At 41.1% G+C, this 118,787-nt stretch overlaps 2 protein-coding genes across 2 annotated transcripts; one reads left to right on the top strand and one right to left on the bottom strand.

The window, feature by feature from the left end:
* The first annotated feature begins 15,733 nt into the window (after positions 1–15,733).
* On the top strand, positions 15,734–118,156 carry LOC139450766 (uncharacterized). Its single transcript, XM_071232595.1, has 9 exons — positions 15,734–15,748; positions 17,117–17,181; positions 59,000–59,103; positions 69,259–69,311; positions 76,083–76,132; positions 98,877–98,980; positions 99,722–99,999; positions 102,160–102,200; positions 113,546–118,156. Exons 6-9 carry the CDS (start codon positions 98,883–98,885, stop codon positions 114,710–114,712), a joined length of 1,584 nt encoding a protein of 527 aa, XP_071088696.1. The 5' UTR covers positions 15,734–15,748; positions 17,117–17,181; positions 59,000–59,103; positions 69,259–69,311; positions 76,083–76,132; positions 98,877–98,882; the 3' UTR covers positions 114,713–118,156.
* LOC139450193 (uncharacterized transmembrane protein DDB_G0289901-like) lies at positions 60,142–67,093 on the bottom strand. The gene is made up of 4 exons (XM_071231870.1): positions 67,010–67,093; positions 61,563–62,102; positions 60,816–61,477; positions 60,142–60,730 (listed from the first exon to the last, which is right to left on the bottom strand). The coding sequence occupies exons 1-4, from the start codon at positions 67,091–67,093 to the stop codon at positions 60,142–60,144; spliced, it is 1,875 nt and encodes a 624-aa protein (XP_071087971.1).
* Positions 118,157–118,787: the final 631 nt, after the last annotated feature.

The following is a 118,787-nucleotide window of genomic DNA, read 5'->3' as shown; positions in this document are numbered from 1 at the left end:
GTATGGTTGTCACTCAAAAATAACTTCGACATGTTTAGCTAGTAAGCAGTATGGTAGCTGCAGTAGGTTGAGTCATATAGCTGTACAGTTAGAGAATAAGAAGCCATCTTGGGGCAAGTATACAGCAGGTGAACTATGTGACGATACAGTGATACGAGGCCAATGATACAATGCATTGATTTACGACACATACAATTCATTTCATTACAAGTTGGCCTAGAAAAAAATAAGCACCTCCTGCATCATCATAAAGTTCGACACCCGTTCCCATTTTATTTACATTTTCAAAACAATAAAAAAATCCAATTACTTAAAAACAATGCAATCCAATATAGCATAGAGTTACTTCCCTTTACATGCGCACTGCTTTACTGAGGACCTTTCCTAGATTATTTGGTTACATAATAGTTTGAACAAGCAATCAAAAAACAAACAAAAAACACCGCCCACACTAAATTTTCAAAAGCCATTGCCCAAAAACCAATTCTTTTATTTTTTTAAGCCTTGTATTGGTGTAAAAATATGTGAATAATAAAAGGAATTGTTCAACTGCCAGCTTACAGATTCTCTAGTATTTCATGTTTGAAAATTTTCATTGAAATTATAATGTATTCTATTTCTTTTATCTCTAGATATTGCTGTGTTTTGTTGATGGCGTCCACTACGACATTATCTACCCAAGATCCTTTGTACAGGACGCTGCCATCTGTCAATGTAGGTGTGACGGTCATTGTCATTACTATACTCCGTAAACAGACCCATGCTTGCCGTAAAAGGTGACTATGCTTGTCTTAAAAGGCAACTAACGGGATCGGGTGGTCAGGCTCGCTGACTTGGTTGATGCATGTCATCGATCCCAATTGCGTGGATCGATGCTCATGATATTAATCACTGGATTGTCTAAACCAGACTCGATTATTTACAGACCGCCGTCATATAGCTAGAATATTTCTGAGTGCAGTGTTAAACAACAAACCAACCAACCGTAAACAAGTTCAGCAACACCATGGATTTTTCCCAATACACGACCAAAGTTCTTTATGAAAATACATCTTAAAGTGCAAAGAGTGACATAAAATTTTGAAAATATAAATCAGTATGACAAATTGCCAGCATCCATGTGCTTGGAACACCACGCCAAGAAAGAATAGAGGTTCCAGTTCAGAATTCCCAGGTTCAATACACATGTGATGTCATCTTGTGGCTACATGACGGCTGTGCAGTGTCTTCCAGGAGTGTGGAAGGCCAGTGGTTCAATCTCAGTCCGCGTCAAATCAAAAGAGGTTAAAAGATGGTTCTTGTTGTTACCCTGACAAGAGGTCTGAGATGAGTGGTCTGGTGACCTGGATGATCAAAGTAATGATCTGGGCGCATCAACTCTTGCATGAAATGCCACTTCCACCATCAACAGTCATGCTAAAAAAATAATTGATATGACCATTTCCTGTATGTCACCATAACCTTGCCCTTCCAGCACTGAACTCACGACAAAAACTTGATTCATCCATACTGTTAACAGTACATGTCTCCAGTGACTGAACATACTGTTGATGTATGTATCCAATCAAGTCTCCCCTGCACATCACAGTGACAAATCTACATGCCTACAGTCTTGCCGTGGACAGCTGGTTGCGCTCAGTTTGGGCTGATATGTGATTGCCAGTAGCATGAAGGTTGCCAAGTATGGTGAACTGGCTGAACGATTACGTCTTGATGATCTTCCCTTGGAGTGGTTCATCACAGACTGCCCTACATGGAGTTTATAAAGGGCACCTGTCTGCACGTCGTCATTCGCGATATGACCCGTGATGATCCATGCTTATTGTGAGAGGCGACTAACGCCCAATTGTGTGGATCGATGCTCATGATGTCAATCACTGGATTGTCTGGTCCAGACTCGATTATTTACAGACCGCTGTCATATAGCAGGAGTTTTGCTGAGTGCGGCGATAAACAACAATTGAATCATTCGCCATGTTGTGCTGTGATGAACGTTAGAATGATGTCCAATGTGCCTGACTTGTCCCAGCTTTTAGCATGATGACGGTCATTTCTTAACATGGATTTGCGTCTTCTCATGATTGTCAGATGTCCATTAGAGATGTTTTCCACATTGCAGAAGTATTCAGCAACGATTGAGAGGGCAAGGGCCAGGGCCAGAGGAAAGGTCTATCTGAAAACATTAGCCACTACAATTATGCATACTTTGTTTATTTCCAAAGTGATTAAATTGTAAGTGTTGCTGAACATTTTTTGCATAGTATGGTTGAATGTGCGTATCAGGCCATTTAGAGTCTTGTAAAAACCTATGAAGGTTGACTGTCTGGCCTGTACGGATGTGACATCAGTGTTTGGTGTGATGTCACTTCCTGTTACATCATACCATATTTGACGTAATAAGCGCCCACTCTAATAAGCGCCCACAACAATATTTGCTGATATATTGGCTGGTGAACAATCCCAATTGGCACCCCTTCCGATTGATCAATGTACACAAGACTTATTTATTCGTGTATAATACACACTCATGTGTTATATGGCCACTTATTTATGGGCAATTAAATTCTGGAAAAATATGTTTGTCGTGTATAAAATGCATCGGCTCTTCTTTCATATCATTCAGGCTGTCTGCATAAACAACGAAATTAACGATCTTTCAACTTGTTTTTTTTTTCACAAAAATTATATTCTAAGAAGAGCCCTCTATTTCATATATTGAGAACGCCCTGGACACCTATTACCGTATTCAACGTAATAAGCGCCCAGGGCGCTCTCAAAATTAGAAATAGGGGGCGCTTATTAGAATATTATTTTGAGTTGAAAGATCGTAAATTTTGTGGTTTATGCTAACAGCCTGAAATGTTTACATGCGACGGATATATTTTTCAAGAATTTAATTGCCCATAATTAAGGGTGATATAACACCCGAGTGCGTATTATACACGAATAAAAAAGTCTTGTGTACATTGATCAATCGGAAGGGGTGCTGATTGGGTTTGTTCATTAGCCAATATATTAGCAAATATCGCCGTGGGCGCTTATTAGAGCGGGGCGCTTATTACGTCGAATACGGTACATTGAATACAGTAAGTCACAGATTTGTCAAATCCAAATTCAGTTATTTACTGTCATATTGTCTAGTGAGGCGTTAACCACCCAACCAATAAACATGAGTTTTGATTATGTTTAGTTTATTTCCAGCAATTCTGTATGAGATTCTTTACCACGGGGTGTTTGGACTGACAAATGAGTTACAAGAAGCTGTGCTCTTTATTCGACAGCAGAAGAAAAGCTCTCGGGAGATACATGAAAAGTAAGTTAGAAATTTCTTGCCAACCAGCTCTGTTAACTTGTAACACCATGGCAAGAGGAACTCAAATTGGTTTGCGGCATAAATAAATTATGAAGAATCAAGGTTTGATGTGTAGCTAAACAATCGGTTCTGGATTTGACTAAAATCCAATGGATACAATTTTTAGTTTCGAAAGTAATCTCAATACAAACCATAAGGCTCAGAAATCTTACATGCAAGTAGGGCAGTAATTTAACTTAGATATGCATGGAACTAGATACTTGGCTGTTAAATATTTTACAGCCAACTGAAATGGGTACAAGGTCGTTGGGTAGTTTATCTTGGCTGATTGTGGAGAGCGGAAGGTCAGTGGTTCGATCCCTGGCCGTGTCATACCAAAAGATATTAAAAGATGGTACTTGTTGTTACCCTGCCTGGCGCTCTGCATTAAGGGCTTAAAAAAGGACTCTTCGGCTTGGCATCAGTATACTGTGTCTGAGTGGTGTATTCATGTTAAACTGTGGCATGGTATTTCAGTGGGCTAGCATCAGTCCGGACTAGTACAAGCAGCCACACACACACATGTGCAAGCACGTCGCTATATAAGTGCAATAATCTTGAACACTATGTTAAACCCCACTTCACCTTCACCTTACCTCTTGGCTGATTGCCGGTGATCATGGGTAGGTGGTGTGGGTAGGCGGTGTGGGTAGGCGGTGTGGGTAGGTGGTGTGGGTAGGTGGTGTGGGTGTGGGTAGGTGGTGTGGGTAGGCGGTGTGGGTAGGCGGTGTGGGTAGGTGGTGTGGGTAGGCGGTGTGGGTAGGTGGTGTGGGTGTGGGTAGGTGGTGTGGGTAGGCGGTGTGGGTAGGTGGTGTGGGTGTGGGTAGGTGGTGTGGGTAGGTGGTGTGGGTAGGTGGTGTGGGTGTGGGTAGGTGGTGTGGGTAGGTGGTGTGGGTAGGTGGTGTGGGTGTGGGTAGGTGGTGTGGGTAGGCGGTGTGGGTAGGCGGTGTGGGTAGGCGGTGTGGGTAGGTGATCATGGGTAGGTGGTGTGGGTAGGCGGTGTGGGTAGGCGGTGTGGGTAGGCGGTGTGGGTAGGTGGTGTGGGTGTGGGTAGGTGGTGTGGGTAGGCGGTGTGGGTAGGCGGTGTGGGTAGGTGATCATGGGTAGGTGGTGTGGGTAGGTGGTGTGGGTAGGTGATGTGGGTAGGTGATCATGGGTAGGTGGTGTGGGTGTGGGTAGGCGGTGTGGGTAGGCGGTGTGGGTGTGGGTAGGCGATGTGGGTGTGGGTAGGCGGTGTGGGTAGGTGGTGTGGGTAGGTGATGTGGGTAGGTGGTGTGGGTAGGTGGTGTGGGTAGGTGGTGTGGGTAGGTGGTGTGGGTAGGTGGTGTGGGTAGGTGATGTGGGTAGGTGATCATGGGTAGGTGGTGTGGGTAGGTGGTGTGGGTAGGTGGTGTGGGTAGGTGATGTGGGTAGGTGATCATGGGTAGGTGGTGTGGGTGTGGGTAGGCGGTGTGGGTAGGCGGTGTGGGTAGGCGGTGTGGGTAGGCGGTGTGGGTGTGGGTGTGGGTAGGTGGTGTGGGTGTGGGTAGGCGGTGTGGGTAGGCGGTGTGGGTAGGTGGTGTGGGTAGGTGATCATGGGTAGGTGGTGTGGGTAGGTGGTCATGGGTAGGCGGTGTGGGTAGGTGGTGTGGGTAGGCGGTCATGGGTAGGCGGTGTGGGTAGGTGGTGTGGGTGTGGGTAGGTGGTGTGGGTAGGCGGTGTGGGTAGGCGGTGTGGGTAGGTGATCATGGGTAGGTGGTGTGGGTAGGCGGTGTGGGTAGGCGGTGTGGGTAGGTGGTGTGGGTGTGGGTAGGTGGTGTGGGTAGGCGGTGTGGGTAGGCGGTGTGGGTAGGTGATCATGGGTAGGTGGTGTGGGTAGGTGGTGTGGGTAGGTGATGTGGGTAGGTGATCATGGGTAGGTGGTGTGGGTGTGGGTAGGCGGTGTGGGTAGGCGGTGTGGGTGTGGGTAGGCGATGTGGGTGTGGGTAGGCGGTGTGGGTAGGTGGTGTGGGTAGGTGATGTGGGTAGGTGGTGTGGGTAGGTGGTGTGGGTAGGTGGTGTGGGTAGGTGGTGTGGGTAGGTGATGTGGGTAGGTGATCATGGGTAGGTGGTGTGGGTAGGTGGTGTGGGTAGGTGGTGTGGGTAGGTGGTGTGGGTAGGTGATGTGGGTAGGTGATCATGGGTAGGTGGTGTGGGTGTGGGTAGGCGGTGTGGGTAGGCGGTGTGGGTAGGCGGTGTGGGTAGGCGGTGTGGGTGTGGGTGTGGGTAGGTGGTGTGGGTGTGGGTAGGCGGTGTGGGTAGGCGGTGTGGGTAGGTGGTGTGGGTAGGTGATCATGGGTAGGTGGTGTGGGTAGGTGGTCATGGGTAGGCGGTGTGGGTAGGTGGTGTGGGTAGGCGGTCATGGGTAGGCGGTGTGGGTAGGTGGTGTGGGTGTGGGTAGGTGGTGTGGGTAGGCGGTGTGGGTAGGCGGTGTGGGTAGGCGGTGTGGGTAGGTGATCCTGGGTAGGCGGTGTGGGTAGGCGGTGTGGGTAGGCGGTGTGGGTAGGTGGTGTGGGTAGGTGATCATGGGTAGGTGGTGTGGGTAGGTGGTGTGGGTAGGTGGTGTGGGTAGGTGGTGTGGGTAGGCGGTGTGGGTAGGCGGTCATGGGTAGGTGGTGTGGGTAGGCGGTGTGGGTAGGCGGTGTGGGTAGGTGGTGTGGGTAGGCGGTGTGGGTAGGCGGTGTGGGTAGGCGGTGTGGGTAGGTGGTGTGGGTAGGTGGTGTGGGACGTGGCTCACGCTTTTGTTAACTGGTTTGTTGGGTCCTGGCTTCTTTTTAACTGATTGCCGTGATAAGGCTGAAATATTGCTGAGTTCAGCGTTAACATTCACAAGGTTGCTTGTTAAGTTGTGAATAGTTGCAAAATGTGCTTATGTGGAATAATGATGTTATCAATTGCTCGTCATGCTCTGCATTCCATGGAAGTTTTACCAATAGAAGTAAGAGGACATAGATGGATGACCTGACAAGCTGTTGTCAGTATTGGCTGCAAGTTGGCGAAGTATGGATTAGTATGGATTAGTATGGAGATTTACATATACCTTTTTTACATAGAATTAGGTGACAAAATATCTATATTGAAAACTTTCCATCTGTGAGGTCACACCGAAAGTAAGCCCACTATCTGCCATCTGTTTCAAGGTGCTGCTCCAGCAGCTTGCATTGTGTGAAGTCGAAGGACATTCCACTATTGAAGCTTGTGCTGGGTCGCGTCCGTCAGATGGATTGTTATTTTGATCGCATTTACCGGTATTGACAAAATTTGGGGTCATGCTTGCTTGTGGTTTCAGGGAATTCAGTTCTCTGTGCAAGGATCAAAATGGTAGCACATATACCTTGACCCTTGGAATGTTATTGTTAAACACTGCTCCTCGGGTTTGATTGAGGGCCCAAGGTCTTTCCCGAGCTCAGTTTTACGTTTTCAACCAATATTAACAAATTTATGAACTGCCTGCCCCAATGTAAGAAATACCAGAAAGAATACAAAAACATCGGGATACCTTATTGTGAGACAATGCAGTAGTTACGGTATAATGCAAATTGGATGACAGTTGGCGAGAGAAAGACCATCTGCAGCATGCACACAACTGAAATCATCCTATGATCATGGGTTTGTCAGCACCATACTCATGCTAGGATCTGCATCACTTTGCCTGACATGCAGGATTTTACTGAACTGTTAAAATTGGTCTCCAGCCGAAATCCAGCTGTATACAAGCCTTTTTTTTTCACTCACCTTTACATTGTCAGTGTGTGCTTATATTAGTGATCTTTATCGTGTAAAAAATGTCATTAATATTTTTTTCACAGAACATATTCTACATGTTCCTGGCTACAACAAATGAAACTTGTCCCACTGAATACTTAAAATGGCCACCAGGTTCTTGTCAGTAACCATTGGACAGATTGTTTTGAGATTTTCACAGTATGCGTATAAGATCCTTCTTTACAATAAAGGAAGGCTTTGATTTTGGCATTGGGCAGTGTCAAGGCATTTGTTAGCAGGGTGACATATTTGAATTAACCCCCAACCACACCCCCACCCACTCACCCACTCACTCACTCACTCACTACACACTCTCACTACACACACTCACTCACTACACACACTCACTCACTACACACACCCACTCACTACACACACTCACTACACACTCACTCACTTCACACACTCACTCACTCACTCACTCACTCACTCACTCACTCACTCACTACACACACTCACTCTCACCCACCCACCCACCCACTCACTCACTACACTCACTCACTCACTCACTCACTACACACTCTCACTACACACACTCACTCACTACACACACTCACTCACTACACACACCCACTCACTACACACACTCACTACACACTCACTCACTTCACACACTCACTCACTCACTCACTCACTCACTCACTCACTCACTCACTCACTACACACACTCACTCTCACCCACCCACCCACTCACTCACTACACTCACTCACTCACTCACTCACTCACTCACTCACTCACTCACTCACTCACTCACTCACTACACCACACACTCACTCACTCACTCACTCACTCACTCACCCACTCACTACACCACACACACACACACACACACACACACACACACACACACACACACACACACACACACACACACACACACACACACACACACACACACACACACACAAAAAAAGAAGGATAGGCTATTTAAAAATCCTACAAGTCCTTGTCAAAGGTTGCCAGTCCCAAAGTTTAAACTTTGTATTTCGTAATCGCCCGAGGGCCCATTTGTCTTGTGGGATTGCTGGTATTTCCCACTCAGTTGTTACAAATAGGATGGTTGTAATCAATTGAATAATTTTATGTCACTGAAAAAAGGTGAGCTTCAGTACCTGTGGTACTATAGGTGTTATACCATTGTGCACTGGAATGAAACTTAGACATTTGTTTTCAGTGGCTGTTTATACTTGGAGACCTGCCACAGTGGAGAGAACAACTTCCTTACCGTAAGTCTTGTTGCTTGGAAACATGCATGCCACAGTGGAGAGAACAACTTCCTTACAGTAAGTCTTGTTGCTTGGAAACATGCATGCCACAGTGGAGAGAACAAATTTCTTACAGTAAGTCTTGTTGCTTGGAAACATGCATGCCACAGTGGAGAGAACAACTTCCTTACAGTAAGTCTTGTTGCTTGGAAACATACATGCCACAGTGGAGATAACAACTTTGTAATAGTAAGTCCAGTGACTGTAGGAGGGGTACTTCATTCACTTGATCAGTCTGTAAGCTGGGATAGCCCAGTGTACATCTTCCTGTGGCAAGGGCGTTAACTGACTATAAAAGTCCAGTTTCAACCATTGCCAAACTTGGCTGGAATTCTGAGTTACATTTTAGCTGGACTAATAAGTCTATGCATAGTCCAATCAAAATCATGTAACGGAGTAGACATCCGGTTCGTAAACAACATGGGTTTCAACATGCAGATTTCGGTCGACTGCAGGATTTTGCAAAGCACATTTACGGCCAACTGGATGTCCAGATATTTTGCAAATATTTTCATGTTTTTAATCAAGGTGCTCACGTGATTTGATGCACTTCGTTAATATAGATCTTGATTATCGATCAGATCATCTGGATTGGGCGCCATTTTGTTTGAAGCAAATGCAAGAGATATGAGATATCGAATCATATTGGTCAATAGGAAGGATGTAACTCTTAACCTGATCCTGTCTGTAGAAACATAGGCTGTGACTATTCTGCCTGCTAAGTCTGGTAACGTGTCTGTAATTGTTATTGCATGCTTCTCTTGTTTGTAGTTTTCTGCTTCCTTTGCACTCATTTTCATGTTGGGCATAAGGCCACACTTTTTTCAAATTTTTGTTTCACAGATTCATTCCAGCTTTTCGAGGTTGGTCGAAATGGAAACAAATTATTTATTTATTTATATGAAACTGCAGCTAATATTATAAAGCATGTTTATTTTGTTTCAAATGCCTAAATTCCCTGATAGTTGCCTCCCTTAGTCATTTCAGGATGTGCTTATTGTTAGGTCAAATGCAGCCTGCGGTTAGTAGTCCTTGGTCTGTCAGTATAGCCATTCTTCGCTGGCCTCACCAAAGTGGTAAATGTCAGACATGCATCATTTTGGGTCTAATTTGACGTCAAACTGATATGGTTATTACTGAAATACATATATTTCACGACATGATGGTAGTTGTAGTAGAGATATGTTGTTTAGGTTCTGTTTGGCCTCTTGCTGTAATAATATGCTCACTTAGTATAAATTTGATGAGAAGACAATGGTTTATCTAACACTGTTAATTTTTGTTTTCAGCGCCATATAAGCCGGTCGACACCACCACTGCCGTATCGGATAGCTAAAGCTCTCGACCCAGTGTTTTTCAGAAACGTTGAACTTGACATTATTCAGGAGGAGAAGAGAGGTGAGGAGAACTGTTGGTTGGTCTTGAGGCCAGAGCAGTTTACTTTATGGAAGAAATGGGGCATAGGGGTAGCCTTGTCGATAAAGCTTTTGCTCGTCAAACCGAAGACTGCAGGTTCGATTACCCACATGGGTACAATGTGTGAAGCCCATTTCTGGTGTCCCACACCTAGATATTGCTGGTATATTACTTAAAGTGGCGTAAAACTCACTCACTCACTCGGAGCAGGTCACCAGTCTGTGTTTGTCATTGAAGACGCTTAACTTGAACATTGGGTGGTCCATCCATATGTGTGTGCTGTGAGTTTCAATACCCACCAGCCATGCGAGATTAACTATAGTCAGTAGATATAGTAAGGGTTAAGTTCCTTTCCTGAAGAAAAACTTCGTAAATATGTTTCACCAAAAAGTCATAGAAAAAAGGCATATAGCCAATCAAACACAGCTATTTTTGTTTGTCAAGAAAAAATGTATGTTAAAAAAGTCAAATATACTCCAGGCTAATCAAATAGAAATAAAGCTGGGGAACAGGAGACATATGTGTGTGAGGGGAACGGTATCGATTTGAAATGGTATTCATGCTATTCATGTAAAATCCTATTGGAGGGAGGGGGTGGCGTGGTAGTAGGGTAAATAGTATTATTTTGGTAAGTTACAACTCCACAGTGACACCGACGTTGATCCATTAGCTTCAAGCATAATGTGAGGGGGCACGGGTGGCCCAGTCGTCAAAGGCGCAGCGATTCTCTCTGCAGAGTTGCGTCCCTTAGGAACGCCAGAAACCTATGATTGTGAGTTCGAATCCTGGTTTGCCCCGATTATGTTTCTAGGTTTGTCAGAACCATACCCGTGCTCGTGGGTTTCACTTAAGTGGTAAACATCTGAGACCTGCATCACTTCGGGCTTTCCTGCCACATTAAGCTGACACGCCGTGATATAACTGGAATAATGTTAAAAGCGGCGTTAAACCCAACTCAGTCAGTCAGTCAGTTAGTTAAACCCAACTCACTCACTCAAGCATAATGTTCTAATTCAAGGTTCATGATTTCTTGAAGCATTCATAAAATGCTTTCATGTGGCTTAGTTTATTGAAGTGCTTTGATGGAAGGCTTGCTTCCAACATTGGTGATGTAAGTAACTACTTTATGCCCAGGCAGCCAATATTCAGTTAAAGTATTTCCCTATGTGATCATGTCTAGTTCCTGCAAACCATCGCGAAATACTGTATTCGGCGATATTTGCTAATATATTAGCATGTGAACAATCCTAATTAGTACCCCTTCTGATTGATCAATGTACACAAGACTTATATATTCGTGTATAATACGCACTCACGTGTCATATGTACCCTTAATTATGGGCAATTAATTTTTGGAAGATGTATCTGTGGTGTGCAATACACACACTTTCCTTTTGTTTCATTTCAGGCTGTTAGCATAAATTTACGATCTTAAAACTCTTTTCTTTTTTTTCACCAAAATTATATTTTAATAAGAGCCCCCTATTTCTAATTTTGAGAGCACCCTGGGCGCTTATTACGTTGAATGCGGTAAGTCCAATTAAATGTGATGTTAAACTTCATTTTACCTCACCTCCAGCAAACCCGTGATTGACAGCATGAGCAGTGATGCAAGTGGTTGGGGAAAGGTGATGCAGTCAGCCAGGACACACATTAGGACCAGGCCATGGGTTAGCCTTGTGGTTAAAGCATTCGCTCCTCACACCAAAGACCCGGGTTTGATTCCCCACATGGGTTCAGTGTGTAAAGCCCATTTCTGGTGTCCCCCTCCGTGATAATGCTGGAATGTTGCTAGAAGCGGTGTAAAACATCACTCCTTCACACATTTGGGACCGGTGAAGATCCAGGGTAAAATAGGTCTTCAATAACCCATGCTTCCCATAAAAGGCTACTATGCTTGTCGTAAAAGGCGACTAACGGGATCGGGTGGTCAGGCTCACTGACTTGTTTATGCATGTCATCGTATCCAAATTGCGTGGATCAATGCTCATGATGTTAATCACTGGATTGTCTGGTCCAGACTTAATTATTTACAGACCGCCGTCATATAGCTGGAATATTGCGAATATTGTAACATTAACTCTTTAGTTTCCAAGATGCTTGAGCTTGAAAATGTTTATTACCAAACTTAACGATGAACAAAAAATTGCAATCTTAAGATGGAAGTACCTTGTTTTCCACAAGTGCTAAGAAAATTGACAAAAGAGTGTGCGTTTTGATACCATGCTCAATAAGTTATAGTTGTTTTCACATATCAAGCAGTAGTGAACAAATAGTTACGAGGAATCAAATACCCTTTTAGGCCACACATTATTTTTTCTTTCACTGACCCGCCACCTCAACTGAAAAGCAGCTGGAAAACAGCTGGAAAATAAATAAATTAAGCTTTAAAACATTTATTTTATGTCTCCCACTGGTAATATGGACCTTATGCAATATAAAATTTTAAATATAAATTCCATGTCTACATTACTATCAGAAGACAGCTGCAGATTCATCTCCATGGCAGAATGATTTCACATTGATAAATAGTTGATTGACATTGCTATTTATTCTTTTTTTCATTTCGACCAACCTTGTGTGGAAAAGCTGGAATAAATCCATGAAACATAGAATTATAAAAGTGTGGCCTTAGAAGATCTGTAATATACACTATTAACCACTGATCGTCTTCTAAAAATTTGATCTTAGTGGGTGCTTATAATGATTACTTGCACTTTAGTCTACTCGGTAAGGGGTCACTTATTGTAGGAGAGCTCTTAATAGGATCAATACAGTTCTAGCATAGCATAGAATTTATTTCTCTCATCAGTGGATCACTAATTTGAAATGACACAGGACCACATTTATTGAGTATATATATGGGCAGTATTTATGGGCATGAATTATTGATAGTATCATCACTTTTAGTGTCTATTCATTGGACGTGTGGCACTGATAGGTTTGATCATCAGTCAGCCATGCATAAATCAGTACCGTTACATTGTCATGATTTTGTAAGGACAGGAATGATAGTGGAATATTTACTGCAATACTTCACACTTCCATAACTTTTGCTTGTGGTAAGAGGCGACCAACAGGATCGGGTGGTCAGGGTCGCTAAACTGGTTCATACATGTCATTGTATCCCAATTTCATGGATCGATGCTCATATCAATCGCTTGATTGTCTGGTCCAGAGTTGATTATTTACAGACCGCAGTCATATAGCTGGAATATTGCTGAGTGCAGCGTTAAACAGCAAACAAACTTCCATAACTTTCACTGATTTTATACAGATACTGACTGCATGTGCCTAATGTTATTCAGAAGGTCTGTGTTTTGATCGCCTGGTAGCATTAACAAACCTGTAGAGATGGGACATACTGTTACTTTCCTGGCACTCCGCAGTAAGGGATAAAACAGTGACTGGCTGGCTCGGAGTTAGTACAATTTTGAATGCGACGTGAAGCCCCTTTTCACCTCAGCTCACTCAACTTGAGACCTATGAAGACTAGGTAGAATAGGTCTTCAGCAACCCATACTTGACGTAAAAGGTGACTATGCTTGTCGTAAAAGGCGACTAACGGGATCGGGTGGTCAGGCTCGCTTTTTTTTTTTTTTAAATTATATAACTTGTATGTAAGATTTTAATTTACCATGTAGGGAAGAAAATATTTCTTACATACTTGATATATTTGTAATCATAATATTGTTTTTTTTTAAAGTGGAAATGGAAATTGAGGCATTAGTCTTTAAGCTGAATTTGAAAATTATATCAAGTAATATAATATATGTTATACCTGTGAAGATTTGGGTTTGAATTTATCTTCAGCAACCCATGCGAGGCGTAAGAGGCGACTAACGGTATCGGGTTGTCAGGCTTGCTCAGACTTGGTTGATGCATGTCATCGTATCCCAATTGTGTAGATCGATGCTCATGTGAATCACTGGATTGTCTGGTCCAGCCTCGATTATTAACGGACCGCCATCATATAGCTCAAATATTGCTGAGTGCCGTGTTAAACAACAAACAATGATATTTTAAGTTTCTTTCATTGATTTATATTAAGCTTTGTTGAATTATTGATGTAAGGCATGAGATGATATATACTGAACAACAAAAGTTCCTGTGACATTGAAAAAGATTTAATACAGAGTTATGTATTTTACCAAATCTGAAACAATTTCGGTTTGCAACAGATAAAAGACTCCTGTAAGTGTTCAAATGGTTTAATTTGCCATGCTGACTTCAGAAAATGAGCGATTTCATAAAAAACATGAACATGCCAAAATGTCAATTTACAAATCAATAGTGGGTGTGTCCACCTCTGGTTGAGATGCAAGCAACACATCTTCGTCTCATGGAATGGACCAGGCGTCGCATAAAGCCCTATGGGATATCTGTCCATATCTGCTGGAGCATGTTTCGATGTTCCTGGAGTGTCTGTGGCACTTGTGGTTGACGTCGAAGGCGCGATCCATCTCATCCCACATGTGCTCGATTGGTTTAGAGATCAGGGGAGCGAGCCAGCCAGGGGATGACTTTCATGTTGTTTTATTGAAGAGATTCCTGAACAAGTCTAGCAATATGAGGCCGGGCATTGTCAGGTAATGCCTGGGCCATGACGACGCAAAAACGGTGGAACAACAGAACCGATGATCTTGTCGCGGTAGCGCTGTCCATTGAGATTTTCCTCTACCACTATCAAACGGGTCCTCTGTCTTGCTGTAATCCCACCCCATACCATAACGCTGCCGCCTCCGAAACGATCACACAATGATTGATGTAACGTTCACCTCGACGTCGGTATACTCGAATCCGTCCATCAATGTGGCTGAGGTGAAAACGAGACTCGTCAGTGAATAGAACTTGTCCCCACTGCATGGCCGTCCAGCGTAGACGCTGTCTGCACCATGGTAGACGTGCTTGACGGTGGATTCCTGTCAAAATGGATCTTCTGGCGACAATCCCTGCACATCTGAGGCGACGATGTACAGTTTGTGAAGATATTTGTCGAAGGCCAGGGATGCTTCTTGCAGTCACTGTTGCTGGCTGGAATCGATTTTGTAGGTGTGTTGTTCGAATCCAGTTGTCTTGTCAATTATTGGTTATGTGTGGCCTGCCACTCAGGGGATGGTCTCTGACTGCATTCGTCTGTTGCCATAAACACCAAATGGTGTTTCTGTGGACGTTAAATTGTCTTGCAACATCACGTCGACTCGATCCTGCTTTAAGCACACCGATGGCTGGCAGACGCTAATTTTTGGACAGGCGTGGCATTTCGTAAAGTTGAATAATTGCGTAATTTTGTTGTTTTTCTGAGTTGAGTGGAAGTTGTCAACACAATGCTAAAAAATGCATATGGAATCCCGTTAACACACATGTTTTTATACCCATTCTTGGCTGGTGAAATGCATGGGTTTTGCATAAAAGTCAACTTTTGCATGGAATGCATGCTTTTCTGTAGCAGTTGCGTTTTTGTGACTTGATTCCATACATGTACTACAATATTGAAAACCAAACTTTACTTGTTTGAAAAATACACTAAATTATTGGTGTCACAGGAACTTTTGTTGTTGAGTATATATAAATCAAAATATAATTTCTTTCGAAGTTCTTTGAATCAAAATTTAATCATGTTATGTTCTTTGTGGAAATCAATGTGTTACAATATTAAACAATATTTACTAAAGACATTTAATGTTAAGCAAATTCATGTTTTGGAATAATTTTGATAAAATGAAATAATTTGTGCGGACAATATGCTGGCTATCTATTTCCTAAAACTCTGGTTACAACCGCAGTGTCCACTGTGAACAGCTTGGAAGGTTCATCGATACCTCCCAGCAACATGGCCATTATCAATGTCATGGAAGTTTGAAATATGTAGAGACATTGTGTCCCTCATTTAACTGGGGTTATGACTCTGTACACACAGAGGAGGCCTGGGTAAGCTAAATATGTTTGTTTTCCTTGTTCATGGGTTTTCCCACGTGATTTATGCTACTATAGGGCAGAGTTCCTTCATGACCAACACCATAAAGATGTCAATCAGGTCATCATTGTGTGGGTTTAATGAATGCTTGTTGAGCAGACGCCATCTGTAATGTAGACGTGAAGGCATGTCTAATGAAGGAAATGCATTGGTGTTTTGTACGCTTGTAAGTAGTCTTTAGTTTGTCTCATCAATTTTAAAGCTCTGTAGGTACATTTAATGGTTGTTACAACAAATTTCATTGTTTTGTGTTATTATTTTATTTTATTTTTATTTTATTTTTTTTAATGTCCTTGCATTCTACCAGTATTTTATTGTGTGCATATGTGAAGTAGGCTCTCTAGGCAAATACAAGGTTTTGAACTGTTAACATGTTTTAAGAAAAATTTATTTGGGAAAATATATTTTCACATTTGAATTGTTAGTGTTAATTTCAATTTCAAACAATTGTAACTTATGCTATGGAAAGTGTTAGCTGTCGCAGGTGGCAAAGGTGGGCGATTGTGGGTTGTGTATGATAATGTTAGAACTTTGAATTGCACCCCTATTTGTTGTAATATCCAAATAATGAGGATTGATTCTCCTGGCTGATTTTGTGACTTGAATTCCAATAGCTTGAAGTGGGGAACGTCAGTGACTGGTATCACTTCAGCCTTTCCTCAAACATAAAGTTGGCATGCTTGATGTAACTGGAATACTGTTAAAAGCAGTGTTAAACCCAACTCGCTCGCGTGGATAGTGTTGCCTGTACAATCAACCACGTATCTACTTGGCTGTGGTATAGGTTGAATATTGATGACTTGGACATAAAACACTGAACAAATTGTGTGTATATGTACATTATATGTTTTCCTCATATCATAAGCTGTGGAAATTGCGGGTAAGATTTGGTCATTAGCAACCTATACTGGTCGCGAGAGGCGACCAAATGAATCCGCTGGTCAGGATTGATGACTTGGTAGGTGGCATGTTGATGTACCCTGGTGTGGATCATTGCTTATCTCAATCACTGGATTGTCAGGTCCGGACTTGACTTACAGAGTGGGTGCTGGGTACTGGGTACTGGGTGCAGCATTAAACAAAAAACTCTCATTTGTACTTGGATGTCTGAGATAAGAAAGGAGTTCATATTTTACATGAGAGCAACAAATCTTGGAAAGTGAATGAATTGTTTTGGAAATACTTGATAAAGGATGCAATGATGTTCATTGTTCATCAACTTTATGATATATTCTTACCGTAGTGTGGATTACGTTGGTGCAAAATTGTTTTGTTATGAAATAAGATAATTTAAATATATTTAATGCGATTCATCTTTTCAGAAGCGAAGTTAAGAACTCAGCAAGGCAAGGACTTCAATGGTTTTGCCCCTGGTGACAAGTGTCAAGTAAGTTCCTTAGTTTGGAGACTTAGGTGTGCTGATACAATAATGTTCATATTTACTAAACGAACAGTTTCAATAAAAATATAAATCTATTTTCTACCCATGAAGATCCAGGTTCGTATAGGCCGAAAGAGGTGACTTAAGGAATCGGGGGGCACAGGCTTTCTCACTCATTGCTGAGTGTGGCGTTAAACAAGAAGAAGATATGTTTTCTGATTCCAGTACTTTTTTTGTTTGTTTTTGCCATATCTTTTATTTTATCCATTTTCTTTGCCTGCAACTTTGAAACAAAATGCATATTTTCCACTCTTTTTTTAATACTATTGTTAAGCAGTAAATTCAGTAAGTGGAATTGGGCCATACTGCATTTTTTTTAATATCATTATTTAATAATGATGCATATATGAATCTCTGAAATACATTTTCGTGTTTGAGTTTATCAGGAAGTTCTTGATGTCTGAAGTCAGTTGTAATTGGAGAATTTGAAGAGTTCCGTGAGCTGTGAGTGGTTGAGGTGGAGTGGTATAAGACAGATATTGCAGTTTCCTGGCCTTGTGCAATACGTGTAATATACACTCCACCCCTCCTGGATCATACCAGCTGGGGACAATGTAACTAGGAAGTGACTCTAGTGGCAGGGTCCAGGGTCAGATTGTCAAGCTACTATACTCCACAACCTCACTGTATCTAGACAGCCACAATCTCCATTGTTCTCACATTGGACATGAAGTGTTCCTCATATGGCGCTGTGTTTAAACAAGTCCCTTTTGCCAGTGAACATCTGATGCTATCAAAGGAATGTCTCATTGAAAATATGTATAATGAACAAAAAAGTTAGGGATCAGGAAATATTTTTTATATGAAATTTGTGTGCTCTGTCTTCACTACAAAAAATATATCCCTAAAGATATTCATGATATTCATGATCCTTAACTCTTTCTCTCTCTCCCCAGTGCCGCCCCCCCCCCCAGTATTTTAAGAGTTATGGGCTTTAAGGGTCCGGCGGTCGGGTAGCCTAGTGGTTAAAACGTTCGCTTGTGACGCGGAAGACCCAGGATTTATTCCCTACATGGGTACATTGTGTGAAGCCAAACACTCTCACTCACTTTGCCTTAATTGTGAGACATTTTGAGGAATAATTATCAAATTAATAACAAAATAAAGTAAACTTATTCCTTTATTGTTTCTGGGTTCATACCCAGGTTCGTATTGATTGTTTCTAGGTTTGTCAGCACCATATCCATGCTTGTGGGTTTCACTAAAGTGGTAAACGTCTGCCACCTTCACCTCTTCAGGCTTTCCTCCCACATAAAGCTGACACGCATGATATAACATGATGACTGTTCAAAACAGTGTTGAATCCAACTCGCTCACTTTCAAATAGTTAATCAAATTGTTGCACATGTATACATGACAATGAGTTTGACCTGTTTCCTTTCTTAGCTCACCTGACTGAAAATCAAAGTGAGCTATGTTGTGGGGTCTCATCCGTCGTCTGTATTAGGGATGGGACGGGTAACTCAGGTATTCGGGTACTCGGGTTGGGACCAGGGTAACCACAGGACTACCCGGACCTGTGGTTTGTCACGTACAGTAATACATTGTTCAAATACAATAACAATAAAAGTCATCATGTTTGCATTTCTTTCAGACTATGCACACATTGTTTCTGACTTATATACGTTGTAGTAAAGATATAACTTCAGTTGACTTCAGTGTATGCATCATCTGATCTTTCTACACATGTAGGTAAATAGCATTTGCCAGCTCTCCAGAAAAACAATTCCCCATCGGACATTATGGACCCATCTCTTGGGACTTACAGTAGGTACCTGGGTGGGGTCGGGTAATAGGGGGAGTGGGTACCCGGTTGGGATCGGGTAATAGTGGGGTGGGTACCCGGGTGGGGTCGGGTTATAGTGTGATGGGTACCCGGGTGGGGTGGGGTGGATACGCGGGTGGCGTCAGGTAATAGGGGGAGTTGGTAATCGGGTGGGATCGGGTAATAGTGTGATGGGTACCCGGGTGGGGTCGGGTCGGGTTATGGTGGGGTGGGGTGGGGTGGGTACCCGGGTGGGATCGGGTAATAGTGGGGTGGGTACCCGGGTGGGATCGGGTAATAGAGGGATGGGTACCCGGGTGGGATCGGGTAATAGTGGGGTGGGTACCCGGGTGGGATCGGGTAATAGTGGGATGGGTACCCGGGTGGGATCGGGTAATAGTGGGGTGGGTACCCGGGTGGGATCGGGTAATAGTGGGGTGGGTACCCGGGTGGGGTCGGGTAATAGTGGGATGGGTACCCGGGTGGGGTCGGGTAATAGTGGGGTGGGTACCCGGGTGGGTACCCGGGTGGGATCGAGTAATAGTGGGGTGGGTATCCGGGTGGGGTCGGGTAATAGTGGGGTGGGTACCCGGGTGGGATCGGGTAATAGTGGGATGGGTACCCGGGTGGGGTCGGGTAATAGTGGGATGGGTACCCGGATGGGGTCGGGTAATAGTGGGGTGGGTACCCGGGTGGGATCGGGTAATAGTGGGGTGGGTACCCGGGTGGGATCGGGTAATAGTGGGATGGGTATCCGGGTGGGGTCAGGTAATAGAGGGGTGGGGTAATAGAGGGGTGGGGTAATAGTGGGGTCGGTACTTGGGTGGGGTTGGGTAATAGTGGGATGGGTAACCAGGTGGGGTCGGGTAAAAGTGGGGTGGATACCCAGTTGGGGTCGGGTAATAGTGGGGTTGGTACCCGGGTGGGGTCGGTACCCGGGTGGGGTCGGGTAATAGTGGGGTGGGTACCCGGGTGGTGTCGGGTAATAGTGGGGTGGGTACCCTGGTAGGGTTGTGCATTAGGGGGTCGAGTACCTGGGTTGTAAATTTGGACTCGTCCAAGCCCTAATCTGCATGTCCATTTCAACCTGAGTGAAAGAGACTGTTGAGAGACCTTGACAAGCTGAAACTTCCGTACTATGGTTTCACTAAACTGTGCTCTCAGAGAACTGACCCGGGTTCGATTCCCGACATGGGTACAATGTGTTAAGCCCATTTCTGGTGTCTCCCGCCGCGATATTGCTGGAATATTGCTAAAAGCGGCATAAAACCATATTCACTCTCATTGAATGGCATATTTTCATGTTTTGTCAAACTACAATCTTTGACCTCAAGTGTGTCATTGCATTTTCAACATCTCTGAAATGCAGGGCCTATGGATCTGAAACTTTGTATAATTAATACCAAGTATTGTGTCTCTGAAACACGATCACAGAATACTGAACTGGCCACTGTTATTTCCTCATTTTTTAAGGACCGCCTCCATGATCAAGTGGAAAGAGTGTCTGCCAGGAGAGAGAAAAATCAGTGGTTTCATCCCCATCTGTGTCATTCAGAAAGACATTAAAAGATGGTACTTGTTGTTACCCTGCTTGGTGCTTGACATAATCGGTTAAAACAAGGACTGGTCGGGTCGGAGTCGGTATACTGTGTCTGAATGGTATCTCAGTGGGCTAGCACACCAATGTGCATTCACATTTCTATGTGAGAGTAATAACCCTGAACACAACGTTAATCCTCATTTCACCTCACAATTCTAGTGAGCCGCAAAGGCTTGGGGCTCTATATATTTCTCTGTTGGATTCAGGGGCACGGGTGGCCCAGTCGTCTAAGGCGCCGCGATTCGCTGTGCAGAGTTGCGTCCCCTGGACACGCCAGAAACCTATGATTGTGGCTTCGAATCCCGGTTCACCCTGATTATGTTTCTAGGTTTGTCAGCACCATACCCGTGCTCGTGGGTTTCACCGAAGTGGTAAACATCTGAGACCTGCATCACTTCGGGCTTTCCTCCCACATTAAGCTAACACGCAGCGATATAACTGGAATAATGTTAAAAGCGATGTTAAAGCATACTCACTAACTCACTCTGTTGGATTCCAGCAATATAGCATAGAAGTAGTAAATTCAACATTATCTATGAACAATATTGACTATCATTGGCTCGCAGGACCTGATATGCTTCCACAGTTTTCAAAGAGATTGAAATGTTTGTCACGAGGCTTGGGCATATCATGTTTTCCACATGACATATCTTATGTTACAGATTTTCTTGATAAACTGATTTTCTGGCTTATCAACAATTTCACCTTGAGGGTGATGTGTGAATTTATCACAGGCGGCACTCCGAGACAGCTGTCACATTAGCCACGTTACTGCTGCATGCTGTTGATGAGATATACTGTTAACTCTAACACTAATATGTATTTAATAGGAATTAAATCAAGTGGGAGTATCGCTTAGGTCGAAAACATGACAGTTTCCAGAGTTTGGAGAAATGTGAATGATTTTGATGAGAATATTTGAAATGAAGTGTCATTTTACTGTTGAAAAACTGCCATCTGTTTCTCAGCAGTATAAGGACTATGGATTTAAGTCAATCGATTTTCCTACAGGTTTATTCAAATTATATAAAAAACGTTTATTTGATAAAACACATTTTATCACAAAGTTAACAATTACCCTAATTGCCTGTTGTCTGTGTGTGCAAGAATTGTTATTCCCTGACCTAAAAGGGAGTTGGCATATAGTTATACCAAGGAAATACATCCATCCTTCCGAGGACATTTTAGTGTGCGATGATCGCGGGTTCGAATTACGGTTCGTCCCGGTTATGTTTCTAGCTTTGTCATCACCAAAGCGATAAATATCTGAGGCCTGCTTGACTTTCCTCCCACATAAAGCTCACAGGCCATGCTATAACTGTTCAAAGTGGCAACTCACTCACGAATAACAGCCCATCCCCAAGGAATCAGTGTCTGTACCTGCGACACTATGGTACACAATGACCTTGTGTGGAAACTGACACTAAACAGTCGGAACTACAGAGATGGAGATATGCTGCATATTTGCGTTAAGTACGCATAAAATGAACTGAAATGTGCAGCCAAATCAAATCCTTGCGTATAAAAAACGTAACAAAAGTTTTAAATACACTATTAAAATAAAATTAATGCGTATATTATAAGTATTAGATAATACGGATTCGTATATTACAACTGTTAGATAAAATGTGTATCAGCGTGTGTGTGTATGAGAGTGCTTGTGGCGTCCTTGTGTGAAAGCGTGTAAATGGTGTTTGTATGAGAAGTGTGAATGGCTGTTGTCTTTATGATAAAAAAAAAGGGGACTCCATCATGTGATTCATATATATTATGTATTAAATCATTTATTATCGCTAGTAATATCAATCTCACATTACAAATGATGTGCAAACAGTCAATGTATCAATATGCACTATATCATGTACAATGTATCCTGAACCCTGAATAAAAAAAGTATTACAACAAAAAAAAATGTGTATCAGCTAATTACCAAATTCGCTTACAGACAAAGTTACATTCAGAAAAGCTTCTACGACAAACATACTGTTAAATGCCAATTGAAAAGCACATCATGCCTGGTCAATGTACATGTTGTAAATGATTTACAGGTATTGTTACAAAACAGGTTAAATAAGTTAATTACCCAAATGTCCAGAAACAGGTTGGTACAAAAAATGAAATACCCTCTAAAACTTGTGGAAACCCAATCCAAATCAAACCCCTGGGGAAAAATACCCAATTAACCAAAAGTTTATCGATAGCTCTGGAACTAGTCCCGGTTTGAATAACTTTGTAACTTTAGATTCATTAGGAGAATCATGAAATAATTATTTAACCTTTTGTGAGAGATTTGAAAAAGAAATGCACAACATTTGGGAGGGTACATATTTTTGGGGAAGAAATGAAAAAAGTCCTGTGAGTTTGATGGTTTCAATGTCTGCCATTGGGGTCTGCTTTAAGCCTGATAACATCTTTGCAGTGCAGATTCGGTCTCAAGGACCGTGTTTGTCATAAAAGTCAACAAAAGATTGTGTGGTTATGATGGTTGTCCTGACCGACGGTCATAGTATTCTGACAGTGTTGATCATGATTTGCTCGAACCCTGTTGCACAAAACGTTCTTAGTGTGACGACTATTGTTAGACCTTGTTGCTTAATGTGCATCCTGACCGAGTGTCCTTGTACCCTGACATTGGGGATCTTGCATTGCTCGACCCTTTTAGCACTATGACCATCGGTCGACACTGTTGGGTTACGGGAGTTACCTTAATCAAAGCATAATACTATTGTAAGTCACTGTTGGTTCATGGGAACTATGATAATCTTGGCACTAAGATCACTTGTGGAACGCTGCCGTGTCCAGTCTCCATTATCTTCAGATTCCGAGGTAGAATAGGTCTTCAGCAACCCATGCTTGCAGTAAAAGGCGACTATGCTTGTCGTAAAAGGCGACGAACGGGATCGGGTGGTCAGGCTCGCTGACTTGGTTGATGCATGTCATCGATCCCAATTGCGTGGATCGATGATCATGATATCAATCACTGGTTTGTCTGGTACAGACTTGATTATTTACAGACCGCCGTCATATAGCTGGAATTTTTCTGAGTGCGGCGTTAAACAAAAAACCAACCAACCATTATCTTCAGGCTTCTATGATATGGAAAGAATCGTGCTGATGAAATAAATTCTACTAACTGCATCTGTTTCAACTGTCAATCCATTTTAAATTCATGGTTTTGACAGAAAAAACGTTTCACTTGCCCCTCATTGTGTTATACAATGTACACTGCTGTGATTTGGCTTACAGGATCAGGTAGGCAACAAGTCGGCCTTGAAATACTAATTGCTCTAATACATGTTCAGAAGATTAATGGTTTTTGTTTTTTTCGACTGTAACGCAATTTGAAATATATCAAAAATTATAAAAGATTTCATCAAGGTCTATCAATCATTTGGATATGATGTTTTAGACTATTTACTTGTAGGTCAAAATAACCTAGCTTTTCCACATTGGATCAATTTCAGAAGTATTTGTCTACTTTAAGTGGCAAGCTGTTTACCTACCTGCACACCTATCATTATTATTGAAGGACGTGATTTACTTCTTTGTAGAGACACAAGGCTAGTACAGATGTGTTTTCATTGTATACTACTCTCCAATAGGTTCCCAATATGCCTGTGGAGATTCTAGGACGATATGTCCCTAGTATCCCTGTGGAGATTCTAGAACAATATGTCCCTAGTATCCCAGGGGAGATTCTAGGACAATAGTTCCCCAGTATCCCTGTGGAGATTCTAGGACAATAGTTCCCCAGTATCCCTGTGGAGATTCTAGGATGATATGTCCCTAGTATCCCTGTGGAGATTCTAGAACAATAGTTCCCCAGTATCCCTGTGGAGATTCTAGAACAATGTCCCTAGTATCCCTGTGGAGATTCTAGAACAATATGTCCCTAATATGCCTGTGGAGATTCTAGGACAATAGTTCCCCAGTATCCCTGTGGAGATTCTAGAACAATAGTTCCCCAGTATCCCTGTGGAGATTCTAGGACGATAGTTCCCCAGTATCCCTGTGGAGATTCTAGAACAATATGTCCCTAGTATCCCTGTGGAGATTCTAGGACAATAGTTCCCCAGTATCCCTGTGGAGATTCTAGGACGGTATGTCCCTAGTATCCCTGTGGAGAATGTAGAACAATATGTCCCTAGTATCCCTGTGGAGATTATAGAACAATATGTCCCTAGTATCCCTGTGGAGATTCTAGGACAATAGTTCCCCAGTATCCCTGTGGAGATTCTAGGTCAATAGTTCCCCAGTATCCCTGTGGAGATTCTAGGACGATATGTCCCTAGTATCCCTGTGGAAATTCTAGGACAATATGTCCCTAGTATCCCTGTGGAAATTCTAGGGCAGAATAGTTCCCCAGTATCCCTGTGGAAATTCTAGGGCAGAATAGTTCCCCAGTATCCCTGCGGAAATTCTAGGACAACAGTTCCCCAGTATCCCTGCGGAAATTCTAGGATAATAGTTCCCCAGTATCCCTGCGGAATTTCTAGGACAATAGTTCCTCAGTATCCTTGTGGAAATTCTAGGACAATGTGTCCCTAGTATCCCTGTGGAGATTCTAGGACAACAGTTCCCCAGTATCCCTGTGGAAATTCTAGGGCAGAATAGTTCACCAGTATCCCTGTGGAAATTCTAGGGCAGAATAGTTCACCAGTATCCCTGTGGAAATTTTAAGGCAGAATAGTTCACCAGTATCCCTGTGGTGGTATGCTGTGTGTCTGGATTATTCATGTTAAACTGTGACGTGGTATCTTAGTGAGTTAACACCATAAAATTGGCATTAGTCCAACGAGTGCACACAAACCACGCCACCACACCACACAACACACATGCAGACGCAAGCGCACATGCACACACCACCACACACACCACCACCACACACGGCAAGGAAAACCAGAAATGAGTTTCACACATTGTTTCCATTGGGAATCGAACCCAGATTTTTGGCATGAGCGAATGCTTTAACCACTAGGCTACTTCACCCCCTCCCTAAGCCTAGAGCTGAGATTAGGATGAGTTTTGGCTGATAGAGTTGAGATTGGGATGGAATTGAATTGAATGGAGGTGGTTGTTTTATAAAATATACTGTACAGAAAAACGTTTGCGCCAAGATATTCATGGTCCTTAACTTCTTTTGTACTGTATATATGTGCCAGGGTCTGAAAAGGTGACTACGTTGCAAACAGAGGCTTAAGAGTTGATCCAGTTGTTAGCTACTGGTTTCTACATGTCTCTGAGTTGGCTGTGAAGAGGTGAGGTCAAATGGGATTTAACGTCGCGTCCAAGATTATTGCACTTATATAGCGTCGTGCATGCATGCTTGCATTTAAGATGTGCGTTCGTGCTTGCGTGTGTATGTGCTTGCCTGTCCGTACTGATGCCAATTTATAGTTCTAACCTACTGACATACCATGCTGCAGTTTAACATGAATACCCCACTCAGACACAGTATACTGACTCCGAGCTGACCAGTCCTTGTTTTAGCCCCTTAATGCCAAGTACCAGACAGGGTAACAACAAGTACCATCTTTTAACGCCTTTTGGTATGTCGTGGCCGTGGATCGAACATTATATTTGGCAGTGTGTTTGTGTTTATACCAGTTTCTCTCTGCCACACACATACTGTTCCAAAACCTACCCAGTTCTTTATCCACCATTCTTTCCTAACTCTTCTGGGTCACGCCGAAGACCCGGGTTTGATTCCCGACATGGGTACAATGTGTGAAGCCCATTTCTGGTGTCCACCGCCGTGATATTGCTGGAATATTGCTAAAAGTGGCGTAAACCAAAACTCACTCACTGCTAACTCTTCTTCTATTGTTATTGCTTTTTGACTTTAATAACAAAATTGTCATGGTCAATTTCACTTTCATCTCGTGATGTATAAATGATATAACTGCATTATAATTTCTGTTACTATGTTCCTGTTTTTTATGACATGGACCATACGCTCTCCGGGTGGACACTCTACCACCAGACCACAGAGGTGGTTGGCTGTACATAGACTGATGTGATTATGTATGGCTGTTATTCGGCCCATTGTGGCATAACTTTAGTAATGTACAAGTCAAAAGGACCAATGAAAAAACAAAAGTGCCGATAGAACATGACTGGGTTGTCACAGACAGCAAAAACTGTATGCATATTTCAGTTTAAACAGGTCATTGTATAGTTTTTGAATGTTGAACTTTGCTGCTTCGAATTAGATAAACTGTAAGTAATATTTTACTAAAGACCAGTTACAGAACATCCTACTGATGAAGATCCGGGGTAGAACAGGTCTTCAGCAACCCATTCTTGCCGTAAAAGGAGACTATGCTTGCTGTAAAAGGCGACTAACGGGATCGGGTGGTCAGGCTCGCTGACTTGGTTGAAGCATGTCATCGATCCCAATTGCGTGGATCGATGCTCATGTTGTGAATCACTGGATTGTGTGGTCCAGACTGGATTATTTACAGACCGCCATCATATTGCTGTGTTCGGCATAAAACAACAAACCAAACCAAATACAGAAAATGCACAATAAGAAGGCTGTGTTTTGCAATACCCAACAGCAATGCCATATTTTCCATAGCCAGATGAAAATATTAGGCCCTAACATCTTTCAGTTTGTATATGTATTTTTGGGGGGATGCCCTTGACACAATATCTATCTCACTCACTCACTCACTCACTCACTCACTCACTCTAATATATAAGGCTGTTGTAATACCTCTCACAGCCTTAAACCTTAATCACTTGATGACATAAGGGCTGACAGAGTTATCACTTCATAAATGTTTGCCCATGATGCAGTCAGAACAGCATGATGTCTACGGCAGGTATGGGAACGCCCTCTCCCATTGACTAATGCTCCCTTTATGACGTTGTTTGGAGGGAACTTATTTGTCCACATATCACGGCTATAATGTTGGGTGGGGCGCTGCTTGATGTCACGGAGACATGAGCTGGACACGGACTCACCCATGTGTGGATCAAGACTTTGTGTAGGTAGGTACTTTCAGTGCAGTTCATAATAGCTGATAAATTCTTCGAACAGAAAGGCTATTTAGTATTTAAAGTTTTTTAGGTGTGGAATCTCGTTTGGGTCCTTAAAATTTGTCGTTGTCATTGAAAGGGGAGCTTATTGTTCAAATGTCATACTTTTAGAAATATTTCGTTTTTAACGGAATACATAACTGGTTGTTATCTTGTGGTTGAAGGAGGGTTGATGTGGTTCATGTCTAGTTTAAAGTTGTTTAATTTTAGATAGATGAACAACAGTTTACCTGTGTTGTTTACATAGGTGTCTTCAATACATTTGAGAAAATTAAATCTCATCCTTTATTGAAGCTGAATATCAGAATCATTGAAACTAGTTTTCAAAACAAAAAATTAGTACTGTTTTTAGGCCAGTGGAAAGGATCAATGCTTACACTGAAATTTTTTAAAAGCATACATCTTGAATTAAAATCTGTGTTAAAATGACTTTTTGATAGTCAGTTTATGTTGGTACGTATCTTAAAAATGGGGGGGCACAAGTGGCCCAGTCGTCCAAGGCGCCGCAATTCGCCGTGCAGAGTTGCGTCCCCTGGACACGCCAGAATCCTATGATTGTGGCTTCGAATCCCGGTTCACCCCGAATATGTTTCTAGGTTTGTCAGCACCATACCCTTGCTCGTGGGTTTCACCGAAGTGGTAAACGTCTAAGACCTGCATCACTTCGGGCTTTCCTCCCACACTAAGCTGACATGCCGCGATATAACTGGAATAATGTTAAAAGCGGCGTTAAACCCAACTCACTCACTCACTCACACTTAAAAATGGATATTGTCTTCTTGGTGTCAAGTGAAATTATGAAATAATTCTTTATTCAAGTTTGATAAGGAAGTCTGATCTGTTTATGCATGAGTGACATGCTTCTAATTTGATGGTAATGCCTGTCTGTGTTCAGTGTACCAGTGGGATTAAGGAAGGGAGGGAGGCAATGATGGCAGATATCTAACTGTCGCATACACAGTATAGCAAGCTCATCGTTCACCCAGGGGGGCGGTCGGGTAGCCTAGTGGTTAAAGCGTTCGCTCGTCACGCCGAGGACCCGGGTTCGAATCCCGACATGGGTACAATGTGTGAAGCCCATTTCTGGTGTCCCCCGCCGTGATATTGCTGGAATATTGCTAAAAGCGGCGTAAAACCAAACTCACTCACTCACTCATTCACCCAGGCATAATTATCCTGTTAGGATTCTTAGTCAGTGAGGTGTTAAGGTAGCCTAGTGGTTAAAGTGTTGGCTAGTCATACCGAAGATCCGGGATTGATTCCCCACATGGGTACAATGTGTGAAGCACATTTCTGGTGTCCCCCGCCGTGATATTGCTGTATAAATATTGCTTAAAGTGGTGTAAAACCATACTCACTCACACTCTTAATCAGCAACCCATGCTTGTTGTAAGAGGTGACTATGATTGCCGTTAGAGGCGACTGACAGATTGGGTGGTCAGACTCCCAGACTTTGTTGATGTCAACATACCCCAACTACATAGATCAATGCTCATGATGTCAATCACTGGATTGTCTGGGCCAGACTCGATTATTTACAGGCCGCCGTCACATAGCTGCACTATTGCTGAGTGCATCATTAAACAACAAACAAACATTCTTTCACTGGTTTGCCTGTATTTTTATTTGTGCTCATGCTGTCAACCACTTGTTTGCTTTGCACAGAGTTGTTCATTTACTGACGATGGGATTCACTGAAATATTTTTCAGTGCTTTAAAATTACTCAATTTGGTTTATATTATGTTAAATAGCTGAAAATAGTTTTCCAAGGGGCATTAGCCTTACTCACTAATGGGTAACTGATTCATCACAGCTGCAATGTTGAGAAATATCTGAAATAGTTTTCCAAGAGGGCATTATACTCACTAATACTAATGTCCGTCCTTCCATTATAGAAGGCAGTCAGTCAGGCTTCTGAAAGGCAGCTAGCTGTATCACGTTTCCTGGTCCTCCCACATACCAGGACATGTTTACTGAGGAAAGTAAACAAATTGTTAACTCCCTTTCTAATTGTACATGTACGTTGATATAAAGGAAATCGAGGAGAGGTTCTCAGGGAGCTCAGGACATGTTTTGTAAATGCATGTACATGTGGCCTGGCTTAATTCAAGTGGCAATGTTGACAGGTCTTGTAGTAATGTTACAATAAGTGACTTCATGGAAAAGATCGGGAGTCTGCCGGGGCACGGTTATCCTAGGTTCTAATTTGCTGTTCAGAGTTGCATCCCTTAGATGTGCCATGATCCTATGACTGGATATTAATCCTCGATGCACCATAATATTGATCCTTCATTTGTCAGCACCATGCCTGTGCTTTGGGTTTCTAAGACCTCATGTACTTTGGGCTGAGAAGAAATGCTCTAACATTAAGGTGATGCTGTAACAACTTAAATACTGTTTGAAGCAGCATAAAACACAACTCACTCACTTCCACACTCAACCTGTGAAGATCTGGGTTAGAATGTGTCTTCAGCAACCCATGCTTGCCGTAAAAGGCGACTAAAAGGATCCGATGGTTGATGATGCATGTCATCGTATCCCAATTAAGTTGGTTGATGCTCATGTCCATCACTGGATTGTCTGGTCCAGACTTGATAATTTACAGACTGCCGTCATATAGCTGGAATATTGCTGAGTATGGCGGTAAAAAAACAAACAAAAACACACTCGCTTACTCTCACGAGTCCAGGTAATCAGAATATGGAGAATGTAATAATATCTTTATGGATACTTCTAATTTTTATAATAGTTTTGCTTTGATGAAAAACATCATATATAACTATTGTATTTTCTTGAGTGTTGTGCTCACCAAAGTATAATTTGCAACCCACTCTTTGGGATTCAATATTTTTGGGGAAAAAATTCTTTTGTGTATTCTGCGCAGAAAAAGAATTACAATGTACACCTTCAGCGAAGGAGGTTACTCAAACTTATCACAACGTATATGTTAAGGGGGAAAATAAAGGAATATAATGTTGTTGTTTTTTAAGTTTTAACATTGTTTAGGGACTGTTCATTTATTATAGGGAGGGGGCGGGTGTGATGGCAAACTCTTACGTGTAAAAAACTTTCAGCAAGATGTGATCTTGTCCTAAGAACAGTTCTTTTCACTCTCTTCACCCCCCCCCCCCCCCCCACCCCCCCCCCCCCCCCACCCATAAAAAATAATAATATAATAAAATTGTATATAAATAAACATTTTCAGGTTACAGTTAATAAAATTCTCAGGTTCTCTTAAAAAAATCAGATTTTCAGGTTGCATGAATTAAGATGGAGGCTGCAGAAAGTTTCAGGTTACACGAGAGCCAGTTTCTTAGACTTACATTAGACTTAACTGTTGTCCCACTGATTGATTAAAAAGGTCGTTACAAGTTTCAGGGGATCCTGATAATGTTTTCCTGATGACTTTTGTTGCATGTTTCCAGCTGTATATGTCTATTCCAGCCTTGTAATGAGCCCTATTATGCTAAAGTAGTGTGATGTATGCCATGCTTTCATTCCATTGTTTTCCCTATGTAGATGGTCACAGCTGTGTTGAAAGTCAGGTTTTGCAGAGATTATTTCTACAATAACAGTCATATCACACCTTAGAGGTGGTGTAAACGGTAAAGGACCTCTACAGTATGATATACTGAACCACTGTGTCACTGCAATGATTGTACAGGAATAATCATGACTTTGGTCTATTTTTAAAAGGTTGTATTCTGATGGGGGCTGATAGTTTTTCTTTTTGGGCCCTTGCACAAGTGAAGAATCTGGGGTAGAATAGGTCTTCAGCAGCCCATGCTTGCCGTAAAAGGCGACTATCCTTGTCATAAGAGGCAACTAACGGAATCAGGTGGTCAGACTCGCTGTCTTGGTTAATGCATGTCACTGTATCCTAATGGTGTAGATCGATGCTCATGATGTCAATCACTGGATTGTCTGGTCCAGACTCAATTATTTACAGACAGTTGTCATATAGCTGGAATATTGCTGAGTGCGGCGATTAAACAACAAACCAAATTTTGGGCCCTTGACACCTTAACTCCCTATAAAATATCTCTCTTGATCTCTCTTGCTCTTTTCATCTCTTGATATTGTCGCGAACATTCACCCAGTAACTCAAATTACCGCTGCAAAACGTAAATATTAAAGCTAAAAGTAATGATAATCGATCAGTTTTGGACACAGTTAATTCAATGATGTGTGAAGTTCCTCCTGGATAAGCTTGGCTGACATTTCTGCATGAATTGCTACAAAATAAGTAGAACTATTGAATCTCAGGTTCGAACCCCGTTTGTTACACAGGTGTAAAGAATAGCACAGGTGGCTCTGATGGATGAGTGATTGGCCAGTTTGCTTGAACAAAGATAGCAGTAAGTCCTGCTCAGCATGAGTGAACCCTTTAATTCATGTCAGATCAAGGCTGACTGCAGAGGGAGCTGTCATTTGAATGTCAGACAGTGTGTAAAATGTGATTCACTCAGGCAATTTATAATATGCCTATTTTACAAATTGACTGAAAATTCAGTCCATTTATTTCTCAGATTGGTTAAAAATTCTTCTGAAGTTGAAAAGGACGTAAAAACTTCACAATAGACTTATTCTGGAAAGGATTAGAAGACAAAAAATATGCACTGACTTTTTCTGTTCATTCCATCATTTTCAATCACAGGGTGATGAAATTAAAGATTTCATTGCATCCCTCTTGCGAGGATTGATGCTCAAGGTGTCAGTCACTGGATTGTCTGGTCCAGACTCGATTATTTTCAGACTGCTGTCATAGAGCTGGACTATTGCCTAGGGCGGCGTTGAACAACAAACAAATCGTACCTACATGTAGATGTATCTGTGGAATGTTAAAACAATATTACACTGTTGTGACCTCCAAGTCCGATTGATATTCATATATTTATGTACTTGAGCACAGCTTGTGCCAACTGATTTGGTAATAATTGTTTTTTTAAAGCAAATTTATTGGAGTTCCAGCAGTTGTCTGACATCCAGCTGACACGCCATGATTTCACAGAAATAAGTTTAAACTGGCTTTTAATCTTAACTTAGTCACTTAAGAAGTAATTAAGGTTTAATTTAAGGTCAGAGAAATATTTTGAAATGAATTATGTTATATAACATTTGATAGGGATAATTCAATATGTTCTGTTCAAATATACACCTGACATATTATGGGAATCAGTTTTGTGATGAAAATATCCCTATCACCAGAGGAGTAGTACATATTGTCTGCAGAAAACCATGATATTAATTGACCAATGACATGATTTAATAATTTCACAAAATATATTCATGATCCCTGACTTATCTTCAGTATACCTTGTCACACTTGACAGTACAGTCCATTCACTACCTCCAACCCTCATTTAAATTATTCATAACTATATTTTATGTTTTAGTGGGCAACGATACATATTATACTGAAGGAAAAAAGTAACTGTGCTTCATACAATGTTCAATGAAAATAAATTTATTCTGAAATTAAATAATGCATCTTTCAATACATATTCATAACAGCCTTCCTCGACTTTAAGGTCATCATTTACGGTTTGCATGTGCATGTAAATTTGGATGTTTGGGTGTTGGTTGGAGAGTTATACTCATGCACGTTTTTATAACGTGAACAGCACAAGATGATTGTTTAGCTATCAGGGGGTCATAAAAAACACTTTTGTTTAACCGCAAATGAGGCTTATGCAATGCCATGGGCTGCTGAAAATCATTTACACGCTGTGGGTACGCTGAAACCAGGAGTGCACATTTTTGCGTTGTGTAAACCTGCTATCTCATAAGAGCTGACAACTTGACTTAGGCTGCAAATGGTGGTTTTCCTGTTTCCGGAGCAGATCTTGAAAACGATACTATTTTTCATCACCGAAATTGATACAAAGATAGGTCTAGTGGTTAATAGGTGTCATTTGACAATTTATATTTCTTTTAAAATATATTTTTTGAGTGTCCATGGCAACAATTTTCATTTATTTATTAGCTCACCAGGTCCATTGTCCGTCCGTCTGTCTTCAACAATTTTTCAAACGACTTCTTCTTCTTCTGAACCACGAATTGGAAATTAACAAAATTTGACTGAAAGCATCCCTAGGTGGTGGGGATCCAAAATTGTACAAATATTGATATTGATGGCTTTGTTTTGTTTCTATTTCATACCGCATTGGGGGGCGGTCGGGTAGCCTAGTGGTTAAAGCGTTCGCTCGTCACGCCGAAGACCCGGGTTCGATTCCCGACATGGGTACAATGTGTGAAGCCCATTTGTGGTGTCCCCCGCCGTGATATTGCTGGAATATTGCTAAAAGCGGCGTAAAACCATACTCACTCACTCGCTCACTCATACCGCATTGGACCTGAAAAAATGACAATCCTGAAATAAGCAGAAACAACTATTTGCTGACTTGTATATTTTAATCTGTTATTGAACCTACATTGAAAAAAGGCTTTTGGATCAACATGCTATTTTCTTCTAAATGCCACTGAAAGAAGTTATGCTATTTTCTGATAGTTTGTGCTTATTGCTGTGATGCTGGCTGTTTCAACATCAATAAGATGATGTAGTGAGTGAGTGGCTTGAAAGCCATTATTGTAGCTCAAGGTGAACTTCAGAATCATCACATGTGGGCTTCGCAACCAGGATCGGTGTTCCGTAGGCATGCACATCAGTACACAGGAATAATTACATAGATGTAACACAGTGTCCCATGAGTATTGGACCTTGAAATAACGTCCCCGGAACATATTGTATTGATTCTACAAGTAAATATTTGCTTATTTCTGTGCATGTGTGGAAGTCACTCGATAATGTAACATGTTGACTTCATATGATAAAAGTGTGTTTCTTTCGATTACCTGAATCATAGCCCGGAAGTTGGATAGAAATGCCAGACCAATGTATATATTTGTTGTTCAGAACCCAGATAGAGCTTCTTCAGAATTGCAGAAAGGAAAAAACAAAACTTGCATTCCCAGTGGAAAAATAAATAGTGCAGTTCGTCATGTTTTTGTGTTAAGTAAGTGAAAGCCTTAAAGCCATTGGCTCATTCTCCACCAACAGCCGATGAGATTGTGTTTCTTGAATGGCAAACATGAAGGACGAAAAGAACGGAAATTAAGTTGTTTCTGTACGTTTGATGGTTCAAGGGCACAACTGTTCTGTTAATGCTTAATTCATGTTGAATAGTGTATGCATACATGCGTACACATGCGTAGGGTATTCATGTTAAACTGCGGCATGTTATCTCGGTGGAACCGACTTTGATCAAGACTAGTACAAACATGTGCGCACCAAAAGACTGTTATCATACCTCCATGTCAGAATGATGGGATTTGATTGGTTTACATGATCTTGATAAAATACTAAGTATCCCGCCTCGGAGGGAAATAAAGTTCTGAGCAAAAGAATATATCCCTTATACCCCACCACAAGCAAGACAGGCTGCACTTGGATTTCTGAACAGATTAATTCCCTTCTAAGCAAAGAGCCACATGCTTTTTCCAAGTCAATGAAAGTCACATGAGGGCCGGTCGGGTAGACTCGTGGTTAAAGCATTCGCTCATCACGCCGATGACCCGGGTTCGAATCCTGACATGGGTACAATGTGTGAAGCCCATTTCTGGTGTCCCCTGCCGTGATATTGCTGGAATATTGTTAAAAGCGGCATAAAACCAAACTCACAAGTTAACGTCAGCTCAATCAAACAGCTGTTTTCTATCAATTTTCATTTTGTTTGAATTCTTTTGCAATGGCAGATTTAACATGTCAGTAAGATGAATTTGTTATGGCAGTATCACTGTGGTTTAAAATGTAACGCGGGACGCATAAAACCACAAGTGATGCTGCTACAACTTACATAGTTCAGTAAATATGTATGTGTCACGTTAGGATCTATATTGTGTATGTCGTAAATCTCTCGGTGCAGTTACTCAAAGAAGGAAACTTACATAGTTCAGTAAATATGTATGTGTCACGTTAGGATATATATTGTGTATGTCGTAAATCTCTCGGTGCAGTTACTCAAAGAAGGAAACTTACATAGTTCAGTAAATATGTATGTGTCACGTTAGGATCTATATTGTGTATGTCGTAAATCTGTCGGTGCAGTTACTCAAAGAAGGAGTTGTAACATCACACTATTGACATGTTCAACACAGCAGTGTGATATCTGTACAGACAGATCAGTTGACATACATGTTTTTTACAAGATGGTACTGGACAAATCAGAGATCGTTTGACGAGTAATAATAACTCGCACTCGGGTACCTGTAGTTTGTCACTGATCATCAGACCAAACATTCAGTGAACTGTCTCGCTAGCCGAGAATATAGTGATGCAATTGGAAAATAAGGGGCACGGGTGGCCCAGTCGTCAAAGGCGCCGTGATTCGCTCTGCAGAGTTGCGTCCCTTGGGCACACCAGAAACCTTTGATTGTGGATTCGAATCCCGGTTCGCCCCGATAAGGTTTATAGGTTTGTCAGCACCATACCTGTGCTCTTGGGTTTCACCGAAGTGGTAAACGTCCGAGACCTGCATCACTTCGGGCTTTCCTCCCACATCAAGCTGACACGCCGTGATGTAACTGGAATACTGTTAAAAGCGGCGTTAAACCCAACTCACTCACTCAGTTGGAAAATAACTACAGCTCCTGAGTTAATGAACTCTCCTCATAGCATTGCTTAGGTTTTACATCGGTTGTCATGAGCTGCCACTGGCTAGTAGAAAATGATGAAAGCTTTTTCACCTCATGGAATGTGGCCTACATCTAGCTCCCACCTGAGAATCACTGTATTTAATGCACACATTTTGTAATATGTCCAGCTGTTAAACTTGCCCATGTAAGAGGCAACTATGCTTGTCTTAAGAGGCAACTAACGGGATTGAGTGGTCAGGCTCGCTGACTTGGTTGATGCATGTCATGGTATCCCATTTGCAAAGATGGATGCTCATGAGGTCAATCACTGGATTGTCTTGTCCAGATTGGATTATTTAGCGCATGCCATCATGTAGCTGGATTATCAATTGCTGAGTGTGATGTTAAACAATAAACAAACTTAGCGTAAAGACTCCAGATCATTCACAGTGATTTACTCAAAGCAATGCATTAGGTGATATGTTTTCATCAGAACCATGCTTTTAATCATGATTACTGATTATTTTTTATTTTGTGAATTTGATTGGGATTTTTATCAGACAGAACATTTGACTTCACAAGTTAATAATGTTTTAAACCAGAAGTCAAATTAATTTTTACAGTATTCTCTGGAACATCTTTTTTAATCTTGAGTGATCAAATTGTCTGTCCCCTGGATCTGCTTGATTACCAGCATATGTTTTTTACCTGTTTAGACTATAGAAAGTATAACAGGGTATCAGTACCATCTCTTCATAGTTTTAACTTCAATGTTTTGCCATCATCCCATGGGCAATTGCCGTTTTTCAGTAGCTGTTTCAATCAAAGCATTAAATACCCATCAGCATTGAAGCTTTGAATCCGATTAAGGACTTAGTAATAAGTGTGGCATATGTTTCTGAATCACAAAAGAACAAAGTATCTTTCTCCTATTCTGTTTTGAAGTGCGTACAGTAACAAAACCCACAGCTCTCATTGATCAGTGTATACACATGTTTTCCATAAATATTTATATTCAATTATGTTCCTAGATGAAACACCTGGATGAATTGGTCAATAGACTATAACACACCATCAGTGTTGGTCAATAAACACTATATCACACCAGTGATGGACAAGCTGGCCGGTGCTTATGAATTGTATGCACACATTGATCGTGTAATGTGATAATGAAACTGGTCAGATGATTGGACAGATATGTTTATTTAGAGATGATGATAAGCAATGTATAGCTAATGGTAGGATGCAGTGAGAGATGGTGGATTCACGGCACAGCTACAACCTGTTGAAGGAGGAACAAGACTCTGTACAAGGTATACGTTCTCTCGTTAAAGGCCTTCCATGTGTTAATACAGGGATCTTCATTCTTACTTCCCATAGGGGCGGTCGGGTTGCCTAGTGGTTAAAGCGTTTGCTCGTCACGTCAAAGACCCGGGTTCGATTCCTGACATGGGTAGAATGTGTGAAGCCCATTTCTGGTGTCCCCGCCGTGATATTGATGGAATATTGCTAAAAGCGGTGTAAAACCATACTTACTCACAGATCCTAATCATTCCCTTAGGAAGTTGATGTTGATGGGTGAAAATGGTGACTTGATCAGACTTGTCAGTCAGATAATATATTGTTTGCGATTGACCGAAAATGTCTTGTGATGGTAAGAGTTTGGTCATTCTGATTGAATGTAGAAATAGAGGGAATGGAAAATAGTTGGTATTGTGACAGTAAATTTAATTTGGCCTGATGTCAATCAATTGTATTTTGCTAGTTGTTTGAGAGTGGAGGGGGCACATGTCGCCCAGTCTTCTAAGGTGCCGCAATGCAGTATGCAGGGTTGCGTCCCTTGGACATGCCAGAAACCTATGGTAGTAGGTTCGAATCCCAGTTTGCTCAGATTATGTTTTTAGGTTTGTCAGCACCATACCTGTGCTTGTGGGTTTCACCAAAGTGGTAAACGTCTGAGACCTGCATCATTTCAGGCTTTCCTCCCACATTTAGCTGACAGGTCGTGATGTAACTGGAATACTGTTACAAGTGGCATTAAACCCAACTCACTCACTCTCTCACTCACTCTGAGAGTGGTACAGGAGATGCCATTTTTACGAAATGAGTGGACTTTCTATGGTATCTGACCGAGCTTTCGCTCAGTCAGATATGGTAGTAAGTTCACGAGTTCCGTAAAAATGGTATCTAATGAGAACAAGTGTGGCATTTATTTATTACACATGCCAAAATATGTATTTAATTGTTTCCAGATCAAAGTAAAACCGGTTGCAAATCTGGTTGTGCATGAATATTGATATATGCCCAAGTATAGGCATTGTTGACATTTCTATGCATACGCATTAACAACATTGTTGTCTTTTTAAAGAATTTATTCAACTTTAGGTAATTCAAGCGCATTGTTTGTTAGTAAGCAGGACACCTATAAGAAAATCTAAAAAGTCAATCAGTGCTGCGCTTTGAACAAGTTGAATGGCTGGGCTGCCAGGTTTCATTAACAGTTGTATATATACCCAGATTACCATACTTGTGACATTAGGGGCCAGAATTTGTACCATTTCTGTGCTCATTCGTTTTAGCAAAATGGTAGACTTAAAGCCGACATTCCATATAGTACCTGCAATGTTTCCAGCCATGTTACACCAACTTGCCACTCCTATCAGTAAGTTTTGATGAATATTTCTAATTTATGGTCCTGTATCATGTGCCGGAGGCGTCTGTTTTTTCCCACTTCAGCAGATTTACAGGTCTATTGGCAACATGGCCTTTGACTGTTGTAGTTGGATTTTAGTTTTATGAGCTGCATGTACAAACATTAGAGGTATGAGTAGTCACCTACAGGAATGTGAGTTGTTTTTAGCCCTATGTTAACTGGGGTACAGACTCGATGTTTTTTGTTCAACTAGCAAGGCCCTATGGGATCTTGGTTAGAATTGGCACCCAACAACCTATGCTTTTCAAAGAGGCATCCAAATGGATCAGGTGGTCAGACTCAGTGATTTGGTTGATTACTTGTTATTGTGTGCTTACAATATCAGTCACTGGATTTTCGGGTGCATACTTCATTAATTCTTACCTTCTACCTCTATTACATATCTGCCATCAGTCTTGTATTTTGGCTTCAATCACACAAACTAACATTTTCAGATTTTCAACAGATGCCCTCTTCACTGTCAATTGCACAAAATTAGTTGCCGCCAAGTAGTCTCGTAACTACCCAGCTGTGATGTCACAGTGGCGGCCATATCACTTCCCCCCCCCCCCCCCCCCGTGTGTGCTAGAGTCAACACCTACTGTAGTAGTAGTAGTGACAATCTGGCGCATGGTAGTAGGTCACATTCACCTAAGATCATTTTAATTAGATTGCTAAAATAACAGACATATAAATAAATAAGATATTTAAAGTAATAGTCTTCCATCTCCCCTGATTGTAAGAAGTGTGGAGAAGAGATGTGATCAATGCATCCATGCATCCATGCATATGAACAGACCATCTCCAAGATATCAGAGGTCATGACTAAGGCCAAGAGCCTACTGACCATGGCTTACCGTTTGACAGTTCAACGGAATCCAAGCCAGTTGCACGGACTCAAGGGGATTTCCCAGTCAGCCAGCAGTCAGGACAGCCACAGCATGGCTACTGGGTTACAAGCCTCACGGAAACATATCATAGTGGAATCATGGTCACCCGAGGATGACGAGCCCTACGGGGCAGAAGCTGAGGGATACGATTTATCTCTCTTGAGGGTTTTGAGGAGCTTGACAACTCCCCCCAATGATATTACAGCAAAGGTTACACTTTTGTGGAACTTATCGAAGAGCTTTACCACCTTATGCCTACACTTCGGCCACATGTGACAGAGTAGTCACCACCCCATATGCCGGAATACGGGGGATGTCATGCGCCTGCTCCATCTCAGCATAATCATCATACGCTACCTAAGCCTAGCTATGTAGGCAAGGTCATAGACCAATTAATGGATAACATCCATAGACTCAAGCACGATGAACGTCGACCTCTTCCACCTCTGAAACGGAAGTTATACAAGATGCATGATGCTACACTTCCGGAGTTCCAACACTTGGATGAGGATATCTATAAATTAATGAGCAATCCCGACATGAACGTTACGTTATCAGCATCACGTTTCAAGGATTAAACATTGGTTGCCAGATACTCCATTGATATTGGGGCATATATAAATTGGTTTGTCGCCGGAATCAGACACATTTTACCGCCACTACAACATCCTATGAAGGAATCGTGCCGGAAACACCCATGATTATTAGGACCGATCAAGTCGGACGAATACACAGCCTCCTTGACTCAGTCGTTAAGATGCAGGAAGATTTACTAGCATCCCAAGTCTGGACTTCCTCACAGTTACCGAGACTACAGCGACAACAGCTCCTATCTCATATTAGTTCAAGGGCCGTATCTAGCTAGACCAAGAAGTTTGTGATGTCGCAAACTATATCAGCGACCACAACTTTCAACGGCAAGCTCAGAAAGCTTCAACCAAGCTTCAACCAAAGACCCTGCGGCTGGAGCGCATGAGTCATCACAGTCTCACAAGCGACCCTGGGACCATAAGTCATCTGTATCCAAACAGCCTCCTAAGAAGAACTTTGTCCTCTCCGAGAAGGATTTATTCCAACCGACGCAGAGGTACGACAAGCCACAATCATCACAGGACTCTTTTTGCCAACCAAGGGGATATAATCGCCATGGAAGATAAAGGGGCAGAGGAGATAAAAAGTTCTGACTTCCTTACAACCCCCTCCGACGTTACAGACCATTTCAACCTGCTAACGTCTTTGGATTGCGATTTATGCCTACCGTCTTTCAACATAACGGCGACTCATGGCCCAGTGAGAGGGCACCTTCTGCCACATGCCTCGCATTTAAAAGCTACAATTCAGGAAACATTCAAGCCTGAACATACATGCCATGGGTCGAAGATTTCACCTGACCGGTGCCAAGTTAGCAGCTGCAGAATTGGCTGTCGAGAAACTACCAAAGAAGCGAGCCATTCGGGAAATAAAGGAGTCCAACAACACCAAAGGTTTTTACTCCCCAGTCTTTTTAGTCCCAAGGAGGACACAACCGAGATGAGGATGATAATAGACACATCTGGTGCCGCCTCCAAAATTCCAGATGGAATCCATTATCTCGGAAATATCTACGCTTCGCAATCAATGGCCGACACTACTAATTTCAAGCCCTACCATTGGGGATAGCAACAGCACCTTGGCTATTCAGCAGAATATCAGCCCCAGTCATCAAGTCGCCCATCTCCAGCTCGTTCAAATCCATGGTTAGCTGGACGACTTCTTAGCGGCAGACCAAGGGAAAAATCAGCAACAGCAGAACATGACATTCTTGGTCTAACTTATGACTTACCTAGTTTTCCTAGTCAACCCAGCCAAGTCAGAGATCACTCCGGTCCAAGACATCATATACATCGGAGCAAGATTCCAGCAAGACGGGATATCTATGTCTACCAGAGGATCGATTCGACAAGACTATAAAGATGATTCAATCAATCTAAAGTCGTGAATGTCTCTGTTGGGCAACTTGACATCTCTACAGGATATGTCTTTTCCAGACTTGATTATTTACAGGCCACCATCATGATATCAGTTGGAAACTTGAGAGTGCTGCGCAAGTGTGCCAGTCCTTTAATCTTCTGCATTTAGCGGGGCACGTGTGGCCCAGTCATGTAAGGCGCCGCGATTCGCTGTGCAGAGTTGCGTCCCTTGGGCATGCCAGAAACCTATGATTGTTGGTTCAAAACCCGGTTTGCCCCGATTATTGTAACCCGCCGCGCGAAAGCGCGAAGCGGGGGATATAGTATTCACGACCGTCCGTACGTCCCACCTGTTTTTTGCAAAATCTGCTTTTGGAGTTGGAAAACGGTGTTGCCACGATATCTCAAGAACTAATCGCAGGATTGTCTTCATATTTGGTACTATGGTGTATATACAGGCGGGGGACATTTCGTCACTTTGTGACAAATACTTGTGTTTCTAGGTTTGTCAGCACCATACCCATGCTCTTTGGTTTCACCGAAGTGGTAAACGTCTGAGACCTGCATCACTTCGGGCTTTCCTCCCACATTAAGCTGACACGCCGTGATATAACTGGAATACTGTTAAAAGCGGCGTTAAGCCTCACTCACTCACTCTGCATTTAGCTGTACGGTGTTGCATCCCTTAGTCATATCAGGATACTCTGATCAATGGTTCGAAATACCAGCTTACCCGTGAAGATTCCGGGGTAAAATAGGTCTTCAGCAACCCATACTTTCCGTAAAAGGCGACTATGCTTGTCGTAAAAGTCGGCTAAGGGGATCGGGTGGTCAGGCTCGCTGACTTGGTTGATACTTGTCATCGATCCCAATTGCTTGGATTGATGCTCATGATGTCAATCACTGGATTGTCTGGTCCAGATTTGATTATTTACCGCCGTCATATAGCTGGAATATTGCTGAGTGGGGCGTTAAACAACAAACAAAACAAAAAAAAGCGAAATACCAGCTTCATCCTGTTAATTGGGTTGTCAGCAGCATATTATTGGTTGTGGATTTCACCAAAGTGGTAAACATCTTGGACTTGCATCATATGGACTCTACTCACACATACATATGACGTGTTGATACTCATGATGAATCACTGGATTGTCTGGTCCAGACTTGATTATTTACAGACCAATGTCATATAGCTGGAATATTGCTGAGAGCGGCGTTACACAACAAACAAAACCTAATGTATGTTTGATAATCTGAAATATTAATATTGAAGAAACATGTTCCAGAGTATTCCATATATTTTTTTACTATGTCAACAATGCTCACTCGTGTCACCAAAGCTATCTCTTGTGTCAGCAGTGTCATTTTCGTCAACAATTTCCTTTACATGAATCCTCTTTGCATCTACAAGGTCTTTTGTATCTCTTGAAGTCAACAGTGTCTTTTGTATCTCTTGAAGTCAACGGTGTCTTTTGTATCTCTTGAAGTCAACGGTGTCTTTTGTATCTCTTGAAGTCAACAGTGTCTTTTGTATCTCTTGAAGTCAACAGTGTCTTTTGTATCTCTTGAAGTCAACAGTGTCTTTTATTTAAAAAATGGTATCGCATCAGTGTGGGCATTATGGGATCTCTGCTCTTTTTTTTTGTTTAACGCAACACTCACGAGTTAGTCGACTCTTATGATAAGCATAGTCGTCTTTTACGGCTAGCATGGGTTGCTGAAGATATATTCTATCCTGGCAACCCATGCTAGCTGAAGATCTATTCTATCCTGGCAACCCATGCTAGCTGAAGATCTATTCTATCCCGGGACCCGTGAAGATCCAGGTAATCTTCAGCACACCCATGCTTGCTGTAAAAGCTGACTATGCTTCTTGTAAGAGGCAACTAATGTGATTGGGTGGTCAGGCTGGCTGACTTGGTTGATTCATTTCATCATATCAGAATTGCGATCAGTGGATTGTCTGGCCCAGACAAGAGTATTTATAGAATCTATAGCTGGAATATTGCTAAAAGCAGTGCTGAACAGCAAACAAAACATAATCCATCCCGGTAGGGATCTTTCTATGTGAACAGTGGTGTCTTATTACACCCAAAATAACTCTGTTTCATCAATAATCATACCTTGTCATGATCGACCCATGAAGATTCCGGGATAGAATAGGTCTTCAGCAACCCATGCTTGCCATTAAAGGTGACTATGCTTGTCGTAAAAGGCGACTAACGGGATCGGGTGGTCAGGCTCGCTGACTTGGTTGATGCATGTCATCGATCCCAATTGCGTGGATCGATGCTCATGATATAAATCACTGGATTGTCTGGTCCAGACTCGTATATTTACAGACCGCCGTCATATAGCTGGAATATTGCTGAGTGTGGCGTTAAACAACAAACCAAAACCAAACCTTGTCATGATCATTCTAAATGAGTGAAATCATTACACACAAGATTGTACAGGTAGGTATCAATCATCTTGATACATATATACAAGTGCTAACTGCCCAAATGTGTTACTGATGTCTCTAAAACCTTGCTCCAAACAACCCTATAATATCAATGTGAATATGAATACCCAGTACACACACTATCAGTTCGTTGTAGAGCTAAACACGTGTTAGATTCCCCTCATGGGTACAATATGTGAATCCCATTTCTGGTGTCCTCTCAAACCGTGAAGATTCTTGTTAGAATAGGTCTTCAGCAACCGAAGCTTGCTGTAAAAGGCGACTATGCTTGTCGTCTATGCTTGCATGTCTGGAATATTGCTTTCTGACTTGGTTGATGCATGTCATCGTATCTCAATTTGCGTGTCTCGATGCCCTTGATGGTAATCAATGGATTGTCTGGTCCAGACTTGATTATTTACAGACCGCCATGATATAGCTGGAATATTGCTGAGTGCGGCGTTAAACAACGTACAACCAAGCAAACAAATCACACAGCAATTTAAATTCCATTGCTACTGTTCAGAATCTATAACGTAGTAGAGTGGAGAGGGGTAGTACTGCATGCTTTGACTCAACTAGCTGTGTGGTGTGGGTGTGGTGTGGGTGTGGTGTGGGTGTGTTGTGTGTGCGAGTGAGCAAGTGAAAACCAAATACAGCATATCTTCTCCTGCATCAGGTATTGTTTAGCCCCTTGTTAATCCTCGTGTCTGACCTGTGTAAATTGTTTTTCTTTGTTACGCTGATAGCTTTATTAGAGATTTATCAGATTTCCCCAGACAAAGGCATGGCTGAATTTCCTGTCACTTGTGATTTCTATCATGTCGTGTTTTTTGGCGTGATCGTGACTTTGGTGAAAATGTGATAAGTCATCTGATCCTGTTTGCGTGTTGTGATGGGGTGGCCTCATTTCTGCCCTGTCACAGTCTGATATCACACAGAGGCACAGCACTGGTAACCTTTTCCAAAGGGGCCATGTGGCTCCCTTCTGTTAAAACCAAACCAGACGTGGAATTTAGGAAGCACCCAAGAATATACAAAAAAAGACCAAAGTTTTTTTTTTTTTTAATATGTCACACTGTTTATTTTACTTAACAAATATAAGAAAAATGTAATAGATAAAATGCAAGGTTTAGAAAAGGTCTGGGTGCACCCCTCTTGGTCTGTAGTTCGCACATAACAGTTAGCCAGCTTGGTTTAGGGTCACCAACAATATGTCAATCCTTTTCATATGTTTTTGACTAAATGTTTTATTCCCCTGGCCTAAAAGGGCGGGGGATATATAGTTATACCAAGGAATTCTGTCCTTCCGTCCGTCCTTCGGAGGACATTTTATTGTGTGACCTGTAACCAGGGGTCCGGAAAATTTAAAATCCCAATCGGACATTTACATTTATGCCACGCCCCCTTCAAACATCGTGTTTTAGTGCGACTTTTTACACACAAATTACAAGTTGTTACGTATTCATAATATGATGAATTATGAATTGTTTCAATTTAAATTTAATTCACCGGACAATTAATAACAAATAATATCATTTTAGATATATATGGAAAACATACGTTTGTTTCTGTTATAATAACGATCTGTCAACGTTGCGAACGGTCTAATTAATATTCATGAGTCTGCTCAAGTGTACGCGTTGTAACATTTGGATCGAGACTATTATCCCATATTTGGTTATCACGTGACCTCACGGGAAAAGTGTTTTTTTTAAACTAAAGATTATTTAAAAACAAGACAGATAATATAATCATAAATCCAAAACTATCGTTGATAGCAATAGTTATTTGAATACTTTTTCATCTGTACTTAATTATTGATCATAAAAAAAATTGATATCGATCGTCACAGAAAGCAAAATGGCGGTCAATCAAGATTCAATATATGACTAGCTACTGAAAACAATAAAATCTGCAAATCCTCGTATGTCAACCAAGTGAAAGTCGTTAGCCACGACTTACAAAATGATCATTCAGACTTTGAGGGTTTGGCAGATCCGCTCGACTGATCTGCATCGGTCGACTGGCTGTCGTCACGCTTTCGCTTCTTGACTGAGGTTACGTATCGTAGCATTGTGAGGGTAATGAGGTACATCGATGATGCAAGGTATTTATATACAGTTGTAAACACATTTTACTCAAATTAACAAGATGTTTTCAGTAATAAATCCTCGATTAATCAGTGTCAACTCAGTTTATTGCCTATTACAGTGATTGACAGATTGGACTATCATTCTAGGTACAATGTATTTACAGCAATCAAAACAAACAAAGCTTGTCTGTGTAGAAAATCTTCATTGTGTTACAACTGCAGACAGAAATTGCTCACTCCTAACTGTTGATCATGTCCGGTCAAAATTTAAGAATGTCCGGACAATACTTTTTAAAATGTCCGGACAGAAAAATTTAAATGTCCGGTAAGCAATATTTTAGACCGGACATTTGAGATTCCCAATCGGACATGTCCGGCGCATATGACGGTTTCCGGACCCCTGCCTGTAACTACCTGTAACTACTACATAGAATCTTTTCAAACTTGAACATTTTTTACACCTATAGGAGAGGTGCAGTTTGAAGTTTGATTGCAATATTTGGAGTTGTAGTGGTTGGGCTTGTTGACTTGGTTGATGCATGTCCTCATATCCCAATTGCGTGGATTGATGCTCATGATTTCAATCACTTGATTGTCTGGTCCAGACTCGATTATTTACAGACCACTGTCATATAGCTGGAATATTGCTGAATGTTGTGTTTAACAAGCAAAACACATATTCCCATTTGAGCCTTACTTATTTCCTTCAGAAGGCAGGGGTGGTCGGGTAGCCTAGTGGTTAAAGCGTTCGCTCGTCACGCCAAAGTTCAATTCTCGACATGGGTACAAGGTTTGAAGCCCATTTCTGGTGTCCCCCACCGTGATATTGCTGGAATATTGCTAAAAGCGGCGTAAAACCATACTCACTCACTCTTCTTTTATGTGATGACCCATTTAGAGCTCCTGCTGGGTCCAGCGGAGATTGAAATGACGCTTTCTGCCCTACTCAACTACTTATAACCAGCCATGTGATGAACCAGTGATATAAGTGTGTCTTTGTTCAAATTTATTTGATCCTTTTTCAACCAGTTGTACTCGTTGCAGAGGTGTTTGATGCTACAGGGAACACTGATTACCCAATGATCTCCGATAATGATAACTACTTGATTTGATAGGAACTAGTGTCGTTATTACTTGTCCCTTAAAGGATCGGAGGTTAGGCTGTGTCATGTGGATGATTGTTCGCCATCAGTCAGTGTGGAATGTTTGTCATATCTATCACTGGATTGTCTGCTCCAGACATAATATTTACAATCTGCCATCATACAGCTGGAATATTGCCAAGTGCAGCATTAAACAACAATCAACATGTTGCCTCCAGGATTCTCTCAGGGGCGCAAGTGGCCCAGTAGTCTGTTCTGTTCAGAGTTGCATCCCCTAGCTGTGCTTGGATCAGGTTATCATAGGTTTGATTGCCAAAATAGCCCAAATTATGATCCATGGTTTGTTAGCACCAAACAAATGTGTAAAGGTTTCACCAATGTGGTCATGTCTAACATCATTTGGGGTTTGCATCCAACAGTAAATTGACATACTGTGTTGTAATATGGTTTCATTCACCAGTATCTTCTTCCTTATAGATTTTGAAGCAGAGCTGATATTGCTGACTGGCTTTATTCACTCAATAGCCACTGGACCAACTCCCCGCCCTTCTGACTAGACCACCCTCCCCTCTGCACCATCCTTACCCTCCCTACCCTCCCCTTCCCACTAGACCCACCTCCCATCTAGACCCACCTCTTCACCCTCCCTACCCTCCCCACTAGACCCACCTCTCCACCCTCCCTACCATCCCCACTAGACCCACCTCTTCACCCTCCCCACCGAACCCACCTCCCAACACCTCTTCACCCTCCCCACCGAACCCACCTCCCAACATCCCTACTTTCCCCACCCTTCCTACCCTCCATATCCTCCACACTAGGCCCACCCTCCCCACTAGACCCACCATCCCTACCCTCCCCACTAGACCCACCATCCCTACCCTCCCCACTAGACCCACCATCCCTACCCTCCCCACTAGACCCACCATCCCTACCCTCCCCACTAGACCCACCTCCCTACCCTCCCCACTAGACCCATCTCCCAACATCCCTACTTTCCCCACCCTTCCTACCCTCCATATCCTCCACACTAGGCCCACCCTCCCCACCAGACCCACCATCCCTACCATCCCCACTAGACCCACCATCCCTACCCTCCCCACTAGACCCACCTCCCTACCCTCCCCACTAGACCCACCTCTCCACTAGACCCTCCTCCCCACTAGGCCCACCATCCCCACTAGATCAACCATCCCCACTAGACCCACCTCCCCACTAGACCCACCTTTTCACCATCCCCACTAGACCCACATCCCCACCTCCCCACTAGACCCACATCCCCACTAGACCAACCATCCCCACTAGACCCATCTCCCCACCATCCCCACTAGACCCACCTCCCCACTAGACCCACCTCTCCACCATCCCTACCCTCCCCACTAGACCCACATCCCCACTATGCCCACCATCCCCACTAGACCCACATCCCCACTATGCCCACCATCCCCACTAGACCAACCATCCCCACTAGACCCATCTCCCCACCATCCCCACTAGACCCACCTCCCCACTAGACCCACCTCCCAAACATCCCTACCAGGCCCACCTCCCCACCATCCCCACTAGACTCACCTCCCCACTAGACCCACCTCCCCTCTGGACCCACCTCCCAAACATCCCTACCATCCCTACCATCCCCACTAGGCCCACCATCCCCACTAGACCCACCTCCCCACCATCCCCACTAGACCCACCTCCCCACTAGACCCATTAGATTCACCTCCCCACTAGACCCACCTCCCCACTAGGCCCACCTCCCAACCATTCCTACTAGACCCACCTCCCCACTAGACCCACCTCCCAAACATCCCCACTAGACCCACCTCCCAAACATCCCCAGTAGACCCACTAGACCCACCTCCCAAACATCCCTACTAGACCCACTAGGCCCACCTCCCCACCATCGCCACTAGACCCACTAGGCCCACCTCCCCACCATCGCCACTAGACCCACTAGGCCCACCTCCCCACCATCCCCGCTAGACCCACCTCTAAAACATCCCTACCATCCCCACTAGACCCACCTCCCCACCATCCCCATTAGACTTTCTCTCTCTCTCTCCCCCCTCCCCCCCCCTCACACACACACACACACACACACCTCCAACTCCCCCACTACACCCACTTCCTTACCATCCCCACCCTCCCCAATACACCAACTCAAGGCCTCTACTCTCTCATGTTAGGATCCAATATTCCCAGTTTATTTAAATCTTAAGTGCCCTTAATACAGCCCATCCTGACCCTTAATTATTCTCCCAAGTGTGTCGTAAATATAAACATCTCCACCCAATATCAATTTAAACCGCTCAATTGAAAACGGTTCAGGCATAAAGCATTTCTGTAAGTCAGGTGTTTTTATTAATTTGTAAGTGTGCACCGAGGTAGATCGAGATAACAGGATCTAGGGAACTAATAATAGTGAAGGACTGTGTTGCCTCGTCCCTCGTGGATGAATGCGATGTACTTAACTGTATGGCTACACATGTCAGCCTTGGCAGTGTCACCTGGTATGATCACATTGAATTGTCACTTGCATCGAAAGCACTTTGGAAACAGTTGCCAGGGAAGGAAGGAGTTTATGACTGAAGAAAAGGGATTCAGAATCTGTTGCTTTGCAGATTTTGATTGATACTTCAGGGGTATGTACATATTGATGCAGGTTTCCTAATTGAAGTAAATTTTTATATTTTGACACTTTCCGTGATACTGTGTGTATTGAATGCTCTTGAAGTGTGTCTCCATCATACTTGGCTGCACTTGGATATCAGTTATGTCAGCTTTTCAAATAATTTTTTATTCCAATTCATCATATTTGTCAGGTCTGAAGAAGTTGCCTTCAGCAGTGTGTTTAAATAAATGAACAATGTAGAAGCTGTCCTGATTTGAGCCAAGAGCGTATTTCATATTTTTTCAAATTTGTCAGGTTACATTATACATTTTTCGCTTCAATGGAGATGTTTTTCAGTCTTGAGTAATTGTATATGTTAAATATTTAAACTTAAACTCAAATAAATCAAGGTTTTTATTCCATTTCTGAATTCCTGCTTTGAAAGCTTGTGATTACCTTGCAATATCTTGTCCTATGCAATAACAGGGCACAATGCACATGCATGATATAAACAGTTTATACCATGCCTGCAATGCTTGCAAGTGGTGATTAGCAGTGCGAGTACAACAGTGTTCCTAATAGAATGACACCTGTTGGGGAGCTGTCAGCCTTTATCTGAGGAAGAGAGAGTGAGTGTGTGTGTATTGACAAATCAGTCACCACACTTTAAACAATTTCTTGTTTTGCCTCCCATCTTCATTTTTTTAACTCTGGTGTTGATTTATATGCAGGGTTGTCACTCCTGAAGCTGTGTTTAGTTCTCTAGTTGTACAATGTTGAAAGCCCTGTCTAGGTGGCTGAATATGCAGGAATAAAGCTGGGATATACTCAGGACTTGACTCTCCCAGACTTGATATTCAGACTCATGTCTGCGCCAAACATTTGTTAAAATCCCCAAGTAAGATTTTGTTGTTGTGATTTTCCAAAGTGCCTTTATTTATTTCATAACCAATAAAAAGAGAAAAGAGCTACATATTTAAGTTAATGATAAATGAATACAATGCTATAAGACTCATTTTAAGAAAAGAGGGACTTTTTTAAATAAAGTAATTGAAAGTCCTAAGATAAACACTGTGATATTACAAGATTACTGTTCAAAGTGGGGTTATACCCAACTCACTGAGATAGGCACAGTATTATAACAGGATTACTGTCCAAAGTGGGGTTATATCCAACTCACTCACTAAGATAGGCACGGTGATAAAACAGGATTACTGTCCAAAGTGGGGTTATACCCAACTCACTAAGATACACACCGTGATATAACAGGATTACTATTCAAAGTGGGATTATACCCAACTCACTCACTCACTCATTAAGATAAACACAGTGATATAAAAGTGGGGTTATACCCAACTCACTTTCTATATTTGTTTCAATAGAAGGCTTCTACAGTGTGGATATGGTGACAAGTCAGTCACTTTGTGCCCTTCCATTGTGTAAACATGTTCCTGTTCTCATAGCATGCCTGTTGTACAAAACCTGTTATCCTTCAGTTGGCCTCAGTAACTGAAGAGCTGCTCTCATTGAACCTTATCCCCACGATAGGGTCACTACTGGTCATTGTGGCAAATTCTTAGTGCTTGAATGCCCTCTGTTCTGCTCCGATGGAGAGAGTTTATTTTCAACTAAACTCTCATTCTTGACGTTTCTGATGGTATTGTCAGGGTTCGCTGACTGTCACGTTTGGTAGCAAACAGTCATGGTGCCACAGACAAATCGCTGGCTCATTTAAAAGTTTCCAAATATAATTTCGAAATATTCTGTCAGTTTCTGTCCTTTCATTCTTTTCTCAAACAGCACTCTGTGTTTCAAAAAACTACCTTGTTCTACTTGTCTGAGCTTGTAGTGTGGCATTATTTATGTACTTACGTTAAGTTGTAAATATTCATGGTATTGTCCTACACTTTTGTCAGAAATATTTCACTTGTGCCAGTCAGTACTGAATGTGACCGATTACTATTGCCACAGCAACTTCTCCAAGCAATCAGACCCGTGAAGATCCGGGGTAGAATAGGTCTTAAGCAACCCATGCTTGTCATAAGAGGCGACTAACGGGATCTGGTGGTCAGGCTAGCTGACTTGGTTGATTCATGTCATCGTCTCCGAATTGAATGGATCGATGCTCATGATGTCAATCACTGGATTGTCTGGCCCATACTCGCTTTACAGACTGCCGTCATATGGCTGGAATATTGCTAAATGGTAGCGTTAAACAGCAAACATTTTCAGCTTTTCTCCTACAAACATTAAGCACACATTTCCATAAGTTATTGGCCTCTGTTTTATGTTGACTAATCAATTTCGATATCAATAGCTCAGTAATATGTTTAAATTTAGTTGAAAATATCTTGGTCAAGTGACTCGTTTTCATGCTTTTTATTCAGTTAATTTTGTTTGTGAAATTATGAGATTTTACTCACAATTTGGTTTGTGTTTGCTGAAAGGCGAGCACCACCAGACTTCTCACAAACACATGCAAAAAAGTGAGGTTTATATGTTCAAATTAAAAGAGGGAGATATCATCTTGGTTACTGATGCGTCAAATTTGTCAACAAAACATTTTGAAAACTTGGCAAAGGCTTTGAATGCTATAATCCTCACCAAACAACTTTGAGCAACAGTTGTATTCCTTTAGCATTATTCCTAAGCTGAGAGCTGCCTAATGTGTTACGCGGCTGACACTTGTTGAACCTGTGCAGTTTCCCATGGCTGCCATCAGACTGTGAGGATCTCACAAGGTGCTTGATATACTCACTTGGGGAAAGTGGAGCCCCACCCTTCTTTGTTTTCATGCTCTCCTCAACATTTCATAGGGATATTATACTTGGCCAGATTTGGGATATATCTGACTGGATGTTTCGAGATGTTGGTGTACGAATAGGATACGATTTTGTCTGACCACCTGGACACTCAGGATATCCCAAATAACCTGTGAAGATCTGGGTTAGAATAGGTCTTCAGTAATCCATGCTTGCCGTAAGTGGCCACTATGCTTGTTACATAAGGCATCTAACGAGATAGGGTGGTCAGGCTTGCTGACTTCGTTGATGCATGTCATCGTATCCCAATGGCGTGGATCGATGCTCTGGACCAGACCATCAAGTGATTCCCAGACTCGATTATTTACTGACCACCGTTTGTTAAATCGTGTTATTCTGAACTTTTTAAACGCCAACTATATTACAGATCTGGAGCTGCGTGGATGTATAGGCCTGGTTATGAGCTGTGACAAAGATGTTTCATGCATATATTTTGGCATTTAACATCGTGTTCGAGCCAAAAAATCGAGGTGACGAAAGCCGATATGTCAGTTGACTTACATTACACGCGATCGGGCAAAAAAATTGAAATAATAACTTAGCTGTAAGTTCGACAACTTTTAGATATAATTTTGCTGAATTAAAAAATGATGAATTGAAATGCAATACGTATTTCAGACATTGTGAAATGTGATAGATTTAATAAATAAATGATATGACGGGTAGGTTCATAATATTATATACTATTTTGAAGTGACTATGGCTTGGCCGGTCAACTGGCCTACGGTGTCTGGGGACTCTAGGCTTCTTGGCCAGTGTACTGGCCTACGGTGTTGAAAGAGTTAAATCACAAAGAAAGAATCCCTGTCAAGTGTTAAGTAGTATGTTTCATGAACTTCCATGTGTCTTTTGAAAATAGTTATTATGACTGACACATACTAAAATGTAGATACAGAACATTTCCTCAAGGTGGTTTGCCTGGGGCACACCAGAAACCCTTGGTTTGCCCTGATTATGTTTCCGGGTTTGTCAGCACCATACCCATGCTTTTGAGTTTCACCAAAGTGGTAAACGTCCGAGACCTGCATCACTTTGGACTTTCCTCCCCCATAATCTCGGACAATGTGATATGGGTTAAACCCAACTCACTCACTAACACTAGGCAGGTGCAGTAAATGAGTGCTATCATACGATGTGGAAAAGCATATGAGTCCTGACTAATAACAAACAGTTATAAGGAAATCAATTAGGTTTCTGTTATTAAATTTCGAGTATGTCCATTGAAGAACAAAACTAACATGCTTCGTGAAACAATCAATACAGGTTGCAATTTTGACAAAAGGTTGTTTTATTTGAAAATATGTAGTAAGTTGTGCTTTACCTTTTGCCACCCGTATACCTGACACATCGTGTGAGGAAAATTTATTCAACTTGCCTATTTCAAGACAATTATATCACCCTCTGAGCTCATCCATCATTCTGAAATCACTTGTAACAATGACTTGATTCATCATTTCTACCTCAGATTGCATTCATTGAAAACTGGAGACGTCACGGTGTGGTAGTACGAGTTGTGGTTACAGGTTTGGGTGTACGAGAGGCCCAGTGAGTTGGGTTTTGTTCGTCCTTCGGCAATATTCTGACAATATCATGGTTAGGATCATTGTTTGTGTGGAATGATGAGTCCTTGCTTGTACCATTACCACACCATTAGTACAGGAATGGAGGATGTGTACAACCCCCAAGGTAAGTTGGGGGGTTGATAGTACAAGGGAGAAGAACTCTCTACCCCTCCACCGTCTAGTTCAGTTCAGGATAGCATTTTCTCAACCCTATTCTCTTTCTCTCTCTCTTTCTCTAACAGTGGCGTCCGCGGCCTAGTTCAGTTAGGGTAAACAGTTCTCCCTGTCCCCTCTCTCTCTCCCTCTCCCTTCTCTCCCTCTTCTCTCCCTTCTCTCCCTCTCCCTTCTCTCCCTCTCTTCTCTCCCTCTCCCTCTCTTCTCTCCCTCTCCCTTCTCTCCCTCTCTTCTCTCCCTCTCCCTTCTCTCCCTCTCCCTTCTCTCCCTCTCCCTTCTCTCCCTCTCCCTTCTCTTCTCTCCCTCTCCCTCTCTCCTCTCTTCTCTCCCTCCCCTCTCTTCTCTCCCTTCTCTCTCCCTCTCTCTTCTCTCCCTCTGTCTCTCTCCCTTCTCTCTCCCTCTCTTCTCTCCCTCTCCCTTCTCTCCCTCTCCCTTCTCTCCCTCTCTTCTCTCCCTCTCCCTTCTCCCTCTCCCTTCTCTCCCTCTCCCTTCTCTCCCTCTCCCTTCTCTTCTCTCCCTCTCCCTCTCTCCTCTCTTCTCTCCCTCCCCTCTCTCCTCTCTTCTCTCCCTTCTCTCTCCCTCTCTCTTCTCTCCCTCTCTCTCTCCCTTCTCTCTCCCTCTCTTCTCTCCCTCTGTCTCTCTCTCTCCCTTCTCTCTCTCCTCTCTCCTTTCTCTCCCTCTCCTTTTCTTCTCTCTCCCCTCTCTTCTCTCCCTCTGTCTCTCTCCCCCTTCTCTCCCTCTCCCTTCTCTCCCTCTCCCTTCTCTCCTTCTCTCTTCTCTCCCTCTCCTTTCTCTCCCTCTCCCTTCTCTCCCTCTCTTCTCTCCCTCTCCCTTCTCCCTCTCCCTTCTCTCCCTCTCCCTTCTCTCCCTCTTCTCTCTTCTCTCCCTCTCCCTTCTCTCCCTCTCCCTCTCTTCTCTCCCTCTCCCTTCTCTCTTCTCTCCCTCTCCCTTCTCTCCCTCTCTTCTCTTCTCTCCCTCTCCCACTCCCTTCTCTCCCTCTCCCTTCTCTCCCTCTCCCTCTCCCTCTCTCCTCTCTTCTCTCCCTCCCCTCTCTCCTCTCTTCTCTCCCTTCTCTCTTCTCTCCCTCTCTCTCTCCCTTCTCTCTCCCTCTCTTCTCTCCCTCTCTGTCTCTCTCTCTCCCTTCTCTCTCTCCTCTCTCCTTTCTCTCCCTCTCCCTTTTCTTCTCTCTCCCCTCTCTTCTCTCCCTCTGTCTCTCTCCCTCTTCTCTCCCTCTCCCTTCTCTCCCTCTCCCTTCTCTCATTCTCTCTTCTCTCCCTCTCCTTTCTCTCCCTCTCCCTTCTCTCCCTCTCCCTTCTCTCCCTCTTCTCTCTTCTCTCCCTCTCCCTTCTCTCCCTCTCCCTCTCTTCTCTCCCTCTCCCTTCTCTCTTCTCTTCCTCTCCCTTCTCTCCCTCTCTTCTCTCTTCTCTCCCTCTCCCACTCCCTTCTCTCCCTCTCCTATCTTCTCTCCCTCCCCTCTCTTCTCTCCCTCTCCCTTCTCTCCCTCTCTTCTCTCCCTTCTCTCCCTCTCTTCTCTCTTCTCTCCCTCTCCCTTCTCTCCCTCTCTTCTCTTCTCTCCCTCTCCCTTCTCTCCCTCTCCCTCTCTTCTCTCCCTCTCCCTTCTCTCTTCTCTTCCTCTCCCTTCTCTCCCTCTCTTCTCTCTTCTCTCCCTCTCCCACTCCCTTCTCTCCCTCTCCTATCTTCTCTCCCTCCCCTCTCTTCTCTCCCTTTCTTCTCTCCCTCTGTCTCTCTCACTTCTCTCTCCCTCTCTTCTCTCCCTCTGTCTCTCTCTCTCTCTCTTCTCTCTCTCCTCTCTCCCTTCTCTCCCTCCCCCTTCTCTCCTCTCCCTTTTCTTCTCTCTCCCCTCTCTCCCTCCCTTCTCTCTCCCTCTCTCTTCTCTCCCTCTGTCTTCTCTCCCTCTGTCTCTCTCCCTTCTCTCTCCTCTCCCTTCTCTCCATCGCTCTCTCTTCTCTCCCACTCTCTCTCCCTCTCCCTCTCCCTCTCTCTCTCTCTCTCTCTCTCTCCTTAAGTTGGTGAGTACTACAGGGTATAGGTAGTCGTGGCATAAAAAGGCATATTTGCGTTACGACACATTCAGGTTGACAATTAACAATGAAATCTGAAGTTAGTGATTTGGAAATTTCATTTTGAGACTGTTAGTCATGTCACATGAAAATGTATAACCCAAACTACAACTTGTTTATAACACTACTATACCATGAAACTGTGGAGGATGTGCCCCGTGGTTAAGAAGCGACACACAGTTGGCCAGACCACAGCATATTTAATGGCCATTCTCCCTAAGGGGGAGGGGAGGGGTTGGGGCTTTTCACATGTTGATTTATGTTCAGAGGGGGGTCAGAATTTGCCCATCAAAATGCACAACATACCCAATATTCAATAAAGAGAAGGCATTTTTGTTTTGGAAATAGTTAAATATACCACTCAAAAGAAGTTATTATGAGTATAGTTATGTCATACCATGCCATAGTATATTTTCGTATTGCTACAATTAGTCTGTCATGTCATGGTATTTTGTCATATGATTGCAGTTAATCTGTCATGCAAAAATAATTGGTTCTTTAACTTCTTTTGAGAAGTCTTTTAACATTGGATGGACAGACAGACAAGTCAATAAAAGGACTAGGCCCACAATACCCTCATTACACAGTCATTTTAAGGGGCACATTATTTTTCATCAATTAATTTCTGAGAACAGAATAAAAATTTACTTATCGAAGAAATAGTTTTTTCATCATAGCTTTGAAAAAGATTTACTAAAAACATGGGATGACAAGGAATATATGTTTCCAAAAGTTTACCAATAATTTTTTCTCATAGCACGGTATAGATCACAGCTGAAAAACATGTGGTTCTCATCTTTGATAACATTAACACCATTGTTTTTGCAATGAGGTTGCGTTCAGTTTTGTATATATCAGCCAGTTTCTAAAGCAATTTTAAACTTGGAGAGAGTTAATGGAAGATTATAACGTATTCAACATTTAACATAGCCCATAAAAAAGTTATTTTTAATTTTCAAGAAGGGATTTCTTTTAACACTTACATCAGCGATCGACACTGAATCATTTGGAGGCTGCAGTCATAAAGCTAGAATATTGTTGACAGTGGCATAATAAACCGTTAACTAACATCACTGCATTCATCTCAAGTCATTTGTGAGTGAAGTTGGCTACATGCTTGCCATCCACTCATATAATGTCTGGCTACGACCCTAACTTGTCACTTGTGTGGCAGGCTACTGTGTATCGTGGTATCATGAGAGTCTAGATTCAAATGCGGAGTGAAAGATTTATTCATGAATTGAATTTCAAGTGGTTAGATAAACTTTCCCATGTTAACTTCTCAGGAACAGCTTCCAATACTGTTATGGCTTATAGGAGCTGTTTCAGATTTAAGTAGAATGTCTATTTTATCGGAATTACTTTTATGTACTGATTATCAATAAACAACAATGGCTCACGATTTAAAGTCTCTATATTTGATATATTATTAGATGGAACATGTTATTACAGATGTAAATATGCAAGGGTGGGGTGCAGGTGGGGTAGTTTTTCCACAGGTGTTTGAATGATGAAGAGATTTACTTTCTCATCTGTTACTAGGTCACAGTCATTAGGGGCAAGTTGTTTTAGGTCCTGCAAGTTGCTGTGCAGAGTTGCATCCCTTGGGCGTACCAGAAACCTATGATTGTGGGTTCATATCCTGGTTTTCCAAATAGTTTCTAGGTTATCGGTAGGGTGTATTCCATTTTCATAGTGTCACTTATTGTGATCTCCATTCAATGTGAAGACCCGTGTAGAATAGGTCTTCAGCAACCCATGCTTGCTGTCAATGGCGACTCTGTTTTTCGTAAAAGGCAACTAATGGGATCGGATGGTCAGGCTCTTTGACTTGGTTGATGCATGTCATCGTATCCCAATTGCGTGGATTGATGCTCATGATGTGAATCACTGGATTGTCTGGTCCAGTAGATTATTTACAGACCGCTGTCATATAGAGTGCTGCGTTAAACAACAAACAAACAAGAAGAAAGCAAGGCATCAACACTGTGCCAAAATGCAACTCTCTCTGTCTGCTGCGTTCTCATTGTGTCCCATACAGAATGTGTCATCACATATTTGGTCAAATACACTTGATATCTTTCATAAATAGAGCAAAAAAAACACCATGAAATAAAATGCACCTTGAAGTATCAGGCAAAGCATGTATTTCACATTCACTTACCTGAACAAGACCTAATGTATTTTTCCACAAACCCATTTCAAATAGAGCATGGTGCTTTGAACTGTGCAATAAAGTGTCTTGGTTTGAAAAAGTAAATTGTGCCAAGTTAATAACACTGTTGAACTATGTTGCAGGTATTGCTGGCCAGCCACACAGACAGACTCTATAATGCCCATATACAACACTTGTCAGAAAACCAGGGACCAGTGGAAGTCTTCATAGAGGAACTTGGAGAAAAGTAAGTTGTTAGGAAAGTAGTGGCAATACATGTGATATTTGTTCAAAATGTCCCCTTTTGCTGATTTCAGAGTAGAATTAGCTCCCAAGGATATAACTAGATGTCCAAAAATGTAATTGGATGTCCACAATTGGAATGGTCAAATTATCATTGGTTTGTGAAATTTGTCTTTGTATGCCAAGTATGGTGATTGGATGGATAAATTGTGATAGGATGGCAAGTATGGTGATTGGATGATTAAATTGTGACTGGATGACCATATTGCATGCAAGTCACTATATAAGTGCAATAATCTTGGACCCAACGTTAAAAACCCCATTTCAACTCACCTTTTCATATTAATAAATTGTCTGCTTGGGATTCCAGGATCAAATAAACCCCAAGGTATGAATGCATGTTGCACAAGGTGACTAAATTGGTTGGCGAGGTCAGTGACTATTCTGATTGTGTGCATACCCCAACACTGAGGAATGTGGCTCATAATAGCAATCTAGTTTTTGGGTCCAGACCCGATTATTTTACAGGTCACCGCCATCATATAACTTGTGAAATTGTGGAGTGAAGCATGGGATTAAACAGCAAACAAAATAAGTCTTCTGCAATATATTGTGTTGGTGAGAGGCAAAATGGGGATGAAATCAATGATTGCTATACCTTATTTCTAAAACAACCCCCATTTTAATCCCTTTAAGGAATAAATTCACAACAGGTATTTAATATTGAAAGAAATATTTCTTATAGCAATCCGACAAGCTAAGTTCTAATACTAAGTGGATGCTTTTCCATGAACTAGTTTATGTAGATATATGTCTACTTCTGGAGCTCAGTGGTCTTGATTAAATATGTACAATAGTTATTGCTTTCTTAAATTTAGGGGCGGTCGGGTAGCCCAGTGGTTAAAGCGTTTGCTCGTCACGCCGAAGACCCGGGTTCGATTCCCGACACGGGTACAATGTGTCTGGTGTCCCCCGCCGTGATATTGCTGGAATATTGCTAAAAGCGGCGTAAAACCATTCTCACTCACTCACTCACTTAAATTTAAGTTTTGACACTGCTCCTGTTTGTGCCCCGAGACACTGCTCCTGTTTGTGCCCGGAGACACTGCTCCCGTTTGTGCCCCTGCTCCTGTTTGTGCCCCGAGGCACTGCTCCCGTTTGTGCCCCAAGAGACTGCTCCCGTTTGTTCCTGAGACGCTGCTCCCGTTTGTGCCCCGAGAGACTGCTCCCGTTTGTGCCCCGAGACACTGCTCCTGTTTGTGCCCGAGACACTGCTCCCGTTTGTGCCCCCGAGACACTGCTCCCGTTTGTGCCCCCGAGACACTGCTCCCGTTTGTGCCCCGAGACACTGCTCCTGTTTGTGCCCCTGCTCCTGTTTGTGCCCAGAAACACTGCTCCTGTTTGTGCCACGAGACACTGCTCCTGTTTGTGCCCGAGACGCTGCTCCTGTTTGTGCCCCTGCTCCTGTTTGTGCCGCGAGACACTGCTCCTGTTTGTGCCACGAGACACTGCTCCCGTTTGTGCCCGAGACGCTGCTCCTATTTGTGCCCCGAGACACTGCTCCTGTTTGTGCAACGAGACACTGCTCCTGTTTGTGCCCCTGCTCCTGTTTGTGCCACGAGACGCTGCTCCTGTTTGTGCAACGAGACACTGCACCCGTTTGTGCTCCAAGAGACTGCTCCCATTTGTGCCCCAAGACGCTGCTCCTGTTTGTGCCCCAAGAGACTGCTCCCGTTTGTGCCCCGAGACACTGCTCCCGTTTGTGCCCCAAGAGACTGCTCCTGTTTGTGCCACGAGACGCTGCTCCTGTTTGTGCAACGAGACGCTGCTCCCGTTTGTGCCCCGAGAGACTGCTCCTGTTTGTGCCCCGAGACACTGCTCCTGTTTGTGCCCGAGACACTGCTCCTGTTTGTGCCCCCGAGAGACTGCTCCCGTTTGTGCCCCCGAGACACTGCTCCCGTTTGTGCCCCCGAGACACTGCTCCCGTTTGTGCCCCGAGACACTGCTCCCGTTTGTGCCCCGAGACACTGCTCCCGTTTGTGCCCCGAGACACTGCTCCTGTTTGTGCCCCTGCTCCTGTTTGTGCCTGGAGACACTGCTCCTGTTTGTGCCCCTGCTCCTGTTTGTGCCACGAGACACTGCTCCTGTTTGTGCCCGAGACGCTGCTCCTGTTTGTGCCCCTGCTCCTGTTTGTGCCGCGAGACACTGCTCCTGTTTGTGCCACGAGACACTGCTCCCGTTTGTGCCCGAGACGCTGCTCCTATTTGTGCCCCGAGACACTGCTCCTGTTTGTGCAACGAGACACTGCTCCTGTTTGTGCCCCTGCTCCTGTTTGTGCCACGAGACGCTGCTCCTGTTTGTGCCCCGAGACACTGCTCCTGTTTGTGCAACGAGACAGTGCTCCCGTTTGTGCCCCAAGAGACTGCTCCCGTTTGTGCCCCGAGACACTGCTCCCGTTTGTGCCCCGAGACACTGCTCCCGTTTGTGCCCCGAGACACTGCTCCCGTTTGTGCCCCGAGACACTGCTCCCGTTTGTGCCACGAGACACTGCTCCCGTTTGTGCCACGAGACACTGCTCCTCCCGTTTGTGCCCCAAGAGACTGCTCCAGTTTGTGCCTGAGACGCTGCTCCCGTTTGTGCCCCGAGACACTGCTCCCGTTTGTGCCCCGAGACACTGCTCCCGTTTGTGCCCCGAGACACTGCTCCCGTTTGTGCCCCAAGAGACTGCTCCAGTTTGTGCCCCGAGACACTGCTCCCGTTTGTGCCCCGAGACACTGCTCCCGTTTGTGCCCCGAGACACTGCTCCCGTTTGTGCCCCGAGACACTGCTCCCGTTTGTGCCCCGAGACACTGCTCCCGTTTGTGCCACGAGACACTGCTCCCATTTGTGCAACGAGACACTGCTCCCGTTTGTGCCCCAAGAGACTGCTCCAGTTTGTGCCTGAGACGCTGCTCCCGTTTGTGCCCCGAGACACTGCTCCCGTTTGTGCCTGAGACACTGCTCCTATTTGTGCAACGAGACACTGCTCCCGTTTGTGCCACGAGACACTGCTCCTATTTGTGCAACGAGACACTGCTCCTGTTTGTGCCCCCAGACACTGCTCCTGTTTGTGCCTCGAGACACTGCTCCCATTTGTGCCACGAGACACTGCTCCCATTTGTGCCCCGAGACACTGCTCCCGTTTGTGCCCCGAGACACTGCTCCCGTTTGTGCCCCGAGACACTGCTCCCGTTTGTGCCACGAGACACTGCTCCCGTTTGTGCCCGAGACACTGCTCCCGTTTGTGCCCCCGAGAGACTGCTCCCGTTTGTGCCTCGATACACTGTTTCCCTTGATGCTCAGGCTATTATAGGTTGTCACATTTCTTCTCGACTTTTTCAAAGTAAACACTTTTGGTTACTGTTAAAACATGATATACAGTATAATAAGCAGTATTCATAGCATTGATAACAAAATGGTTTGGTTTGCACATTCCACTTCAACATTCTACTTCAAACTTCAATGTTTTGTCATAGTCTCTATAGACATGAGTAAATGATAAAAATGTGTTTGAAACAAGACTGACAAAATGTCATCTTTTTTCTGTAACTTGTACATCATCAGGAAAGGCAAATAGTGTTCAGAGGTTGAAAGGAAGGTGGGGCCAGTTTCTAGTGTATTGATTATGAAATGTGTACATCTACATACAGCTTTCTGTACTTCATAAGTAGCAAACCCTCCATTGAACATAGACATTCCCTTGTACAGATACGTCTGAAAGGCAGGGTTCTGATCAAACATTAATTGGATTGAAAAAGTCCCTTTTTGGCTTTAGATGAAAATCAACGTTTGAGAAAAATATTATTCATGTTATACAGTGCATTAGAAGTATTCAGGATCTGAAGCCCAATACAAACTTGCCAACCCCTGAAGTCCTGGGTAAGAATATGTCTTCAGCAACCCATGCATGCCACAAGAGGCGACTATGCTTGTCGTAAGAGGCGACTATGCTTGTCGTAAGAGGCGACTATGCTTGTCGTAAGAGGCGACTTACGGGATTGGGGCTTGTCAGGCTCCCTGACTAATGGTTGATGTATGTCATCGTATCCCAATTGCATGGATCAAAGTTTAGGCTGTCGATCACCGGAATGTCTGGTCCAGATTTGATTATTTACAGACCGCCAACATATATCTGGAATATTGCTGAGTGTGACGTTAAACAACAAACAGAATCAACTTATCTTCCAATATTGAAGATGATTACAATAGGGCTTCTAGCCTTTTGTCTCAGAGCCCTAATAATAATAATAATAATAATAATAATGATAATAATAATAATCCACTTGTATGTGCATAACTTCAATATGCATTGTAAATGTTTGAAGCGCTGCATGATTATTACCTCAGTCAATGTATCAGTGATCACCCTTATGGTACTCAAAGGAAAAGGTACTCCGTCCGTCCGTCCATCTGTCCTGTCTGTCTATCTGTCTGTCCGTCCCACAGAGGGTATTAAACTTATCCTACAGTTTCCAGAGAATATCCCTGACACTCCACACACAAGATGTCGACATGTTGTTGATATGCATATCGCAGTCCCGTTTCATTGCGACTATTTTTGACAGAGTTACTGCCCCTGTTTTACGGAGCTTCATTTGCCTAATTGTGAGAGAGGTACTAAGCTTGTGAAATCAACTCCTCCTCCAGCTTTTAGAGAATATCGCTGACACTCTACACACAAGATGTCGACATGTTGATGATACTCATATCACAGTCCCGTTTCATTTTGACAAATTTTGACAGAGTAACTGCCCCTGTTTTACGGAGCTTCATGAAATCTACTCCTCCTCCAGTTTTTTGCACAATTTGTTTCAAATGCAGTGCCATCTACTGTTGTTATTTCATAAAATCCAAAGAATATATAAACTCGTTAAAAAATTTCATGTGGGGAATGTTGTGCTCTCAGAGCACTCTTGCGTTCATTATTTTGGCTTCTGAAAAAAGTTTAAGAGAATCTTATTAATTTGTTTTAATTTCATGGTTCTAGGTATTAGGACATGTATGTCATATTGAAACTTGAATCATTTGTGAAATTGTTAATTATGGTTAATATGTTGACCATGTTTCTAATGCAAGGGAGTTAATTGACTTAAACAAAGATGGACTTTTGTGGCTTGATTGTAGTGTGCCAGTTGCAGTTAGATATGTCCTTTCTATGTCCATCCTACTGACCAATCAGATTCCATCTCATGTCGTTTAAAAATGGTTATTGATATTGCCTTGCCTGGCACTCCGCATTAAGGGGATAGAACAAGGACTGGTCAGCTTGGGGTCTGAATGTTGTGTCTGAGTGGGGTATTAAAGTTAAACTGGTAAACATGGTATTTCCTTGATCTAGCACTATAAAACCAGCATTCATCTGGACTAGTACAAGCAGCCATACACACATGTACCCATGTATGCATATCATATACCAATAGCGTTGATCGATGCTTATGTTGTCAATCACTGGATTGTCTGGTCCAGATTCAATTATATATAGGAATATCATATAGCTGGAATATTGTGGCTTAAAACACAAACAAGACACAATTTTGTATGAAAAAGAACTTATAAGTACTCTTCCCATTGCTGAGCAACCATAAATCCTCCAGTATAAAAGAAAGTCATAACCAAATAACTTACCAAAACATCTTAATTCTGGAAACTCATAGCCATATCATCACTGCAAAATTGCTTCATAACCATAAAAGCTTTTATGTTTTCTCACTCATTTGTACATCGCCCAGCACGACCTGCCTTTGTGCCTTAGTTACACTACATTGTGATGGGTGATACAACTCGACTCCCACTCTGCTGGAAGTGTGAGCAATCATGTGTGATAATAATTACTGGTATATGAAACCATTTCTTTTGCCTTGCTATTCTGCTCCGCTGGTTTTTAGCTATTATATGTACACATAAGTTCTTACAATTAACTGTTTTCCTAGTGGATTGTAGATGTGACCTATCACTAAGATTGCCCTCTATGGCTTATAAACGGAATGTGAAATTGTTTTGTGAAAAGATTCCTGGTTGATTAGATGTTTACAAATGAAATTTCCATGTATGCATGATGCTGACTGATGAAAGTTTAGTGGAAATTTATTCATGGACACTCGTTCAGTGCTGGGAGGTTTCAAGTGGTTGAACAGCCAGATATGTGATTGTCGGTAGTTTGTTGCGAAGTAGAAAGTCTTTGTGATAGAACAGACATGGGTGTGGTGGGGATGAGAATCGAGGCCCTCTGACCCATATATCTAGCAACCATGGATGATATTATATCATGACTAGGCCGGGTTGGATGAGTTGGTACAGTTGAGTTGGAGAGATTGACAGTTGCAACTTCTACATATGACTCGGGAAATTGACAGGAAGGAGAAGTGAGTGGTTTCTTTTGTCTTGCGTGTCTTAACGTTTCACGTATTTTGATAAATGCCTTGTCAGTTTTATGTATTTTGTCTCCGCTTATTTATTATATTTTTTATGTGTGGAATGTTTAATTGAATTATTTTTTATTGCCTTTTATCAGAACTTTTTATGTGTGATAAATTGCTTTTCACTTTTTGGACGTAAGATATTGTTTCTATGCCATTGGTGTAGAATGTTTAATCAATATCTTTATATTTGTCTTACACTTTTATGCATTTTGAGAAATCTATTTTAAGTTTTGATATTAGTCATGGACAATTCATCTATGTGCCTCAGGGGTAGTGAAAAGAGTGTCAAATATACATAAGTATTAATCTATTGTGTACAGGATGATATCCCATGTGAAATATGATTGCAGGGTGAGGCTTCTTTTAAACCGTACGTGTGAAACTGCTGGTCTCCAGATATTCCTAACAATAACATAAGAGTGTTATGTTCCCTTATGTGAACGTTTGCTGTCATGTGTTGTCATGTGCAAGTGCACTTAGAGGCGTCCTTGGAGTAGCAAAGGAGGTGTTTGGTCTTTGTAAATATTACATTGTCAGGACGGATCATTGGAGGTGTAAGTCGGCATTGAGTTGATGCTTGAGGGGGTCGTAGCAGGTGGAATTAAGAAGTGCCTGAACAAAACCCTCTTTATCAGCTTTTATTGGCTTCCATCGCCAATTGATGTACTGTCGTCAACATGGGTATGTGGGTTCTTATGTGTCCCTTGTGGTAGAAGCAAGATGGAACATGGTAGAATTACAACTGGATCAGTATTGACCAACCCCTATAATATAATATAATATCATATCATATCATATCATATCATATCATATCATATCATATCATATCATATCATATCATATCATATCATATCATATCATATGATATAAAAGCACAAAAGTTAGATTTGGTGTTCATCATGACAAAGGCCTGGGTTCGATTCCCTACATGGGTAGAATTATTTTTTAACGGTAATATTGCTAAAAGTGGTGCAAAACTGTTTTTTGCTTTATTTCATCATTGCTCTAAGAATATGGGTACAATGTGTGAAGCCTATTTCTGGTGTCCCCCTTTGTGATATTGCTGGAATATTGCTAAAAGCAGTGTAAAATCATACTCACACACTCTAAGAACAGATGATTTTTCCCACTAATCAATATGTAGTTTATAAATATGGATAACTTGTTTTACAAGAACCTGCATGTATAATAGATATAATACAGCCCTGTCTACTCAAATTCAATCTTTTATTTGAATTAATTATTCTGGCAGGTTTATTATAAATGTTTTGATGTTTTTCTCTTGCCCCAATTATGACTTTATGTAACACAATACCTGTGATTTCAAGTGTTAAATGCTGATGGCTTAATTTCTTCCAACAAGCTGACATGTCATGTGATGCAACGCCTTTCAAGGTGAGCCCAACTCACTCACTCACTCACTAATGCATGTGGTCTCCCCCTCAGTCTGACATGCTTGTGTCCGCTAGCAGTCAGTTTCCCAAGTAACTGTGCTTCGTCCTCCCCTTGTATGCAGTAGGTGTACTGATGGGTCATGGTAATTGTATCCTTCCTTGCCTCTCTTCAAACCCACATGTCTGGCAGGATTATATTAATCATTATAGCGATTTGTCAGCCACCACCTCTTACTGTAGCCTACACGATGGTTCATCCCTGAAAGCAGACTAGTTTCGAAGAGATTTTAAAAGGTTAATTTAGCCTTCCTTGCCTCTCTTCAAACCCACATGTCTGGCAGGATTATTTTGATCATTATGGCTATTTGTAAACCATCACCTCTTGCTGTAGCTTACAAGATGGTTCCTTCCCGAGAACAGACCAGTTTCGAGGAGAATTTGAAAACATTAAATGCCTCTAGTTTCACCTTTTAACCTTGTGGGCATACCATGTTAAAACTGGTCCCTAACAACCTTTGTTGGTCTTACAAAGCGACTTATTGGATCAGGAGAGGGTCAGTGATTTGGTTGTCTGATCATTGCTCATAATATCAATCACTGGTTTCTCTTCCACCGGTCAATCACTAATAGGAAGTAATAATAGTACCCTGGGAACAGTTTGTCCAATCACCTAAGACCATACAATTTCCATGCAGAGTTGCCTCCCTTTGGCATGCCAGGAACCAAAAATTGTGGATTTAAGTCTTTGTTTACTGAATCAACCTGATCGCTTCCTGTGGAATTAAACAACATTTGCTCACTCAAACCAACCCACGTTTCCTGTGGAACAAAACAATCCCTCATTCAAGCCAACCCACCCACTTATTAACAGGGAGGAGAATCATCCATGAATCCGTGAATTTTAGTGACCTAAAATTTGTTAAAATCTGATGGCTTCTCCCCATAAACACTCCAAATTATGTACCAACGCTCCATCGGAAAGATGTTTCAGCTGATAAGGAAAATGTCCGTTCTCATCCCTGCATTAAAAAGCAGTCAGTCATTGTGTTTATATTGCTGTACATCTTTCTGTAAATCTTGCTGTGTCAACATGACCGTTTCCTGTGCCCCGGGCTTGCGCCATGATAATGCCTGTGTGTTGGGGTTGACACTACATGCTCCCAACACTATGGCCAGGTTAGAGAAATGTGGACACAATATTATGATAACAATAGACAATAAATGGGGAGAAGTGGTAGATATCTGTCAAATAGTTCCTTCTCGTCATGTTTCTTCAGGAGATTGTTGCAATGACACGCCTGACATATATTTTCTTCAATAACATCACTGATATGTTTAACCTTTGTATGGATGGCCCTTTGTCACCTGTGTCTGGCCTATTCTCAGTGCTGTTTAATTGTTATGTTTTTTGTCTGATCACTGTAATAGTTTACCTACCAACAGGTGGTAAAATGTTGTCCCGATAGCGTGACTTGACATAAGAATGAACTCGGGAAGACACGCCACTGAGACAGTTCAATGTTTAGTAGTATCCCCTCCCTAACTGATAGTTTCAAGTGAATGTACTCACGACACCCAACTCGGGCTCGAATGAATCTGCTCTCTACCTGATCGTCTGAAGTGAGTGTTCTCGGTACCCGAATCTACTTGTCAAGACGGGTGAAGTCGGGATCAAGTTTTGTTTACGGAACTGGATCTTTAGAGACATTTTAACTGATTGTTGATTATATCAGATAGGGATATTATAGCCGGATGATATTACAGTTGTATGTACTTGTGATAAGGAACATGGCTTGGGATTAAGGGACAGGTGATTGCTTAATTGATGGATGTGGAGTTGACATATCCGAGCAGAGGCTGATATGCTTGGAACATAACTCTCTGACTTGCTGAACTGTGTGTGAATCACTCATGAATTTTTTTAAAACATGAATCTGGAGACTTATTCATAAACGTGGCATGTATATTTTTGTTTCTTGTGGGACAATCTTTGTATGGTGTGTGGAATATTGGCTGACCTGACTTGAAAGTTGGTGTGATCTAATTTCAGGCCTGCCCCATGGATTCATGAATGGAAATATGTTTGTCATTGGGTGTTTTGAGTGTTATGGATAGCCAGCCCAGTGGTTGAAGCCTTGACTCCTTGTCAAAACAGGTTCTATTCTCCACAAGCTATATGAAACCCTTTTGTAATGTTCGCTCCCACAATATGGGCGTAAAATTGATGTGCAAAACTGTAATAGAGAATACTCCATTGAGGTTTGGTTTCTATTTTGTCATGTTGTAATTGTTTTGTTGATTTTTCAGGAAAACGGTACCATATTCCAGTCTGCGTTCAATACCAGCTGCCTTGAAAAATAGTAAGTAATTGGATATATGTTGGTCTTCAGCAACCCATGCTTGCCTTAAAAGGCGACTATGCTTGTTGTAAGAGGCGACTATGTTTGTTGTAAAAGGCGACTATGCTTGTTGTAAAAGGTGACTAACGGGATCGGTTGGTCAGGCTCGCTGACTTGGTTGATACATGTCATTGTATCCCAATTGCATGGATTGATGCTCATGATGTCAATCACTCAATTGTCTGGTCCAGACTCAAATATTTACAGACCGCCGTCATGTAGCTGGAATATTGCTGAGTGCAGCATTTAACAACAAACACAAAAGATATATGTTGCATGATAATGTTAACAGCAGCACCTCGAATGGAAAAGTTTTCTCTTCACTTGTTGGTTTTCTGAATGTTTGTTATTAAGAATTCATACTTGTTCAAGTTTGACAGCCAATGAACATTTAAGTAGGCAATTTAAATTTGTCATCACACACCCATTTTTACATTTATAAAATGTGCTTGTGATGTGAAAGCTTTTCATAATGTCAGTGATGGGCGACAACTCCCTTTTTTGTCTGTTTACTGTTCACACGAGACAAAAGCGGTTAACACTCCGAGAGCCATATCACCCAGCTATTGTATACGACAGTTATACCATGGTAGTTATGTGATAAATCACTGTGTGTATGGAGTGGGCAGAAAGGGCCTGTTTAGTGGTGGTGTACACTGGCAGAATGAGGGGTGGTGCTAATGCTCGGATGACCCCTGATAAAAAGGGTCAGGTTTCTATTTTAGTGTGTTTTATTGGGTACATGTTGTTGGGTGCAAAGGATTAGTTATCTATTTTGCATTGATGATAGCAGTGTGAACTTGTTATTCTGCCTGTTGTTCGGCATTAAGGGGATTAAACAAGGCAGGTCAGCTCGAATGGGGTATTCATGTTAAACTGTGGCAGGGTAACTCGTTGGGCTAGTACTATAAAACCGGCATGAGTCTGGAAAAGTTCAAGCAGCCTCATCTATGTGCATGCACATTGCTATAAGAGCGCAATAATCTTGGATGCGATGTTAAAGCTCACCTCACCTCACCTCACCTCACCTCACCTCACCTCACCTCACCTCACCTCACCTCACCTCACCGTTTTACTGGTTGAAGATCATATCAATAAAGATCTGGACAGGTTGGCTTTTTACAGTTGATCTGTCCGAGGACAAATAAACATTCAAATTCTTTTATTCTGGCACATTGTTAAAGATGTGCACCAATTCTAATTAACTAATTAATAAAAAAAAACTGCTCTAGTCATCACTCCACCATGGCTTCTTCTTTCACATATTTCATAATCACTGACCTCAATTATAGAAAAAGAATTCCAATCTGGATTGTGAACACAGCTTGTAGCAGTTTAGGAGACCAGGAATAGGTTCACAGTTTGTACCATGTGGGGATTGGAACATAGGTCTTCAGCATGGTGTACAATGATTTGACCACTGGGTGTCACAGACCACTGCAGGGTTAAAAGGGTTGGAAGCTGGAAGTCGAACATCTGAATGGTCTGATCTATGCTCACAGTGATCAACCATGGTATGATTGCCATCTTTCCCTCATTCTGAAGATCTTACGTGAGTATTCCCATGTGGTTCTGCTGGGAAGTGTTGGGTCTCCTGTGTGGATTCTGGGCTGGATAGTCCCCAGTACCCCATGCTTGTCTCCTGTATGGATTGGGGGCAGGATAGGTCCCCAGTACCCCATGCTTGTCTCCTGTATGGATTCAGGGCAGGATTAGTCCCCAGTACCCCATGCTTGTCTCCTGTATGGATTCAGGGCAGGATTAGTCCCCAGTACCCCATGCTTGTCTCCTGTATGGATTCAGGGCAGGATAGGTCCCCAGTTCCCCATGCTTGTCTCCTGTATGGATTCGGGGCAGGATTAGTCCCCAGTACCCCATGCTTGTCTCCTGTATGGATTCGGGGCAGGATAGGTCCCCAGTACCCCATGCTTGTCTCCTGTATGGATTGGGGGCAGGATAGGTCCCCAGTACCCCATGCTTGTCTCCTGTATGGATTGGGGGCAGGATTAGTCCCCAGTACCCCATGCTTGTCTCCTGTATGGATTGGGGGCTGGATAGGTCCCCAGTACCCCATGCTTGTCTCCTGTATGGATTGGGGACAGGATTAGTCCCCAGTACCCCATGCTTGTCTCCTGTATGGATTGGGGACAGGATAGGTCCCCAGTACCCCATGCTTGTCTCCTGTATGGATTCATGGCAGGATTAGTCCCCAGTACCCAATGCTTGTCTCCTGTATGGATTCATGGCAGGATTAGTCCCCAGTTCCCCATGCTTGTCTCCTGTATGGATTCGGGGCAGGATTAGTCCCCAGTACCCCATGCTTGTCTCCTGTATGGATTCGGGGCAGGATAGGTCCCCAGTACCCCATGCTTGTCTCCTGTATGGATTGGGGGCAGGATAGGTCCCCAGTACCCCATGCTTGTCTCCTGTATGGATTGGGGGAAGGATAGGTCCCCAGTACCCCATGCTTGTCTCCTGTATGGATTGGGGGCTGGATAGGTCCCCAGTACCCCATGCTTGTCTCCTGTATGGATTGGGGACAGGATTAGTCCCCAGTACCCCATGCTTGTCTCCTGTATGGATTGGGGACAGGATAGGTCCCCAGTACCCCATGCTTGTCTCCTGTATGGATTCATGGCAGGATTAGTCCCCAGTACCCAATGCTTGTCTCCTGTATGGATTCATGGCAGGATTAGTCCCCAGTACCCCATGCTTGTCTCCTGTATGGATTGGGGGCTGGATAGGTCCCCAGTACCCCATGCTTGTCTCCTGTATGGATTCGGAGCAGGATAGGTCCCTAGTACGTCATGCTTTTCCGGCCTTGATGTTGCAATGTGTGACCTGGCTGATTGTGAAATGCCGTACATTGACAACATGGATTGTTGATGCTCACCCAGGGAACGATTCAATTCTGTTTTACCACCTGCACCAAGTGCAATTTAAGTTAATCAGGATGCACTACCAACATAATAGCTGCACAAGTTTATCATGAATTTAAAGCCCTGTATTTTGAATATTAAATAAATTCAAAGAGAAAATAAACTGTAAATCTGTATATGGCTTTTCACATTCTGTATCCAGTAAACAACCTTAAAAAGAAGTTTCAATGTGTCTGTTTCATGTCATTGTAACCTCATGAGTGATAGTTCAAGTGGTAATTGTGAAGAATAAGTTCTGCAAGTTCACTGCATTCAGAACACCTGTGTATTTCACTATTTTCATGAACTTTATTTCCTGCATTCAAAGAGATATGCAGCCAGTTCTAAAAGAATTCAGTTTTCCACTCTTATCAAATATCACTGCTGACGACCACTTGTAGTGGGAAATGTTACCTGCACTGGGTGCAGCCTGGCAATAAATGTTACCTGCACTAGCAATGTTTTACCTGCACTGGTGCAGCTTGGATATAGCGAAATCAATCCCTGTTATCCACCATTGATTGCAGGACCCATGACGATTACGCGGTAGAATAGGTCTTCAGCAACCCATGCTTACCATAAAAGGTGACTATGCTTGTCGTAAAAGGCGACTAACGGGATCGGGTGGTCAGGCTCGCTGACTTGGTTGATGCATGTCATCGATCCCAATTGCCCGGATCGATGCTCATGATGTCAATGACTGGATTGACCGCTGTCATATAGCTGGAATATTGCTGAGTGAGGCGTTAAACAACAAACCACCCAACCAACCAACCATTGATTGCACTGACCTAGACATTCAAAGACATGTAAGAGCCAAAATTATACTTACTCACACCATGAACATTGTCAGGATAGAAATCCCCGTTCTCTACCAAATATGTCCACAATATGTCCTCAAACTAGCTCACAATTAACATCGCATTTCAGTATTACTGATTACAGGGTTCATCTTTGGATAAACTTGTATCAGCTATGCAATGACCTGAATATCTATTTATGAACTTCAAAGGTGTAGACTCATGAATGAGGCATGGCCAGTCATTCTGTAAGATTAATACATCAAAGCTTATGCCAGCTAGTGCAGTAATAAGCCCCATGCTGAAAGCACCATTGTCCATGAAAGTTAGATCTATGTATTAATTCTGAAGATGGTTATTTGTGTAACCAATAATTATTGTTGCTGGGTGTGGCGCTGCTACTTTAATGGAGTGTAACAGACCAGAGATGTATTCAGCTTTTCAACTGATTTCATGCACTTTATCAAGTTGTTAATTTTTAAGCCCTGTGTTTGTAACATCAGGTTGACTGTCTGGTAGAGTTAGGAGCACAAGCTATTGAATGTGGCTTGTTTTGAGAGCACTAGCTATTCAGGGTGGCTTGTGTTGAGAACATTATCTATTCAGGGTGGTTTGTTGAGAACACTAGCTATTCAGGGAGTGCACTAGCTATTCAGGGTGGCTTGTGTTGAGAGCACTAGCTATTCAGGGTGGCTTGTGTTGAGAACACTAGCTATTCAGGGTGGTTTGTTGAGAACACTAGCTATTCAGGGTGGCTTGTGTTGAGAACACTAGCTATTCAGGGTGGTTTGTGTTGAGAACACTAGCTATTCAGGGCTGTTAGTGTTGAGAACACTAGCTATTCAGGGTGGCTTGTGTAGAGAACACTAGCTATTCAGGGTGGTTTGTGTTGAGAGCACTAGCTATTTAGGGTGGCTTGTGTTGAGAACACTAGCTATTCCGGGTGGCTTGTTTTGAGAACACTAGCTATTCAGGGTGGTTTGTGTTGAGAACATTAGCTATTCTAGTTCTGTCAGCACCATTACCGTGCTCGTGGCTGCAGCATGGTCAGTATCATATTCATCACAGAGGCACGGGTGGCCCAGTCGTCTAATGGCCCTGCAAGTAGCTGTGCAGAGTTGCATCCCTTGGGCATGCCAGAAACCTATGATTGTGGGTTCAAATTCTAGTTCGCCCTGATTATGTTTCCAGGTTTGTCAGCAGTATACCCGTGCTTGTGGGTTTCACCAAAGTGATTAACGTCAGAGACCTGCATCACTGCCACATCAAGTTGTCCCGTCATGATATTTCTGAAAACTCTTCAAAGTGGCATTAAGTGCAACTCGCAAATGTGTAAAACATTTTTCAGTTATCAACTTCTTTGAAACATTACTGACTCCCCTGTATGTATGAGTGAGTGGGCTGTTGAGCACGTGCTTCCAAGCAGCTTTGGATTGGAAGTGTAAACAATGTAAAATGTGCTTAAGAAAGGGGGCACGGTGGCTGGTGAAGACTGAATGGCTATACAATCTAGCTATGAATACTTCTTCTTATCTTCAATACATTTTTTTAATCATGTAAAGAAATCTCTTTAGGTGAAGGAGTGTCACTCCCTATTACAAGCAGCACTCGTAAGTCTCGGATGAGAATCATCCGTCATGTTGACATAAACCTACACTATTGTCAACGTTTTCAACAGTACTTGAAAACTTTTCAATATGTTTATTTTCTCTTTTAAAGTTTCATATGAAATAAGGCCTCTAAATGTTGAAGTTGAGGATTGGTGTTGTGTACTGTATAGATAAGTGGTTTTTTTTTAATAATCCAGTAAAAATGTTGTGCCCACTTGGTCTCTCTTTTCTTTTCTTTTTTGAAAGCCGTTTTTGTTGCTGTTTGTATACACAGTTGCCGTGAACAGCTTCAATATTGCTGATGTGGTATTAAGCAATGATCACACATTCTTGCACGCCCCATTCCTGCCACAGTTAATATGATGGTATGAGTGTTAGTATAGCCTAGTGACCACATTTCAAGTGTCGACAAGTAAGGTGGCTTTGGGATGAGTGTTCCACAGGTTTTCATTGCGTCGTGTTCTGAGTTGTTATGAAACATCAAGTTCCTAAAAAGAATAAGTGGTGGTTATTTTGTTGGATTTATTTTTGGTAGATGGCTTTATAGGTACTGCTTAATTGCAAACTGGCACTCACTCACTCACTCACTCACTTACTCACACTCTCTCTCTCTCTCTCACTCACTCACTCACTCACACTCTCTCTCTCTCTCTCTCTCTCTCTCTCTCTCTCTCTCTCTCTCTCTCTCTCTCTCTCAGTGAATGAATGTAACCTGGGTTAATTTTGTCATCATATCCTGACAGACGAGACTCCCTCCGTGGTCTCGTGATGGAGCTTCTGCTGGAAGAGTGGAGGGTCGGGGGTTGATTCCTGGCCGTGTCATACCAAAAGATGTTATAAGATGGTATTTCTTGTTACCCTGCCTGGTGCTCTGCGCACAGGGGCTAAAACAAGGACTGGTCGGCTCAGAGTACTATAAAAATGGCATTAGCCCGGACTAGTACAAAAGCTCATGTACCACACAGCTCCACTCCACTCAGTGTCGCTATATAAGTGCAATAATCTTAGACACAATGTTAAACCCCCATTTCACTTCACCTCACTTTCCAGTGCCTTAAAATAACTCATTTTCTCTTATTAAATATCTTGACCCGTGAAGATCCGGGTTAGAAAAGGTGTTCAGCAACCCTTGCTTGTTGTAAGAGGCGACTAATGGGATCAGGTTGTCAGGCTCGCTGACTTGGTTGATGCATGTCATGTCACAATTACATAGATCGACACACATGTAAATCACTGGATTGTCTGGTTCAGACTTGATTATTTTCAGACGGCCGTCATATAGCTGTAATATTGCTGAGTGTGGCATTAAGCAACAAACAAACAAGGAACATAACACTCGCACTTTTCCATGCTGTTGGTGTCCCAGTGCACTCACTCACTCACTCACTTGTTTTGACATTGCAGGCTGCCTGCTTCCTCTGGAGGGAAAGAGTAAGAGAAAGAAAGGGAGTCAGGTATGTTTGTTAATATGGAAAGACTGTATTGACCCGCTAAGATCCCGATTAGAATTCAGAGCTCCAGATAAGCTGCGTATCTGGGTAAAATATGCATCAGAAATGCAGAAATATGCAGTAAGATAAAATCAAAGCGTATCAAATAAGCAACAAACATAACAAATATGCTACAAAAATAAAACTTGTGTGTATCATCAAAATATTGAGAAGTAACCCTGCGTATTTGATTAGCAAATCAGCAAATTATTTTGAAATTAAAAAAGGGGATTCCGTCAACCTTGCCAAACTCCACGATAACAGTCATGATCATTTGCCATCACACTTTCTTGTGGAAGTATCATGGTATTTTTGAGTCCTATAAAGCTCTCGAATCCACACGACACCAGTTTGCAGGGACTAGATGAATAGTGTTGTTAAATATTTAACTTAAGTACCCACATGTGTAAAAACTAGTGGGTAACAGAAATTTGAATACCCAGATAGAATTACTGATACACAATGATTTTAAAATGCATGGGTAAAATACCCACAACACCAAAAGCTTATCTGGAGCTCTGGAATTGGTCATCATCAACCCATGCTGGTCTTTAGAGGCAGCTGACAAGAATGGGTTGTCAGGCTCACTGTCTTGTTGTTTCATGTCATCGATCCTAGTTATGTAGATTATGGATCATGATGTCAGTCACTGGATTGTCTGGTCCTGACTTTACAGACCGCTGTCACGAAGCTGGAATAGTGCAGAGTACGGCATTAAACAAGAAAAATCTTATTTCCTCAATTTATGTATGCTGGTCTTAAAAGGCAACTTAAAGAATCTGATTTGGTGACTTGGTGGATCGTTGTAGACAAGTGCAGCTTTTAAACAACAACATAAATATTTACTCAGTGTGAATTCATCTTAGAAAGGTCTTGTAAATTCCTTCCATGTTTTATGAGCTGACTGAATGACGGAAAATGTGGTTTGAGTTTTATCAAGAAATATTTCCGTAGTGATAAGTTAAATATTAACTCGCACAATATTACATGGTTTTGTGGTCAAGATGGCCAAATATATATATAACCAAAAACTTTAAATATAATTTTAAATTTTGACCCTTTACCTTGTGAAACACATGCTTTTTACCTCTGTAGACTTTCACTTACCTCCTTCCCTGAGTTATGTCTCCCCCAGAATGGAGGGAGACATATTGTTTTTGGCACGGTTCCTGTCGGCATCGGCGTCGGCGTTCCCACCATTTCCGGACCATAACTCAGAAACCGTTTAATATTTTTTCGCGAAACTTTGTATACACATTAACCCAGCACTGAAGTGGTGCCTTTTGCTATTTAGAGATTTTTGACATTTTTATTTTTTCTCGTTTCTCGTTTCCATGGAGATATCTTGAACATAGACTCTGAATTGGGGTAAGCTTGGTTTCCGGACCATAACTCGGAAACCGTTTAATATTTTTTCGCGAAACTTTGTATACACATAAACCCAGCACTGAAGTGGTGCCCATTAGTTGTTTGAAATTTCTAGGAGTTCTATTTTTGTCTCTGTTATTTAGTAATGGAGGGTGGGAATGAAGAGATGGGGTTTAACGTGAAGTAAACTAATGAATGGGGGTTAGGGGAGTGGGGGGAGACATGTTTTTACGAGTAAAAACACTTTCTAGTTTCTTTATTGAATTGATTTGAGTTTATTGGTTGAAACTCAGAAATCCTGGAAATACATTATATTTTATAGTATACTCATTTTTCGAGCAGCTATATTTGGATGATCTTGTGTTTATTTAGGTGATACACATTGTGCAGTTTGTATAGACTATATTGTCAGTGGTAGAGTTTTCATTCAAGATATTTTGACCAACTTTGAGTTTAAACAAATGGCTTCAGTTATTCAGTTTTTTGTGTTTTTCACATTTTCAGGTAGCTATGATTCTATTGAAGTTTTATGGAAAATTAAATGTTTTTGTGTTAGGTTTTTGAGAAGCATGTGTTTATATATGATGCATATGTGCATTTTAATGCTTTTCAAATGACTAGTGTCTACAGCGATGGTCTGTTTGTTTTTGGCAAGGTGCAGTGTTTGTGAGGGTGCTGGCAGCTATATGCAAAAGTTATCTCCCTTAGGTTGTTGTCCTGCCTCACTGGGATAGTTAACTCTTTCAACACTGCAGGCCGGTAGACCAGCCAAGAAGCCTGGAGTCCCCAGACACCGTAGGCTGGTAGACCGGCCAAGCCGTAGTCACGTCAAAATAGTATATAATCTTGTGAACCTACCTGTAATACCATTCATTTATTAAATTTATCACATTTCTGAAATGCATATTCCATTTCAACTTATCATTTTTTATCGATAGATAATAGTTATTAAAAATATAATTCTCAGACACACACTTTGAAAACGGATCCACATCGAACATGTCAAAGAGAAAAATTAAGACGTTTTAAATAAATATTTGAATATAGTATACAAAGTAATAAATAAAATCAGCAAAAATATATCTAAAAGTTGTCAAACTTACAGCTTAGTTATTATTTCCATCTTTTCGTGAGATCGAGTGTAATGTTAGTCAAATGATATCTCGGCCTTTATCGCCTCAAATTCTCGGCTCTGTCATGATGTTAAATGCCAAAATCTTTGTCACAGCTCGTAACCTAGCACAATACATCCCCGAAGCTCCATATTTTTAATATGGGTAGCGATTTCCTGCTTAAAACTTTCAAATTAACATGATTTAACAAATATCTTTTGTCAAAATCTGAAACTCATCATACACAAGGATGGTACCATAGCTGTAATTTGATTGACTGCCTGAGGTCACATGCTCAAATTTGACCAATCACGAACCTTGTAGCAGATTTCGGCAAGAAAGCGTTATTAGAAACCAAATTTAATCCAATGAAATCCCTTGTTATATACAAAAAAAACCAGGCGATGTTACGAGCATGTAGATGAAGGAATAAGGTTTCAAGCGATGTCATATGCCATTCTTCGACAAACGTGCTATTCATATGAAGCCTCGAAAACGGGTGAATTTCTGCATGTTACTGAGCGGACAGCCACTGTTATCGGGAAATGGGTGATGACAGAAACTATTTATAATTCTTTTTTAAAATGATTTTCCAATTACGTAAACAATGAAAATAAAACAGAAATCGGTAAGTGGGTTTCAATAACACCGCGGGAAATAGTGAATTATTTTTTAATTTATCGATAAAAAATGATAAATTGAAATGGACAGACATTGTGAAATGTGATAGATTTAATAAATGAATGATATTACAGGTAGGTCCATAAAAATATATACTATTTTGACGTGACTACCGCTTGGCCGGTTAACAGGCTTACTGTGTCTTGGGACTTGATGCTTCTTGGCCGGAAAAACAGCCTACGGTGTTGAAAGAGTTAATCTGGACCTTAATTATGAATGTGTTAGCTTAGATTTTTATTTACAACAAACTTAATTAAGTTGTAAATGCATTATTTAAATAATGTGATAAACATAACTTACCTATAGGATCAGACCTTTCAAATGGTGTATAACATGTAGTAGCAAAGATGTTTTACAAGCAGATATTTTCTTTGATAAATGTTGGCTTCATCTATCACACAAGAGTCTCTGGGAACTCGGTGTCACAGCAGTAAATGCTTCTGGTTGACTGGTGTGGAAAGAGTTAATGAATCTGTGTTGTGTTCCAGGCTTACTCTGAGCAGAATGTGGGTGTCACAGCAGTAAATACTTCTGGTTGACTTGTGTGGAAAGAGTTAACTCACTCTTCTGCTGGGGTTTAAAAAATCACAGGAAATTAACAAATAGATCTGTTCAACTGCTGTCATGTTTCAGCCTGGATTGTAGCACTTCTTTTAGAGGCATTTAGAAGTTGGAGTACGAAGTAAGGATAAGATATGTGGATGAACAATTGTAACAAACAAGGTGTTTATCCATAAACTTTGATTGTATTAGTTCTACCCTTCATTCAAGGATAACAATTATGTTTACAGGTGCATCATGGATGAATACATTTTCTGCAAAACACATTACCGTATTCAACGTAATAAGGGCCCAGGATGCTATCAAAATTAGAAATAGGGAGCTCTTTGTAGTGGTGGTTAGAGACAACTTAACCAGTTGGTGATTTGGACATTTACGTTGAAGCAATGCTCCATGGGTTGTTGCTCTTATCCAATACATTTACTCCATGGTGTAGTGGATAGAGTCTGTGATTGCATCCGCTGTCAGGTCATACCAAAAGATGGTAAAACATTCTATTTGTTGTTGCCCTGCCTGGCGTTAGCATTAAGGACTGGTTTGCTTGGAGTCGATGTAATGTGTATGATTAAGGGATTCCATGTTAAACTGCTAGGCCGGCCCTGTTCCACAAAGCGATCGTAGAGCAATGATAGTCGTAAGTCTGTGTAATAATATGGGAGTCACAATCACCTTAGTGCTACGATAGCTTTATGGAACAGACCCCTGCATGGTTTCTCAATGGGCTAGCACTGAAACATCCGCACAAGTCCAGACAAGTACAAACAGCCACACGCATGTGCGTGCATGTTCTGTGTATCTTGACAGTGACACTAAGCCCATTTCACATGCCACCACCTAGTTGCAGGTTCAATCCTAGATTTGTTGATAATGACCCGTGGTCTTCTGGCACTATGCCCATCCTCGTGAATCAGGGTGTATGTTTATGACCTGCAGCACTTGTCCTTCCTTCAACAATATTTCCACCACTGAATATGCGGGTTAGAATTGGTCTTCAGCGATCCGTGCTTGCTGAAAAAAGGAGACGACTAAGGGGATCGGGTAGTCAGGCTGGCTGACTTGGTTGATGATGCATGTCATCTTATACCAACCGCCGACATATAGCTGGAATATTGCTGAGTGCGGCGTTAAACAACAAACAAACAAACAACCAATTGCGTTGGTTGATGCTTATGATGTCAATCACTGGATTGTCTGGTCCAGACTTGACTGTACAGACAGCCTACATATATCTGGAATATTGCTGAGTGCGGCGTTAAGCAACAAACAAACAAACAAACAAACAAACAAACATCATAAGCTGAAACCATGTTGAAGGTGGTATGAAATCCCTTTGACTAATCTGGTGCATGGCTGTATTGATATAATAGTATATAGCACTTAGTGTTTGGAAAAACACCTGATAAATAACTTCTGTAAACGGTTCATAAATCATGTATATGTTCCCAACACACCACGCTGTGGTAACTGGTATTGATCGTATATAATACATTGCATTAAGATGGAAGATTAATTATACTGCGATGCTGAAAGTCGATACCAATAATTGATTTGAAATCTGGTAAGATTGTTATCAGTGTCGTTTCCATTCTTTTTTATTTTTATTTCAATTAACATGCAGTGTAATTTTAGTTGAAGTACAGCTATTATAAGGAATTAGTTGACGCTGCCATATGAATTTGGTTCGCTATATATTCTAGTGTCCCCCGCCATGATATTGCTGGAATATTGCAAAAAGCGGTGTAAAACCATAATCACTCACTGGTTCGCTATATAGAATGTTTCGATCAAATGTCAATGGGAAACAACACTCCAACTGTAAAATTATTGAAAAATTTATCAGCTTTTACTTTTATTTTATATTCAAAATTTGCTTATTGTGGACTATTACCTCGACTGGTCTTACTTGCGTTCAGTGCTGTGCGAACCAACACCTACAGTATTAGATATAATAAGCGCCGAGGGCGCTCTCAAAATTAAAAATAGGGGGGCTCTTATTAGAAAATTATTTTGGTGAAAAATAGAGTTGAAAGAACATAAAATTCGTGGTTTATGCTGTCACCCTGAAATGTTCTATATGACAGATATATTTTTCCAGAATTTAATTTCCAATGATTAAAGATGCATATAACACACGTATTATACACAAATAAAAAAGTCTTGTGTACATTGATCAATCGGAAGGGGTGCTAATAGGGATTCTTTACTAGCCAATATATTAGCAAATATCGCTGTGGGCGCTTATTAGAGCGAGGCGCTTTGTATGTCGAATACGGTATTTGGGATTCTAAGAATGAGAAACCATGTATAATAACAAAGGATACAATAGAAATCTGCCGTCAAGAGATGTTTTTGTTGGTTAATGCATACATGAATTGAAAGGGTGAAGTTCACAGTTAACATAGTATGCACAGTTAAAATTTGTATTGCATCCCTTCTGAGAATTCAGGTAAATGAACAGGTAATAATGTACTTGGTAATTAAAATGTGAAATTTGGGATACATCATCTCTAGACATGATTGCTTACCATTTAAGTTGTAGTTTCTGTTCTGCTAGGCATTGTTTTATATGCACAAATAGAGATTATCGTCTGTATTTTCTCAGAAACTAAGCCATAAATTGCAATCGACTGTATTTATATTCCAATCTACTAGTGATTCGGTTAAAAAATGCCCAATAATATAACTTCAAAGAATTTTGATGCAATGATCAGATGAATTGTATCTGAAACTGTTTCATCAGAAATAATTTATTGCAAAATTGAGTTATTTTAGTTGCAGCTTTTACTGTATATATTGAAAATAATAATAACCGTAAGCATAGCACTTTGGAACAACTGATTTCTATTGCTGGATATTAATTTGATCAGTCGTCTTTGAGGCCTCCCGTGTTCTTGCTACAGCAAATGAATGTAAAAATTATGCAAATATCTTAATTACAACTGACCAAAGTTACCTTTTTAGAGGAATGTAATCCGTCAATATCCGTGTGAAAGAGCAATATGCCAAACATCGGCAGGTGTACGAAGAAACTTGTTCAAATTAATGCCACACGTCTTTGTAACCATCTATTATTCTAAAATATATATTTTGTTTCGGGACATTATAACCCATGTTCCTCTCTCAACTGACCATGTAAGTTTGTTTGTGATTATGGTATAAATTGTATATTTCCCTTAAGTTGTAATATTCACATAAAGGTTTATCAGCAAGATGCTATCTCTTTCATATGATGTTGGCAAGCTTTTCCCCAAAGGAACTAAATTTGTCATATAATATTGAATACTTTATGATTTTTGGTATCTGATATATCAATATCATCAAGATAACTCTGGCCTGTGTTAATTTGTCAAGAGTCAATGTTACAGCTGTGATTTATGGTTATTGAAGGCAAATGTCCACATAGAACCCATAAACCTCTTTAACTGCTGCAATCTGTTTCTTCAGGTTTAATGAGATTAAGTTGTTAGGCATGTAGCATCTGTTCAATTTATGGCTACATTAGGTGCTTTTCTCCCACATTAATCTTCTATAAACTGATACATCTGAAATATTGTCAAACTCTTTCTTTCCCCGTCTGTCTGTGTGTCTGTCTGGTTGTCTCTCACTCCTTCACTTCTTAAATTAAACTACTCAAAGTTAAATAATACCCAATATATTTCATGTGACTATAACCAATCTGTCATGGCAAGTGGGCTTTACAGCACACAGTCTTCCAATGTTGGGATACCCGTGCTCGTGGGTTTCACCGAAGTGGTAAACGTCTGTGACGTGCATCACTTGGGGCTTTCCTCCCACATTAAGCAGACACGCCGCGATATAACTGGAATACTGTTAAAAGCGGCGTTAAACCCAACTCACTCACTCACTCACTCCAATGTTGGGTGTTCATTAACTTGTGTTTGTGAAGTATATCTGTGTTTAACTTCTACAAGGCTGTGGTGCTTCCTGGTTTGATGACTTCCTTGTAACAATTTCTGAGCAGAGCCGCTTAGTATTGGTTTGATTGATTGTTTGTTTGTTGTTTAACGCCTCACTCGGCAATATTCCAGCTATATGATGTCAGTCTGTAAATATTCGAGTCTGGACCAGACAATCCAGTGATTGACATCATGAACATCGACCCATGCAATTTGTACATGACATGCATCAACCAAGCCAGGGAGCCTGACCACCTGATCCCGTTAGTTGCCTCTACCGACAAGCATAGTCACCTTTTACGGTAAGCATGGGTTGAAGACCCATTCTACCTGGGATCTTCACGGGTCCAATTAGTATAGGGAGATGATGGTCCTCATTTCCAGTCAAGACTTAGATGAAATTGACCCGTGAAGATCCGGGGTAGCATAGGTCTTCGGCAACCCATACTTGCCATAAAAGGCGACTATGCTTGTCGTAAAAGGCGACTAATGGGATCGGGTGGTCAGGCTCGCTGACTTGGTTGATACATGTCATCGGAAGGTTGGGGGTTCGATCCATGGACGTGTCATACCAAAAGACGTTAAAAGATGGTTCTTGTTGTTACCCTGCCTGGCACTAGACATTAAAGGGCAAAAAAAAGGACTGGTCAGTATGTGGTGTTGAGTTGGGTATTCATGTTACACCTTAGAATTAGGTGTTGCAACAATAGTCACGCAGGCATACCGATTACTGCAGTGCATGTCACAATTGTCACGCAGGAAACTAGAACTAGAAAATTGCATGCTCATATTCAGCAGATACATGTCAATTACCATAGTTTTAAAAGTCAATGTTATAGCTTTTTCATAGATTGAAAACTACTGTTACTTACGAAAGTATTGAAAATGGTGGCGTTTTTTTTGCATAAGTGCAACATGTTAAAAAACCCTTAACACTGGAGATATATATATATAAAATAAAACTATTAAAAATATGATTAACCATGAGAATATACTTAGGTTTGCATATATCAAGCCAAAACCTGGATTTGTAGAGGATTTGTCATTTAAATTTAACCTCATATTTAGTGAGGAAATTCACATTCAAATAATTGGCAACACTCAAACTGCAAAAGGACATGTACTGCAGTCAAGTAAACGCTACAAACATATTTTGACAGAAATATGAAGAACATTGGTTCATTCAGAATTAATCTGTGAAGCTTTGTATAATTTTTTAAAAGATAATGAAATTAAGAACAGCATACTCCTTGAAGAACAATGCTGACAACCTTGGATGTCTTTTCATGATTTTCAGAACTTGGCGTTGGTTGCACAAGGTAAACAAATCATTAGGCCATATGAATTCTGAAGATTTTCAAAGAAAACCCACTATGCCAACAACGTAATGATAACTTCAGATCTAATAAGTAAATAAACGAGGGAAACATTTTTTATTTAAATTAAAAACTTATATTTGTAGCTAAAAATAGATACAGCTTGATCGAGATTGGAACCCCATAGAACTGAAATAAGGGACCCCTCAGCAGCATTCCCAATACTGTTTGCATCCGATTCCACCTCAAATAATTATAAATAGGTCTATATTAGAGGATAATTGGCAACTGAAAGGTAATACCATTCAAGTTAATGTTTCTGTTCATAGTCGCCTTTAAGAGAAATTATTTGCAATTTAGATGGTTTAGCAGGTATGTTTACCACAATCATTTCCATGTTCAGTTCCATGACATGTGTACCCATGAAGATCTATGCTTGCCGTAAAAGGCGACTATGCTTTTTGAAATACGTGACTAATGGGATCGGGTGGTCAGGCTTGCTGACTTGGTTGATGCATGTACCCATGAAGATCTATGCTTGCCGTAAAAGGTGACTATGCTTGTCGAAATACACGACTAATGGGATCGGGTGGTCAGGCTTGCTGACTTGGTTGATGCATGTACCCATGAAGATCTATGCTTGACGTGAAAGGCGACTATGCTTGTCGAAATACACGACTAATGGGATCGGGTGGTCAGGCTTGCTGACTTGGTTGATGCATGTCATCATACACCAATTGCATGGATCGATGCTCATGATGTCAATCAATAGGATTGTCTGGTTGTGACTCGATTACTTACAGACAGTCGTTATATAGATGGAATATTGCTGACTGTGGCAACAAACAAATAAATCCTTGACATGGGACAATATGCCGTTATCAGATTTCTAGGTCTTTGACAATGTGTGGTTAGATACTAATTGAGTATTTCCAAAGTAAAAAAAAACATCAAATAACGACCGTTGTCAATGGTCAGTATTGTCTGAGTACAATGACACACGTATGAAGGATCAGCCATTGTTACCTCATGTTCGTCAGCTCTTGGGACTTCTATTCGCTTACCTCCTGTATATATTTCCTAAACACCCTCATGTGGATTCTGGGTTCAAGGATCTTAACAACCTATGCTTGTTGTAAGAAATGACTCGGTGTATACAGTGGTCAAGCTGGGTGACCTCACCAGATTGCATGTCTACATACCCAGATGATGTGGACTAATAGTTATTTCTATCCCCCATCAATCAATGTCAGTAGGACACGTGAAGATCCGGGGTTGAATAGGTCTTCAGCAACACATGCTTGCTGTAAAAGGCAACTGTGGTTGTTGTAAAAGGTGACTAACAGGATCGGTTGGTCAGGCTTGCTGACTTGGTTGATGCATGTCATCGTATCCCAATTGCGTGGATCGATATAATGATATTAATCACTGGATTGTCTTGGCCAGACTCGATTATTTACAGACAGCCGTCATGTAGCTGGAATATTGCTGAGTGCAGCGTTAAACAACAAACCAACCAACGAAACCTGATTGCATGTCGACATATCCAGATGACTAATGGACTAAGAGTTATTTCTATCCCCTATCTATCAATGTCAGTAGGACATGGGAAGATCCGGAGTAGAATAGGTCTTCAGCAACACATGCTTGCTGTTAAAGGCAACTGCTTGTCATAAGAGGCGACTAACAGGATCGGTTGGTAAGGCTTGCTGACTCGGTTGATGCATGTCATCGTATCCCAATTGCGTAGAATGATGCTAATGATGTCAATCCCGGGATTGTCTGGTCCAGACTCAATTATTTACCTATAGCTTGAATATCGCTGAGTATGGCGTTAAACAGCAAACAAACAAACGTCAGTAGCCAAGTTTTTGTTGTCTTCTGCCATGATGTGGCTGGAATGTTGTGGAAAATGTCAAAACCTTGCTCACTCACTCACTCACTCACTCTCACTGCATGGTTCAAATAGATACTTGTCAGATTCTTTCCATGTTTTAAAATTGCTTTTATATAACACATCATATTTGCAGTATGGAGATTTATTAATATTCAAATGGTTTGCAAATGTTGAAGTGTTTGATGTGAATGTACTTCTCAGGGTATAAAACTAGTGTCATGTGCTTCATGAATGGTTCTTGCCGTCTTGAAAAAAAAAAAGAATAAAAAAGAAAGAAAAGTTCATTGTGTAAAGATATATTTATTAATCAACTATTTAGTCCTGATGACCCTTTGAAGATGATTTTGTATTTCCTGGTATGCTTAATTGCCTGCACAAGTTCTTTTACTTGAGAAGAAACTAGACACTGATACAATGTCTTTAAGTTAGTGTCTATTTGTTGATAATAAAGTTCTGTTCTTCCATGTTTTATTTGTGTGAAACAAATACATGAGGTTAATGACCCTAAAAATAAACAGCTTGGTTCTCAAGCAAATATATCCGTCATCGAAGATTAAATACAATGTGGTGAATTCAATGCTAATCCAAGACTACACTAACACGTATTTGTGAAATTCATGTGTTGTTGCAGGGAGAAGAAAGTGAAAAACATTGTGTTATTTGTTGACTTGATTTCTGCAAGGATAAACAGCAACAAATCAACATCATAGCGTCCAATATTTGAAATTCTTAGTGATATACGTTAAATGTCTTGAATGCCTAGAATCCGCAAGCTGCACTAGTCAAACACAGTAAAGGTTGTGGTCATTTTTTTTTGGTGGCAATGTGTTTGCCGTTGTGATTAAGTCATGCAGCCGAGAGAGACGCCAAGGAGGACATGGCTATAGAGCTCTCACCAGATTGTGGCCTCAAGACAGTAACAGCTGTGGTAGGCGAGCGCCACCAGGTGTTGGTAGTTGAAAGAGTCAGTGTCAAGGAATTGGTTCAGGCCATGGTGTCAGTGGGACTTGCACTGTAAGTGTATTCTTAGATTTGTCTGCCATGTGTTGTGGATATTTATTGATTAGGTTGAAGGGAAATCTTTTTTCAAGGAAATATGCTATATGATTTTTGCTTTTTCTGATGATTTAGAGTTATATGATATTGCATGTTCTTGTAAAGTAAAACAATCCCCCCAGTTGGTGGTGTGTCAATCATCTGAGAAAGTGTTGTGGATATCATATGACAATGGTTTTCTTGTCAGAAAACTATGAAAGAACTTAAAAAAGACAATGATATTTTGCAAAGAATCAATTTCACAACTTATTGTCTCAAAAGTTTGTTTATTCCAAAAGACAGATGACAGACCAGAGACAAACATTTTGATCTCCTAAAACTGTGATTACATGTTTAAGCTGAAAGGATTTTTTAGTCAGTTGTGAATGATTTTCATGGGTTGAAAAGCTATAGAGATACCAGTTGATTTTTTCTTTCAATTTCTATGAATTATTGTGTCAGGTTTAATTTGTGAACACAAGTCAGTACCTGCAGGGAGTAAGGACATGACACGCCGGTCTTCATTTATAATGGAAACCACTAGTCACAGGCAAATCATTCTGTGCGTCCGCAATGGATATCCAACAGATGCTGTACTTGCAAGCTTTTCTTAACCTTTTCTAGAGACCACGCTGAGATTTGTTTCTAATTCTGGTTGTGTAGATCAAAAACTTATATTATACTTTCTTATATAAATAGGGGCGGTCCGGTAGCCTGGTGGTTAAAGTGTTCGCTTGTCACGCCGAGGACCCGGGTTCGATTCCCGACATGGGTACAATGTGTGAAGCCCATTTCTGGTGTCCCCCGCCGTGATATTGCTGGAATATTGCTAAAAGCGTCGTAAAACCAAACTCACTCACTCACTCACTCACTCACTCACTCACTCTTATATAAATAAGATATTTTGAAAGTTTATTAGTTTTGGGTTTTCTTTTTGATGATAAAATTAGTGGTTGTTTTTTAAAAATAACAGTAATGCTTATTATAAAAGTGACAATGTAGATTGCAAGATCTAATTATTTATGGAGTTGTCCCTTAACTATGCTTATCATAGGCTTGAATGACATTAACATCTCATCATGCATGATCTGTCAGTCCAATCACCATACTGTGTTGTGTAGAGTTGAGTCCCTTTGTTGCATCAGGATCAGCTGGTTTATATAATCACAGGTTATAGTTCACATTAGGTATTGACATGTTTCTTTGGGTATGAAACATACTTTTACTCTTGGGCCCAGTCTGTTGGATATTTTCAAACCAATGAGTAGCATTTTTTATGAAAATATTTCTGCTCATAATGTAGTTTCAAGTTACTTTCTATTTTGCCTCTGTCCATGTGCATCTGTGAGGGTGGTCACATGTCGCGGCAATACTCACCTGGGGTTTCACATAGCAAGAAACCTGTCAAGATCCGGGTTAGAATCGGTCTTCAGCAACCCAAAATTGTTGTAAGAGGCGACTAACGGGATCCGGTGGCCAGGCTTGCATGTCATCGTATCCCTATTGTGTGGATCAATGCTCTGGACCAGACTTGATTATTAATGGGATGATTCCACGTCCTGCTACATACTCCCCTGTCAAAAGGCACATACCGGGCCGCATAGTAGGGTACTGAGGCTTATGTTGCTCAGCCCCACGTTGGGCGCCAATGTAGCAGCCATAAAATTTCCGAGTTTCGTGATAGGATTCAAACCAGGTTAAGCCCGTCAGCAAGCTGTCAAGGTAAGGATGTCATCTGTGGGATGACTCCAAGCCCTGCTACAGTAGCATCACTCACAAACAGCATGCTTTAATACCGGTACCATGCTGTGCCCAGGGAGCCATATCTCCTGCCCTTCTGTATGTATATGACTGCCTCCGTGATCTAGTGGTAGAGTGTCCGCCCGGAGAGCGGAAGGTCCGGGATTCGATCCCCGGCCGCGTCATACCAAAAGACGTTAAAAGATGGTACTTGTTGTAACCCTGTCTGGCGCTCGGCATTAAGGGGCTAAAAAAGGACTGGTCGGCTCGGAGTCAGTATACTGTGTCTGAGTGGAGTATTCATGTAAAACTGTGGCATGGTATCTCAGTGTGCTAGCACTATAAATCGGCATTAGTCCGGACTAGTACAAGCAAACACACACACATACATGCACGTCGCTATATAAGTGCAATAATCTTGGACGCGAGGTTAAACCCCATTTCACCTAACCTCTGTATGTATATCCCCCAGGATTGTGTAGTGGCAAAGTGTCGCCACAGATACAACTGCTCCCTCATATCATCAGCAATATTAAACTTGATGGTCTATAACGTTTGATGTTTATCAGCCTTTAGAAAAGTGAAGCAAGTTTCAATGTCACTGTCTTAATTGTCCGAAGTCTTGAAATGGAAGCTGTTGCCGATGAAGCAATTCCAAACTGTCCTGTTTTTGAATTGAATTCTAAGGAGGTCACACTTCTTGAACATCTTCCATGGAAGAATGAGTCATTAATCTAGTAATGCTTAACAACTCGCGGCTATAACTTTGCACAGCCTAATAAAAACTCCACTTGTAATTGAAGGTTTACTTTTTGCATGGTAAGGACTTAGATTTGTCAGTCAAGGTTGATGCACTTTTATGCATGTCATGAAGCAATACACATTTCAACAACCTCGCCAGAAAAAAGAGACCTTGATAATATCAAATAGCACATCTGTGACAGTTGGTTTGACTCCACATTGAAGAAGACAACTAATAAACACAGCATGTCCATAGCTCAATAGTTTGTGGTAGTTCTGTCACCATGTCCTTGTAAACTGATGGGAGGGTCGATGCATCCCAGTGGATTGAACCAAACGAAATGGTGCAATGAGTCTACAATCCAAAAAACTACTGTTGGAGATGATCATACACTCCACCATCTATTGAATTCTATGAAAGTTAATAAATCTGCAAAGTAAATAGTCTGTTTTATGTAGATTTATGGATAAACATTCTATATTTTTATGAAGATTTAAGGATCACTGTTCTTCTTACATTTTGTAGGATGGAGGAAAATAGTAGTAATTCTATTTTATTTTTAGCCAGAACATATTCTGTTCATTTGTAGAAGAGATAAAAAAGAAGTTTCAATCAGTCTATTTGTTTACTTGTTTTTGTGGACAGCGATGAAACGACATTTTGCTCCCCTGAATAGAATGTTAATGCAAGTATATGTGATTGTGCGTTGTCAATGAGTCGGTGTATTTGGTTGGTGAATCCCAGAGTTTGTCTGATAAGGTTCCACGAGTTTCCCTAAAAAGGTGAAGTGTATGACCACAGTCACTTGATTTTGCTCAATGGTGTAGTGGATAAAGCATGTGCCCGGAGAGTGGAAATTTGGTGGTTCGATCCCCGGCAGCGTCAAACCAAATGTTTGAAGATGGTACTTGTTATTACCCTGTCTGATGCTCAGCATTAAGGGATAAAACAAGGACTGGTTGGTTTTCAGTCGGTATGCTGTGTGGGGTATCCTTGTTAAATTACGGCATATCTCCCTGGGCTAGCACTATTAAACTGGCATTAGTCCGAACTAGTACAAACATGCACATGTCATAATATGATCTTGAATGTGAAATTCAAGCTCATTTCGCTTTACACACCTTTTTTCACTTAATAATGGCAACCCATGAAGATCCGGGGTAGAAGATCCATGCAATAAAAGGCGACTATGCTTGTCGTAAAAGGCGACTAACGGGATCATGTGCTCAATCTCTCTGACTTGGTTGATGCATGTCATCGATCCCAATTGTGTGGATCGATGCTCATGATGTCAATCACTGGATTGTCTCGGTTGTTTACAGACCGCCATTATACAGCTGGAATATTGCCGAGTGCGGCGTTAAACAACAAACCAAACCAAACAAAAACAAAAAAACTTTAATAATGGCTTCCTCCAGTCATATGACTTTGATGTTCGAAACCCTCTTCCCTCGCTTCCTTCATACATACATAGTGTATCCAGGGTAGAATAGGTCTTCAGCAACCCCTGATTGGTTGTTGCATGTCATCGTTTGCCAATTGTGTGGTTTGATGCTCATGATATCAATCACTTGAATGTCTGGTCCAGACTAGATTATTTACAGACTGCCATCATATAGCTGAACTTCTGCTGAGTGCAGCATTAAACAACAAAATAATACAATTAAAAAAAAACATACAATGTGTAAGTTTTCATAGAACTGTTAATGGTTTTGTAGTTTTGACTCATCTAAGGCGCCACAATTCATTGTGCTGAGTTGCGTCACTTGGGCATGCTAGAAACCTATGATTGTGGATGTGAATCCAGGTCTGCCCCGATTATGTTTCTAGGTTTGTCAGCACCATACCCATGATCATCTGTTTTACCAATGTGGTAAACGTCAGACCCGAGACCTTAAGCTGACATGCCGTGATATAACTGGAATACTATTCAATACGGCGTTTTTAGGAATCCAAATCACTTACTTCCACTCCGAAAATATAGGCGCTTATGAAGGTGGTTACAGTAATGTACGTTAAAACATTGTTTTATCTCTCCGTAAAACACTATGCTTTAGCAGGTATTCACAATAAAACTTTATGGTAATCTTGGTTTGAATACAATTAGATTTGATATTTTTTATAAAACGAATAATGTCGCAGGTTTATAGCAGGATTATTTTTGAAAATTTGTATTGAATTAAAAATATGGTGTAGTTTGTTTTTCACAAAACTTACCGGTATATTGATTACTTTTGTACATAATTGAATGCATAAATATTCAGAATAAAAAACCCATTTTATTTCAATTTACATGTGAGACTGAACATGAAGATTCATTATAATTTTTGAAAAAAGTGATAAGACCTAACCCATGATATCACAGCATGTACACTCCAACTGGTGCTATTCTGAGATTGTATCGACTGTGTTTTGACAGGTGTCAGAGATCAATAGACTCTTCAATCAATGAGTTATTTATGTAAATATATTGACACTGGGTGGGAGGAGTCAGTTGATCATCACACTGTAATGGCCTACTCAATACTTCACGTGGCAGCCAGGTGATAAATGGAGTACCATCATATACCCAGAACTCTGAGATGACACGTTCCAACCGCTGACACTGCTGCTCTGACACTGCAGGTAGGGGATACACTAATGCTTAGTCTCTGAAAATATAGACATTTGCATTACAGAAGGCTGGGCAAATGGAAAATATGGTTCAGACTAGAGCTTAGTATGACAAGCGTGATGTTTGCATCGTGCAGCATGCTCCCGATACTTTCAGCCATTGAGTAGTCACAAATTATCATCCACATTGAGTGTTGATAGTGTTCTGTGGGTGTTGATAGTTCTGTGGGTGTTGATAGTTCTTTGGGTGTTGATAGTTCTTTGGTTGTTGATAGTTCTGTGGGTGTTGATAGTTCTTTGGGTGTTGATAGTTCTTTGGTTGTTGATAGCTTTGGGTGTTGGTAGTTCTGTGGGTGCTGATAGCTTTGGGTGTTTTTTGGGTGTTGATAGTGTTCTGTGGGTGTTGATAGTTCTTTGGTTGCTGATTGTTCTGTGGGTGCTGATAGCTTTGGGTGTGGATAGCTTTGGGTGTTCTTTGGGTGTTGATAGAGTTCTTTGGGTGTTGATAGTGTTCTTTGGGTGTTGATAGTGTTCTTTGGGTGTTGATAGTGTTCTTTGGGTGTTGATAGTGTTCTTTGGGTGTTGATAGTTTTGGGTGTTGATAGTGTTCTTTGGGTGTTGATAGCTTTGGGTGTTGATAGTGTTCTTTGGGTGTTGATAGTGTTCTTTGGGTGTTGATAGTTTTGGGTGTTGATAGTGTTCTTTGGGTGTTGATAGCTTTGGGTGTTGATAGTGTTCTTTGGGTGTTGATAGTTTTGGGTGTTGATAGTGTTCTTTGGGTGTTGATAGCTTTGGGTGTTGATAGTGTTCTTTGGGTGTTGATAGTGTTCTTTGGGTGTTGATAGTTTTGGGTGTTGATAGTGTTCTTTGGGTGTTGATAGCTGTGGGTGCTGATAGCTCTGTGGGTGCTGATAGCTCTGTGGGTGTTGATAGTTCTGTGGGTGTTGATAGCTTTGGGTGTTGATAGTGTTCTTTGAGTGTTGCTAGTGTTCTTTGGGTGTTGGCAGAATGGAAAATATGGTTCAGACTAGAGCTTAGTATGACGAGTGTGATGTGTGCATCGTGCAGCATGCTCCCGATACTTTCAGCCATTGAGTAGTCACAAATTATCATCCACATTGAGTGTTGATAGTTCTGTGGGTGTTGATAGCTTTGGGTGCTAATAGTTCTTTGGTTGTTGATAGTTCTTTGGGTGTTGATAGCTTTGGGTGTTGATAGTTCTGTGGGTGTTGATAGTTCTGTGGGTGTTGATAGTTCTGTGGGTGTTGATAGTTCTTTGGTTGTTGATAGTTCTTTGGGTGTTGATAGCTTTGGGTGTTGATAGTTCTGTGGGTGTTGATGGTTCTGTGGGTGTTGATAGCTTTGGGTGCTGATAGTTCTGTGGGTGTTGATAGCTGTGGGTGCTGATAGCTGTGGGTGCTTATAGTTCTGTGGGTGCTGATAGCTCTGTGGGTGTTGATAGTTCTGTGGGTGTTGATAGTTCTTTGGGTGTTGATAGTTCTTTGGGTGTTGATAGTTCTGTGGGTGTTGATAGCTCTGTGGGTGTTGATAGTTCTTTGGGTGTTGATAGTTCTTTGAGTGTTGATAGTGTTCTTTGGGTGTGGGCAGAATGGAAAATATGGTTCAGACTAAAGCTTAGTATGACAAGTGTGATGTTTGCATCGTGCAGCATGCTCCCGATACTTTCAGCCATTGAGTAGTCACAAATTATCATCCACATTGAGTGTTGATAGTGTTCGTGGGTTGTTGATAGTTCTGTGGGTGTTGATAGTTCTTTGGGTGTTGATAGTTCTGTGGGTGTTGATAGCTTTGTGTGTTTGTGTTCTGTGGGTGTTGATAGTGTTCAGTGGGTGTTGATAGTGTTCTGTGGGTGTTGATAGTGTTTTTGGGTGTTCATATTGTTCTGTGGGTATTCAAGTTTTTCTCTCTTGGGACCATTCTATTGAGTATTTTTCAGCAATAAGTAGAATTTTAAAAAGAGAAATTCTGCTTAAAATGCTGTCACAGTGTCTAACATGTTGCATAAGCATGCAGTGACAAGCTTGCATTATTCATTCCAGTAGAGTTCATGTGTGTGATGCTTCTGAGTATATGTTTATACAGAGATACACGTACGCAAGTTAAAAAGCATACATTGGGTAACTCACACTGTTAACCTATTGGTGTGTTAAGATTTCTCATGCATATTTGTAGCCAAGCAACTTAATGTATTGGGGGTTTAGTTGTGTATTTACGCAGATAGATACCTTACCTGGAGCTTTGGTGCAGGAAATGTGATCTTAATTAGTGTAAATTGTAAATAATATGGCTTGTTACTGAATAATGAAAAAATTCTTAAATACTTTATCTTTATGTATAGTTTCACTATTGGTATTCAAAACTGTCATATTTTTCACCCCAGCTACTGCTTTGTAAATGAAACTTATTTACTTTATTTATATACTATTTTAGTATGAAAAAGTTTGATGTCAATTGTTTTCTTTTAACCTCCACTGTTGGGCTTTAAAACTGAAATGTAATAGACTACCGAATTATTTAATTAATTTTTACACTAGGATTCAGTATTCAAAGTTGTCAAATAATTTCTATTAATGCTTGTCGTATAAAGAGGCGACTTACAGGGTCGGGTGGTCAGGCTCGCTGACTTGATTGATGCATGTCATCAATCCAAATTGTGTGGATTGATGCTCATTATGTCAATCACTGGATTGTCTGGTCCAGAGATGTTTGAGTAGTTGCAGTTGATAACATTGTGTCCCTTGTCTGTGACCACAATTGCTGCTTTGTCTCTTGTCTGTGACCACAATTGCTGCTTTTCACAGTATAACAAAATATCTCAATTATCTGATCATATACAACTCGGAAACACCATTTCATTTTTATATTTCGTGATCACATGTATTAATATGATCATAGTTTCTCTACAAATACACATTTTATTTAAAATAATCTGATAACTTTCAATATTGAAATTATAGTGTAAAAATAATTATTTAGATATCATTACATTTATTTTTAAACAGCAACAGTGGATGACTAAAGTAATGAATACTGAATTAGTATATGAATATTATTTGTAATTAAGTACATTTATGCATTTCAGTTTTAAACTGCAACAGAAGGGTTGTTAAGACTTTACAATTGAAATTTTAGAATACTTTATTTATATATTATTTCAGTAATGAAATAGTTTTTCACATTTCAGTAACAAACCAGTTGTGGGGGTTAAAAATATATGATTGACACAGTTTTTAATACCGGTACTGAAACTATACATAAACATGATTAAGTATTTAAAAATACTCATGTATAACTGGGATCTTCAAGTTTGTTGTTGAAGGTGATATTATTTAAATATTATCCAACCTTTCTGTTAAACTGATTCCGTATGTGCAGTATTATTGAGCCAAGCAGTTAAGGTAAGTCATCAAAGTGTGTAACAGGCTTCAGATTTATGTATGTGCACACATCAAATACGTCTAATCTCTATTACCTGTGTGAGATAAGTGTTATGTCTTTCTAATCTTTTGTTAAGCAGAGGAACTTTTGATTAGGCTGTGGACTGTTTGATTTCAATCCAAGATGGTGCCTCTGCTCTGTGTGTATATCGCCCTCTAGGGAAGAAATCTGCCTTGTAGCCCACAGCTGTTGGTTAATCTAACAGTCCCCGGTTTATGTTGGCCTTTAGTCTTCTCATCCTTCATTGTTGGGACAATAGCTGCGAAATTCAAACTGACAAATGCTCAGTTACGTTCAATATAGTAATAAACCAATACTTGATAGTAGATCTTCAGTTCAACAGTGAATGTATTGTTTTCATGTTAAAAGAATATTGTCTTTTATTTCATAGAATCTTTTTATTTTGCATAAATTAATCAAGGGATTGTATTGTAGTGTTTTGTTTCATCAGAATTCAGCTCCCTCCTTAATTGTGTAACAACTAAAAAAAGGTCTCATCCAAGCTTGCCAATTAATTGTTCCAGCTGGCTTAGATATGACGAAAAAGAACAAGATATACTTTGATTTTTTTTCGACAAAATTAGACAATAGTTATGTATATGATCAGGTGGCACGGATATCCCAGTCGTCTAAGGTACCACATTTTGCTGGGCTGTCACATCTTTTGGGCACGCCACAAACCGATGGTCGTTGCGTCGGATCCCGGTTTCCCCTGATCCCGGTTTCCCCTGATTATGGCCTTCCTTGTGAGAATCACAAGAGTGGCATCCCATTGTGGGATTCCTTCCACTTCCTTGTGAGAATCACAAGAGAGGCATCCCATTGTGGGATTCCTTCCACTGTAAACTGACACATCGTGATATAACTGCATTTCTTTTCAAAGAGGTCTTAGAAAAAACCCACTCAACTGTATTTGATCATGTCGTATAATGCAAGCTTAGAACTGAGGGATAGAAGAAAGGCCATGCTATTTAGTCTCACTTTTATATTTGATCAAGTGGTATGACCCAAACTTGCAGTGGAAAGAGTAAAGACTGTAGTTTTCAGTCAGTCTGATGTACAATAACTTTCATATCAATATTTGAACGTTTTTGTTTCATCCCTATTTTGATTTGATTGAGCTGCATGTTGGCCATGCATGGAAATTGCCTCACATCAACCTGGACATCTTGTAGCCATGTCTGTCTTCCCCGCTCAGAGGGAGGGGAGACATTGTTTTTGGCTCTGTATTGTTGGCATTGGCATTGGCGTCCCATCCTATTCTGAGCCATAACTTGAAAACTGTGCAGTCATTTTCAACAAAACTTGACATATATCATCAGCTTCACTGGTGCCTTTTGCTATTTAATAAATGTTCCAAATTGTATTTTTTTGTTTCCATGGAAACAATATTGGCTGTCTCTAATGAGGTTAGGGTTCATTTCCGAACCATATCCTAAAAGCCGTTCAACACATTTCACTGAAATTTGGGATTACATTGCTCACCAGCTTTACAGGTGCCTTTTACTGTTTTGAATTTTTCCTCAGTTTTATTTTGTTACGTTTCCATGGAAACAATTCAGACTTAGTCTCAAACAACACTTGGCTTTGTTTCCGAGCGATAACTCTCAAACTAATGAATATTTTTGTCTGAACCTATATGTGTAACGGCCATATGCTCAACTATTGCCTTTTCACATTTTTAAAGTTTTGAATTTGTGTGTCCTCCATATGGAAACAACTCATACCAAGTCTCAAACAAGTAGTGTTCGTTTCCTGCCTCAACTCTGCAGTTAATGACTATTACTTCATGAAACCATTATCTTTCTAGGATATAATTTGCTATTATCATTTTTTTTCAGATTTGCACACACATTTACAGTAACAACTTAACTTATGTATACGAAAAAGGAGGGGGGAAGACATACTTTGAGTAAAATCACACAGTTTATATTCCTTACTTCTTGACACAATCACTCAGAAAATGTGGAAAACTAGAAAATATTTTGACTTAACTTAAATGTAATTGTGTGTTTCAAGAACTTCATAAATTCAGTATGTATTGTCAAAGCACTTATAAATATGAAAAAAAGGTGTTTGTTGCAAATCATGTCCCCACAAAACCCCCAGAACGTCCCAACACTGTTACCCACCATGAGAACAGGACCATTAACAGTATGTGGCCTTATGGGTATTAGCCCCCTGTGTGGTGGAAACCATTTTACGAGCCTGTTTAATAGCTGTATTGTGTGTGTGGGTATATAGTGGTCACTGTGGTGCTGTTTCAGTGTCTAATGCCAGTTGCTTCCGTGGACGTAGCCTCACAACACTACCACATCTCGCCCAGCAGATCCCCACTCACACGCTCTGTCTGGACACCCAACAATAACAGGTGGGTAACTCTTCCCTGTATTGTAAGTTTGGTTGTTAATTCTTGAAACAATGGTTGTAGACTTCGACTTTAAGGGGTTTGTTCTATCGTTTTTTTATGTTTGGAACATTAAATGTGGATTTAATATTTTTAAAGTTGTAATCAATTCAGTATTTGTGTCTTATATACCATATGTTGCATGTCACTGTGATATAGCTGGTGTACTGTTGACTGAGGACCCGTGAAGATCCAGGGTAACATAGGTCTTCAGCAACCCATGCTTGCCGTAAAAGGCAACTATGCTTGTAGTAAGAGGCGACTAACGGGATCGGGTTGTCAGGCTTGATGACTTGGTTGGTGCATGTCATTGTATCCCAACTGCATGGATCGATGATCATGATGTTAATCACTTGATTGTCTGGTCCAGACTCCATTATTTACAGACAGCTGTCATATAACTGGAATATTGCTGAGTGCGGTGTTAAACAACAAACAAACAAAACAAAACTGCTGGTTGAGGTGACATGCTACGTTTATAACGAACACGCTTATAACGAACCGACGGATATAATGAATTGTTTCTTGATCCCCTCCATTTGTTGTATTTAAGCTGTATATATGCTTATAACGAACTATGGTTATAAAACGAACTAAAATTGGTGGTCCTGTTGAGTTCATTATAACCATAGTTTACTGTATATTGTAACCATTTTGATAATTCTGTAGTAATGCTGACATCTTGTGTTATTACCGTTTTTGTAGCTGCCGCCCCCTTGACATTGGGCAGAGAATGCCGATACCTCAAGCACCTGTTCCTGAGAGTTCAGAGCCCCTGGAGAACGGCGGTGGTGGTCATTACTGCTCAGTGCCTGTGTCGTCAGCCTCGTCCAGCACCAGCTCCCAGGCCCCCCTGCCTATGACACAACCCCCTGTGTATCTAGTGCCTGTCGTCAACGTACCCTATGCTTCATCCATTGGTCAGGTGAACTTCAGCTGGGGACCATCTCAAGATCCATATGGCAAAGATTTGCCCCTGTCAGGTACATGTTTGAGTTGTAGTAGTCATGTCTGATGAGGTTGTCTAAAGCAGGAATTCTGCAGCTGATCTCAAGTTGAAATTACTGGAACAATAATTCACTATGTTTTTAGAGTGCTATCTAAAATGAGTCATCAGACATTTTTGGAAAATTGTAATCTCTAGGGGTAAGTGGTTTAATGCCGCTTTTAGCTATATTCCTGCAATACCACAGGGGGGGGACACCATAAGTATGCTTCAAACATTGCTCCCATGTGTTGAATTGAACCTGTTTCCTTGACATGACGAGCAAACGCTTCAGCCACAGACCATCTCTGGAAAGGAGAGTAATGAGATTGGCCCAGTAGACTAGGTCATGCAGGACATGCCTGTGCAGTGTTGACTACTGTTGGTTGTCCAAATCAGCTTGTCTTGGGTTTAAGTCGAAGGTTTGCCCAATTTATGATCCTGAGTCTGTCCATGCCTCACCCGTGATGGTGGGTTTCACCAAAGTGGTGAATGGCTGCTTTGAACATTTTTTGTTGATATCTAGATCCTGTATCACTTTCGGTTTTCTTCCTATATGAAGCTGCCATGCTGTGATATAACTGAAATACTGTTCAGAGAGGGGATAAATAACTCTCATTCACTTATTCCAGTGTACATGTTCAGCACAAACTGGCGACAGCCATGGGTTGATTGATGCACATGAGGCATGGAGGTCTGCTGCTTGATTTAGTGTTGAGTAAATAGTTATGTCCATACCTGCCCAGAATAATGACTGACATTGTGTGGCTAGTTCTTTGTTTTCATTGCCTACAAGACCCGTGAAGGTCCAGGGTAGAATAGGTTTTCAGCCAGCCATTCTTACCGTAAAAGGCGACTAACAGGATCGGGTGGTCAGCCACACTGACTTAATTGATGCATGTCGTCATATCCCAATTGCGTGGATTGATGCTCTTGATGTCAATCACTGGATTGTCTGGTCCAGACTTGATTATTTACAGACCCCTGTCAAAAAGCTGGAATATTGCTGAGTGCAGCGCTAAACAACAAACAAACGAACAAAGCATTGCCTACAATCCCATCAGATGATTCAGATCCCTAAGGGGCAGTGGAGTAGCCTAGTGCGTGAAGCATTCACAGACGCCTCACGTTTGATTTACCACATGGGTACAATGTGTGAAGCCAACCCCCGTGTCTCCTGCTGTGATATTGCTGGAATTGTATTGAATATGGATACTCTTTGCTTGTGAAGATCCAGGGTAGAAAAGGTCGTCAGCAACCCATGCATGCAATAAAAAGTGACTATGCTTGTCGTAAGAGGTGACTAATGGGATCGGGTGGTCAGGCTCGCTGACTTGGTTGATGCATTTTATCACATCCCAATGGTATATTGCTGAGTGTGGCATTAAACAATAAACAAACAAACAAAGGTTTGTAAACAAGTGTAAAGCAGTAGTGTAATTGCAGTGATCTTAGTTAAGCATTAAGTCAAGGGGTCCTATTCATTAGCCTTATGTTGAAAGTTAAAAACTAAGGGGGTTCTTGGATTCAAATGCCACAGAATCAAACCTCCAAGTATCCAGGACCCCTTTAATTTTGAACTTTAAACATCGGAGCTTTTGTCAAGTTCATACGGTTTGAAGCTTCATAGAAATGGGGTCATGCTCCAATGAACCACCACAAAGTGAAAGTCCGTTCTTGAATGACCACCTTCACTCGTTGACAATGCCTTAGTACAATAGGGGCAGTCAGGTAGCCTATTGGTTAAAGCGTTCGCTCTTCACGCCGAAGACCAGGGTTCAAATCCCGACATGGGTATAATGTGTGAATCCCATTTCTCGTGTCTCCTGCCGTGAAATTGCTGGAATATTGCTAAAAGCGGCATAAAACCAAACTCACTCACTCACTTAGAACAATAACAGCCTGTGAAATTGATGTGGACATGGGCAACTATTAAAGTGTTTACGTCTGAAAATACGTCCTTGCCTTTAGCCAATATGCTGGGATACATTCAGCACTCATTCATGTATTATTACTTTGATATCTTTCATCAAAGTTTTTGATTAGTTGCCAAGGTAACCAAAGTTATTAGTATTCCTGGGGCAAGTCGTCGGCAAGCTGCTATCAGTATGGGAATCATCAGGAGAGAGAATGTAGCAGTCATTGTCTTCTGTTTCAGATATGAACACACTGCGATACTTCTTCAACCTTGGTAATGAGGTCAGTCGTCAAATTTATTTACTCATTTTTGTCATGCATTGAAGTTGTTTACCATATTTAAAATGTATTACTCAACTTTTGGTGGGATATTTTGAGTGTCCAAGGGGTGTCTGAATGGGACTGAAGCTGTGATATGTTGTTACACAAATAGTATTCAATATTACCGTTACAAGTTGAATAACTATAAGTACATATTCCCATTAATTGTTGTCCTGAGGGGTCTGGTTTATTCCATACTGTTAAAAAAAATAATTTCTGCAGCCATCATTATTTTGGCTTATTTACCTGTGAACAGTTTGGTTGACCTGAGCAGATGAATCAGCGGGTATGTTTCAGTGCTAGTTTATTAAAAGGTCGGGGGTATATAGTTATACCAAGGTTCTGTCCGTCCGAAAACTGTCCGTGTGATTTCTCTTAAACTGTTAAGTGGATTCATCTCAAACTTATAATCTATGTCATATGGAGGGGTGCAGTAAAAAGAAAAAAATTGTTTTATTAATTTTCCATTTTTTTATGAATTTTTCAAACCCTAACTCTATCCATTATTTAATTTGAAACTACTGACACACTAGGCGGGTCGGGAGTATTAGTGAGCCACGCTCACTTTTGCCCTTGTTGGAATTACTTTTGAATTTGAATGCGTCTAATTTTTCCTTGTTAGAGTATTACAACATGAATGCAAAAGTTTACAGGAACTACTCTCATTTATACATCACATTGGATTATGTTTATGCCTCCTTAAAGCAACACATATTGAAGTTAATTCTTCCTCAGAGCTACAGATAAGCTGCCTATTTGCGTAAAATATCTCCGAAAACTATTCAAAACCCAAATTACTTTCACTTAACTTGTGTACAGAAACGCATGCATTAAATGAAAAATTCAGTTGTTTAAAAACAGTACTCGTAAACACCCAATGAAGCGTTTTCAGCATGCGTATAACGTAGCTAATTTCCAAAACACAATAACGAACTAATTTACTTTCTGAATCAAGTCTATATTTAGAACCGTTATATACATCTAAAACATTATTTCATTTTTTGAAAATCTCAAAATGCTTACTCATTTGGGGAAAAACCCAATAGTGATGAATAGATGAGTGAAAAAATATTGGTTACCCAATGAAAAATGTAATAACCCTATTAGAATAGAAACCTTCGAATAAAAACTCAATTGTTTGAAAAGTTGTCTGGAGCTCGAGCTCTGTTCATTAAAACATTCCTGAAATATAGTATATATCTTGACGAGAACAAACTTAACATGACAGCTTCAAATGGATTTGTCTTGTCACTTGTCATTATGAACACAAAAAAATGGTTTTCATTTGAACATTAATATGATTACCACAGGTATATGGAGCATTACAATTAACATAGTTTTTTACTTGCTTAGAATTTCTGTTGACAGCATTGAACTAAAATAGTGAAGTATTAAGACTACAGCTCTTATAAGTGTCAAGTGAATTGGTTGACAAAAGAAAACCCTTGACTGAAGCCAATATATTGGTGTCCCTGCAATTTTATGTTTAGAAAATGGCTCCTAACGGCTTAAAACTGTACTCGCTGGAGTACCTATGTGTGCTGTCGTGCCAGTAATGGTGCTCTCCCACGGACAATACAAATAGAAACAGCATGGAAACAACATGGAAACAGCGTGAAAACAGCGTGAGAGTAGTTTTACAAAGACGTACCGATGGATGGGAGGTCTGGCACCTTGGTGGGAAGATCATGATAAAGGGGGCTTTTTCCTTTCCAAATGGTTCTGTAGCAATAAATGAGTGTGGAGGCATTATAGGATGATCATGATAAAGGGGGCTTATTCCTTTCCAAATGGTTCTGTAGCAATAAATGAGTGTGGAGGCATTATAGGAAGATGATGGAGTAAAGACGTGTCGTGTAGTACTAACTTTTCCCAATCCATGTGCATTAGTATAACACATAGCCTTATTTCAGCATTTTCCATTGTATATGAAACTACTTGATATTGTTTGATTGACTGAGTCTATTCTGTCTCTGGTTTCACTCCGTGTCCTCTCTCCTGGCTGGAACGATCTATTGTTGAAGGGATTTGTTTAGTGTTGGCGGGATCACTCATGTATGCATGTCTGCTAGTATGTGGTGGTGTATGTATGTGATTTGTTTTCAAATTGACTTGTTTTCAATTTATGGATGAGTGTTTGGTGGAGATACTGGAAGGTCCACCATTTCCCATATTGTTTTTAGGCAGGGTCAGGTGGTTTTAACTAAATTGGTCTCCTACTTTATGCATGGTCCATGAAGAAGACAAGCACTGCTGTGGCCATTGTTTTGATGGATGGTCAGGTTTGTCTTCTGTTGAGTTTTTGTAAATTAGATTGGTCTTCAGTACTTCATAAGTGATTCTTGTTTAAGACTAGCAAGGCCCCAGTTGCTGCAGTCTGGATATTTTTGTTTTGCTGAATGGTTGTTTTACGAGCTGCCTGAAAGACTTTATCATATCATGTACAGAGCAGCAATTATATTGAATTTGCAATTTTTAGACCGCCTCCGTGGTCTAGTGGTAGAGCGTCTGCCCAGAGAACAGAAGGTTCAGGGTTCGATCCCCGGCCGCGTCATACCAAAAGACATTAAAAGATGGTACTTGTTTTTACCCTGTCTGATGCTCGGCATTAAGGGGCTAAAACAAGGACTGGTCGGCTCGGAGTCAGTATACTCTGTCTGAGTGGGGTATTCATGTTAAACTGCGGCATGGTATCTCAGTGGGCTAGCACTATAAATCGGCATCAGTCAGGACTAGTACAAGCAGCCACATTCACCTGATGGAGGAGTAAGCATATACTCCGAAACGTTGTGTTCCTTATAATAAGGAAGTTGACATCCATATTTTCTCTTCTTTATGTGTATCACTTCTAAATGCCTTTCAAAGACCAGGGACTTGACAACTAGGTTCTGTTACTGTAGATACAGTGCAGTTGAAGACAATAGCTACGGAGTTTGATCACATGACTTTGAAATAGAAAAATGCAGGAGAGTAATTGTGACATTTATCAGAATTTCGGGGAAATCCTGTAACCTATGATTGTGGGTCTGAATGCTAGATTTGCCCTGATTATTTCTAGGTTTGTCAGCACCGTACCCAGTCTTGAAGATTTGACTCAAGTTTAAGGCTTCTAAGACCTGCATCACTTCAGGCTTTCCTCCCACGTCAAACTGACACATTGTGATATAACCGTATACCGTTCAAAACAGCAATGAACCCCAATAACTTGTTCACTATTAGTCCCGAGTTCATTTTTCGCATTGGTATATGATTTGTGAACTTTTCCCTCCATCTCATTGAGTCCTCTGGGCCTCATGACAGTCAAAAGAAATAAATCAGTGTTCTTTAAGGTCTTTCCAGTAGAATAGAAGAACCAATGACTTATGAGGAATTTAATGTATGTGGAAATTGTTGGAAATTGGATATATATATATATATATATATATACCGTATTCGACGTAATAAGCGCCCCGCTCTAATAAGCGCCCACGGAGATATTTGTCTAAGGTATTGGCAAGTGAACGATCTCAATTAGATCCGATTGATCAATGTACACAAGACATTTATTCGCGTATTATACGCACTCGTGTGTTATATGCATCCTTAATTATGGGCATTGAATTCTGGAAAAATATATCTGTCGTACATAAACATATAAGCCGGCCAGCATAAACCACAAAATTTATCTTTCAACTATGTTTTTTTCACCAAAATAACATTCTAATAACAGCCCCCTAAGCGCTTATTACGTCGAATACAGTATATATATATAGATATAAATATGATATGATATGATATGATATGATATGATATGATATGATATGATATGATATGCACCCTGTTCCAATATGTGCCCCCTGACTAACTCCTGACCAATCTTGTAATCTACAAGACCCGTGAAGATCCGGGGTAGAATAGTTCTTCAGTAAACCATACTTGTTGTCAGGCTTGCTGACTTGGTTGATCCTATTTATATATGAGGGACAAATTGTCCTTGCTGCCAATTCTGTATGTGAAAGTATCATTGTAGTTTTAAGAATAAAAAAATAAGTGAATATTAATCTTTATATTCTGGTGACATTCCATTTAAATTTGTGCCATCATGAACAGTGGACTATACCATGATATCTCATTCCATCATTTTAACAGTATGACATATTATTTAAACTGACCAATCAGTTTTAAGGTGTTTTTTGCTCCACCTTTTTGAGCCTTATGTTTAATATTATTGATTTTAGAAATATATGACAGATCTGTTGGTCTTGATTTATTGTTCACACATGTGTGACGGGGAATGCTTTCAAGTGCAAGCTGTAGTAGTCCTTGATATGTTGCAAGTTCATCGATTAAATCAGCTGGTGGGAGTTTTAGAATGAGGTCCAATTAAAATTAGTTTGTGAAGTTAAAATTACTTGCCATGAAGTAATGTCCATTGATTAGTTTAGTGGAACAGCTCCACAATATGCTGTGACTGACAGTATAATATGTTTGGTATTTGCTGTTAGTCACATCATTATATACTTTCGAGAAGGACTTGTTCTCTTCATAAGAAGACCGGTATTGCCAGAGACTTTGCATTTGGTCTATTATTGTTTAAAAAAACAATCGTTTGGTACTTTGTGTGGAGCTTAATTCTGGTGTACACCCGCCAGAACTCACATATTGGAGTGAAGCTCGGCATTGTCACCTCATTAACACATCTAACAGTTATAAGTTATAATACACCTCCTGAAGGATCCCGAACATGGTCTAAAATGATTAATGTAATTTTCGGATTGGTGACTATGCCCTCCTAGACCTCCATGAGGTCTCTGCACTGGACCTAACAGGTCCCTATGACCCCAAGGCAAAATTTCACTCACTGAAATGTTGGCAGCCAGGAAGATGCTGAAATACACCATGCAGAGTTATACTTCCCTTAGCCATGCAAGCATTACCGAACATGACCGTAGATAACCCGATCTCATAGTTAGGCTGAAGTATTAACTTCGTCCTTGAAATCTGTATCAAAATGTTATGTGCAGTACGTAAGCGGACCACCAAACTAAAACCTAAAATGATCTGTCCCCAGAAATAGAATGTCAACAATTCGTATTGGAATTACGCAAGTTAACCTTGTCATTATAGTATGACGTGATAGTAAGTCTTCATTGTATATCTGGACTTATGTTTGTAATCTATTTTATTAATTTAATTCAGAATTTCATTCAGTAATGTTTACGTTAATTTCAGCGAATCTTGTGTCCCTCCGAGACCTAAAAATGTAAAACATGAGCTCGGGAAAGCCCTCAAGATTTTCCCTCTTGCGCGGTTTTACATTTTAAACCAAAGCCCTCTGAGGCATGTTTTATCCTATACTTAAAATACAGGCATTGTTTCTGACCGAAGTGTAAACAGGTTTTCTTCAGGTTTGTTCTTGAATATTATCGTATTGTCTACATTTGTAGAAATAACACCATCTCAACCATAAGGTTCAGACTGATATACCAGATAATCCAATTAAATCCCCATCTGTTGTGGTGATACAGTTTGATTGCTTCACATGGGGTAAGCTCCCTGCAGTGTGAGTGTGTGTGGAGCTCCCAGCTGCTGCACATGGTCAATATGGCAACAGCAGTGTTTCAGTGGAGAAACTGGCATATAGATGCGAGAACTAGACTCTGCATTGCATTGTGGCACGTGTGTTACAACAGACAGATTTAAATCTGGTAGTATGGGTAAGACGGATAAGTGTAACCAATCAGTCAATGGTTAGATTCTTCGTCCCTGTAAAAGCGGCATGAATAGTTTCAAGGTAAGAATTTGTCCTGTTTGTATGTTTTTACTGAAGAAAATTTCTTGGTTTTGGTGGTAGTTATCTCAGCCTTGTCTTTTTGAGGGGTGTGTTTGTTGTATGGTAAACATTGTATGCGGTTTTTGAAATAGTTGCCTGCCCACAAGCCAAATGCAAGTGGCTTTTTATTTGGGCTAGTAACGTATCTGTAACGCTGGCCTCGCTGTTTAGTTATAAATTCAAATCTACCTTTTTATTCCTACAAATCATCGTCAGTTGAGACGTTATTTCATGTGCAAGTCTGTTGTGATTTTGTTTTCATATCATAGTTTATTTGAAACCCACGCAAATTAGTAAACTTGGCTTTTGTGACTGGGGGCATATACTTGAAGCGTAGCATACTAGTATGTCATAGTAGGAGTTTCAGGAACATATGCTTGCAAGTGTAGGGCTAGTCAAATATGATGAGGGCTTCAAAAGAATTTAACAAGCCCTCCTGGCAAGTTAAGTTTGAAAACAGATTAGATATGGTTGTATTTGTTTTACCCGTTGATGCGAGAAGCATTTGTCTTCAATAATATGTTCATGAATTCATTTGTGCAACCAGTCCAAACAGTAGATGTGTCCTTTTTATAACGTTTTAGTGATCTGAAAAATATGATTGTCTTGCTTGAAATAATGCTTTCACTTCTGACACTATGACACAGAGAAAGATAAGTAAGATCACTCACCTATCAAGTTAGGACACTAAGATTGACATGTTATTTGACAAGAAAATACAGGTTTCAGTCATCGAAAAATTTGAATTGTAACAATTTCTTTTTGTGGATGATAAAAGAAATATGTCTATGCTCATTGAAGTAAGTTTCATCTTTTGATATGTTTGGTTTGATGGCATTTGCATTATTCTCAGTTTGGTTATTTTCCATCTGGTAATATCCTGTTTGCACTCTAAGCAACACCTGTCCGTCACACAAGCATCTGTGAGCCAAGATGCAAAAGAAGGGCTCTAACACATTGGCAGTAACTTTCAAAACCGAAATTTACTATTACAGTAAACTACGTTTATAATAAACACGCTTATAATGAACTGACAGATTACGAACTGTTTTGTTTCCGGCAATTTGCTGTATATATGCTCTATATATGCTTATAACGAACTAGGATTATAGCGAACTAGAATTAGTGCTCCTTTTGAGTTCGTTAACCCATGCTTGCCGTAAAAGGCGACTATGCTTGTCGTATAAGGCGACTAACAGGATCGGGTGGTCAGGCTGTTGACTTGGTTGATGCATGTCATCGATCCCAATTGCGTGGATCGATGCTCATGATATTAATCACTGGATTGTCTGGTCCAGACTCGATTATTTACAGACCGCCGTCATATAGCTGGAATATTGCTGAGTGCGGCGTTAAACAACAAACCAACCAACCAATCATTATAACCGTAGTTTACTGTATTCAGTTTCATTGCCAACATACTCAGACGAGTGTGTTCAATAAAAAATTGAAAAAAAGAAAAAGATATCTTTATTACGGTAAGACAATCAGGATAAATAGATGTATAGTATCTAACTTGATCGACAGGTGTGTTCAAGTTGAGGTAGAGTAGTGTATTTAATTAATTTAAAAGTGATAGTGTTTGCAATTTGTGCATGTGAGCTTGCATATTGATCTGTAGAGGCTTGTGTTGGGCGAGCTATTGATCAGTTGGCAGATGTTTGTGGTGTACATATACATTCTCCATCTCCGTCGGACTATTACCATACATATGACAATGACAGTCTTGAGTTAAAATGTCGTCAGGTGCTGTGTGTTTCATTCGGGTTATATCATACTGAATACATGTTGTCTTTATGTCAGGTCCTCTTTCTGTCACTAGTTCCATCAGTGCAGTTTGTGTTGAGTTGTCTACCTTTGTGCTTCTTGTTTTGATTGGTGGAATGGGTGTATTAACAGTTTGTTATTCATAGGAAACAGCCAGGATTGAACAGTTTGTTCCCTCAAGTGTTTCATAAATATATTTTTGTCAGAGGGTTATATGAATGCTCAAAACCATAAAGGAACACCTAATTCTTTCATATTATCCCCCGCCCCAACGAAGTAACTCAAAAACCGTTAAATACTCTCTTACAAAACTTTGCATGTCTACCAGGCATATACTGAACTGGTATCTTTTGCTATTTAAGAATTTTATTAATTTCTATTTTTTACGTTTCCATGGCAACAAGTTGGACTTAAGTTATGTAGGGTAGAGTTTGTTTCCGGAGCGTAACTCAAAAACTGTTAAATACTTTCTTACAAATCTTTGCATGTCTACCAGACACATACTGAACTGGTACCTTTTGCTATTTAGGAATTTTATGAATTTATTTTTTTTACACTTCCATGGCAACAAGTTGGATTTAAGTTTTAATATAGGGTGGATTCACTTATGGAGTATAACAAATAAATTGTTAAATATTTGCCAAACATTGCATGTGTATATATAAAGCACATACTGAACTGGTGCCATTTGATATTCAGGAGTCTTAGAAATGTTTATTTTAGAATTTCCATTGCAGCTATTTTGACATGGGCTAAGAGAAATGTTGGGTCAGTTACCTGGTTTGGGACCATAACGTGTTAAAATGGGCAGGGGATATAGATGACTTTGTTGACTATACGCTTGTTTAGTTATTGTTTCTTGTAATTTGTCATTTGTTTGCATAAAAAAAAACCACAGAAACATACTTGTTTTACTTTCCATTTCATATGGATGCGACCATGGTGCATCTTTCGTGGGTAAACAATGTATGCTTCTTCAAGAACATTCAACTCTTGACTCATTACATACAGAAAAGCACATTTACTTGTGGTTACTTTACAGAAAGCAGCCGGGGGGGATATGTCATCTTTCTGATGGCTCTTGTTTGTCCTGCTAGGCATTAAATTTGTTTTACATCAAGGCAATAAGATTACCTTGTGTATTTTCTCGTAAACTAAGCCGGAAACTGCAATCAGCTGTAAACACATTTTCTTGGAATCTACCGGCGATTCGGTTAAAACCCAATGATATAACTTTAAAGGATTTTGATGCAAGGATCGGGGAAAATTGTATCTGAAACTATTTTTTTTTATCAGGAATAATATTTCCAATATCTTGTTATTTTAATTGCAACTTTTACTAAATATTTTAATATAATAATAACCCTAACTGATCGCTATTGTAGGTTATTTGTTTTCATATGAAACAATTTGACCAGTCACTGTTGAGGCTTCCGCACGCATGTATCCATTCTCTGTCAAAGTTCGTTTCAAGGCGTCAATAGCGGTAATTATGGTTGCTGTTAATAACGGTGAGTTGTGCGATCTTCCGATAGCTTCACACACGATTTTAACGGAATTAATTAAAACAATATTAAAAGGAATATTAATAAAATTAATAAAATAAGTTACAAATAGATATGCAATGAACGCTTTTTATAACCAGACAGCGCAATGACGTGATTAATTTGCATACTTCAGTATGGATTTGTTGACATGTTATATCCGGTGTTGTCATTGCGTTGCGGGAAAAAATCATCAAAACTCATTATAGCGTGTAAAATATGCACCCAGTTCTGCCCAGCTGTGTTTTATTGTGTGTGTGGGTTGTTTTTTTTTAAAATGTGCGCAATATACTCAAGAAAATACGGTACTATCGTCATGACAACATATCCAAGCAATTGGTCACATTCAGACCCCATGTGGATAATCCTGATCCCTATCAAAAGTTGAGTAGTGTACAAGCTAGTGCACCAATAGTGTTCTCAACTCTCTTGAAACAATGACAAAATTGTCACCGTGTTGCATCATGACCATCAAGATTGGGAGAATTTAAAAATGTTCTCCCACTTTCTCTGGAGGCCCCTGAACTGCCCTGGGGTGCAAGATGATAATGAGATGGTGTGAGAAGGGGGAGAGGGAGGGGGGTGTAGATAAAAGATACTGTGTGGCACCCTAGGGGTGGTATCTTTATGACGTGACGGTGATGACTGGAAGGTATGTGAGCATGTACATTATGATACCTTCATCTGTCCAGTCCCGCCACTGATTTCGCTGTAGATAACTCTGTATAAGGCTGCCTGTCCACTTGCATCCACTTGTGCCCTCATTGCATTGCTTGGACATCGATGGTTCCAGAGTGCAGCACGTTGATCCTGCTGTCTTGGTTTGTAGCTTCATTGAGTTTGTGTGTTTTGATGGGTCAGAGGGATTGGGATGTGAGTTGCTGATTCAGGGTATCACATGGTTTCATCAAGTGTAAAACTGCCTCAGGTCATTGAACTATGGGATACCGGTACAAGTTTGTTCATATATTAACTAGGGCTCAGTTTGCCTAAAGTCGAAAACCAATGGACCGGAGTCTTTTAAAAATATTTTGCTCACGCTTCTCTCAGCAGTATTCCATTATGATGCCGATCTATGAATATTCAAGCCTGGACCAGACAATCCAGTGATTGACATCATGAGCATCAATTCATGCCATTGGGTTACATTGACATGCAATGTGTGAAGTGTAAAGACAAAAGGCATTGTGGATCCACCCTGTGTAGTAGGCTTGGGACCTGCTACTGACGGGATTGGGTGGTCAGCCTCGCTGGCTTGGTCGATGCATGTCATCATATCCCAATTGTGTGGATCGATGCTCATGATGTAAATCACTGGATTTTCTGGTCCAGACTCGATTATTTACAGACCGCCATCATATAGTTGGAATATTGCTGAGTGCGACATTAAACAACAAACAAACAAATAGTATGTTTAGTCCACAATTGAAAACAAAACTTTAGATTCTGTCCACGAAAATTCTTTGATTAAGAAAAAAATCATTGCCAGTTTTATATATATATCTTTATATATATTTTTTGGTTCGACCTATAACTTGAAAACTGCTAAATAGATCCTTCTCAAAAACTTTTTATGCCTTTAGAAGTGGTACAGTGCAAAGTTTCTTCTTGATTCGTGGATTTTTCTATATATAAAAAAACCCGCTTTTCAAAAAAAAGAAATTTGTCTTTGAATTTGTTTTCTTAAACATTTGTGCTACCTCAGTAACTTAAAATGGATGTAAAGGAAAAAAATCAACCAACCTCGCCAGCCACCCATCTTCTGTGACTATGCTTGTAAGAGGTTTGTTGACTTGGTTGATGCATGTCATCATATCCCAATTGCATTGATTGATGCTCATGATGTATATCACTAGATTTCCTTGTCCGTTCTCGATTATTTACAGACCGCCCTCATATAGCTGGAATATTGCTGAGTGTGGCATTAAACAACAAACAAACAAACAAATGTATATAGTTAATGATTGATTTGTTTTTTCAGCTCCAGGCCCATGAGTGGGAACTATGTTTATTTTCTTTGTTGTTTATTGCAGTAATCTGCAACATTTCAGCTTAAACTCATCAAGTCTGGACCAGACAAACTAGTGATTTATACCTTTTAGAACTGGCTAACCTTATGGATGCTAGTCTTGTTATTTGCGAATTTCCCCAAATGATAAATTGTTGATTTTTTTTTTTTCCAGTATTCCCGAGTCATAGCGAGTTTCCAGCAGTCTCAGCAGCCAATACTTCCACCTCCACCACCGCCACCCATGATTGGTCCAGTTGATATGTCAGCTCAGCCAATGATGTCACATTATGATCAGGGTCAGTCAAGCATGAGAAACAAGTTACCCGTTAAAACACAAATCAGTCAAAAACCATCTGATTTCAATCTAGCACCGAGTTGTGGGAAACCTGATCTGAAGAAGGGAGGTAACTCTGTGTCTGATCCTTACCGCGAGAAAGAGGCTGAAGATGAGGGCTGTCTGTCCACTGACAGTGGTTGTGTTAGTGAGTGTTCAGGCAGTTTGAGCCCCTCCAAGCTGGAGAGTTCTACCGAGGAGGGAGACATGGAGGGCAGTCATAGTGTCTGTGGAAATGAGGAGAATCCTCTGGGAAGCACAGAATGTATTGAGATTAATAGTGAGGGCAAAGGAAAAGGTAAACGAAAGTATTACATGTATGGCAATCACAAACTGGTCAAACCAATCAAAGAGATCCCTCCAAGGTTCCAGGTGTTGCTGGCCGAGACGAGCGCGGCTAAAGCTCGGTGCGAAGGCCAGCCAATCTACATTCAGCAGTCTGAGGGCTTAATTAGTTACGATAAGGACAACTGCAGTAACCTGAATGTTAATGCTAACTGCTTTGTTCCTGGTCAGAATATCCCCATGGATATGAACTGCGGCCTTCCTGCTGGCCTCACTTTCTTGCCTTGCACATCCTTACAGGTCCCCCCTTCCCAGCATCCCACAATGCAAAGCGTACATCCTACGCCGCCGTCGACCATGGTAGGGCCTCATCACCAGCCGCTGTTCTCAGCCCCCCCTCCCAACACGGTACCCCCTTCCAGCGTTCCGAACGTTCTGGTGAGCTCTCAACCCCTGCCTAGCACTTCTGCATGTCCTCCTCCTCCTCCTGCTTCCCTTGCTAACAATTACACAAATGGTGGTGGTTCTTGCTATTATGTCTATCCGTCTTCTCCTTCCACAGGCTTTGCTCCCATCCCCGGCACACCTTCCCAAGGTCAAGGTCAAGTGGTGTACATGGTAGGCCCCTCGTACCCCACTCCGCCTGTCCAGACCTTCCAGCCAGGGCTGCCCCCTGTCAACTACAGCGTCGGTGTACCCTGCCCGGCGGCTTCCCAGTAACGGCAAAAGAAGATGGAGTCTTCGCTAGTGCTACTCCTAGCTTTGTTAGTGCGCACTGTTATCATCCTAAACTCGACAATTTTAGGTTGTCTGGCCGTCTAATTCCATAATTCTTATTTGGCAAAGTCTGAAATTTGGACTACAATTTTTACATTTTTGCAAAATAAATTTAGCATTTTGAGTCAAAAGTTTGATATTTTTAGGGCATGTTTCTGGAAATGAAACTAGGGCCAGATTTTAATGTATTTAGTTTGTATGGATATAAACATGCAAGGAAGTCAAGGTTTTAGGATATTAACAGCTACGTAGTGCCATCAGTTTTAGGCTAATTGTACTTGGTGTTTAACACTAATATTTTTAAGCCATCTTCATAGCATAACATTAGAGCTTGCCATTACTAGTCTTCATATTGCCTCAGTCGACTGGGAAGAGAGCAGGAATGGACTAGTCCATTGTGGAGTGTGGAACCATGGCGACAAAAGGACAGGTCTTGTTTAAACATAGTCTTGAGTCAAAGGACATATATGATGTTAATGTGCCAAGAACTGTTGTTGCAGATTTTCAAATGAAAGATACTTTCATATATATATATATAAGGAAGAACTTTGGTGGAAAGGGACATGATTGCATCTGATTCATGATCATAGTGAATCCTCACGAAGTGGCGTGTATTCCTAACTGAAGTGAACAATCTGTGTCATCGAAGTCGTGGACCTGAATCTCAAGCAGGACATTTCTGTGAAACGTACACATTCAATTCTGAGACAGTTTTGGAGTGCGATTCAAACCTTGTTTGAAAGGCATTGCCAAATGCTTTTTGAGATGATTGGCAGTTTTGATGACATGTCCGTCATCAGACAATTAAAGAGACGACAAAACATGAATGTGTCTCCTTAACACATTCATATGGGTTACCACAGTCCTCTACTGATGGTAGACTTGTGATGTACCCATGGTATGAGACGAGTTGTGACGATATCCCAATGCTTGTTGTCATACACATGCATTGGCATTACTTGAACAAAAGGAGAGATTGCCTCTGTTTAGCATTTTCAACATTAAAAAGCATTTAGTTTGAGTGTTTTGTTATGTCAGATTATTAAAGATATTTATTTCCATGTTTGTTTTTGTTATAACAACCATATAGGACATTAGTTTTCTCCCATTGTGGAGCTGATCATTTTAGAAAGTCTGGAATCTGCTTATGTTTTGAAAGACTTTCTTGTCACCTTAGGGAGCATTCATTGTGTCCCACATGTTCATTTAGTTGTTCCTACAAAATAAGTTTGATATCTTTGATGGAAAGTTTGAATACTATACAGTTTAACAGGTGTTAAAAGTTGAATGTTATTAAGTCAAGATATATATATATTTTTTATGCAATTATCACATTTGAGATTTAATTTTGTTGATTGTAGGTTAGACTTTAATGTTTGTTATGAACATAACTGTGAATAGTGATGTCAATTATTTTAGTTAGTTTATTAAGAGATCCAGGTGTAAAACTAGAGAAATCTTTTCCCTATTTTCTGTTGTAAATATTGAATGAAGAATGCCCTCGGTAGGCTGAGTTTCATCATACAGAGATTGAATTGTGAACTCATCCAGCTACGCGATGCTGTTCTCTGGGGAGCATTTTGAAATTGTTATATTTGAATGTCTTTAATATGATTAAATTTTTTGATAGAGCTCTTCAATATATTTTGATATGAAAATTTAGAATTTGAAATTCATGTGTAACTCCTGGAGAGCTTTGATAGGTATTTTACTTCACTGGTTGTGTCTGGATCTATGGAGGCTTCAGAATATTTACTTCCCTAGATTCACGAGTTCTTTTAGTGCTTGAATGAGAACTGCGATACCTCCACTTTTCTTTTTGAAGTATCCAATAAACACGATTGCATTAAATGGTTACTTCACATTGTAAATCTTCATAAGGAAGTCAGCATTTTTGACATGACGACTTTGTTACGGTACTATAATTGACAAAGAACTCTGAAAGCATCACACATTGTAAGAATATTTAGGCCATCTCTGAGTGAAGGGAAGTTTTAAGTCCTGGGTGTAGAACAGTTGTCTCCCCCTGATCACGTGGCGGTGATTCGGTATTGGTCATGTTGCTGTAAATTGAGCCAGGGGAAACAGGTTTTATTGACTTCTAGTGACTGATATTTTTTGTATAGTATATAATATTAGAATTGTTATTCAGAATATTGACATTTAAATATACATTTGGCCAGTATTGAAGACTTCCATGGTCATTGTGTCCAGGACAGCCATCTCCAACAGAAGTTTTCAGAGGCTTTGTACCAGCACATGGCACAGATACGTGTGGTACAGGCGGAGTCTTTTCACGTATATTCAGTGCTGATTATGTTAATATATGACTTTCCTATCTGCCTTCACAATGACACAAGAAAGCTTTATCTCTCTATACTACAAAAATAATTCTGTATTGAACATAATTGTGTGAATGAGTATTAATCAAACTGTAGTAACTGTCTAGAGTTTGAGTGGGGCAGCACCTGGCCTAGCAGTAACCCTGGGGGCGTTAACATGTAGAGTATTACAGACGTCCACCACAGTTATAGAGAAATGTACCGTGGCTGAAATCGTTATTCAGAAACAACCTGAGCTGACCACAACATGGCAAATAGGATGAGTTCATTAAACAATGTGTGAAACCAAATTCAGTTTCAATTGTAACGTAAGCCTTGCATGCTGCAAGAATTGCATTTATTGGAAAATAAATGATAGTGGGATAGGTTTAAGATAAATGTTATGAGAAGATACATTTCTTCAACTCTCACACCAGCCACGATTGATTGTTACCATGATTTGGCACACCTGAAGCCTGCAGAGGAAGCTATTTAACACGTCGTTGAATGAGTGGACTTGGCTAGTGGCTCCAGTACCAAGCTGTGGACTGTTAGGGTACATTTCTCTATTCCGATTTCGTCTCTGGTTGAATTCTGTATGTATACCAAAAGGGTGGTGGGGTAGCCAGGTGGTTAAAGTTTGCTCGTCACACCGAAGACCCGAGTTCGATTCCCCACATGGATACAATGTGTATCCAGCTGTATGTCCCTATATAAATACCATTTCACCTGTCTCCTGTCTCCTGTCGTGATCTTGCTGGAATTTTGCTAAAAGCTGTGTGAAACCATACTCGCTCGCTGTGTACCCCAAAGTACCTTGGTGCATTTCTATTGTACTCTTTACTACTAAAGGGGCGGTCGGGTAGCCTAGTGGTTAAAGCGTTCGCTTGTCACGTCGAAGACCCGGGTTCGATTCCCGATATGGTTACAACGTGTGAAGCCCATTTCTGGTGTCCCCCGCCGTGATATTGCTTGAATATTGCTTGAACATTGCTAAAAGCGGCATAAAGCAATACTCACTCACTCACTATACAACTAAAACACTTGCACAACAGCAGCAGCACCAGCAGCAGCACCAGCAGCACGAGAGATGTGAATGTCTAGTCATGTCATTGGTGGAACACCCTATCAGATGGGACGATTGAATCCGTTCATTATTTCATGAGCTCAGCATAATATGGGCCAGATCTCCAAAATCATGTATTGTACTTAATGTTTGTAAATTCCCCTATCTTTCTGGAAACAAAATCGTAGACAAACATGTAAAATCTGGAATTAGGCCAATGACTTTATACAAATGGTTTTTTTCATTTTTATTTTGTATTAAAACTGACATTCAATAGATCAGACTTATTTTGTAGATGTTTTCATATTTGAAATATTTATTGTTTATTGGTTCATGGTTGCTTTGAATTATTTTGATGTATAACTTGATATATCCTTTAAGAGACAATACTTTGCCAGATTCATTTTGAATTGTTGCACTTGCTTGACTATGCATTTTAAGAAATACTGCTGTTGATAAGACCAAGATTCATTAACATTGTGTACTATGTATAGTCATAGCTTGGAAACATCAGCACAGACATGTCCAAAGGTTTACATCTTGAACTTAAAAACCAGACCAGTTTAATAGTAGTCACCTGTTTGAATCTGGCTACCTAACATTTGTTGTCAATTGTTTGATTTTGTGTAAT

Source organism: Haliotis cracherodii, unplaced genomic scaffold (genome assembly GCF_022045235.1).
Source record: "Haliotis cracherodii isolate W230 unplaced genomic scaffold, xgHalCrac1.p SCAF_8, whole genome shotgun sequence".
In the NCBI taxonomy this organism is placed as follows: domain Eukaryota; kingdom Metazoa; phylum Mollusca; class Gastropoda; order Lepetellida; family Haliotidae; genus Haliotis; species Haliotis cracherodii.
The sequence above is the reverse complement of the archived record's forward strand: the minus strand, read 5'-3'. Positions and strand labels throughout refer to the sequence as shown.

What these genes read in the sequence shown, in the direction of transcription:
- LOC139450193 (XM_071231870.1), bottom strand. Translation starts at nt 67,093, where the DNA reads ATGACCCATCAGTACACCTACTGCATACAAGGGGAGGACGAAGCACAG. An exon ending in AACGGGAGCAGTGTCTCGGG is followed by an intron (nt 61,478 to 61,562) that starts GCACAAACGGGA and finishes TTGCACAAACAG; the next exon opens with GAGCAGTGTCTCGGGGCACA. An exon ending in AACGGGAGCAGTCTCTTGGG is followed by an intron (nt 60,731 to 60,815) that starts GCACAAACAGGA and finishes TTGCACAAACAG; the next exon opens with GAGCAGCGTCTCGTGGCACA.
- LOC139450766 (XM_071232595.1), top strand. Translation starts at nt 98,883, where the DNA reads ATGCCAGTTGCTTCCGTGGACGTAGCCTCACAACACTACCACATCTCG. An exon ending in TGGACACCCAACAATAACAG is followed by an intron (nt 98,981 to 99,721) that starts GTGGGTAACTCT and finishes CCGTTTTTGTAG; the next exon opens with CTGCCGCCCCCTTGACATTG. An exon ending in TCTTCAACCTTGGTAATGAG is followed by an intron (nt 102,201 to 113,545) that starts GTCAGTCGTCAA and finishes TTTTTTTTCCAG; the next exon opens with TATTCCCGAGTCATAGCGAG.